Genomic DNA, 144,179 nt, shown 5'->3' with positions numbered 1-144,179 from the left:
ACACACACACACACACACACACACACACACACACACACAAAGTCCAGGCACAAAGAGTTCCTTTTATCCCAGACCACATTCAGAGGAAGTTACACTCTCACAATCATTTTTAAAGATTTACAAGGCACAGTATAATTAACTGGCTCAATTTAACACAGTGTAAATGGTCATTTTTCACTTCATCTGTAAAACGTGCTCCACAGGGACCCTGTGAGTCTAATGAAAACTGGTCTGCACAGATACAGCTGAAACAAACTGGAATAAGATGAGTATATCATGCTATTAGGCTTTAAGATGTGTTACTGTCCATTAATCAATACTGAATGGTCTTAAATGTGATCGCTCAATTATTGGACTTTGTTCTTCAGTCCTTTAAGTAATTACACCATTACTTAAAAAAACAGCTGTCTTAGCTAATTATAGGCCAACCTCCAACCTCTCTTATCAGGAATCTTTTAAATATATAAAGACCTGGATCATTCTAACTCTAATGTCCTGCTTCTAACTTCAGAACTTTGAATCCACTTTGGTCCTGTAAATGGTAAAAGGACAGGTTCTTATGTAGTGCTTTTTTCCTATACGCCATGGTCCTTTTAGAAATAAGCAGCTTTCTCCTGACAGCCTTTCTAAACTAGTCATCTTTGTCTTTTTTGTATTGTCATGAATGTTAATATTTAATATGGTAACTGAGGCCTTTAGAGTTTGAGCTCTTGGGTTTCTTCTTTTTCAGGAAGCTGTAGCCACGGCCAACATCAACACATATTGTTCAGTCTCTTGTTTGTCTCATAGATTGCTGCTGACATTTGGTTCAGTTTTCCAAACTGCACCTCTGCTGGACACTTTGGCAGTGGTGAAGCTGAAGAATTCAGAGCTAATCCTCCCTCATTATTACATCACTTTGTGCAAAATACCAGTAACACTGGCAGTCAGATGCATGAGGCACCACTGCATCGCTGGTACACTGATCTTAGGTTTGAAATTGTCACTTTTAGTCATGCAAAGATACCTCTTGTCATTTTGGACAAATACAGTGCATGCACTGCGATACATGTCACTCAACAATCTAGTGTTGACTGAAGCTCAGCCACTCTGTTAAATAGTGAGCCAGTGACAACGATCATCAGTATGACTGTCAGCAGGTGTGGCTGGCTTCAGGTGCATCATGTTTCCACTGATCATCCATCAGATGTTTCTACAACTTGACTGGAATCCACATGAGGTAAATTCAGTCAAATGGACATTATTTGGAAAGGCACACACCTGTCTCTGTGTAGCTGGCAGTGTAGTCAAGCACAAACAAAGCCTTGTAGTCCATGTAATTGTCTATAGACCACGGGAATAGGATTGTAACGAGCACAGATCTGGGGAAGAAACATTTCTGCAGCTTTAATGGTCCCATTGAGCACAGTGGCCTCCATCATCCATAAATGAAGAAATGAAGAAGAAGTTTGGAACCACCAGGACTCTCCTAGTGCTGAGACAAATTAGACACAACGAGACAGAAGAAGCAAAACTAAACACACTGAACATGGAGTGCAAAATAAAACAGGAAAGACTAAGACGCAGACTAACTCACAACATGACACGAGAACTGAGAGGAAATGAGATGGATTAGAGAGATAATGGGAGGAGATAACGAGGGGGACGCAGGAACAGTTAACGGAGACGAGACAGAGAGAGAGCGAGAGAGCAAGGGAAAAGTTTGGCTTCAGGGGACATTTGAATTGTCCAAGTGGGCAGCTGCAGATCTCAGTCAAGCTTGATAGTGCTGATTTTGGAGTAGGGGCACCGTGTCAGCCCATGGCGATGTAAAGCTTGCCTCACTGTGAGCCTTGATGCTGGTGTTCCACCAGTTCGTGGCAGGTTTGAACCGTGGTTGTTCCTGAACATCCTACTCAGTTTTATTTCATTTGGGTGCGACAGTTTGGATCTTCTTCCAGACCTCGCCAAAATGGTGACCCATCTCAATAACTTGTACTCACATATAATAATAGTTATAATGTTGAACTGATGATTTCTACAGTTCTTGGACCCTCCTATTGTTGTAAACATTGGCCAATCCGATGAGTGTGGTCAAACAAATTAAGGTGAAAAGTTAAAAGAAATTATCCTTGTAAAGAAAAAGATCATAGAACCTTCAGCCCCACCTATTAAAGGATTTAAGTGCCTGTATTATTTGAGATTATATGGCTGACATTGATACTGTTTGGATTAGAGAAAACCTCAAACAAACCAAATTCTTTTTTTTCCAGCAGTAATGGGGGTCGCTTGGATGGGTGACGAAACGTTGGTCCCACTGAAAGCGCTACATCCAGATGAACGGAATCACCTGGGAATTCCTTACCTGGATGATGGAGCATGCATCAAGATAATGCACGTGAAAATTATTTCAATATCATCATTAAAGCTGAAATGTTGGAGTGAAATACTGTAATGGAAAATGAACTTTTAAAAAAGATTGAGAATTTGAAGAACACTTACAATATCATTAAAATATTACAGGTGCCATTTTTTAGAGATATGTGGCATTGTTTCCCTTGAAACACAAAGTCTTGTTGTGTGTTCCTGACAGCCACAAGGCCTGCACCAGCTGGGCTCTCACCCCCTCACAGCTATAACGCCTCATGTCTTATGGGGTGACTCAAACACAATAAACCACAACATAACAGACACATTGGGACAGATGGGAGAGAGAGATGAGGAGGGAAAGGTTTGTCTGAGAAAGAGGAAAAGGACCGGGGGAGGGGGGGGGGGTGAAAGGAGAAAGCATAGAGGAAGATGTGTTATGTTCATGCCTTTTTAATTTGTCACTTATTAAAATTATAAATATATATTTTAACTCAAAAGTAGTTTTTAAATTTAATGTTGCTGAAACAACAAAGTAATAAAATAATAAATCTATCTGATGGAGAAATCCCTCATCTTTGGAAAAGAGAGTTTATTACAGAGAAATGTCTCTTTCAAAATAAAAGCTATACTATCCGCTTCTTCTGGGCTATATTCTCAGCAGCACATTAAACATATCAGGTCCCCATAAGGAGAATCCTGTGCTAACGGCTGTCTAAATGACTCGGCTAAAGTTAGTAGCATGCTGCTTGTTGTTTTTGTCTGCTTCCACTTGTCTTTGCACTAGGATGATGTCGGAGTAAATGTGCAGTCATATTCGTTGTGTTCCCACTAGTGCTTTCAGGTTAATCTCGTTGAAATGACGTTAACGCCACAACACGGCAAATCTCCGTTAACGAGCTACCGCCGATCGCCCCGTGCATGGGGCTAGACGGCCAACACGTTAACGAGCTAACTGCGCTAACACACTAGTTCCCACCCATGTAATTGAGCATTGCATGGCACATCCAACATACTGTTTTACTTTAGTCCATGACTCGCTTACCTTCAGGGTCATGCTTCACATGAAAACCAAAATAGTTCCAAACACCAGATCTGAATGAGGGTGGGGGAGGTTCAGTTTGCAATGTTGCAAGGAGAGCTTAACTTCTGTCTGCTAGCTTGCCCTGCGCTCAGTGAATCTGCGTTCGACTACTCCGCCTAGGCTGCACTGTCGAGCGCAGATCCACTGAGCGCTCAACACAGACAGCATAGTCAGAAGGAAAGTTGATAAAATAAATTAAAAATTTTGTATTGTTCATACATATGCGTACCAAACCGAAAGCACTGTATCGAACGGTTCAATATCGATACGAATATCGTTGCACCCCTAATATATATGTATATATTTATTATATTTAAATAAATGTGATTTTTTTTTCTCCAATTCACCAGGTCTGTAAAGTTCAGTATGACTGTGGCACATGATACAAGAGAATAAATACAGAAGAATAAAAACTTTTTGTGAATAACTTTACTCTTCTTAAATATAACTCAGAAAACAAGTAAAAGTACAAATGTGTACAAGTTAGACTTCCTCAGTAAGTTTACACTCTTTTGGAGTGATTTTAATTGTGTGTTAAAGAGAAAGAGATTAGGAGGTAAAGTAGAGGATGCAGAGTCCATCATCACTGAGGCCGTCTCTCATGCATGAAGTCCAGGGGCCCGTTCTTCGTACGTCGCTTACTACATCCAAGATCAAATGACACATCCAAGACCAAATCATCGCGCTAACCGTGAGCTCGCTAATCCGGTTCTCCGAACACACCTGCTGTTGACGATTAGTATAGCTGGATGAAGTAATGTGAGATCACTGGGTGGCTTAACAGGGGCTACGCATCGATAGTAGAAACATTGATCGGCAACCCTCTGATTGGTCGGCGAAAATGTCGAAGGAGAGCGCTCGGTATTTTTCGGCAGCATAGCAAGAACTCCTGAGTGAGGGATTTCAGGAGTTTCAGAGTTTAATTAAAACGCAAGGGAACACTGCAAAGGCTGCAAAAGCAAGGAGAGAGGGCTGGCAGAAAGTTGCTGACAAATTAAACTCGTAAGTGATTTAATAATAACAATAATAATGGAGTGGATTTATATAGCGCTTTTCAAGGCACCCAAAGCGCTTTACAATGCCACTATTCATTCACTCTCACATTCACACACTGGTGGAGGCAGCTACAGTTGTAGCCACAGCTGCCCTGGGGCAGACTGACAGAAGCCAGGCTGCCATATCGCGCCATCGGCCCCTCTGGCCAACACCAGTAGGCGGTAGGGTAGATTTAACATATCACACCATATTATCCAATATTATATTATATTACATTATGTTATATTATATCCCCTTTCACATTAGAGCCACAACAGGACCCACTAGAACATGGGAACAAGTAAAAGTGAAATATAAGAATATGCTACAGAATGGTAATATTTATCACTTATATTGCTTTTCGTCTCTTGGAAAGAGACCCTGAAATAATCTGTTTATTTTTTTCATAACAGCAACCAAGAAAAGGGCAGAGCAAACAAAGACAGGTGGTGGTCCTGCACCCCCTCGTCAACAAGTTGGTTAAGTGAATAATACCCTCACGGGAAAATCGATATCTCTCTATGAGCACACTGTCGCGCTGAGCTAAAGGATCCTGTCTATCCCGCAATATACGCTGGATTCTGAGGACTCTCCTTATCAATCTTGCACCTTCCGCAATGGGTGGCTCGCGTATACGGACAGGACATGGCTGCGACAGACTTCCCAAATCCACCTTCGCTTTTATAGCCGTGGTCTCTCATCTTGATTACACGAAGTAATTTACAATTACTACTCTGAAATATGGATTACATCTGTAATAATCACATACATGTAATAGAATGTTAATAGTACATTTCCCTTTTTTAGGGAATGACCTGTATGTATCTGTGTGACATCAATAAAAGGATCAAGTGCTGCATTATCTTTAGTTACATTGATGTTATTTATTTATGGTGACACAGTGGTGGAATATCGCTGTTGCTTTCGTATAAATGAAGCGGAAATACCTGAGTGGCCGCGATCTAATCCTGTTTACATAAAGTAAACCTGCTCCCACACATTTGCCACACAGGTGTAGATACTGTAGGTTCAGTGAATGCTGAAATTGCACTGATTAGAATATACTGGACATTCAAAGCTAAGAGTCAGCGCACTGTGTTAGAGGCTGGGATTGGATGAATACATCATATATACAACCTTTGATCATCATTTATGTCCAGTTGAGAATGAATCAGTGCACTCACATATTAAATGAACCGAAATCAGTAGTGTGATCTCCAGTCTTCATATATTGAATGAGAGAACTGACAGCTGTTATTTTAATCAGCCTGTCTCAGTTGTTTTAACTCTTAAGTATCACAAAGTAATGTAACATCTGGACTGACGAGTTTACTGTCAGCATTTTAATCGCTAGTTTAAAGGCTGTAGGCTGCAGCCGTCGCTCTAACACTGTATGAATGTAACAGGCCTCAGTGCTGGTTCTAATAGTCTGAGCTGCTTCCAGCTTTATTTGTGAAGAGCACAGCAGCTTACAAAACACGTAGCTAGCTCGTACAGCCGCGACGTAAAACTTTCATAAGCTAAGATGACCTTAAAATAACGGGGCTACGTGCGGTGATGCTAGTGTTAGCCATGTTAGCGTGTTACCTTCAACAGGTGGTCAGACTGTATAAACAGGCACTCAGTCAGAGGTTGGCTCTCCGTTTTGCTGCAGGGTCCCTTCATTCTTCACATATCCGTGTCGAGCCGAGTGTAAATCCCGAGGCTGAACGGCCTCACTATAACCCCCCTCCGTCAAACTCTACACTTAGTGCAATCAGGCTAGTACTGTTCACCTGGCAACCGTCAAACCCAGATTCACTGATTGGACTGCCAGATGGATAAGTTGCTCTACAGAACATCTCTTGACTGCTATATATTCCAGAGGCAGTGTGCTTCTCACGACTGCCCTTTGCATTGCATGGTCCATGGAAACCCAGTGCATTAAGCTTCTGGAGCTAATCTGAAGGCCACATCAAGTTTGGAGGTCTGTAGCAATTGAATCTGCAGAAAGTTGGTGACCTCTGTGCACTTATGTGCCTCTCTCTGATTTTAAGTGATCGACCACTTCTCAGCTGAGTTTCTGCCATTTACAGTCACTTCTATGTAACGATAAAAGTTGACTGTGGAATATTTAGTAGTGAGGAAATTTCACAGCTGGATTTGTTTCACAGATGATATCCTATCATGGTACCACACTGCACTACAGTGAGCTCCTAAGAGCGACCCATTCTTTCACAAACGTATGTAGAAGCAGCCTGCTTGCCTTGATTTTATGCAGCTGTGCCCAGCACAGTCATTGGAACACTTGATTACAGGGATTTGGACGGGCGAGTCAATGTGTGTAGGTACCAACACACCACCTGTACAACAGGAGTACAGTCACATGCGGCTTTCCTTCCTCTGCTGCTTGTAATTGAATGATTGTGAATAAGAGATGTTTTCCTCAGTAATAACACCTCTGTCCTTATCACAGACAAGATAAACTTTGTTTCTTTTTAGGTAAGCTTATTAAAAGTCACTTCATTGGTATGTTTGTTAAAACCCTCCTTAAATCCAGATTAAGCTGTTCAAGATTCAACACAAGCATGGAAATCTTTGTGAATAGGGTTATTTGCAAAGATTAATTTGACTAATATTTCCACTTGCATGGTTGGATGGTAGGTCACAGTTGATCTTTCATAGCATAACTTTACAGAGAATTAGCGAACTGACTTTAATTGATGGTTGTTTAATTTATTTAATTGTAGGATGAGTGCAATGAGTTCAAATATCTCTTGTTTATTTAGTTGTATAGAGATTAGTAATTGTTAATTAATGGAAGGTGTTTTTGTTGTTATACAGATGCTCATAGTTATTTATTTGTTAGTATATGAAAAATATATAAAAGGAGACTTAACTGAGCTTATGCTGTGTAAACTAGCTCTTCATTCTGTTGATGCAGCAGAAGGCAATTTCTTTTCAAACAACTAGATTGAAAAAAACAACACAAAATATTGCAACATTTTTAAACTGGCCTGTAGATACTCGCACAGAGCTTTCTTCAGATCCAAACCAAAGTGGCAACGAGCACAATCCAAGCCAGACGACATAAATCAATAATTTGAACTGAACAAAGAAAAATCCCTGTGATCCTTTAACGTTCCACACTGTTCAGTTCAAAGTGGAGGAAATAATTGTTTGATCCACTGCTAGGGTTTAGGTTTGCTCACTTACAAAGAAATGAACATTCCAATAACATTACATGAAAATTATTAATTGACTTACATGTCACTGAGCAAAATAAGTATTTGATCCCCAACCAAAACATGGCTTTTGGTGGAGAAAGCACGGTGGTAAGAGGGTTGTTGTAGCTGGTCACCGGGTATGCACACACCTTAGGAGGGATTTTGGTCCACTCTTCTTTACTGGAACTCTGAATCCTTTCAGTGTCTTGTTGCTGCTTTGTACCTCAAACTTTCAGCTTCCTCCATGTATTTTCTATAGGACTGAGGTCTGCAGACTGGCTAGGCCACCCAATGACTGGAAAGTGCATGCCACTACTTTGCTGCCTTGGTGGTGGTTATAGAAGAAAGAGTTTCTTTTAAAAGTTAAAGTTATGGATCCTTATTTTAAAGGGAAAGAGTCCACATAGGGAAACATGATCCTTCTCATTTCCGGCCATTTTAATTACCAACCCTTCTCTAAATCCAGCCAAGACTTTGTCCCTAACCCGACTTGTAGAGACAAAGGACGGTGGTTCTACACCAGCGGTCTCCAACCTTTTTTGCACCACAGACTGGTTTATGCTCGACAATATTTTCACGGACCGGCCTTTAAGGTGTCGCGGATAAATACAACAAAATAAAACCGGTACCGAAAAAAAGAAGATTTTTTTCATAACACACTTGAAAAGATCAAGGAAAACCGAGTTAATGATAAAAACGATAACAAAATAACGCTGAAAACCGATAAAAACCCTGAAAACTGTACATTTCACACCTGAGCCTCAACTCTCGCGGCCCGGTACCAAACGACTCACGGACCGCTACCGGTCCGAGGCCCGGGGGTTGGGGACCGCTGATCTAAAGTGCACTGACAAATCACGTACTGGTATTTGATTTGAAATTACTGCTAAATGTGTAGCATTTAACCTACCTGGTACACATTGTACACACTCCTTTATTACTGAGGGGAAAGGAGACAACTGAGGAACAGATAGCGCTGTCTTATGACGAGCTAAGAAATCATCCAGCTTTGCTCTCTGGACAACTGTTTTTTCTTTTTTTTCTTGCAAGGTTGAAGTTTGGTAGAAAATACATTCATGATCACACATATTTCCAAAATGTTGTCAGAGCAATGTGCAGACTTTCCTGATTACCCACTGACTGAACACAAATACAGCTAAAAACTTTTAAAAAAAGAAAGACCCTGTTTTTTTTTTAAATTTTTGAGTAGATTTAATAAGAAATGGTGAAATATGCAGGTCATCCATCAAAAGCTGTCAGAATGGGCCTCTCTTCTTCTCCCTGTCCTACCTGCAGCTAGCACGTCTTACACAAGGAATCTGAGAATGATGAATGGAGCTGGAAGCTGTTAGGAAAACACCCTCGTCACGCCCACACTTCTTTATCTCTGCTCCTCGTAGCATCATCATGCTTTCTGTCGTTAAAGTCTTTAAAGCTGGGTCACACTGGCTTTTTCTTTGTACTGTTTAAACTTTGCGTTTTACGTTTGCTGATATTTGGATGAACATGGCTACACTTTAAAAGCCTGTAAAAGTCACTGTAAAATCTATAACATCCAGAAGCAGGAACAGCTGGTGTTAACAGTAAGTTAACATGACTGTCACACACTAATGTTTTACACATTTTGGTTTCTTTAATATTTGCACACCCTGAAAGGACAAATTCTGGTATTATTTTAACGCACTGGATACCCGACATAGTCCGAGGTCATCATCGTAGCTTCCTCTGACTGATTTGTTTGAAAATAAAGTTGCAGGTATTTAGTACTTTGATAGTCTTACTGACCATTCAATGAACTTTATGTGCAAAGCAACATATTAAAAGAGCACTCTGTTGTGTACATTATAAGCACTTTATCCATCCCACTTTGGATGGAGCAGCTCTCATTTCTAGAAATATGGACAAATTTATTAAACCCCCCAAACTATGACTATCCAGAGTTGGGACCAGGAAGCAGAGTTGCAGTCTTACACGCTTCTCTGCAGCTTCTCTCCTCCTGCTACCCCCCCAAAAACTCTTCTCCATAGAGACTGTGTCAGCTCCCAAACAGACAAAAAACAAACTAAAAACCAGCAACAAACAACTTAAACATAAACAATTACAAAGAAAGAACAATACAGTATCCACATCTGAACCAAAGAGTAAAACAGTGAAATGTGGATTATTAAATATTAGGTCTCTCTCCTCCAAGTCTCTGTTAGTACATGACTTAATAATTGATCAACAAATTGATTTACTCTGCCTTACAGAAACCTGGTTGCAGCAGGATGATTATGTTAGTTTAAATGAATCAACACCCCCGAGCCATTCTAACTACCAGAAATCTCGAAGCACAGGCCGAGGGGGGGGGGGGGGGGGGGCGGTGTGGCAGCAATTTCTCACACCAGCCTATCAATTAATGAAAGACCAAGACAGACTTTTAATTCATTTGAAAGCCTGATGCTTAGCCTCGTCCACGTGAAACTCTTATCTTACTTGTTATCATCTATCGTCCACCTGGGCCTTACACAGAGTTTCTGTCTGATTTCTCAGACTTTATATCTAATTTAGTTCTCAGCTCAGATAAAATAATTATTGTGGGTGATTTTAACATCCATGTAGATGCTAAAAATGACAGCCTCAACATGGCATTTAATCTGTTATTAGACTCAATTGGCTTCTCTCAAAATGTAAAAGAACCCACCCACCACTTTAATCACACTCTAGATCTTGTTTTAACATATGGCATAGAAACTGAACATTTAACAGTGTTTCCTGAAAACCCTCTCCTGTCTGATCATTTCCTGATAACATTTACATTTACAATAATCGATTACACAGCAGTGGAGAGTAGACTTTATCACAGTAGATGTCTTTCTGAAAGCGCTGTAACTAAGTTTAAATATATAATCCACCCACTGTTATCATCTTCAATGCCCTGTACCAACACAGAGCAGAGCAGCTATCTGAACGCTACCCCAACAGAGGTCGATTATCTTGTTAATAATTTCACCTCCTCACTACGTACGACTCTGGATACTGTAGCTCCTGTGAAAACTAAGGTCTCTAATCAGAAGTACCTGACTCCGTGGTATAATTCTCAAACACGTACCCTAAAGCAGATGACTCGTAATCTGGAGAGGAAATGGCGTGTCACAAATTTAGAGGATCATCATTTAGCCTGGAGAAATAGTTTGCTGCTTTATAAGAAAGCCCTCCGCAAAGCCAGAACATCTTACTATTCATCACTGATTGAAGTAAATAAGAACAACCCCAGGTTTCTCTTCAGCTCTGTAGCCAGGCTGACAAACAGTCAGAGCTCTGTTGAGCCAACCATCCCTTTAACGTTAACTAGTAATGACTTCATGAACTTCTTCACAAATAAAATTTTTATCATTAGAGAAAAAATTACCAGTAATCATCCCACAGATGTAATATTATCTACAGCTACTCTTAGTACCATTGATGTTAAGTTAGACTCTTTTTCTCAAATTGATCTTTCTGAGTTAACTTCAATAATTACTTCCTCCAAACCATCAACGTGTCTTTTAGACCCCATTCCTACAAAACTGCTCAAAGAAGTCCTGCCATTAATTAATGCTTCAATCTTAAATATGATCAACCTATCTCTAATAATCGGCTATGTACCACAGGCCTTCAAGCTGGCTGTAGTTAAACCTTTACTCAAAAAGCATCTCTAGACCCAGCAGTCTTAGCTAATTATAGGTCAATCTCCAACCTTCCTTTATATCAAACATCCTTGAAAGAGTAGTTGTCAAACAGCTAACAGATCATCTGCAGAGGTTTATTTGAAGAGTTTCAGTCAGGTTTCAGAGCTCATCACAGCACAGAAACAGCTTTAGTGAAGGTTACAAATGATCTTCTTATGGCCTCTGACAGTGGACTCATCTCTGTGCTTGTCCTGCTAGACCTCAGTGCAGCGTTCGATACTGTTGATCATAATATCCTATTAGAGCGATTAGAACATGCTGTAGGTATTACAGGTACTGCACTGCAGTGGTTTGTATCATATCTATCTAATAGACTCCAATTTGTGCATGTAAATGGAGAGTCCTCTTCACACACTGAGGTTAATTATGGAGTTCCACAGGGTTCAGTGCTAGGACCAATTCTGTTTACATTATACATGCTTCCCTTAGGCAGCATCATTAGAAGACATAGCATACATTTACACTGCTATGCAGATGACACCCAGCTCTATCTGTCCATGAAGCCAGATAACACACACCAATGAGTTAAACTGCAGGAATGTCTTAAAGACATAAAGACCTGGATGGCCGCTAACTTTCTGCTTCTTAATTCAGATCAAACTGAGGTTATTGTACTCGGCCCTGAAAATCTTAGAAATATGGTATCTAATCAGATTCTTACTCTGGATGGCATTACCTTGGCCTCCAGTAACACTGTGAGGAACCTTGGAGTCATTTTTGACCAGGACATGTCCTTCAATGCACATATTAAACAAATATGTAAGACTGCGTTCTTCCATTTGTGCAACATCTCTAAAGTTAGAAATATCCTGTCTCAGAGTGACGCTGAAAAACTAGTTCATGCATTTATTACTTCCAGGCTGGACGACTGCAATTCATTATTATCAGGAAGTCCTAAAAACTCCATGAAAAGCCTTCAGCTAATCCAAAATGCTGCAGCAAGAGTCCTGAGAGGGACTAGAAAGAGAGAGCAGATTTCTCCTGTTTTGGCTTCCTGTTAAATCCAGAATTCAAAATCCTGCTCCTCACATACAAGGTCTTAAATAATCAGGCCCCATCTGATCTTAATGAGCTTGTAGTACCATATCACCCTATTAGAGCACTTCGCTCTCGCTCTGCAGGCCTACTTGTTGTTCCTAGAGTATTTAAAAGTAGAATGGGAGGCAGAGCCTTCAGTTTTCAGGCCCCTCTTCTGTGGAACCAGCTTCCAGTTTGGATTCGGGAGACAGACACTATCTCTACTTTCAAGATTAGGCTTCAAACTTTCCTTTTTGCTAAAGCATATAGTTAGGGCTGGACCAGGTGACCCTGAATCCTCCCTTAGTTATGCTGCAATAGACGTAGGCTGCCGGGGGATTCCCATGATGCATTGAGTTTTTCCTTTCCAGTCACCTTTCTCACTCACTATGTGTTAACAGACCTCTCTGCATGAATCATATCTGTTATTAACCTCTGTCTCTCTTCCACAGCATGTCTTTATCCTGTTTCTTTCTCTCACCCCAACCAATCACAGCAGATGGCCCCGCCCCTCCCTGAGCCTGGTTCTGCCGGAGGTTTCTTCCTGTTAAAAGGGAGTTTTTCCTTCCCACTGTCGCCAAAGTGCTGCTCATAGGGGGTCATATGATTGTTGGGTTTTCTCTGTATGTATTATTGTGCAATCTACTGTACAATATAAAGCGCCTTGACGCGACGTTTGTTGTGATTTGGCGCTATATAAATAAATTTGAATTGAATTGAATCTCCTATCTACCACTGTTACCAATTTAGACCAATCAGTCTAATATGTGTCTATGTTAGCTGGGGGGAACCAAACAGGCACAGGAAGAATATGCAGTTCAATGTCTTGTCATGGTATGTTTCAGTGTGCTCAACATCCCACAAATTTCACCTCTGGGGCAGTTTCTGACAGACCAGTTTGTACAAAAAGCCTCGTGGATCTCTGCAGGTTTGCATCATAGTTTCTGTGGATGATTCTCACCAGCTTTTTAAACAAAGTAGGAGCCTGAGAAACTCGAATCAGAGGGAAAGGACGTTTTAAGCAGTTCACATTGAGCACCGCGGTTCATGCAGCACTTTAAACATCTGCAACAATGGCTTTTAGGACGTTGCCAAATAAAACGTGTCCATGTAACGATGTATGGAAAAAACAAACACACCTGAAAGGGAGAGCCATTAACACTCCTTACATCTTACTGTGTGCAACTATCAAATAACTCCAAACAAAACAAACAGTTCAACAGTTATTATTTCATTTTGATTTCTTTAAATTCAGTTTTATTTATTTCTTGCGTTTTGTAAATGTTTACTTTTAATTTCATTTTATTCATTTCAGGCTGGTTTATGTGGCTGATGTTTCTCAAGCACAACATTAAATATCAAAGAGCCGTCCCTGTGTTCATAACGATCTGCGTCAGAGTTCATTTATGTTTGCGTTGACCACACTGACAAAGATGTTTTCTGTGTATTTTTTATTTTATTTTAGTTTGTATGCAACATCATTTCATTCGTTTTTTTTTCTTTTTTCTATTATGATTATTTTATTTCAGTTCATTGCATTTCTCTAACATGTATGACTAAGATGCCATAGGCTTTGTTAAATCACAGTATTTAATGGTCTGAGAAGGAGAGAAGGTTGAGCGTCAGCTGATAAAGACATTATAGGCACATTGTTTGTAAAAAAAAACACTAAATATACTTGAGTAAGGACAGATCATTAGAAAGACTGAACCTGAGTTATTGATGAACAGATACAGATTGATGTTTGGCGGTTAGCCCATCCTGGCTGTGAAAGGGATTAGAGCCCCTGGAGCCTCGACGCTGGTGGTGGAGAAAAAGGAGGCTTGAATGGAGCTTGAGTGATGAGAGGTGGAGATGGGGAGGAGGTGGGTTGCACAATGGCATCTGCGAGGACAAAGACAGCTGCACACTGATATTTAAAGTACGTGGCATGAACGCTGATTGGCCTGGAGAAGGCCGGGTGAAGGTGATTGGACTAGACCAGTGATGTCACAAAGAACTTGACGGCGTATAAAGTTTAGATTTAGCTGGAAGCACCTGGGAGCGGACACATGTGAGACCATAGATCCTCCTCTTGAATTTAAGTCGCCCTAAATAAGAGCAGCTTTTTCTTTCTGCACTAAAATTCCGTTTTCAGTCATTAAAGCAAAAAAAAAAAAAAAAGAATTCCCATTGCTATTAATATTATAACTTGCCTGTTACTATGAGACAGCCTTTACAAGAATAATGTAAGATTACTCTTTCCAGTTTCTCCATGCATGCTTGAACCATAGCGTTCAGGAGATCCTTCCAGTGTACAGTCCATGAAAAAGGAGGGTGAGGGTGGTCTGTTAGAACGGCGTCCTTCAAGTAAGGTCCAAGTCTGGAAAATGCAAATGGGTCAGCCATAATGATCTAGAATCAATAATGACTGGTGAGGTGTGAGTATTGCAGCTGATAGTCAGAGGATTGATGAATGCTCTTAACACTGGAAACTGGATATAATCCGGAAAATCAAGAGGAAACTTCCAATGCTGAAGTGTTAAAAAACTGCAGTTTTTCTAACAGCCATTTGAGGGTCCTCCAAAAAACCCCTCACGTACTAAAATGCTATGGTAGCATCACAGCAAATCCAGCATGTCCAAATTAACACTGCCAGATTTGATTTCAACACTATTAAAGTGTCTATATGGGTCCACATCAGAGAGTGTTAATTTAACTCTTTTTGGAGAGTTGGTACGTTAACTCTGATTTAGTGTTAAACACCAAATCTGTCTGGAGTTGATAATTTAACACTTGGTGTTAAGAGTTTATATATTAACTCTCAAAGAGTATTTCAGTTTAACTACGTAAGAGTTATCTTCTAATTCATTCTAAAAAGCGGAAATTTTCCTGTTCTGAACTTCTAGAAATTTCTTTTGGAAATAAACATTTACTAAAAAGATGCAATGTTTTTGAAAAACATTTATTCTGAACTGTGCACCACAATTTCAAAACATTTTCTGAAAGATGTAACAGTGTACATGTTCTCACTTTCATTAGAATTTTGTTTATCAAAAGGTCTGACATGGTAAATGCAAATAACAGCATTCTCATCACTTATTTCTTCAATACAATATGCATGTCCTTCATTCATCCCTTTGTGGAACTTCAACGCACTTCTGCTCTCCCCCATATTCCATCTTCACAAGCATATCCTGTGCGGAGATTGAATAAAAATTAGTTGACACTAATTAATGGCACAAATAATCCAGTAAACAATTGCAGCACAGTAAAAAAAAAAAAGGAATCCTCTTTGAGCCATTACTTGTGTAAAGTATTTTCCCAAAAGACAAAGACACAGGCAACAGGTAATACTGAACTAAATGTAAAACCTCAACCTTTTTCATTTTTACCTAAACTGTGTGCACAAAACTCTGGAGGGATCTATGCTAACGTAGAATCCAGTCAGGACGTCTGCTACTGCTGTTTGCTCGTTTTTTGTTTGTTTTTTTTATGGGCGATCGTTTTCAGGCTTCAAGTAGCAGCCTTTCACACATTTTTGTCTCAACTCCAAAGAGCCACAGAAGTAAAAGCTCATAATAATAATTGAAACAATGTTTGAAAAAATGACTTACCAAGCATGGCAAACAACTCAAATATGTAGAGCAAAATGTTCTGAAACGGCTTCACTTCAGCTTCGATTGGAGCCGTGCTGGGGGCGGAGTCTGTGAATTTACTCTGTTGGTGTCATAGCCCCTGTAGGAGTTCAGAGTTAAGAGGTCAAGAGTTAATGTTTCCATTGTAACACCTCCAGATTTGACAGAGAAACACTCATTTTTAACACTCGATTTTAACTACTATCATTTTACACCTCAGAGTTACATTAAAAGAATGTGACTCTACTTAGAGTAAAATTAACTCTACTTTTGCACGAAGACTATTAACACCAAAACATTTAACACTTTTGAATTTGCTGTGATGGTACAAAAAAATAATATTTTGCTTTTAAATTGATGGACTAGCGTAAAAGTAGCACAGTGGTCAGCACTGTTGCCTCACACCAATAAGGTCCTGAGTTCAATTCCAGCATCAGGGTCATTCGTGTTCTCTCTGGGTACTCTGGCTTCCTCCCATAGAGGGGTTGGGTTAACTAGCAAGGCTAAGCAGAAGAGAACAGATGGTTTTTATAATATTATCCCCTGTTAAAACTTTCCTTTTTGATAAAGTGACCCTGAATCCTTAGTTATGCTGCAATAGGTGTAAGCTGCTGGGGGATTCCCATGATGCATTGAGTGTTTCTGTCTTCCTTCTCTCACCTCAACCAATCACAGCAGATGGCCCCGCCCCTCCCTGAGCCTGGTTCCGCCAGAGGTTTCTTCCTGTTTTTCCTTCCCACTGTCGCCAAAGTGCTTGCTCATAGGGGGTCATGTGATTGTTGTGTTTTCTCTGTATGTATTATTGTAGGATCTACCTTACAATATAAAGCGCCTTGAGGCGACTGTTGTTGTGATTTGGCGCTGTGTAAATAAAATTGACATGAATTGTTATCCCAGCTGTGCAGATGATGATTTCTTTCATGCATTCGGATTCTTCTTTAAAGTTAGAAAGAAGATGGCGCCGGTGAGGTCGGCTGCCGTCACGACTGCTCCGACCACTTTTTCTTTGTCTTTGTTTTTTAAGTTAGTTTTCAGCGTTTCTAAATCGACAAAATCATCACCATTGGGTACATTAGGTATGACAGTGACACTCTTGTTTCTATTGGTATACAATGTACTCACAATTCGAAGTTTTTAACTCCGGATCCGAGCTGGCCGAGTGAGATCTCGAGGGAGAACAAAGGGAAGCGGCGGCGGCCTAGAGGGAAGCGAGCCGGCGTCAGGAACAGGCTGAGAGCTCGTGCACACCGCACACCTCTGCCTAGCATCCTGCTCGCCAACGTCCAGTCACTGGAGAACAAGCTTGACGACCTCAGGGCCAGGATAAAGTTCCAGAGAGACATTCGGGACTGCAATCTCCTCTGCTTCACCGAGACATGGCTGAACCCAGCGGTGCCGGACCACGCCATCCAGCCGGCCGAGTTCTTCTCGGTTCACCGCATGGACAGGACACGGGACTCGGGGAAGTCAAGGGGAGGCGGCGTGTGTTTAATGGTGAACAACAACTGGTGCAACAGTGCGAACGTTGTTCCTCTCACACGCTCCTGCACACCAAATCTGGAACTACTGTCCATCATGTGTCGTCCTTTTTATCTACCTCGGGAATTTACATCGGTCATTGTAAGTGCCGTTTATATTCCACCACAAGCGGACACGGTCACCGCCTTATGCGAGCTGCACGAGGCACTCACACAGCACCAGACACAACACCGGGACGCTGCGCTTATTGTGACGGGGGACTTTAATAGCGCCAACCTCAAACGCGCAGCGCCGAACTTTTATCAACACATCACCTGCCCCACCAGAGGTGAAAGGACACTGGACCACTGCTACACTACGGTCAAGGACGGCTACAAGGCACAATCCCGCCCTCCGTTTGGCAAATCTGATCACGCTGCCATCTTCCTCATGCCAAAATACAAACAAAGGCTGAAACAGGAAGTTCCGGTTCAGAGGAAGGTCGCGCGCTGGACGGATCAATCGGTGGCCGCGTTACAGGACGCACTCGATGACGCAGACTGGGGCATGTTCAGAAACAGCTCCGACGATGACGTCAACGTGTTTACGGAAGCGGTTGTGGGATTCATCGGGAAACTAGCGGATGATACCGTGGAGACAAAGACTATCACAACGTTTCCCAACCAGAAGCCGTGGGTGGATAAAACCATCCGCGACGCTCTGAGATCCCGCACTGCTGCCTACAACACGGGACTCAAGACGGGGGACATGGACCCGCACAAAGCTGCGTCATATAACGTGCGGAGGGCGGTGAAAGAGGCGAAGCAGCGCTACGGGAGGAAACTAGAGTCACAACTCCAACAGAGTGACTCTAGGAGCCTGTGGCGGGGACTAAGGACAATAACGGACTATAAAGCACCAACAATCGGTATGACGAACGCGGCCGTGACTCTGGCAGACGAGCTGAACACTTTCTATGCTCGCTTCGAGGCTGCAGCTAAGGTCTCCAACAATGCTAGTGTTAGCGGCGCTAACGGCTGCAGACAGGAAGATACTGCCAGCACTGGAAACGTGCTCGTCATCTCCGAGCATGAAGTAAGGAGAGCCTTCAAGAGAGTGAACACCAGGAAAGCAGCAGGACCAGACGGCATCCCAGGTCGTATCCTCAGAGACTGCACATGTCATGTTTCGGCCGTGTGGCAGGCAGGATGAGGACCCAAATTGCAAACTCACAGACACGGGGGATAAACTCAAAATGCAGCTTTATTGCTGACAAGTGATAAACAATAACGATGATACAAAAGCAATGCAAAACTACACTAAACTGGGAAAAGCTAAAGTAACATATACCGGAAGACACGGGGAGAACCACACACGGCATGAGGGAGAACGCGACGCTGAACAGAGGGAGACTCAGACAGAAATACACAGAGGGTAAACGAGGAAAGTGGGCACACACGGGGAACACAGGTGACACTGATAATCATAACGAGACAGGGCGGGGTGAACTGAACATGACATGTACAGGCACAGAGGTTCAGACAGGAGGAGAGAGAGCACGGGGAAAACACAGACATAACGGGCTGGGGAAACATGAAACAACCACAAAGGGAGACGAGGGCTCATAAATACATAGAGGGCACACAGGGGGGAGAGAGCCATGAAGGGAAAACACTTAGGGAACAACACAACAGGGCAACTCAGAAAACATGGCCTAAATAAGGAACGAAATACAAAAATACAAGGAACTAAGAATACTGGGCCCACATGGCCCAGGACCATGACAGCGCATACCAGCTAGCTCCTGTGTTCACTGAGATATTCAACATCTCTTTATCTCAGTCGGTGATCCCCACATGCTTCAAAGAGTCCATCATTGTTCCTGTCCCGAAGAAACCCCACCCTGCTTCTCTCAATGACTATCGCCCTGTAGCCCTCACCTCAGTAGTGATGAAGTGCTTTGAACGCCTGGTCAGAGACTTCATCATTTCTTCACTACCAGACACACTGGACCCACTACAGTTCGCTTACCGTCCAAATCGTTCCACAGACGATGCCATCTCTCATCTCCTCCACACATCACTCACTCACTTGGACACTAGAAGGGGGAATTATGTTAAAATGCTCTTCATAGACTACAGCTCTGCATTTAACACCATAATTCCCTCCACACTCACCACCAAGCTGGAGCATCTGGGACTCAGCTCATCTATGTGTCTGTGGATCTCCAACTTCCTAACTGGCAGACCACAGGCAGTAAGGATGGGCGGACATGTCTCAGCCTCCACCACTCTCAGCACTGGAGCCCCCCAGGGGTGTGTTCTGAGCCCCCTGCTGTACTCTTTGTACACATATGACTGCGTGGCCACTACCAGCTCCACCACCATCATCAAGTTTGCTGACGACACCGTCGTGGTGGGCCTGATCTCTGATAACAACGAGACGGCCTACCTGAAGGAGATTAGGAATCTGGAGAACTGGTGCCAGAGGAACAACCTCCTTCTAAACGTCAGTAAGACAAAGGAGCTGATAGTGGACTTCAGCACTAAGCAGGAGAGGAACTACCAGACCCCCGTCATCAACGAGTGCCCAGTGGAGAGAGTGGACAGCTTCAAATACCTCAGAGTTCACATCACGCAGGACCTGTCATGGTCCTGTCACATCAACACCGTGGTGAAAAAGGCCCGACAGCGTCTCTACCACCTCAGACGCTTGAGAGACTTCCAACTGCCCTCCAAGGTGCTCAGGAACTTTTACTCGTGCACCATAGAGAGCATCCTGGCGGGAAACATCTTAACCTGGTTCGGGAACAGCACCATGCAGGACAGACGAGCTCTACAGAGGGTTGTGCGGTCAGCTGAGCGCACCCTCCGCTCCGAGCTCCCTGACCTGCACTCAATCTACAGCAGGCGGTGCCGGACCAAGGCCAGGAAGATCGTGAAGGACCTCAGCCATCCCAACAACAGACTGTTCTCTCTGTTAAGGTCAGGAAAGCGATTCCGCTCCCTGAAGACCAACACAGAGAGACTGAGGAGGAGCTTCTTCCCGCAGGCGATACGGTCTCTCAATCACACCACCACACAGTACTGACCCACACATATACAAGGAGTGCAGAATTATTAGGCAAGTTGTATTTTTGAGGAATAATTTTATTATTGAACAACAACCATGTTCTCAATGAACCCAAAAAACTCATTAATATCAAAGCTGAATGTTTCTGGAAGTAGTTTTTAGTTTGTTTTTAGTTTTAGCTATTTTAGGGGGATATCTGTGTGTGCAGGTGACTATTACTGTGCATAATTATTAGGCAACTTAACAAAAACCAATATATACCCATTTCAATTATTTATTTTTACCAGTGACACCAATATAACATCTCCACATTCACAAATATACATTTCTGACATTCAAAAACAAAACAAAAACAAATCAGCGACCAATATAGCCACCTTTCTTTGCAAGGACACTCAAAAGCCTGCCATCCATGGATTCTGTCAGTGTTTTGATCTGTTCACCATCAACATTGCGTGCAGCAGCAACCACAGCCTCCCAGACACTGTTCAGAGAGGTGTACTGTTTTCCCTCCTTGTAAATCTCACATTTGATGATGGACCACAGGTTCTCAATGGGGTTCAGATCAGGTGAACAAGGAGGCCATGTCATTAGTTTTTCTTCTTTTATACCCTTTCTTGCCAGCCACGCTGTGGAGTACTTGGACGCGTGTGATGGAGCATTGTCCTGCATGAAAATCATGTTTTTCTTGAAGGATGCAGACTTCTTCCTGTACCACTGCTTGAAGAAGGTGTCTTCCAGAAACTGGCAGTAGGACTGGGAGTTGAGCTTGACTCCATCCTCAACCCGAAAAGGCCCCACAAGCTCATCTTTGATGATACCAGCCCAAACCAGTACTCCACCTCCACCTTGCTGGCGTCTGAGTCGGACTGGAGCTCTCTGCCCTTTACCAATCCAGCCACGGGCCCATCCATCTGGCCCATCAAGACTCACTCTCATTTCATCAGTCCATAAAACCTTAGAAAAACCAGTCTTGAGATATTTCTTGGCCCAGTCTTGACGTTTCAGCTTGTGTGTCTTGTTCAGTGGTGGTCGTCTTTCAGCTTTTCTTACCTTGGCCATGTCTCTGAGTATTGCACACCTTGTGCTTTTGGGCACTCCAGTGATGTTGCAGCTCTGAAATATGGCCAAACTGGTGGCAAGTGGCATCTTGGCAGCTGCACGCTTGACTTTTCTCAGTTCATGGGCAGTTATTTGGCGCCTTGGTTTTTCCACACGCTTCTTGCAACCCTGTTGACTATTTTGAATGAAACGCTTGATTGTTCGATGATCACGCTTCAGAAGCTTTGCAATTTTGAGACTGCTGCATCCCTCTGCAAGATATCTCACTATTTTTGACTTTTCTGAGCCTGTCAAGTCCTTCTTTTGACCCATTTTGCCAAAGGAAAGGACGTTGCCTAATAATTATGCACACCTGATATAGGGTGTTGATGTCATTAGACCACACCCCTTCTCATTACAGAGATGCACATCACCTAATATGCTTAATTGGTAGTAGGCTTTCGAGCCTATACAGCTTGGAGTAAGACAACATGCATGAAGAGGATGATGTGAACAAAATACTCATTTGCCTAATAATTCTGCACTCCCTGTAGTTCTTACACACACACTGGACATTCTGGACTTTGTTTTCACTTCATCACTTAAATCACTTTAAGCATATTTGCACTGCACAAGACATAATGTGGATTGCACAACACTGGTCACTACATTCTTCATTTCCAGTTAATACTTGTACAGCTGCTGTTATTGTGTATATATTTATTCATATTTAGATTTCTTCATACATTCTTATATAGTTCTATATTGTGTATTTTGTTGTACAGTTATTTTATTTTCAACTTTAATTTATATATTTTATCTTATTCTTCCCAGTTAAATTTACCCTTCATTCTAATTTGTGTTGTACAGTTATTTCATTTTTAACCTTAATTTATATTTTATTCCTTCCTAGTTAAATTTACCCTTTTTAATTTTTCATATTTATTTCCTATCTTATTCATAGCCTTTTCCTTTTTTGTTTTCTTTAGGTCACGAGCAGTTGTCCAAGCATTTCACTACATATCGTACTGTGTATGACTGTGTACGTGACAAATAAAATTTGAATTTGAATTTGATGGATATTTGACAGGTGTGCCGACGCTGGCTGAGCAGAAAATGAGGCTTCATTAAACTCCACAAACATGAGTCACCGCCCATGTCAATCTCTCCATTGTATTTGGGGTGTCGGTGTGTTTTCTAACATATTTCATTGAAATATCTGATAAATAATATGGTGGTGCGGTCATACCATGTCACACTTCATCAAACAGCATTATTTTCACAAAACACTGGTAGGGAAGGTTTGAGTGCAGAGTTATCACAAGATCATCCAAGGTTAAATCTGATTCAGAAATACAGAGCGAAAACGTTTGTCGTGTTTTTACCACTGAAAGTTTATAAACTGTGTTATTGTCTTTGACATAAAAAACAGAGTTTGTTGTTTAAAGAACTGTTGGTGAAAGCTTGTCGTGTCAGAGACGGACAGCAGTCAAATATTACCTGGTGTTTCTATTTCTGAGCCACGCTCGGATTTTTAGTTTCCTGCTGAAAACTGCACTTGGTGTTTGTGGGTGGACTGTGAAGTTTATGTGTCCTGTATCTGTGCCGGCCTTTCTGAGCCGAGCTTATTGTCGTTCCTATTCAGAGACTGTTGTGCTGCTGATTTGACTCCCCAAGGACTGAACTGTATGTTCCCAAGCTAACCTACTCTGACTGTAACTCTGCCCAAAGACTGAGCTGGAGGTCCTCGTTCGCTCTGGTCCCTCAGATAATTCGGAGCTGAAACAGCGGCAGTCCCTATCTCCTGTAAAGTTGGCAGGGCGATCTGCTGAGCAGCTCCAGCTTCCAGCATCTGCTGTGAATTCTGCATATTCGAGTTACTGGATGCCACCAGCAGGCTCCGTTATGTAGGATCGTTACCATTTCATCCTTTTTGTGCCTCACATTGAATGTAATGGTCTTAGTTAGCTAACGACCTGTGGCTGTGTCGTGTGGCTTTATTTTGGTCTGTTTTTTCATTAGGTACAGGATAGAAAAGGGTCATTTTCTGGCACTCTGTCACACGTTGGAAATGATGCTGCAAACCTGTAAACAAAATGAACCACTGTTGTAAAAAGCAGCCACTGTAGATGATGTTTTGGTGCACGTATCCTGTCGAAGAGAGGCCCAGTGACTCATGCCTTTGTTAATGAGCTGTGCTACATTTTGTTGTTGCCTGCCTTTTTAACAGGGCTGTGTGGGTTTTTTCTTATGTGGATGACTGGTGGATGATATCATAAAGCAGGCTGCAGCAGATGTTTCACATGGCATTTGGACAGGCATTTCTGTGGCTTACTTCACACAGAACAAATAATGGACCAGGTCTGGCTTTTGTCCTGAGTGCTGAGGCGGGTGAGAGGTGGCTTTTTAAAATCCCCATCCCATCTCTGCCTTTTCACAGGCATCAAAGCGTAGGTCACTTTTGCCATTTACCTGTATGGCAGTACTCCAGAGACTTGTTCTAATATCCTCTAATATCCTCTCCTTTTTATTTCTCAGATAATTCAGCGGCTCGATCATCGATTTTAGCATGACAGAGGGTGTTTCATTTCTGTTGGCAGACCCCATTTTGTAAAGAAATTCACTCACAGATCTGTGAGGTATTTTGGATGAAAGCCCTGAGAAACACTTCATGCTCTAACCCTTTTTTCTTCTTTTTTGTTTTCTTACTTGGGTAGTTGAGCACAAAGTCTAACATGTTTATATTAAGCATTTCAACACCGTCTTTAATAAAACTGACATTTATGGCACAGATTGGTGAACAGTATACAATGATGGACGAAGTGTCAGGATCTGGGTGTGAAAGATATTTTCAGACCGTGTCCTCTCCCTTTTTTGCTGACTGGAGGAAGTTTGATTCTCATGGTTTGTTCCAAAGACATTAGGCTTCTCATAACTGAGAGGCAGATGAGAAAAGTGTTAATGTCCAAATCCATCTGTGACGTGTGACAGCCAAGAGAAAGCTGACAGGAGAAAAAAATGGGGAAATATGGGGAAAGGCTGTTATATTGAACTAAAGGCTAGCTGGCATAATGGATTTCATGTGACTTTAAATGGTTAAACTAGGCCACTTTAAATTGCATATATTCAAACTAGTCATTATTGCATTGATTGCTGAGAAACTGTCAGTCTGAAACTGGAAACACTCCTACAAACCTGCATAGGTGGGGATTGAGGGAGGTCTCACAGCGCAGGTTATGTGGGGAGAGGAACCATGGTGCACATTTTGGAGCAGGATGGAAGACTGCTCTTAGACAGGGAAGATACGAATGGTGTCATGACAAGGTCCCAAAGTGTTGGCCGACATTTTGGAGCAGCAGCAATGGAGGAAACATCAAGTTTGGGCAAGACCAATGCTATCCATCCAGTTCATCAGGGAGGGCGAGAAGCCTTCATCCTCCAAGCAGACCAGGAAGGGTCAGCAACATCATGGGAGATGAGGTCCGATCTGGGAATGAAACTTCACCTTCCTCAGGTCATGCACTCTGTGCAGGCCAGTCAAGTTCTTCCACACCAAACTCGCTCATCCATGTCTTTATGGGCTTTGTGCACTGGTGTGCAGTCATGCTGGAACAGGAAGGTCTATCTATTGTGAAAGTAATCAGTGAATTTGATGATTTGAACAGGTGAATGAATACTTTAGCAGTGCAGTGTGTGTGAATACCAAACTTTATTATAAATTGTCCAAAATTTACAGGCATTCTTGGTATCGAGTGGTTGCGCATTTGTGACTTTAATGATCCCACCAGTGTTCCTCTACCACCACCAGCAGGACAGACCATTCTGTTTAACAGCTACTGTTTAGACTGCCACAGAACTGTGAACAGAAATTCAAAGGCAGGTAATGCAACCAGTTTGACCAGTGCTGGGTCTCCAAAGCAAAGCACATCTCTCCAAGCTCCCTCTAGAGACGGCTGAGCTCCACACAGATCGTCTCTTTTGGCTTCACAGTTCAGTTCCCGATTCTGGACACAGCTAAGTGTCTGCTCTTTTTTACCCACAGGCAAATGGACAGACAACAAATCAGTGCAATATGTGGTGCACTCCAGTCCACCGGGAGTTCACAGCTCTGCCACTGGCCTCTCACCTTGCTATCTGCTCCTCCCAGCCCAAGAGAGCGAGCTGACCTGTCCAGCATCACCTCCAATGCTGTCGTCACCTCTGTAGGATCACTAGGGCTGCCCTACTAAGAACCCAGGAACAGAATAAAAAGCCTCACCACCACTGACTCCCAACTGCTCATTAAGTTAGAAAGTTAACTGTTTTCCAAAAATATTTCCTTGAGAAGTGAGTCCATGAAACTAACCCCTAATTTCATTGGTCTGCTTGAAATTAAGGCACTCGTTAATTCCGTCACTGTCCATCTGAAGCAAACCTAGAAACATCCACAAGTCCTGCCACAACACCCGGTTGAAGCATCTCTGAAAGAAAGAAAGCTTTCAAAAATATAAGTTGACAGATTTATCAGTATCATATCTCTATCACTGAGATACTTTAGCGGCTGCAGCCCCTGTGGTGTTTAACAGTCTGAGAACAAGTAAAGTTAAAAACAAATATGATCCAAGGTCAGGGAGTAAAAATAGCTGCTCTGTCATATCCAGTGTTCTTGAAAAAAGTAATGCCTTAAAGCAATGGAGTATGTTACTTAATTACTCAGCAGAGAAAGTAATTTGTTACATTATGTATTGTCTCATAATTACCATTTAACAACATAAACCTGAGGCTAACACATGCGCACTCAGTTTTACCATCACTCTGCTTTGCTAGCTTGGTGTTAGCATGCTGCCTGCAAAGAGTCAACGTTGTGTTAGCAGTATTGCACAGTCCTTTCTGTCCTGGAAGCAGTTTGCACATCACACTCTTCTCTTTTTTGCATCAAAAATAAAAGTGTTGTCCAAAATGCCCGACTGTAAGTAATCTCCACTGCAGAGCCTTTATTGTCTACGAACTTGTTGATCTTTACTCTGGCACATAACCTCATCCAAACCAAGTTAGGTTCACAGCGTGATTTACCATGGCTTTGTAAGTGAAGCACCTTTGTAGTACAAAAAGTATGAATACACATGTACGGATCAGCTCAGCATGCAATGATGATTCAGGGTTGTGTAGAACAGCTCAAGAGTCAAGAATGTTAACTCAAGTAAGACGATACCGAGGTGTGTGAAGCAGGCTGCAGTTATATATGAGTTGATTATTGTCCAAAATTACCTCCCTGGAATTTTAAGTAAATGTTGGACAGCTCAGGGGTCAAGCAGTCAGCTGACTCCCATCGATGATGAGACAATGCCTAAGATGGAATGCAAACAGGGGTCGCTGTTAGTAAAATATGAAGACCAAAAAAGTTGCCAAGCCAAATACAGACCTGTGGGATAATTTGAGAATTCAAGCTTGCTATGAAAGTGTACGCAACACCCCATTTTGCAGTTTTTGCAGTAATAATTGTTTAGGTTGGATGAAATAGTGCAGGACATACTGCTCGCAGTTTTGTTATGAAAATGTGCAGCAGCAGCTGTTCATTGGAAATGCATTAGTCATTACTGGCCACAGTTACATGTTGCATTAGTGTATGTGTCTGTTAATGTTATCCACAAAAATAAATCATATATATTGATATTAGAGTGATGTGATTTATTGCTGATACAAAAGTCTAAAACATGCAGAGGAATTAAAACTTTAAGAAACAACAAACATCTAGCTTTGAAACAGAAAAAACCCACATTTTCTACATATGCATTTCAACAGTGGAGCTCTCAGCGTGGAAAGCTTAAGTGTGTTACACACAGGTTCATGCTATCACCTCCAAGTGGGTCCTGTCAGACTAAACTATTTGGAATGGGGCAACATGACAGTGATGCATTACAGAATGCGATGGAATGATGAGGAGGGAAACCTGAGACGGGCTGTGCGTTCCTGTGCACAGTATTTTCACATACACCCATATAAACTCCTGGACTACCTCCATGTTTAATGCCAGGAAGTTTGGGTTATTTTGTATGCCAGGCAGGCTTGTTCTGTTCTGTTAATACTGCTGGGCAGGAACCGGGGCTGGGACAGACATGTAGTGATGAACTGTGCTGAAGTGGGGGGGAGGGGCTCTTATCATAATCTCATCCTTTCCCAGTACACAGACTGTTGCCCAATGTCACTGGGATGGTAATATATGAATTATCTACAGTGATGAGTGTTATGTGACTCATTACCAGTGATGGGAATAACGCCGTTACTTTTTTCAGGAACAAGTAATCTAATATTGTTACAATGCCGTTACAGGTACTAACAGGAAAATGTGGTCCGTTACTATTTTTCAACAGACGGTTGAAGCTGTGTTCAGTTTACCGCATCTTATATCAGCTGCACGGAAGTAGCTGTAAGTAATCTGGATGCTACAGCTCTAAGCAGCTGTGCGCGCACCCGCGGATGGCAGTCACTTTCTTATGGCGTTATTTTTGTGCCGCTATTCTGAGCTCACGTAAAAAAAATTTGAGTGCACGTAAAAAAAAGTTTGCAGGTGCAAGTGTTGTATTTTGAGAAGAAATTTATTTTGAGCGAAGAAAAGCTGAATTTGAGTGAACAAAATTCATTCCTGCGTGCAAAAAATGTATTTCAGTGTTTGCTATCATCCACGCACACACACACACACACACACACACACACACACACGCACACACGCACACACACACACAGACACACACACACACACACACACACACACACACACAACAGCCCCTCTCACTCAGTTTTTGCATTTGCGCTCGCTCGCAATGTGTTACTCGCGCTCTCAACATTTCTGCCCGTGCGCGCTCAACTCTTTCTCTACACCGTTATATTTGTGCCACAAAGCCAGCCAATCACAGACTTGGATGCAAAAATATCTGATTGGCTGTTTTGGTCTCCAATCAGCTCGAAATGATGAAATGCAATATCCCAGAATGCATTTCATCCAAAATTCAAACGAGGCAGTGGCGGAGGAACGCAGAGGGGCGGAGTTTGAAATATTACTCTGTCTGGGTCCCAAAATAAACTTTTAAGATATTTTCATGCGAGAATGTTTCTGTGTAAACTTCAAATATCTGCTCGATTCATCAGGACATCACATATTTGCATAAGTGCTCTGACGTTTTCGGAGATAAAATAAACCAATTTTGAATACAAAGATTGCTTTAGAAGCAGAAATGTTGCTACTACATGTGTATCCTAAAAATCTTAAACTAAGAGCCCATCAAATTAAGTTTATGGATTATTGTACATCACAGGCAAAATGTACAGTTGCATTAAACTGGAAAAAATCAGATCCTCCTGCTATTGGTGCTTGGATAAATCCTTTGGCACAGTGTATGGCAATTCTCAAAGACAAGTTAACATATTTTGATGAGATCTGGAAGCCATTTAAAAACTTTGTAAAAGAAGTAAACATCGGACAACTGCTGCAGGAGTCTGGATGAGGGGAAAATTGTTTAGTCTGTGCTAGCTATTTCTATTTCTTTTCCCTTTTTGTTTCATTCAATATCTATAAATGCCACATATTGTACTACTGTATGCATATTTCATGTGTTTCTATTTGATGTAGGTTTGGGAGAGAGCAGAGATGGGAGGTGAGGCGGGAGTGTTCTTATTACTGTGGCATATTACTGTGAAAACAAACCTTTGTATGCTGTTGCAAAAAGCAATAAAAACATTGTTTAATAAAACTATGCTGAAGTCACAAAGTCTGGTGCTGATTATTAGAAGCTCAAAAAGCACAGATTGATAAATACTTTGGATTTTTGAGTAATGCAGTCGAAGGAAAGACAAAAATACAACAAACACTGTCTTTCCATTTTTAAAATTGAGAACCTGAACTCTCAAAGGGCCTGAAAGTGGATTTCCCCAAACTTCAAAACCTACTAACTCAAAGATTATTGCTGTAAGAATCCTTCATATGAAATCTGATCCCTGCAGTGGGCACAGGATTGGTTTCTATGATTTGGACCCCCAACTGTTCGTTCCTCCTTCACTGCCAGAACCACTTGTTTCAGGGTTATTTGCCTCAGAAGTTGCCTTAGTGGCTTGCCACAATCCCTAACCACAAATCCATGACTACATCAATCAAACCACTGCTGAAATTTGTTGTCAGTATGCTAAAAATCCACAAAACGTGTCCATATTGAGCTGTGCCCAAGATCACACGAGCTTTCCTCTAAAGCTTCATTTTGCAATTATTCTGAGAATTCAAATGTTCTTATATGACATAAGCGCCTCTGATTATTTGGCTTTGATCAGTTATTTGTTGATCATAGGGGAGTGGATCCAGATGCTTTTCAACCTTCCTGTTTTTTCACACATGAACACTCAGCGCTCACTCTCCTGATACAGTCTGGCAGTTCACATGTGCAGTGTAGGCTGAAATACTGGGTAGAGTCCCAAGAGCCAAGAACCTTTAAACAGACAAGCCCACATAAAAGAAAGACCCTACTTATTGGTTCCAGTACCTGTGGGCCCAAAAACAGGTTGCAGCTCACAAGGTCTTCGTGTTCCTAAAGTGTTTGCACATTTTACCACAAAATATGGTAAAAAAAAGAAAGAAAGACGTTTTATTCATAAAATACGACCTTAAATGGTTGAACAACATAGTCCACTGAAATGTTCCCACCAATATTAGCAATGCAAATCAAAGAATCAGCTTTCATCGACATATGTGCCACAAACATCACATCATCTGTATTCATGTGTAGAAATAAAAACACAGTTGTGTTGTTGTTAAAGAGGGAGAAGTTTAGAAAATAACTACTTTGACATATTGTGATTATTGTGGGTCTCATAACTTTGGACAGATGCTTTGCTATTCCTGGTTTTTATTATGAAGTGGAAGACTTTTGCATTTTGTGTGTGATCTGTAAACTTTAATGGAAAATCTAACACATACTATTGATAACAGAGAATTTAAAACATTGTTTATATTTAAAAATGGGGTGTTTGATAAAAGACGCTGGATTACTTGGAGAGGACATTGCGCGACTGTCTTATCGCATTTACTTCACAATAAAATGAGTTGACGCACACTCTGGATTTTGTTAATGCAGTTACATGATTGCTGTTTCTTTCTTTGTACGAGACGCTTTGACCAGACCACAATGTCAGACTCTCTCCTCAGGGCAGGTTTTTGACATAAGAGCAATGTGTGATGGGAAGCGACAAAGAAAAGAACACATATGTTTGAGTGGCTGGGAAGTACAGCAAGTCATCCACCAATCATATGGTTGAACCAGGGGTTGCTCTCTGAAAGGTTTCCTGATTTGGACAGAGAGCACTTAGATATGGGGATGAGACATGTAGTATAAAGTGCTTTGAGTAGAGTAGAAAAGTGTTGTATAAGAACGAGTCTATATGCAACATTCAATACAAGAATAAAGTCCAGAAATTTCACATTTTATTTTTTCTAAACTCTTAGCAGCAGAAATAGATTTTATTGATCCAACTGTTCTTTAAATTATTGTGATTAGCAAATGGACAAAGACTCTTTGGTGGAACATTTGTAAAGCATTAAACCTCCACACAGCATCACAGGTCAAAGACAGAAAGGTCTCCACTGAGGGTGCACAGGGGCTGACCGGCCCGGTGGTACCCCCAGGTGGGCGTGGCTGTGCTGAATGCAGGGTTTCCTCTCACAGGTTTATTTCAGCTCATGCATCAGAAACTGCACAATAAGACTGTGCATGACATTCAAACAACACGAATAAGCCAACAGTGCTGTATATGGTTTTACTTTGGACCACCTTCAGTTCCCATCAGTGGAACTAAAGTGGTCCAGTGTGTGGTGTTAGACTGCTTTGAAGACATCAGTGATTAATGTCTGTGTGAAAGTGTTCTGCTGTGCTGTTATGTCACTCCCTGCGTCTCTCTTGCTCTCTTCAGCGTGACACCTGATACCTTCCAGACTATGAGGATCGTGTCACTGGCATCATCGTGTGATGTTTCATTTGTTATAATGCGACGGTCTTTGATCCTGTGCTGTCGCATTGAAAACAGACGCATGAATAGCAGCGGTAGTGAAAGGAGCCTTTTTACTGCCTATGTGTATGTGCGCTCGACTGCATGTTTTCCTTACAGCACTGTGTTGTTAAAATGCTGTGACACACACACACACACAGTTTCATGGTATGAGTGTACTATACATGCACAGTTCCTGCAGGTGAAAAAAATGGAAGCTTTATGTAATATAAGTCAACCCTGTGATTTAGATAGAGGTGCACGGCCGAGATCAAACCAGTGACTCATATGAAAATGTCATTTTGGCACAGCATGGCAGGGGCAGTCACTGTAAAGATGACCTGAAACTACAGCTAGCTGTTAGCTCACATGTGACGCTTTTTGAAGTAGAGATTTAGATCCGGATAAAACAAAACACATCTGGTGTTTGGGTTGATGGACCAGGCCGCTGTATAAGTTCAGCACAGGTAGCATGTATGAAAACTGTTTAATTAAACTATATACCATAATTACTGAGACTAGTAGCAACGCATTCATAGCCAGTTTGTATCTAACTATGTTAGTTAGGCATGGATTAGGAAAGCAGGTTCTCTAAACCAGGTGTGGGGAACTCCAGGCCTCGAGGGTCGATGTCCTGCAGGTTTTAGAGATCACCTGGGGCAACACACCTGAATCCTGAACAATTAGTTCATTACCAGGCCTCTGGAGAACAGTTTAATTTATCCATTTAAACGAGCTGTGTTGGATCAAGGACACATCTAAAACCTGCAGAACACCTCGAGGCCTGGAGCCCCGCTCTAAATAAAAGCGTTCATTGAAAACTTACAAACAGTCAACTTACCTTAAACAGTGTTAGCTGTATTAGTGCACCAGTGACCAGTGTTGGGGAGTAACGGAATACATGTACCGGCGTTACGTATTTAAAATACAAATATGAGTAACTGTATTCTGTTACAGTTACCGTTTAAAAAGGTGGTATTCAGAATACAGTTACTTTGTTGAAATAAATGGATTACACGGCGGTCTTTTCCTGTTCCATACGTTAGGCTGCCCCCTCTCTATTTTTGGTAAAACCCAAACAAAACACGGGAGGCTCTAATGTCTGTGTCTCAATCTAACGGCCCAATGTCAAGTCTACTTGCGGCCGCATAATGACGTGAAGAAATATTTTTAAAAATTACTGTTCAAAGATTTTTTTAATATGAAGGCAACAGGCAGAGTGTTACAGCCCAGTTGTAAGTAAGCTGTTAAGACTCGACTGTACTCTGTGTTCGTGTTTCCTCTGAAACAATAAGTTCTGCAGGAGCAGCCTTTCAACGCCTCTCTCTGTCTCTGCTAGCAAAGTCGACCCAGACAACAAAATGGTAAATGGCCTGTATTTGTTTAGCACTTTACTAGTTCCTCAGGACCCCAAAGCGCTTCACACTACATCCAGTCATCCACCCATTCACACACTGGTGATGGCAGCTACATTGTAGCCACAGCCACCCTGGGGCGCACTGACAGAGGCGAGGCTGCCGGACACTGGCACCACCGGGCCCTCTGACCACCACCAGTAGGCAACGGGTGAAGTGTCTTGCCCAAGGACACAACGACCGAGACTGTCGACTGTTCTCTGGCTGACTGAGTCACTGTGGAACGTTGCCTCCCCTCAGAAAGACTCATCAGCGTGGGCTGAGGTGAACTGCTCTAGTGTAAACTTGTTAAGCAAACACAGCGTGTTATGATTAAACTCATGCTGTCTCAGTGAAGCGCGATATGCGACTTAGAGCATAGCAGCTGGGGAATGTCTCCACTGTCGTCTCCTCTTGTTGTTGTTTTTCCTAATTTCTCCTTTTTTCTTCATTGCAACTTTTCCCTCTGCACAGTTTGTTTCTGTCTGGCCGTCAGCCAGCGTGGAGCAGAGGCCGCTCCGCAGGATCAATGCCCGCTGGCAGCTTCGGCAGATTCTAGCCATCCATCGGTCCCGTCTCCTTCACATCACAAAAGACAGTTTTGTTTTGAGAGGCAAGCAAGCATTTAAAATGTGCAAGGTCTCAGAGTGGAAGTGAATTAGTCGTTGTTGGTGTCTTGAGTGGGACAGCAGGCTGGATCTCAAAGGTGCTGCTCTGTTTTTCATTAACTTGACCTTTTCTGGCTGGTGGAGCATTCAGTTTGTCACTTCTGAGTATACAGCTTTAGCACAATCTGTGCTGTCTGCTTTGGAAAACCTTGTTAAATTCATCAAGTCACGTGATCTGTGCACATGTCAGGGTGCAAACACGTTTGCTAAACTGTTGTTACAGTCATGAAAATGCTCCGGCTAGGATGACAGACACTACAAAGAGCCGGTGACACTCGTTTCTCTCTTTGCTCTCTGCTTTTCGTTACAGCCCAGATGATTGTTGAAACATTGGAGGAGAGGGTAACTAACCCAGCCCTTATTTTGTAACATCTCCATGGCAACGTAAATCTATGTAGGCACTGGAAAAACCCCAATTTAGACCTTACCATTTTTTTTCTTTGAGGGGAACAACAAAGGGGAAGAAGTGAGAGACTAATGCCTCCTTATGTCACTCAGATGTGGTGTTAGATAGTGTGCATGTTGTTTCTGCTAACACTGAGTTACACAGTCTTAATTGTGTGTGTCAGTGTGAGACGCTGGCAGCAGTTGCCAGCTGTCACTTGCGATTAGGAAAGCAGCTGAGTGTAAAACATATGAAAGCGACAGTGTTTGAACAGTTACATGTGTTTTCTTCTTCAGCCTTCACATATTAAGTCTGGTATTAAATAAAAGATTAAAGTACCAAGTCTCACCCAACACAGGACAACTGTACTTGTGCTACATACTAATATACAATATATACAGTACACAAAACAATATGCACTATTGTGTGCTGTTATAAGCAATGACAACAAGTTTGAAACAAAGCCTAAACCTGACCCAGTGAGAATAAGAAAAAAAAAGCCAAAAAGCAGTTCGATTAAATGCAACCGTTTTAACCCAATTAAAATGCCCATTTTAAGAGCAGCGATCAGCATATTTATAGTACGGTAGGAAAACTGCATCTTTTGTTTTTCATAACTCTGGGGTGTGGAGATCCCGGCTGACAGTTGTCCCAGGATAACGAGCTGTCTACTGGGCCTCAACACTAACCACAGAATGTGAGCCAGATGTTACCACATGCTGTGTGACGCAGCACATCCAAGCAGTAAAGTAGAGAAAAATTCTATTATTTTATTAGATTAATAATTAGCGCTATTTGAATGATTTGTCTGGACGTTGGATCTGGACATGTCAAAACAATAAGGACATCATCTTCATCGTTACATCAAGCAGAAATCTCCGGGGCTGAAAAGCTTTTTGTTTGAATTTACTCATTAAATTTATTTATGTAACTCTTTACAAACAACACGTGGCCAAAGTGCCGCACAGCAGAAATATCAGCAATGGGAATAATAAATACAATAAATAAATAACAATAAAATACCCACTGAGTGAAAGGCCAGTGAATAAAAACTGAGCTTTTTACCTGGATTTAAAGAGCACCACTGATGTAGACGGCTTAGTGTGAAGTTCAGCTGTGATTTAGGGACTGAGAGCAAGCTCAGCTGACCGGAGAGAACGAGGGGGCGTAGGGCAAATTTACAGTTGCCAGACCATTTAAGGATTTAAAAACCAGTAAAAGGATTTCAAAATAGATCCTAAATTCAATTGGAAACCAGTGCAAGGAGGGCAGAACAGGAGTAACATGCTCAAATTTTCTTTTACCAGTTAAAAAGCGTGCCGCAGCATTTTGCACCAGTTGCAGGTGTGCCAGAGTGCCCTGGCCAGCCCCTCGGGCCCCCTCGGGCTTGGCAGCTTTTTGATGGACTCTTTATTTGCATCACTGTCTAAAACATTGTGATGTTAACTAACTACTGACTGTTGGCCTATTACAGACATATACTTGGTATTTCATAGATATTTCCAAATGGAACTTTTTGCGGTGACATGATGACATGCTACGTGTCGCTCTGCAATTCTTTCACGATACCTTTTTTATCAATTCAAAGCAAAGGAAACAAACCAAAATAATAAAGTTATATATAAATGTAGACATTGGACGGCTGTGTTTGATGATAGGTTCATAATCAGAGCTGTGCTGAATCACCACCGATGTTGTGGACAAAAATGTTCTAATGTTATTTTGTTTGTGTGGTTTGAGATAACAGGAAAATAACAGTGTTTCATCCGTTTTTGCTGGGATGGAGCGTCTCACTGCAATTATCTGACAGATCAATAAAGTATATGCACTCCTGCATTTATTAGAACTAAAATAAGAATGAGGCACCAATACGCAGAACCTGCTTTGGAGATGACAAGTGATTAATAGACAGTTAACTAATTGTCCATCCTATTAAATAGCCTTTGAAGATCATGAAAAGCCTTTTGTTGAACATTTAACACAACTCGAAAACTGGTGTTGTGTTTGATAAGCGATTGAAGTTGGTCAAAAGTTTCAGCACGTCTGATTTCAAAGACTGCTGGACAGATTTCAGGGCCGACACTGTACATGCTTTTCCACAGAAAAACATTACATGTGAAAATAGTTTGAGTGAAGGATCTGAAAAGATGAGCATTTCTGGATCATCATCTTTATTTGTGCAAACTGGTTAAACAGGATCAAGAGTTTGTTTTAACTATGTTGAAAAACACGAATATAAATACATTCATTGTAAATAAGTGCTGCTGAATGCATCCTGTAAAGGTTTCATTAAAAACACACAATGCTGAACTCACACATGTGGCTGTGCTCTCGGCTCTACTTCAGCCCTTCAGTGCTTCACTCTGAAACAAGCGAACAAACGAGACCAAAACATTCTTGTGGCTGAAGTCTTCACCGTGAACCCCACAGTCACAGCTCGCATCCTTCAGATTGATGGATTCAAGCCACGCTCTCGCTTCCTTTAGAGGAAGGGCTTCTGTGTAACCCGAAGCGGTACGAAGCAGGCGCCAGTGAATTCAGCTGAAGCTGTTTGTGCTGAGTCAGATGTGAGCTGTCCTGTATCCAAACAGTGCTAATAAGCAGGGATCGATCACAGCAAACTTTCAAACATCGTTACAGGCAGAACGTCCGAGTCATTCAAAGAACAGCTTCAGGTGTGTGAGAGAGCAATCATTAACTGTGAGCTTCTGTGAGCCCATAGGTTACACCTTTAAGGTAAAAAGACACGTGCAGGACTACGTACAGTAAGAAAGAACTACAGCTTTACAAATGAAACCCACAAATGGGTGTTCCTCAGTAAGTTCCTCATAGCTCGTTGGTGAGCTGTTCTTCTTCAAGATGAAATTAGATTAGATTAGATAGAACTTTATTAATCCCTCGGGTGGGTTCCTCTGGGAAATTCGAAATGACAAACAGTATAACAGATGGGTTCTTGAGAGCTGCTTTTCTCACAATCTAGGTTAAAAAACAGATGTGATAAGTTGGGTTGGGTCTGACTGTGAAACTACACGCTTATTAACTAATTACTAATGAGCCAGTGAGCATGTTGCTTCATACCACAGATAATCCCACAGATAAAGGGAAGGACCGATATTTACACACAGACTTTAGTTTGCGTTCAAAACGAGGGACCAAGCCCAGAAACTAAGCAGGAAATTATTGACAGAGGTCAGGACAGAAAGCAGCTTTCCCATCTACAGAACCAGAGGTCAACCACAGCTATTGCCAGATGCAATGCAGGTTTAAAGCACTTCCGCATCGTCCATGCTTCATATATCTACAGAGACAAACAGTGTCCAACACTAGACAGGTATTCTCAGACAGGTGGGCAAAGGTTTGAAGATCTCTGCGTCATCCTGCAGCTGTGCAACTATGTTACTATTTATGGAAGAAAGTCTGTTTTAAGAATATGAGGTTGTGGCTCAATATAAGAAGCCAATGGGAATTTCTGTGTATGTAGACAACAACATGTCTGCAACAGCAACTGAAGTTGTTTATCACAGTTTATTGTCACATTTTGACAAACTTAATCAATTCAGCTGCAAACCAATAGCTGCTGTAATAAGATGGCAAAGACTCGTTTTTATTGACAATTTGTTGCTGTTTTCATGTCCCAAAAGTTGAAGACTCAGCTGTGAGTGGTGCCAGACCTGGTCCTGTTCTTCAAAAACCCTTTTAACAGCAAACAACCTCCAGCAGAGCCAGGCTCAGGGAGTGGCAGCCATCTGCACTTCCACATTATTTTAAGACAAATCAAGCAGATTGAAGATCTGGAGTTGATTCCAAGTGTTGATCTTTAGCTGTCCTCTGGAACTCTGAAGACATGATCTAAAGAGATGATAAAGTAAGATGAATGATATGGTACACTAATTTTTTTGTCAGTTCAAAAGGTCGTCTGTGTCTACAAATATATCATATAGCTTGTATATATAGGTGTGCTGTCTTGTTTTTAAGCACCGGCCTCTGTATCGGACCTGATTCTGTGTTCTGGGAAAAAAGAAGAAGGATCATTTGTTCTCTGGACAGCTGAGACACACACACTCTGTGCGTGTGTGTGTGTGTGTGTGCGTGTGTGTGTGTGTGTGTGTGTGTGTGTGTGTGTGTGTATTGGAAAAGAACATATGTTAGTGACTGGTCATTAGCTTGGTAAGTGCACTATAGGACTAACCTCACATGTGCTGCACTTTGCAGACTTCCATTCGTCAGAATAACACATTATCTTGAAAGCTCCTGAAAGCACCAAGCATCAAATCATTCCCACAGCATGGAAATGCATGCTTGAAACCTTCGGTGGGGAAAAACAGTGGTCACTGTGTGGACCTGCCATTTCTCTCTGTCTGTGTGTGTGTGTACGGTGCGCTGGGTTTTGTGCAATGCCGGGACCTCACCTAGATTCTTGCCTTCTAGTTTTCGGAAACTGTCGGAGAGCCACGCGTGTCTGTGTGGGAGCCTGGGATCGTCACCGGCGTGTAAGGTCTGATCATCGCACACTGTAAATAAACTGCAGTTAACCTGAGACGTGTTCATGAAAACAACAACCAGGCAGAAGTCCCCGAAATCAGGAAAGCCCAAACATCATTTACTCGGACACAACTGACCTCTCACAAGACGTTAATCATAACCATCACAAATTATTAACCCTGTAATATCCACCATGTGATCAGCAACCTGATTTAGGTTCAGGTCTTGACAGCGTGGCAGGAATGATGCTGAAGATGTCGTTAATTAATATTTCAGTTTTAAATGTGACCAGTTCATTTTTTCTATAGGCGGTATATCACAGGCTTCAAAGATCTGCAAATTAAACCATGAGTGAAACATTCCTCACCTTTGGATGCTGCCGGCCTCCTTAAGCCTCTGACAGCTGACTGTCTCTGTGTTTGTGCCTCTCAGCACATCAGTTGGTGAGCACAGCTTTTACTACAGAAACATCATATCACAGAAATAAACTGCAGTGGTGACAGATTCAAGTTCACATAAACAAGGAGTCTTCACATGTCGTGGACAGAGATGGGCAGTAACGCGTTGTAATCCGATTACTTTTTCAAGTAACGAGTAAAGTAAGGGATTACTATTGCAAAATCGGTCATTAGATTACCGTTACTTTCCCGTAGGAACGCTGCGTTACTGCGTTACTAAAACCGTGATTTTTTTGCGAGAATGTCTCACGACAGTGACGTAAGCGAGTGCGACGTTAGTGACAACAGCTGTGTGCAGATCAACAGTGGATCATATATCGAGTGCAGGAGAGAGTATGAGCGTGCAGCGTTTAAAGCGTGGAAGTACTGACCTTACTTTGAGTTTGATTCCATAAAAAGTGACAAAAACATTAGTGTCCGCTGTGCGTGGGAAGAAAACTTCTTTTTACAGCGAAAAAACCCCTAAACTTCCAACAAGCACCGAGTAGCTACAACGTAATGGGAACCTCACAGAGAAACTCACGGATTCTTCCACTGACCGCGGCACACCTGCACCAGGGTAAACCTCCGCCTGCCCCACTCCTGCTTTACAGGTGAAAATAGAGCAACAGGACCGCTGAGTCTTTGACTTTATTTATTTTCTGCTGTGTTTTACTTGCATCTATTTGAAAGACTGAGTGTAAACACAAAAATATTTTATTTTATGAGCTGGAATGTGCAGAAAATAGCTTTACATGTTAAACTAATTTCTTCCAGTCAGAGAATGTTGCAGATAATTAAATCTTTGCTTGATGCATAAAGTTAAAATATTAAAACTAATAAAACAAGTTTTAAAAAGAGACTTTTCCATTTGATTACATTTTGTATGATGGATTATGTAGAAAAAGTAGAATTGGGCTGAAAGATCTATCACTTTATCACCTACTCAGGTTGTAAATCGTGAAACTGAAGTAACTATTCATCAGTCCATAAAACCTTCTTCCAGTCTTCAGTAGTCCAATGTTTCATGGCCCAGACGAGCCTCTTTTTATCTTATTCTGACGTCTTCTTTCTTGCTGCAGCTCGTCCTGTCAAACCTGCAGCTTGAAGTCTTCTCCTCACAGCTGAAACTGAGACTTGCTCACTACGACCACTGAGCCGCCTATCACCAGAGATGGGCAGTAACGCGCACTAAGTACTGTACTTGTAACAAGTACATGTACTTGTTACAAATTAATTAGATATTAATTTGGGGTTAATATCTTACCCAAGGATATTCGGCATGCAGACTTGGGGAAGCCAGGAATCAAACAACCAACCTTCCGATCAGTAGACGACCTGCTCTACTGCCTGAGCTACAGCCATCCCAACTGGTAGTGTATATCTGAAATTTAAAATCTTTAAGTTTCTGACTCTACTAAATTATACTTCTTTAGCATGTTTTGATAATAAGATAAGATAAGATAACCTTTATTAGTCCCACACGTGGGAAATTTGTTTTGTCACAGCAGGAAGTGGACAGTGCAAAAGTTATGAAGCAAAAATTAGAATACAATAAGAATAAATACAGTACACAACTATGTACAGTAGAGAATAAAATATACAATAGGATAAAAATAGAATACAAATGCTGTATACAACTGAGTAAAAATACAACTTTGTCAGAGGGTTTTGCACTTAGTCTTATTGCACATGTGTGGATGTGTTTGATCAGTTGGAGGCTTTGTTGTGGAGTCTGACAGCCGTGGGGAGGAAAGACCTGTGAAATCTCTCCGTCCCACACCGTGGGTGCTGCAGCCACTGAAGGAGCTGCTCAGTGCTGTCACAGTCTGCTGCATGGGGTGGGAGATGTTGTCCAACAGGGATGACAGCTTAGCCGCCGTTCTCCTGTCACTCACCACCTCCACTGGGTCCAGAGGGCATCCTAGAACAGAGCTGGGCCTGCAGATCAGCCTGTTCAGTCTGTTCTTGTCCCCAGCAGAGATGCTGCCGCCCCAGCAGACCACACCGTAAAAGATGGCTGAGGCCACCACAGAGTCATAGAAGGTCTTCAGGAGTGGGCCCTCCACTCCTGAAGACCTGAGTATCTGCAGCAGGTACAGCCTGCTCTGCCCTTTCCTGTAGAGGGCGTCTGAGTTATGAGTCCAGTCCAGTTTGTTGTTCAGATGAACAGAAAGGTACCTGTAGCTGTCCACAGCCTCGATGTCCATATCTTGGATGTTCAGTGGTTGCAGTGGAGGATGTTTGTGTCACGATCCTGGGTCTTAGGACCCAGTGTTTTGAGTTTTAGTTCATCTTGATGTTTGTAGTATGTTAAGCTCATTAGGCCTCCTATGTTCATTTGCTTATTAGTTTCCCCTCGTGTTTCCAACCCATGTTAAGTCTCCCCAGCTCTTCATGCGTTTCATGTCTGTGTCTTACGTTGTCAAGTTCGGGTTGTCATGTCTATGTCTCATTATGTTTCCTGTTTTATTGTGAAGAGGTCTGGTGTTCTGTGTTCATCATGTTCAGTTTTACTCTCCCACTGTGACGTCATTATGTTCATGTGTGCCAGCTGTTTCCCCATGTGTTCCCACTTCCCTCATCATCCTGTGTGTATTTAGTCCGTGTGCTTTCAGTCATTTGTTGTCAGGTCGTCTGCTCATCCATGTCTCATCTCCAGGTACCCATGTCAGTTCACTATGGTTAAGGTTTTTCATGTTTTGTTATTGGTTCACCCAGTTTAGGTTATTGTTTAGTTTTCACCGATGCCCGATTATTTTTACCCTCGTTGCTAGCCTCAATAAACGGCTTGTTTTGTTTATCCACACTACGTTTTGGTCTGCGTTTGAGTCCTCCTCTGCAACACATACGGTCTGCCCCAGCCAGACCGTGACAGTTTGTGCCTGTGGAGGTCTACCAGCAGCTCCTTGGTTTTATCGTTATTATTAATCAGATCTGATCCACCCTGGTGTTAAAAACCAAACAACCATTAGTCTCTGTAGTTTTTGCCACAGTGCCCAAAGTGCGTCTTTTGTGGCAACATTAAAACTGTAATGGGTGCTTATGCAAGCCACTTGTTATTATCCATAGTAAATTTGCAGTTATTGAGACACATAGTTGAACAGGGAGGAACTTAGGCCAGACAACAGAGCTGTGACAGTGACGGTGTTCAACCTTTTTTTCCCAAAAGCATAGTTTTTAAGTTCAAGCGTGTTTGTGCATTAATTACTTATAGGCTGGTCTACTGAAATTCATTAATATCACGTTGCTCTATAGTTCCCTTTCAGCTGAAGCAAGAGAACTAACTGGGACTAGAAACAGGGACAATGTTTGGCACTCTGGTTCCTTCAGCTGGTTCTTCTATTATGGAACCAGCTTGGATTCCAGACTCTTAAGATTAGGACATTTATTTCTAACATTGCAATGTAGCATAAAGATGGTCGTTGTGTTGTTGGAAAATTTATCTGGAACCACTACAGATTGTCTCATATGGGTTTTATGACTTTCTTATGACTGAAGAACTGAGCCTGGGTTATTACATGTCAGCGATTGAGTGAGTGTACAAAGACTCTGTGAAATCAAAGGTGCTCTGCATGCACTTCTTTGATGCCTTGGCTCAGCAAAGGAACTTCACAGCCAGCTGTTTACAGCACTCCACATGCATTTCATTCTGTAACGCTGGTCATTCTGATGTTGTGGTTCAGTCAATGTAAAGAAAGGGCAACTTAAAGCCTCACAGGTTCCCATGAACTGGGAAACATCAGCCCCTCATGCTCATTAGCCACGTGAGTGGGGCCTGAATAGATGGACAGGCCTTCATTTTGAGAAGAGGAGGGGGAAGTTCAATCAAAACCCGCCTGATTCTTGGCTGAGGCCCGCGTCAACTGCTGTGTTGTTGTGTAAAGCAGATAATGTGATTTCCGGGCAAGAGTTCTCTTCACACTTCTCTGCAGCAGCGGCCCACTGTGAGGTAAAACTCCTTAAGATGAGCTCCAAGAGGGAGATTTTCTAAATACACTGGACTTAAGCTGACATTCAATAGGATCCTGAGCCATTCAGGATGCTACAGCCGGGTCCATTAAAGTGGCTAAGAACTCACACAGCACTCCTTTATTTTTAAGCACAGGGTGATACGAGGTGATGAAAAGGGCGGAGGAGCTGTGTCAGCCAGTGGAGCGGAAGAGTAATGGCTGATCTAATTTCCACATACACACTCAAATTAGAAATTATGTTATTGCAGTGTCACACAGGAATGTATTCCCAGTCCCTCGTGGTAAACTCGGCCAGCTTGTACAGCAGTTGTTTTTATTATTAATGCTAATTCAAACCACTTGCATGAATCACGGCTCTTTGTATTATGCTGGACCCTGTCGCATCCCATCATTATGTTCTAAATGCTGTTCAGCTCCATGAACCTGTATTTAACATTCAGAAAATGGCAAATAAATAAATAAATAGCCTAAAAATGAATTAAAATGTTTATTAAAATTCATTATTTTTGCACTTCCCCCAGTGTAACGGTGAAACTAGGGGGGGGGGGAAATCTTTTAAAATATGTTGTGTGCTTGATTGGTGGTGAGTAAAAAAGGCCCAGTTTATACAGGCATGTCTCAGTCTGTTGTCTGCTTTACTCTGATTAATGTAACGATGATGTATGAACATAAACATACGTCACTGTGTCAAAGAAAACGTCAAACTAGCAATTAAGAACTTGAACTCACCGGCAGAATAAAATCCGCCCCCCGACATCTACACTGTCCAACTTCTGCATTTGACCTGAATATAATGTCTGCAGGCCACGACACAGAATGCAAGTTTATTGTTCTGAAAAAGCAAGTTCACAGGACTCTGTGCAGTCTGGGAAAAACTACACGCACCATTACTGCTGCCGTAGGAATCGTGAGGGTAAATAGCATCCAAGTGCACTTGAGCAGGTCTGAACACCTCTATGTAAGCAGATGTTCTGACGGTTTGCCAGTCTTGAACATTCGTGTGTGCATTAACACAATGCCAGTCTTTCCAAGAGTGGCCAGCTGTCACAGTCCTGGGTCATTGGCCCAGAAGTTAGAGTTCAGGGAGCTCACGATCTTTTCTTTTGGATTCTGAGATGCGGTTTATTTTGCAGCTCTGTGTGTGCAGTGTTGTGAAAAAATGTCTGACCGTTCCTGATTTGTCACACTTACATGTTTCAGAGCATCCAACTAATTGTAATATTAGGAAAAGAAAGACTGAGTAAGTAGAAAATAGAAAACGTTTTTAAAAGATGATTTCATTGATTAAGAGACAAAGGTTATCCAAACCTAACTGGCCCTGTGTGAAAAAGCCCCTCTTATTAAATCATGAACTAACTGTGGTTAACCACACGTTTGAAAGCTGAATTCACTAAATACACTCGGGCCTGACGACTAGCAGAGCAGTCCAATCAAGAAATGACTTAAAAACCGACTAAAGATCTGAAAGAGCAGCACATCACGTGGCGATCTAAAGAAACACCCGAGAAACAAGGCCAGTGACATCTATCAGTCTAGAAAGGCTTACAAAGCCACTTCTAAGGCTTGGTGACCAGTGAACCACAGTGAGAGCCATCAGTCAATCAATCCAGAGTCCAGGATTCAACAAAAAGAAAGAGATCGGCATCCATGGGAGAAAACCACTGTTGACTGAAAAGAACACAAAGGCTTGTCTCAAAACATCTTGATGATCCCAAAGAAAAATATTCTTGGTTCAAGCACACTTGGTCCCTGCAGCAGGATAATGGTCCCAAACACACCAGCCAGTCCACCTCGGACAGAAAAACCGACTGAAGACTGTGGAGTGGCGTAGTCCTGACCTGAATCTGATTAAAATGCTGTAGCTTGACCTTAAAAGGTTCATGCTTGAAAACCCTCCAATGTGGCTGAATTACAACAATTCTGCAAAGACGAATGAGCCAAAATTCCTCCACCGTGCTGTAAAAGACTCAGTGCCAGTTATTGCAAATGCTTGATTGCAGTTTTGCTGCTAAGGGTGCTGCAACGCAGCTTGGTCTTTTTCACCCGTAATAATTATAAACTGCATTCAGTGTTTTTTGTGTTAAAAAACAACTGTGCACAACTGTAAAGTGCAGAGAAGCTTTTTGTGTATTTTATGATGTGATAATGTTAAACTATGTGAGTAATACAACCAAAAGAAACAAATTTGGTGTTCTGCTTTAAATAATCTCAGCAGGTATTTGTGTTTAGATATTTGCAGAGATGTTTGGCCTTCATCACACAGCTGCTCAGAACAGTGATGGGAGGATGATGATTTGGGCCATTTTGCAGCCACAGGACTCGATTATCTTAAAATCATTGAGTTGCCCATGCATCTTTGCATGCATCTAGAGTCACATTTGAAGCCATATGTGCAACATCTAAAGCTTGGCCAACACAGTCTGACAGTCCAGTCTCACCTGACTGAAATGCTTTAGTGGGATCTTAAGAGAGCTTTGCAGAAGTGAAAGCCAACAAACTGCAAAGAAGCAACACTGCAAAGAAGAGTGGGCCACAGTCATGCAAGTCAACTCCAAGTTATTACCTGTAAAGATGCTTCTACAAGCTAATGAGTGATGGGCATGCTGCCTCTGTGACTGCACGGCCTCACAGTCAGACTCACAGCAACAGTGTAACCTGAGCGCACAGACGATTGTGTTTCACTCATCAATATTTTAATATTAATCTAATTACTACAGTTAATATGAATGGTGTCAGACAGGAATGCCGAGACAACCATTGCTGGGCTCTGCAGTTGTCCGACGGTATTCAGTGCTGTTCCAACAGGTAGGTATGCAGGCTTTTCAAGAGAAACTAAACCTAAATTACATCAAACTTTATTGCTGGTTCAACCAATCCACTCACATCATCGGGTAACGTAATCTCCCCATCCTGCAGATTCTTTTTATCGCCCAAGCAGAAGTTCCAAGACGTAACATTCAGTCTGCACACGGACGGCCACGCTCACCAACCCAGCCTGTCTGCAACGCTCTGCGCCCAAAGTAAAACACATTAGTAATATATTATAATCTCACTACAGTTTGTTTTCTTCTCAAGAACTGAGCTGTGGGTGAAGTGCATCTAGTTTGATCTTTGCAAATCCACATATTTGACTTGGGTGTGATTCAGGCCAACAGTAGATAGTCATGTGGCCTTGTGCAACTTTACAAGTCAACCTTTAGGGAACTGATCTCAGACGATGCTCTGGCACAGACTGAACACTCTTCATCACATCTTATCTATAAAAGCAAAACGAGAAAGAACATCTGGTTTACTGGCTCACAGTTTTACCCATGGAGATCTAGAGGAGTTTGAAGCATATCAGTAACATATTTGGTTTAGCTGCACATTTACAGAGGAAGGACTTTTGGCTGAACAATGCCTGCTTTCGTCCTTTACAGACTGACATGCTGATCGTGAACTTCAGGCATCCAAATGAAGCTAATGCATTTCAGACTGGGAGGTAGATGCTACCCTCAGAAGGAGAGAGGAAACGAGAAGGCTCAGTAAGCATCTCCATTTCCCACACCTGCCACAGGAGGGTGTAGGGCAGGGGTGGGCAATCTCAGTCCACGAGGGCCGGTGTCCTGCAGGTTTTAGATGTGTCCTCGAACCAACACAGCTGATTTAAACGGCTAAATTAGCTCCTCAACATGTCCTGAAGTTCTCCAGATTCCTGGTAATGAACTAATCATGTGATTCAGGTGTGTTGACCCAGGGTGAGATCTAAAACCTGCAGGGACACCGGCCCTCGTGGACTGAGAGTCCCCACCCCTGGTGTAGGGTCTGCAATGGCAACGTCCTGGAGCACCACCAAGTCCAGGGCAAACCTACACATTAGGAAAATGGATGGATAAAAAAATGAAACCCAAACACGATGATAAAGCCAGACAGGATTACCTGGGTACTGGATGCTATATTTAGAAGTGGTTTACAACAAATGTCTCTTTAAGAAGAGGGAAACTTTGTGCTAAAGTCGAGTGTTTCCTTGACATATGCACACACCTGACCTCCTCCAGGTGTGGCTCTGAGGCTCACTACAAGTGAGCCTGACTTTGACCTTAGCATCATAATCAGAGCGCGATGTTTTAGGGTGAATCTGACCCCGTAAACACGTCATTACTGTTGAGAGACCTAAACAAAGGACCACAGCTAGCTGCTCGCTCTTTCCAGTGTTCACTTATGAGGTTGCAACCAAAAATCTAATTGACAAAAGAGATAAATACCCTGTGGGCCAAAAGGACTGCAGTGGGATATTTTACCCACAGCTGGAAACATGGTCAGTTTAAAAAGGATGAAAGCGTCACATTAGTACATTTTTCTCAGTGCCTAAAACAGGACTTTTATTTGTGTTAGGTAATCACAATGCCAAGTTTATTATGTAAGCAGCAAGTTGTGGGTGGGACACACAAATGCACATGTGCTGTGGACCCTACACAGGAGAGCAGCTGAGTGTTTAGCACACGTGTGTTAGGACGATCGTTTTTCTTTGTATGAACTTGTGCTGTCACTGAGTCCAGTACCTGGTTAAGTGTCCATTTCTCTTAAATATTGCCACAAGGAGACACATCGACCTGATTCTAGGTAGAAATGAAATGCACACACCTGTGTGTGATTCCCTGTGACAGCCTGCTTCAGCTAACCACACCTTCTAAAAAATGTTAAATATTATGGCTAATAAGTCCTTAGATGATTGGAATGATGGTGTCTGCCCAACAATGCGTCAGGCTCGCTCGCCAGGCCGGTGTGTTATTACAGCACAGTCGAGACAAGGGAGCTTAAATCAGCAGAATACCAAAGTAGATGAATGAATGTGTTTTTATCTGTAGTCATGCTTCAGTTGAGGAAGGGCTTAAGTATCAAGACTGTCTCGTGTGGTGGAAGACTGCTTGGCACAGCAGAGATATGATGTAACAGATACCAACAGGAGCGCTTCACCAAACATCCAGCCAACAACATGTGAATGTGGAATATCTGAATATCTCAATACTTTATTGTATTCAGCTAGATGAATGTATACATAGTATACAATACAAGGGACAACAGTTAAAACAATATTATATGTGCATGAATAATAAAAATAGCATCACCACCTTTTAGATGGTGTAACTGGTCCCTCTAAACAAACACAAAAAAGGTTTCTGTTAAAGGACAGAGTCGATCAATGCAAACTTCCAATAAACCCAACATTTGATCATCATGCATGAATTTATGATTCAAAGTAGAGCAACAGCTGAACCCGACTTCAGACTAATCTTATACTTTAAATATTTAATTTGAAGACAAAACAGCCAGTTTTGGAAGAAAGACGTGAACAGTCTTTGATGTGAGTCAGTTAAGGTTATTATTTTCCTCCTTATCTGATTGGACAGACCTGTGAGACCAGCGTAATAAAATGAACCTCATTGTCTCAGGTTGGGATTTGGGTTGGAGCTGGGGTCATTACTAACCACCAATCAGACGCCAGAGGGTTAACGTCTTAGCATCTACGTATTTGATTGGAATTTTCACACGTTTAACATGCAGACATTTCAATTTGTAATAGAAGAACTGCCAAAATGCATGTAAGGAATTAATGTGAAAGGGAAACCATAACCACCCGTAAATGGTTTGCTAGTGGTCTGGTGAATATTGCGAGGATAATGGCGAGTACAGACATACCAGCACGCCGTGGATCAACTCTCTGTTCAACAACACATGTTAACGCTACACCAGGGAGGAAAAACAACAGGAGCTGCTTGGTGATACATGTGATCCGTTTGTTTCCATAAGCTTCATCAGGAAAACACATTTTTCTTTTTGTAAACCACAAAGAATAAAATGTAACACTGGAGGAAACGGTCCAAAATGTTGTGTTATGAATGTAGGCAGATATAATAAATGAGCAAAAACAACAACAAAAAAATCGTTCCCTTCCTGTTGCATGTTTGTCACATGTTGTGTTATATTATTAAACACATTTAATAGCAGACAAAGATGACCGTAAATAGAAAATGCAGTTTAAATAATGATTTGATTTATTACGAGACAACAGGGACAAAAGCCGCCTGGCCTCTGGTGAAAAAGTAAAAACCTAAATATTGGTTGGGCCACACTTGGCTGCAATCAAGTGTTTGCACAAACTAACAACGAGTGTTTGACGTTGTTGTGGAGGGATTTTGGCCCACTCGTCAGTTCTTTCCGAATTGTTTTAATTCAGCTACACTGGAGAATTTACATCCTGTTTAAGGTCATGCCACAGCATCTCAGCTGGATTCAGGTCCAGACACTAACGTCCTGCGTTTCAGGTCATTTTGGCTCAAGTGGACTTTGAGGGACCATCTGACAGCCGGACAGTCGCCTTCAGGATTTCAGCAGATTTCCTGATTCCATCAGTGTTGGCAAAGCAGACCAGACACACTCCCAACACCAAGACTTTTCCTTTTATCAAAGGCTGTGTTAGTTTGACACCAAATACTGAGACTTGAACTTTCCAAAAAGTTTTTGTCTCACCAGTCCACACTTGGGGCTCATCGAGATGTTTGTGGACAATGTGAGACCATCCTACATGTTCTTTTTGGTCTGCAGAGGTTTTCTCCTTGAACTCTCCTTTGCCTCTTTCATATGTTTGGATCATGACCTCCGAGCTAACTGAGTTCTTTAATGTTGTTCTGAGGTCTTTTGTGACCTGCTGTGTGACTCACTGACACACTCTTAACTTTGGTGAGCTGGCCACTGCTGGGAAGGTTGATCACTGGTCCAGGGTTTCTCCCATCATGGGTAATGGCTCACGCTGTGGTTTTACCAACCTGACACATTGTGGTTAATCAGAGTTAATTCGTGATTTAAAGAGAGTGATTTCTCACACAGCTAAGTTTGGATAACTTTTAAACAACAATTAAAAACTGCAGTTTGTATCTACTGAGGTTTTCTTTGACTATTTCTGCTGCTGGCATTTTACTTTTAATGCTCTGTTCTTTTTAAATTCTCTGGTTGGGAGTCTCATTTATATTTTATCTATATAAATTTATTACAAATATTATTATTGACTTATTTTTTGCGTGCAGTTTTAGTGCTCCATTGTCCTGCCATCGTCTCTGAGCTTACTCATTCTGTGTCCAGTCGAGGATGTGGCTCGTCAGTAGAAATATATCTATCCTGCTAGATTTTCATCCCAGGAATTTTCCCAGGGGACTAAAGACAAATGTATCATGTCCACAGATAAATGTACAGCATGGCCCATCTGTCAGTGTCTGCAGGCGACCTAAAATGTGAAACCTTGGACTGTCTGCACAGCAAACTAAACTGGACACCATGTCGAAAGATGCTTGTGTTATATTCCACATTCTTGGCCCCATGTTGTTAAGCAGTTGCACAAGTGTTTTGTTTTTCATACACAAAGTGCTTTCGGGAGATTCTCACAGTGCATTCAGGTCTTATTTTGACTTGGAGGGATTTCTGCTGCTTTTACCACTGAACCTTTCTGTTGAGTTCAAATTCACTGATCCCTCGAAGAGCAACTGGAAGCAGCAGCTTGAATGGTTCTTCCCACAAAGTCTGTCACTGAAGCATTTCTTAGGCTCCAGTTTACGTCAAAATTACATTGCTGTCATAACTGGTTTAGACGTAGTGATAACATAGCAAGACAGTTATGATTTCTTTTTGCAATAACGGATTAATTTCCATAATCTTTAGAAGCTTTACTGAGGAGGGAAGCAAACTACAAACGTCTATTGTTTGGTCTGTAAAATGCAGGCAAACATAAGGCAGTGGTTTCACGTCACTAGTTTTGTCTGGTAAACCAGTCAAAATGCTAAATTCACTTAGAAAGTGAAGTACATTATTGTACATTTAAAGGTACAGTGGGTACAGCTGATCGTTTCTTTTGTGGTCCCTTGTGGTTTGTGCTTTATGGAGTGTCTAGTCCTAAACCATGTAACTGGAGGGATGCAGCCACAAAGCGACGGGAATAATCTGCAGAAAATGGTCTGCGGCCGATACAAACACAGGCACATTTTCATATGGGTTGTCTGCTTAACCAGGAGAACTATAGCCTTTTATTAGGTGTACATTTAGTGTATGCTAATACTGACTAATTGGGAGGACATGAGTGCATCTACAGAAAAGTCAACTTTGGCCGACCATCACCTTCTGAAATCTGAATGTGTTAAATCTTAAAGAAATAAGGAAACCTGTAAAATAATCATTTTAATCTTAGATTTGAAGGTTTTACTGAATGTGTCTACATACGTGAAGAAGCCGTGCAGCCATGTATGCTTTCATGTATAAGAACATATATGTACTTTAAAAGATACACAAAGTTACCTGGAGGTCCAGGTATTTAGTCCTAGTTTGTATATTCATGCAGGGGTTACCTAAAGGAACACAAATGGAATTTGACTCTATTTCTGAAGGTGAGTGGGGTGAACAGTAGTTCATGAATTTATCAATCCACCATTTCAAGTTTTTACCTGATCTAAAGCCTCCTGGAGGTCAGGGTTTGTCAGTACCAAGCCAGCTTCAGGTTGAGGACAGATATGAAAACCACTCTGCAGAGAGCTGTTTCACTGTGCTAAGGCTTTGTGCCAGCTTACAGGTCTTTGGCAACATAGAAGAAGCAGCTGAACATGTGTTGTTGCTCTTTGCACAAAAGACACACACATTAGAAACAGCATCATACTGACCGACTACATTCACTGTATAGAATATAATTTCAGCTCAGCTCGAAACTTACTAATACTTTGGTCATTAATTCAGGAATTCTTTGATGTTTAGCTAACCTCTCATCATCCACCAGGTCACCTGTGAGCCATCCAGAGTGAAAGGAAAACTTAACGCAAAATTTCACTCTGTGACAGGGCTCGTACAAAGACAGACAAACACACGCGCACGGTCAATTTAGAATCGCCAGTTAATCTGTGTGTCCACCGCACAGACACGGGAGACACACCCGAAATCCACACAGATAGGACCAGACTGGATTTGAACCAATCAGGATCCACCACACCACCATGTCACCCTAACACTTTCTGAGTTTCTGTGCTATTTAAACCCGTCGCTAACCCTAAAGAGTCACTAATGACCTGGATCTGTTTCTTTTTGGAGACATATAAAGCTGGGTTCTGTGTTTCATTTGTCCATATCAGACAACAGCCCATCGCACACACCAGTAACTAAAAGGAAAACGAACATGTAGAAACTGCATGGATCAAGGAGGCCTTAAATGTGACATATACAGTACCATGTTTCACATTTTCATCAGTTCCTCAGTATTGAGAGAAGTCCAGTACACAGGCAAGACATCATCACAGCACAGTAATGCTTTTGAGATCGAATCTCACAAACTTTCATTTCCTTGCTTTGAGATCTCACCCTGTGTAGGTATACCAAGAAGTTTGTGAGCGCTGTGTTTACAAGTCTTTTGAACGTTTCCGACAGCGATTAAAAGTCTTTATGTGCATAACGGAGTCTTTGAGGATGCAGCAGCTCTGCTGCAAACTCTAAGTCTTAGAAGGTCTTTTGTATATGCAGGCATCAGGTCATCGGTCCTGGAAGAGGTAGACAAACCACGAGTCAAACCTCCCGCTGCAGGTTTGACAGTTTGGGAGGGGGCGGTCTCCTTCCTTTCTCTTAGGGAATAAATGTCTGTCCTTCAGACCATGGAAGACGGCCCTCTCTGGTGTAGCCCCTTCAGTCACAGTAACAGTCACCTGACACAGCAAATGAATCATTATCATGCTGATTAGGGCTAAAGGTTCACTTGACTGCTGAAGGTAACCCCCCAGGCTGCGCCTGCTCAGCTCTAGCATTGCCTCAGATTGCACAGGTCCAGCTCCTGAGGCTTCCTTTTCCCAGAGCAGTGCTCTCTGGGCAGATTCAGGCCGTTCTCGGTAATACAGCGCACCAGCCGCCTTTTAAAGCCCCTCCCACATGACTTGGAGCAGTGAGACCAAGTCCCAACATCCCACACGGGACACGGATCCCCGCATGCTCTTACTGACACGGGCCGGTCAGCACCATCACAGTCCACAGCAGGACGTCCATCCACACTCTGGCACTGTACCAGCCTCTTCTGCAGACCACTCCCACAAGTCACTGTGCACGAATCCCATCCACCTGTCACCCAGTGACTCACGGGTCTCTTCCCCATCACCTGCTTCTTAGACTCAATTTTGTTGTTATCAGCCAAGACGCTGTTCTTTGATTTATGACTTTTTTCTTCTTTCCACAGAGTCTTCTCCTCCTTGCTCTCCTTAGCGATGTAGAAGGAGTAGCGTACTCTGGGAGGAGTCATCTTCCCCACAGAGAGCACCTCCACAGTCAGAGGCTCCACCAGGGGTCTGGTGGCCTGAAGGATCTCCACAGATGTGGAGGTACCGCTGTAGCGCAGCAGGCTGCCCTTCACCAGCAGGTCACGCTCAACAGCTGACACCACGTAGTTGCCGTTCAGGAGGTACTTCCCGTGGCGGTTCTTCACGGCTAAGTAGTTTTCATCGCTGACCATTCCTCGGTAGCCCCGTTGACGGATGTCAATGTTGGACGCCCCAACGGGCAGCATCACCACAAAGTTGTAGCCATGGCTGCAAATGAAAAGGTGTCAAACACTGATGATGTCCAACCGAGTGGTTTTAAATTACAAGTGCCAAAATATCATTAATACAAACTAATTAGGTCCCATGTGTTAGTGCACAATGCAAACAACTAAACTTAGCACAATGACAGAATCCAGAATAAGACCATGTGCCATTTCTACCAGAACCAGTCTTACCAGTACATCTTCAGCCAACTACTCTCTAAACACAAGCTTTCATTTCCTGTTTTCGGGTGCCAAGTATAGCAGAACTTCTTTTTTAGGAGGTGAATTGTGTTTGTGTACAGTGAGTCTTTCAGATTAAATATGGGTTGAAATGTAACATTTGCATCTTTGTTTGAAGCTTTTTATCAAAATCGATACTTTATCTTTACGATTTGATTCCACTTTGCTGATGTACTGAATTTAGAAACATTCTGTCACATGGAGCAATGTACTAGGTAAAATTTGTATGTGGGGATTACTTACACTGGCTTGGTGAACAATCCTGAGACCTTCTTGCAGCCTTGGTTGTCCCCACCACATACACCACACTTATCAAACTTCCTGTTAGAGTCCAGCTTGCCGTCACAGCCTGCCTTGATGCATTTTCCCTGAACGCACACAGACGTAGTGTCCGGGGAACAGGGTGTCCCATCCACAACCTGCCACATTCACATCATGCATGAATACACACATCAGAGAGAGCTACCAGCCTTTACTTTAAATAAAGCAGAGCCATAAATCACTACAAACCAAGAAGCTTCCCCAGACTGATTGCCACAACATGTCAGTGAGACGTTGGCTTGTATTTCTGCTGATTTCATAAAAGGTTGCTGAGAAGCCACAGCTGTGCAGTGATTCTGTCTCTCCATCTTTGACTTTCTCACCACTCTATTGATTCTCTGCTGCCACCAAAACATCACCTGTCACTTTAAAAGTGATGGATGTAACCATCATCTCCCAAACTGTGAATAAGGCCAAGCAGTGACACACCAACCTTTCTAACTCAAAGCTTCAGCGTCCCATCAGGTTTTGACTCCTGACTTCTGAAGTGTTAAACACTGAGGAGTTCAGATTCATTATGAAGCATAATAGTTGATAGGCCGGTGTCATGTCTGAGCTCGTTACACAGATACAAGCGTGGCAGGACTTTCATTTTGAAATTAACTGCAGCATAATGAAAGCTAGCAGTGCTGATCTTTGTACTGTGTACAGCCATCACTTATCTTTCATTTAATGAACATAATTTGCGTTCTTGAACACGTTTTTCAGTGTGTTAAGAAAGAGTTGATAGAAACAGATACAATCAGAATTGTTTCCTGAGTGGAACGGCTGAAAATCAGATGCATACCTTTGGAGCAAGGACGTAGAAGTATCCGGTCCCATTGGCACGGCAGATGAGCTTGCATTTGTCCTTGGGAGAGATGCCTGAATATTTGGGAACCCAAACCACAGACGAGCCCAGCCGATTGGTGTTCAGGTTTAGGCCGTTGAAGGCCTCGCATTGCTCCTCGCGGAAGCTTTTATCTGGAAATGAAGCAACAGCCTCAAATTAGATGTCTGTGAAGGTTCTCAGTCATCCAGGTCATTGTAGTCAAAGGAGCTTGCAAAGAAAAGCGTCTGGACTTCTTTAAGTTACTTGAAGACGTTTCACCTCTCATCCGAGAAGCTTCTTTAGTTCTAAGGTCAAATGGTGGAGAGTCCCAGATATAAACCTAGTGGGAGTTTCCCCCCACAGAGGGACAAAAGGACCCCCTGATGATCCTCTAATCGCCTGAGCCAAGGTGGGAAACTGGGTGTGGGTCTCAATCAGCCAGAGTTTCGGGTGTGTTCATTGTGAAACCTGGCCCCACCTTATCATGCGAATTCCTGAGGTCAGATGGCCCAGGATGTGAGTGGGCGTTAAGGCGTCTGGGAAGGATCTCAAAACTGGATTATAGATGGCAGACAGTTGGTGTCGTAAGCCCCGCCTCTGTTCAAAGATGGTCGCTCACAGTGGACATAGATGGCTTCTTTCACTCCTCTTTCAAACCATCAGGCTTAGAGGGAACATGTTCTGCCCGGTGGTGTTCCTGGACTGCGCTGTGCACATTGAAGAGAACGGCAACCTCAACATCGAAGTTTACCGGAAGCCCACACACACGGACCAGTACCTCCTCTTTGACTCCCATCACCCTCTGGAACACAAACTTGGAGTAATTAGGACCCTACACCACCGGGCAGAACATGTTCCCTCTAAGCCTGAAGGAAAAAGAAGGAACACACACATGTAAAGGAAGCACTCAAAACCTGCGGCTATCCTAAATGGGTGTTCTTAAAGTCAGCAAAGAGGCACAGAAAAGAAGACCAGACACCAGCGAGGGAGGATAAGAAGGACAGACGCAACAACATTGTCATCCCCTATGTAGCCGGTGTACCAGAGAAACTCAGGAGAGTTTTCTCCAAGCACGACATCCCAGTGTATTTCAGACCCAGCAACACACTCAGACAGAAACTGGTTCACCCGAAAGACAAAACGCCAAAACACAAACTTAACAATGTGGTGTATGCTGTACAGTGCAGCGAGGAATGCTCAGACCTCTACATTGGAGAGACCAAACAGCCACTTCACAAGCGCATGGCACAACACAGAAGAGCCACCTCCACAGGACAAGACTCAGCAGTCCATCTGCATCTTAAGGATAAAGGACACTCTTTCGAGGATGCCAATGTTCACATTTTGGACAGAGAGGACAGATGGTTTGAAAGAGGAGTGAAAGAAGCATCTATGTCCACTGTGAGCGACCATCTTTGAACAGAGGCGGGGTTTACGACACCAACTCTCTGCCATCTATAATCCAGTTTTGAGATCCTTCCCAGACGCCTTAACGCCCACTCACATGCTGGGCCATCTGACCTCAGGAATTCGCATGATAAGGTGGGGCCAGGTTTCACAATGAACTCACCCGAAACTCTGGCTGATTGGGACCCACACCCAGTTTCACACCTTGTCTCAGGCGATTAGAGGATCATCAGGGGGTCCTTTGTCCCTCTGTGGGGGGAAACTCCCACTAGGTTTATATCTGGGACTCTCCACCATTTGACCTTAGAACTGAAGAAGCTTCTCGGATGAGAGGTGAAACGTCTTCAAGCAACTTAAAGAAGTCCAGACGCTTTTCTTTGCAAGCTCCTTTGACTATTCCCCAACTGGTTGGAGGCAGTCATTGGCAGCCTCTGTAAAACTGATTGCTGGAGTCGCAGCCACGCACTACAAAAGGACAGTTAGCATTGGTGGTGTTTGCTGCTGTTGCTGTGTAAAATTGGTTGACCTGTTGGCTAAGCAGCACTGAAACTGTGAAGAGTGGGATACAAATCAGACATTTAATCTGCCTTCAAATTAAAAGTTGACTGTTTTGCTGGATTTAGTGGTAAGGCACTTTTACTTTGAAAGCAAACATTCTCCATTTCCGATTTGTAGCACGTTTTCAAGTTTCATTGCTGCTCTGTGGTTAATATCTGACATCGTGGCATGTTTTATAGAAACTAAAGTTTGGAGGTTGTGTGACTGATTCCACCTGGTGACAGACAGCAACAGGTCCAGAGTAAATGAGGTTGTGAAAGGGTCCTCGACCAGCCTCTAGGCCTGTGTGAATGAGCTCTAAGCTAGCCAGCTGTTAGCTTGCAGCAGTGCCGTTTTACTTAAGAACCAACTAACTTTTCATTAATTAAATAATCTTAATGCTGAGCTGACTTAATTTCTTCGAACACAGAGCAGAAACTGTCGTACCAGGTTAGCACTAGCTAGTCCCATTAATGCTGCTGTTTCTGTGCTTATGAAAACTGTTAGCAAGTAAGCTAACAGGAAAATGACAAAGCAAAGTCTATGAGGTATTTATAGACCTCCCTGACTGTTTTTAAATTTTCTGACTAAAACTGAAGAAAATTTTAAAAATACTGAACACATGTTTGCATTTTAATCTAATGCTAATCTAATACTTGGATATAGGCTTAAGGAGCCCTCCTTGGGGGATTTATTGCAGGATTTTGCCACCTTCTGTTTGAATTACTTGCCATCACTGGACAAAAATAGTTATGGTTGCTAAGGTTTATTTTTATGGTGAATGGTCCGAGGATCAGCGTACCTGTGTCAGGACAAGGGCTGAGGTTACAGGAACGGTACTTGACACGAAGGCCGTAGCAGTATTTGCCTCCGTTTTCAGGGACAGGGTTGTTGCACTGTCTTCTTGCCAGCTGAACTCCGCCTCCACAACTTCTGGAACAGTCACCAAATGAACCCCACTTCCCCCACCGACCATCGACCTGAGACAAAAGAACGATCAAAGCTGTTCACTAGTCTGTGACAAAAATGCTGGAGCAGGATGGGATGCTGCTTTCTTTCCACACCCCGTCTCACCTTGATGTGCTCAGTGCTGTTCTTCACAGAGCAAGCCCCCTGGTAGCAAACCTTGCCGTTGCCACAGCTTGTGCCATCGGCCCAGGGGAAATGTCGAGTTTGGCAGACCAGCTGTCCTCGGGCCTTTCCCGTGCACCACAGCTTGGAGCAGGGCTGCATGTAAGGGCAGGGTTTGGAGCCGGGGCCAAATGCAAGCTCACACTGACGGTGCAGGCTGTAGCTGGAGCCGGGCAGGTTGTCGGGCAGTGTCAGCTGCTTCTGAGGCTGGTCCAGCAGACAGTCTCCTAGAAACACACCGAGAGTAACAGCAAAGCTTTATTCGTGGAGTGATCAGTTTCTTTAAATAGCTAATCAATATTATTACAAAAGGAGAAAAGCCTTATTTGCATGTAGGTGATGCTGATTGAGAAAAACCTGTTATGTAGTTTATGCACTAACAAATGTTTGTAGCTGTTCACTGAGCTCACTGTTTCTTACACCCTTGAATGTTTTGGTTCAGTCTCTTTACTCTCATCATTTTGTGCAGCAGGAAATGTGTGCACTACACTACATCACCTACCCAGTACCAAACAAAGTCTGCAGCTAGCATACGAACACTTTGCAGCTAAAAATGGGATGAGGATGTGAGGCGGTGACGAGAGCAAACACAGAACAGATGAAAGAAATGTAAATTGTGCACTTGTGTTTACCAGGTGGAAAGAAGCATGGCTGTCAATAAATTCAAACATTTCAGCACTGAATGTTGCCGGTCCTCTTTTCTCAGAGTCTGGTCATAGTTGAAAAACAGCTGCGACATGAAAGTTGAATGAATGTCACAGAGGATAAGAGTCTGACGTGTTCACTATGTCACTAAAGAAACACAGTTTAAATGTACAGAACTGTATGGGAAGTGTTTAAAAACAGGAAACAGGCTCTGACAAAGCCGGTCTGCCTGCACGGCCACGCTGTTCTTTGGGCTCCTGTTCATTATTATCTGTATTTGTCTTTGCAAAAACCTCGTCTATATTTCTCCCCTTGCAAGTGATGGTCTGACGCGACCTTTATTCTCCGAAACATCGAGTTCAGTTTTTAACATAGCTGTGGACGGGACATCGGGACTTGGATGATGCTTCCTGTCACCTGAACGTGTGAAAACTCATTCGAGGTCACTGAGCTTCATCAGTCAGTGGAAATTTAATTGAAAATGTAACCAGTGTACGTTCACCTCACGCATTCATTTTGATCTGTTTTATATGACACTGACGCTGAGGTACATTTAGGTAAGTTAATGTAAGGTCCTGGCAGGGAGATAAACAATGATGCACGTTTAACATTATGTCGGACTTAAACCTGCAGCATCAAAGCCTATGGAAGACAGGCACTGCTTGAACTTATAAATAATGTGTGAACAAGCAGAGTGTGCTCTGCATGAGACGGTGCAGACGCCTGATCGTGTTTAGTTTAAGCTAATGACTCAGCACTGTTAGCTTGTTCAGGTTCATTTGCTTGTTTTAGGAACGGCAGTCGTTGGTAGCTGGAGATTAGGGGTGATATAATAAATTAGTACATTTAATGACTTCACTTACAGTCACCCTCAGGATGGTTAATCACTCTGTTGGTGTATTTATAATCCAGAATAGAACAAATGTGTATTGTCATTATAACAGTGTTACAGTGAAAAAGCGTCCTGCTTCTCTGCTGTACGTCAGGGCGTGTAAAATAAACTGAGAGAAAGGTAAACACAGGTACAAATAATACTGGAAAAGGAAAATAATACATTTTATTCTAAAACAATAACATAATATAGAATCTGTATTTTTAATGTGTGAGCTGTACGTCCTCCAAGAAGGCAGGAGGAAAGAACAGGTGATGTTCACAGTGAGTGGGGTCCTTTGTAAAACAGCTGGAGTCAGTGGGGAGCTGTGACGCCGTCACCACCTGCTGTGGATTCTTGTTGTTCGCTGTGAGCAGCTGGTCAACCTCAGCACACGGCAGCAGGTCAGGAGTGTTGAAGACTGAGGCTACGTCCACACTAATGCGCTTTCGTTTGAAAACGCATCATCTTCTCTGCGTTTTGGCCGCCCGTCCACACTGAGACGCCATTTTCCCCGAAGGAAAACGCAGTGTTTAGAAAACGCTCTCGAAAACGAATTCATTTGGAGACGGTGCTTTTGCGTTGCAGTGTGGACAGCGAAAACAGAGACTTTCAAAAACGATGATGCACTTTAGTCATGTGATGCAGTCACGTGGCCAATTAACCTAAGATAGCGGAGGACGTTATACAGCAGTTGTTTTGTTTGCTCTCAGTTTTGTCAGCCCTAGTATTCTCACTCGCTTTTGCACCTTTGTACTTTTGTGTTACTCGCAGCAGCAACTCCACCTCGTTGCTAGTCCATTTAAAAAACCCGCTGCTTTTCCTCGACATCTTGCCGACGTTTCAAAGAGCCGGAAAGTAAATAAGACAGAAACGAGGCAGGTCGAATCTTCTTGCGTTTCACGCGTGCGCAGTAATAAAATGTGAGCGTTTTGGGCCGTTTCAATGTGGACGCACAACTCTGTGAAAACGACAGAAAACGATAGTGTGGACGCCGAGTGTTTTCAGACAAAAACGCCGTTTTCAAATCTATCCTGGCCAGCGTGGACGCAGCCTGAGAGAAGTTGAGTCAGCAGGTGCTGATGCAGACGATGGATTTGAATGTGACGATCTGTTGTGAAGATACTCACACCTACCACATATTCCCTCTCTACCTCCTCTCTGTGCAGGCAGAGGACCGACAGCTCAGTGCACTTTGAGTTCCAAACTCCACTGTTTCTTTATTCCCGTTAGGTCCAGGTTATTGTGACAGCACTAGTCTGTCAGATGCTGCTTCACTGTTCAGGAAGGCCTGAGAGAAGGTTAGTCTTATTGGAGCTTGTAGGACTACAATGACCTCAGTCCACTGATGGCACTGGGTGTTTTGGCTGGAGGACAGCCGGCAGCTTGTAGATAGACATAATGTGTTTCCTTATCCAGAGAGCGTAGGAGGAAGTTTATGAAACCGTGTGTGAGGTTACAACTTCAGAATTGAATAGCTGTGCCTGCTGAAGCAAGAATGTCCACCTGTGTTCTCTAATATCAAGTAATATTCCATAATAAATGCATCGATATTATACTTCTCATGTCCTTGGCAGTTATTGCTACATTAAGGTAAACTTGGAACCATCATATATTCCATAACATATGAGAAACGTCCTCGGCTCTCTTGATCCATGGCCTCACCGGAGAAATCTTCATGATGACTTTATGGTCTCAATCACTAATTTAAGGTCTTCAAATGCAACACCTGCATGTTCTCCTCTACCTGCGCGGGTCCTCTCCAGGTGCTCTGGCATCTCCCCACTGTCCAAAGACGTGCACCTAGTGGTGGCACAGGCTGCACCTTTCACCTCATGATTGATAGCTGGCGTATCGTTCAGCACCACATAAGGAGAAGAGGATGGGTGAAGATTGCAGCCCCCAACAACAAACAGGTGATATCATGAGGTCTATGTACATCGTTTACATACAGTCGGTGGTTTTCTCTGATTCTGGCTCAAAACTCTAACATGTAGTAAAAAAACAAACTCTCATCCAAAGAAGACCACAGGAAACAGAACCCAGACTGAAAATCAACAGAATCCAGATGGGACGTCCACCATGTCTCTTACTGATGTCTGACTGGCAGATAACACTAATCACTCTGTTAACTTGTCTTTTAGAAATTTGCTCTTGGCTAGAAATGAAGAAACCGAGTGATCCGTCAGAAAAACAAGATTTCTGGACGAGGATCCAGAATTTTCATTTCACGTACACCAGTTAAGTACAACTTTTTTATCAAATCTGAACTGATGACAACTTAACGTCATATATGAATGAAATGCTGTGGCCTTGCCTCGGCTGTTCACCAGTCATGTAAAACAACTGTGTGACCAGTTGGTCCACATCAAGCCTCAGCATCCGCGTTCTGCCTGACGACAGGTGAGTTTCGTTTTCACCTCGATCACATTAGGGGGGCGTGCTAAGCCGTCAACAACCACTAAAATGTTGCCCCTGCAATGACAAACAGTATTTATATAAAATTCTCTATAACCAACATCTTTATAGTTTGTAAAGTCATTTGACTAATTACTACGTGTGCACCTTTTAAAAGTGGCCTGGTTCTAACTAAACACTCCAGTGATAAACTTGCTTTAGATAAATTGCTCCGACTTTTTAAAATAAAACAATATGATTGTGAGGCACAGTTCAATAACTGAATCCAAATGATTGAAAACATGTTAAACAGAAATATCATTTGGCATGAAATCAAGCAGAAATTACAGGCAAAAAAAACATTTTGTGGGTACAGTCAGATTGCTACCAGCTGAGAGCTGGATGACGACGCCTGGACATAATTAGATGTTAATCAGAGTCCAGAAACATAAGCAGGAAGTGTTTACTAACCGTGACCTCTGTCCAGGAACTCGGTAACGATGGCTGCACTGCACACAGACCAGGGTCGGCTCCTGTCTATCTGAATCAGCGTGGGAGACATCATGTGGTTGTCCTTTAGTTTCCCAAATACCTCCTCACATGCCTTCACATTGTCATGGGGCATGTTGAAAACGTGGCCTGAGGGAAAACAGTGGGAAGAGGAGGACTCATTTTGGTTCTGTTTTCAGTAAAACACGAGCACAATGAGTTCGTGCGGAGATAAAGAGAAATGCGAACATATTAATGCAAAGACAAATCGTTTACATACACACAGCAGCTCTACTCAGTCATCTGAAGCTGATGTCAGGAACAGAGCACTTTATTTCCAAAGGAAATCATTACGTTCCCTAAATACAAGCAGTGCCTTCCAAAATAAAAAAGAAACATAAACTGTGGTTTTAATGCGGTCGTTCATGAGACCGGATTATTTCGAGGGGGAACTTGTGTAATTACTTAACATATATGAGGACAGTGTAAACCAATGCCTCTCCTGGGCCTCTCGGGTTACTCGTGCATCTGGTTTCAGGCTAAAGCCCTCTGTTTTTCAGCAGGTTTCTCAGCGGTCACTCAGTCTCAGGAGTTTTTACAAGTTTGTGCAGTTTAATGCTATCTATTACTAAACATTAAGGCAGCAGGCGGAGAAGAATTACCTATTTATGTTTTCATTAGGAGTCACAGATTTATGCTGGTAATTTAGCTAGCTAATAGGCTCTTCACAAATTCTGGAAGAATTTTACAAAATGAATTTATTATGGTGCACAATCACCGTAATACATTGAAACTAGGATTTCATATAACCTGGTAACTGTCATGTCAGAATAAAAACATTATCCAGAGTATGTCATGGTTCTGGGTCTGTGAGCCAGTGTTGTGTGTATTTTAGTTTTATTTAATCGATTACTGTATTTTTCTCCATGTTTCCTGTCTTATTTTGAAAGAGTGTTGTGGTCTTTGGTCATTGTATTTAGTTTCACGTCCCAGTAGCGTCATTAGGTTCATGTGTATCAGCTGTGTCCTCGTGTGTTTTCATTACCCTAATCACCCTTGTGTGTATTTCGCCTGTGCTTTTCTGTTTAGTTATTGTCAGGTCGTCTGTCATCCCCCCCATAGTCACAGTCACGGTGTTTCTCAGTGTTTCTGTTCGTTTAGTTTTTATGTCTAACTCCTGCCACCAGGCAAATAAAGGCTCGCTTTTCATTAAAACCCAATCAGCATCTGCTTTTGGGTCTTATTTCCAAATACACCGGCGCACCCCGCCGCGACAGAGTAAAAACGAAGTGATGTTTGTGGGTTGCGTAAGAGGCTAAGCTAATGAGGCTAACCTGGCTACAGCCAGCCTAACAAAGAAAAGCACCGGGGGCAGGGCTAAGAGCTAGCTGTTTGTGCCAAAGTGTACTTTGTAACAGTACTCAGTAGAGCTTGGATGAAGCAGGCGAGCCATTCCCAGTATCTTCAGACCTTTATGCTAAATTGCTTGCTGTAGCTAATAGCTAACTCACAGACACAACAGTAGTATGAATCTGCTCGTGTCACTCACTTCCACCCCAAATGTTTGGAGATGAACAATAGTTTATGTATGTAGTTTACAATTAGCAGCCACTGCTGGACATACCAGTAATATTTCCTGTGCTTTCGTTGCCCCTTTCCTTTCCACAGACTGGCTGGACTGTTAAAGATGTTGCTTTATGATATCAAATGAAATAGTTGAGATTTTTCACAGCAGCCATTTGCAGCTGCCAGAATACAAAGTTACATGGTGTGGCTGCTCGGTGAAACACTGAGCGCTGCTTTTGATTGTAATGATACTGATTTTCAAACACAGCATCAGATGAAGGCAATTAAATCATTTGACAGATTGAAACCCACCAGTCCCCCAGGATCAAGACCAAGAACCGCAACCATACAATTCACCATGAAAATAATAAGTCCCACAGGCCGGGCTAGTCTGCGCACTGATTATGCACATACAAGTTTGTCAAGCCCCAAATAAAAAGTCATTCTGTGGTCGTGTTGGTTTAGCATGAGGTGCATAATGTGAGAAAACTTCTGACCAAGTTCATGAGCAGTCGTGAAAGCCGAGGGTAAGCCGTCATCCTCGATGACGGAGCAGCTCCTCTTCGGGTCGCACATGGTCCCAACATCAGCCATCCCCAGCGTATCGCAGGTCGTGGCTCCACAAAGATCCTGGTGACACAGAGACAAATGTGTGCTTCTTTATTCTCATTGGAAGCCTGAAAAATCAGATTGGACTCGGGCCATGTTCCAAACATGCTATGTGTGGCTGGGCCCTGAGCAACACATTGAACAGACCATGAAAGGAACTAATTCAAAGCATGTGGGAGTGTGGTTTGCTTATTCCCTGTTCTTAAAATATATTGAAGCAGAGGGTCGGGGGAGATGGGCTGCCACAGATTTCCTCTTTGTGTTTCTGTACAGAGGTAAGAATATACCTCCAGCGCAGCGCAGAGTGGAATAAATCCACAGGAATCTATCTGACTGTGTTCATCGCAAAGTCTGTTCCCATCTACTCTCTGCTTACATTCACCCATTCTTAATTTACAGAACAGTTCAAAGTAAATTGTTGGTTTTATGTGAACATCTGATGTTTTTATATTGATAAGAATCAGTCTGTTGTTTTATTTGTTGTCTGAGCACCTTTATTAAATATATATTTGTCCTGATATGTCCTGTTGTACCCTCTGTACAACATTTTAGAGAAAACCTGTAGTTTCGGAGCACCCAGATGCCACCAAATGCAGGTTTCCCCCCGAAATGCAGACAGTACTTTAACCTACACTTGATGTAAACTTCACAGCACTCCTTCAAAGTGGTATTCAGAGTAAAACTCCACAGTCTGCTGCACCAGAACTGAACACAGTCGTGTGCCTTTATGGTGGCTGCTGGTTCTAGAAAAGTAATTTGATTGAATTGCAAAAGTGTCATGATTGAAGTAAGTTGTACAGAGGAGTCGTCTGTATTCAAAACAAAACTTCAAGACAAAAACTTCAAGACAAAACTTCCAAAACCAGGATGATCCCCACACCTGTGCCCACATTTACAGCTGTGGTGTTATCTTCTAGCTATGCTGTTAATGTGGTTTGAGAACAAGGAGGACAGATCACTGGTGGTTTTGTCCAAACTGAAACATTTCAACAAGTGTTGGGTTGGTTTCCATGTGTGACACTGAGGGTCCCCAGAGGAGCTCTCCTTTGGATTTCAGTCGTCTCCTAAATCAGCACCAATGTGCAAAGATTCAACATCGAGTATCAGAGGTGTTTATGTTCCTTCCAGAAGAACACTGATGTGTTGCTTCATGAGGTGCTGGCCTTGCTGTAACCACCAGTGGATCAAATTTTGAAAATGGTCGTTGCTTTAATTTATGGCTGTGTTTATATAAAACTGGCGTTCCCATCAGCCTCAGGTGTATACTGCGCTTGTTGTTAACAAATGTCAGCGTTACAAAGTGATGAGTTATATAGTGTGGTTTTTCAAGCGATCGGCTGAAGGAAAAGGAAAGGCCCTTAAGGATTTGGAAAGCATCTTTCTCCCTCTGCCTCAGTGGGATGCAGCTGCTGAGCAGGATGCATCCAAACTTACAGCTGTGTCAGCGAGCATGTTGAAGTTAGCTAGCGAGACAGCCGACAGGTTGGACTGTGCATTTCGGAGTGATTTGCGTGAATCTTCGCGGGCTGATAATTGCGGTCTGGCATGTGCTTCCGATTTTGTGATAATGACACCTTTTGATGGCAGTGCTGCTTGTTCTTCTGGCTGCTCTCTGTAGGGGTCACCATGGTAGATCATATCCCAGCATCCTCCTCTCTCACACCAACCCTTTGCATGTCCTCCTTCACTATTTCTATAAAACTCTTCTTTTTCTTTTACTCAAAATGTGGAGCTTCCTTGCAGCTCTACAATCAACACGCTTTGTTGAACATACCTGCGATCCGTCCTCTGCACTTGTCCATCTCAGCTTTGCCTCTCTTTGCCTACAAACACTTCTGTCACACATCACAAAGTCTCACGAGCATAATGTAAACCTTCCCTTTACAAATCAACCCTGACACTCGCCCCACTGACTCCACCCTGCCAGCACTGCCTTACTTCTGCTTTCATCTTCTCTCCATAGCATTTCCCCATGCTATCTTCCATCTGCTTCCTTTTCTCACTACAGATTCCAGCGTCGTCCGCAAACATCATAATCCACAGAGATTCCTAGCTGACCTCATCCGTTAGCTGGTCTTGCTGCCAGCAAAGCGAGCCTCAGAGTCAGTAGTGTACCACAGTTCTGGCCCCTTGGCTGGGCCACCACCACCACAGCTCAGAAACCACACTAGCGAGGTTTCAACTCAAACTGTCACTCTGAGAGACATTACCAAGCTTGTTGCTGGTTATTTGTTGTGGCTATGGTGTCGTGGTTAACCACACTTACCTAATACAAACCTGATGGCGATAGAGCTAGCACAGCCAGAGCTACATTAGCCAATAGGCTAACACTCTCTGTGCAGTCTAACCAACGTGTCCACGCTAACACTGTTTATTTTTGATAACTTAGTAACATGACAAGTCACAGATTGTAATGTAACAACTCACTATGAACACTAAGTGACACTAACAAATACAAATTGGTGAATGAGTACGACGTTTCCACTGCTTACGTCCACATTAGTCTGTGACTTTAGCTTAGAGCATCGCTGCACACGCTGCACCTGCTTGGTGTTCAACATTACAGCAAACTGTATTTTCCCACTGAACAACTTCTTGGAATAATGGCCACAATTCAACGATTATCAGTAATTTTGTAGCAAAGTTCTGTCACGAGGCTCACTGAAAAGGTTTCTTTGTGTCTCTGCTTCATTATGTCAAGTCAGGAATGATTTTGTGGCCAAGTGGCTTTCATGTACCTGTGTGTTCCAAGTAAATATGAAGACAGCTGAAAATGAACTTGTTAACCCAGTGTTGGCCCAGTAAGGCTGTAACACACACTGCCAACCATGTGTACTCCACACATCTTAGACTTCATAACCTATTGCATTATTTTTTCCAATGCAGCAGCTGGAGTCACTGTGCCCTACAAGGACAACAGCACTGGACCTGGACTTTCCTATATATAACAGTGTGATTAAGGGATGGTTCCCAACACTGGAACAATTTTTCATTCTTTTTGACGTAAATGTTTCTGTATGTTGCTACGTGTTAAGCAAAGGAGGCCGACGTGTATCAGACCGTCAGCCAAAGTGGACCTAATGGAAAAATGACCCCCGATAATGAGCAGGCATTGAAGAGGGAGAGACGGAGAAGTAAGAATCAGCCAGTGTTTACAGCTCTGGTGACCACATGGGATTATCTGACAGCTGTGAACAGGCTGAACTCTTCAGACGGTGCCAGCTTACATCAGCTTGAATAAATGAGGGAGTCGTTGGAATTCTAGCTGGATTCTTACAGAGTTTTTGATAGTATGAAGATGGCCACTACAGGCAGATAGTAATCCAGTTCTTATTCGGCTGAGGCAGATAGAGGTGAGGTCTTTCATGGAAAGAACTGGCTCAGCTGGTCTTTTCCACTGACGCACTGCAGCAGCCAACAGAAAAGGGGACTCGCAGAGCTGTGCAAGTCCTGGGATGTAGCTGCACCTATACTGAGCCTACTGATCACTAGTGATGGGTAAATGTGGCAGCTGTGCAGGAATCATAACAAGTCTCCACAGTGACACTGGCCATTTGTGTTATCATCACATCTTGATAACGATAGCCTGTGACACAGAGTCACAGACAAGCACTGTTGCCGCCACTACTGCTGCTGCTGAGGATTACTCTTAAGGTCTCTGGGAGTTTGCATCGTCGTCAGGCTTGCTCTACACTCTAACAATCAAACCTAGAAGCAACAAGTAAGCCACCTTTTAAAACTGGGGTGATAAACACGACAACCTTAATTAGCTGTGGTCGTGTGAAATGGGTGTTTGAAACCCTGCAATGCTGGAAAGTCAGTATCAAACTACTGGTTACAAACTCAGGGCCCCTAGTCTATTTATACCACCCACTAAAGACATACTAATCAAATAGTTATAAAAACACGAAACAACCACAGAAATGCAAAACAGCTCAAAAAAGCTGTGAAACAATTACAAGGAGGTGGAGAAACACTAAATCCCTGCAAAGAGACAGTTTCAAACAGCAATGCAAAGAAAAAAGACACAGAGACGTAGTGTCGAGATGAAGAGACGTGAAGTAAAAGCAAAACAAACAGAGACACGAAACGACCTCAAGCAATCAGCAACAACTGCAAAGGGGAGCAAAGTACTACGAAAGATACTACGAAACACAAACCCACATGATGCCCAAAAGAACAGCGATGAGGCCCAACAAAGACGTGTAAATGACTACAGAGATGCAAACGACCCCAACAAAAACTCACTGTGTGACGTAAACAGACGCAAACATACAAAGAGACAATCAAAACATCAAACAACCTGAGACAGACACACAATGATTACATCAATGGTCTCAAATTTACATGAGCTGTGGGCCACTGCTGGCACTGTCGTCTCATTGGACGGACACTTTATGTTCAAGTAGTACAAAAACAAACAAATAAACAAGAAAACACCCACAAATATTTCCTAAAATGTTTTGTTTGTTTGTTTTTAAAATTTCAAATACTGTATAAAAAGAGCAAACTGCAAACGTGAGCACAGATTTTAACTAACTGGATCCTTTCATTGAACACACACACTGGTGCTGTCTGTGCACACGTGGCAGCACTGCTGCTGTCGTTGTGTTCGTGTTTAACAAATCAAACTGCAGACATGAGTGTGAGTCTGTCACTGAGTAACACAGCCTCAGCGTGTTTGTGCTCTCTGCTCATGTCGCCTTCATGTTAAATCATTTTGGGCTTCTTAAAGAACTTATTTTAACATTGCACTCGACAACAAGGGACAAACTGCGTTATTTCTTCATGTCAGCAAGTAGGGCTGACGTGGTCCACAAGTGGCCCCCGGGCCACAGGTTTGAGACCCCTGGATGACACAATGCATCTACTTCAGCTACAGCTGTATTTTAGTCTTGGTGTCTAAGTGAACAGGGGGCCCTGTATGTGTTTGTGCCCCAGACTCCAGGATCTGACCATCCATCCATGAGTGCAGTAGTTCTGTTCTCTGCAGCAGCCACATCTCTAATGCAGCTCTGGCTCTTTGACCTACCTGTTTGGTGAACAGAATGGCTGTGTCCCAGTACTCGGGGTGCTTGTCACTGTGTTTATTTAACTTCTTCTGCCAGGAGCAGAAGTTGCGCAGAGTCAGAGCAGCATTACTGGAAACCTTCGGTCCCTTGTCATCGTCGTTTATCACCATGAAGCCCACCACCACTATGTTTATGGAGTTGAGGATGCTGGGGTGCTTGTAAAGCCTGGCTGCTACTGACATGAGGGTCAGAACGTAATGCTTTAGGCCATCCCCGTGAAATTTAGCCATAGATTCATCTGCCACAACCAGCACCTCCACAAACCTGGGGACGGCGGCGAACCTCTTAGACCTCCCCAAGGAATTGAGCACAGTCTCGGTCAAGCCGTCCGTCTCCAGTTCTCTCATGTACTTGTATCTCTCCAGGGAGACGGTGAAGTTGGTGTCAGGTGGAACTTCACACCTGCTGGTGAAGTTTCCAGCTGAGTGCGCTGGGCGTCTGCGGCGGCGAATGATATGCGTCCTGTCGAAGGAGTTTCCACGCACAGAAGCGGCCCCTGCGTCTTCAGTCTCGGTCTGGCTAATAAAATATTCCACGCCGTTATAGAAGAATCCCCCCTGCAGGCCTTTGCACAGGCTCAGCGCGGCAAAGGAGTCGGGGTCTGCGTTGACATAGCCGGAGTAGAAGCATTCCCTGAATTCAGAGCCTGCAAAGGTGTCGGGTGCTGAAACACTCCCAGCTGCAATGAAACTGGAATCTGGAGACAGATGGAGGTAAAAATCCTCTCTGAATGCACGAAGTCTAAACACGATCTCATCTTCATTCATCTGCTCGGCGCGCCGGTGCAAATACACTCCGGGCTTTTTCTGACTCAGGCGAACAGGTCTGCAGAAATCGACCTCCATGCAATGTGTCACCTTCAAATAAAGCAAGAACTGCGTAAAAAGAACGAAAGAACTGCTCGGCATCGCCATCTCTGCTCCCACTCGGGACAGTCCGCCGTTCAAGAAGTTGTGCGCAATGGCACCAAGCTCAGCCCATGCGTCTTTTAAAAGCCTATGCACTCGCGCGTCCTCCCTGCTGCTTTCCCATCTTGCACCGTTTCCTGTCTGCACGCGAACTTCTCTGAGCTGCTCAGTTTTAAAGTCGCGCTAAACTCGAGCATCGCTGTCAAACAGAAATCTGAGTGCGTGTGCAGGACGGAGCTCATTGGCCAGGCTGCGCGCTTTGTGCTGCAGAGCGCAGCCACTTGTAGCTCTCCAAATATTATTGTTGCCGTACAGCATGAGCGACATGAGCATCATCACCACGCAGTCTGCTCAGACAACTCTGAATCAGACATGTTTCAGAAGAGCACACAGAGCATCACTTGATCAGAAATAGATACACTGATAAACGTTGGTCATGAATTTCAATCTCATCAAAACATCAAGCAGAATCATTTACATGATATCATTGGATTAGGTAATAACGTGTATGTCACTTTAATGTTGCAGCTGGAGGTGATTTGAGTGACTTCAGCACTGCTGGATCAGTACAAGGGCATTAAATCTGTAATTTAATAAAGTACAGCAGTGAATGTACAAAGTTGGGGGTAGGGAGGATGGGCTCCAGCAAAAAAGGATGAAAAACGTATCTAACAGAGATCGATTGATTTGGGAACAAGACCAAAACCCTCCTAGAATCAAGTGTTGCCACTGAGGAGGCCATCATGACAGTAACGACTGTAATATTATTGAATGGTCAACATTACAGAGTACCACACGTCTCCAGCTTCTACTAAAGAAAACGGGGAACAAGTGAAAACAGAAACTTGATTTTTGGGCAAACAGCGACACCTAGTGTCTAACGAAGAGTGAGCACAAACGCTCGGTCCTTGTGCTTTGGCGCCATCTGCTGGTACATGTCGTGATCTGTACATCTGTTTGGGGTGCAGGAATTTTTTGGCATTTGTTTTTGATTATTTGATGAGTTTAACATTCAGTTCAAATGCAGTTTTTTATTCACTGTGTGTAAAATCTTGCTTTATTTTAGTATTTAAAAAGAAGCTTCTTCAAACGTCACATATTGGAGATATGAGAAGAATAACGTTCATCCAAAATCATCACTAACGCGATTAGACGTTTCCCAGTGTTCGGGGTCAGTTCCAAGAAAACTCGGCGCCTTTCTTCGTCTTGCTCTTTTGTGCGGAGGATGAAGCAGGCCGGATTTGGAGAGGGGCGGGGTGGGGGGCTCCGGGCCCTGTGGGGGCCTGCCACTCACACACCTCCGAAATAACTCGCGTAGCGGACTCCCAGCTATGCGTAGTATAGATGTCCTGTCGCTGCCATACAGCACGCTGGGTTAATAATAGGAGCGCGGTTGTCAAGCTGTTTCAGAAGGGGGGAGTGTCGGCCCATTCTTATTGGACCCGTTTTATCCTCGAGTTTCTCATGAAGTGTGAGTGGGAGGAGAATTTCCAGCAACGGAGGATATCAAAAATAAGCCCCCTCGTGTCCAGAGAAGAAGGGAAAGTATAAATACCCCCGATATGTCCAGACTGCAGCGGTGCTGGTGAGCGGCAGAACAGGGAATGATAGCTGGTCGAAGCTGAGTGGGACTGGGAGCTCACTTTCATTTCAGTAGAGACGTTATTGCGACTGCAGAAGAGAAAGGACATCATCTTTGTTAGAGTCTTTATTTTTGATCCACTCTTCAGCGCGTTTCTGTCTGCAGACGATGTGTGCCACTGCGTGTTTGCTCTTTTCGCTCCTGTGCGTGGTCAACGCGGCACTTGCCTCTTCGTTTGAATCAGAGGATGTTGTACCTGTTCGGATAAACGCAAGAACCAGCGGGCGCTTCTGGAAGAGAAGCGAGGAGCAGCCGAGGTTTGTCCTCAGTGCGTTTGGCAAAGACTTTACTCTAAACCTCGTCCCGGACACCAGCTTCATCGCGCCTTCCTTCACCATCCAGCGCGTCAAAGCCAGAGACGTTGAAACTTTACGCAGCGCTCCAGGTGCCCGAGCCGTCCCCCAGAAGCTTATGAACAGGTCAGAGGAGAGCGAGGGCCACCTGAGGAGCTGCTTTTACTCCGGGAACGTGGATCAAGATCAGAACTCACTCGTGGCTGTCAGTCTGTGCTCGGGCATCTTTGGCTCCTTTGTAACGGAGGGCAAAGAGTATTTGATTGAGCCCAAACTCCACGGCGGCCCGGGGCCAGCCTCTGCCGAGGAGCCGCACGTCATCAGGAGGAGAACATTCAACGACAGCAACGGTGTTTCCCTCCCGTCTGATCACGCGGCCGTGGAGCAGCACAATGGGGAAAGTTTTACGCACGGCGACGGTGACGCAAGGAGGGAACCACGCCGGAGACGCTTTGTCTCCGCGCCACGGTTCATAGAGACCCTGGTGGTAGCAGACTCAACCATGACCCACTTCTATGGAGATGAAATAAAGGTCAGACGCCATGAACTCATTCTTTCCTGCACGCACACACTTACTCGGCGCCCAAACAAAGCTTTCTTTAATTTCTTGGCTTAGACTCTTCCATAAACAGGCCGCTGTTGTAGACGTCATTCCATTACCCCCCCCCCCCCCCCTTTTTATTTTCCCATCCTGTCTGCAAAGTCAGGATTCACACACTCGAAAATATAAAGGCAGGCATATGTTTTTCTCTCCGGCTGCATAAAACATGTTTTGTCAGTGAGGGACCTTGGGCGGAAATCGATGAGCTCCCTGTTTTTCACAGAAAGATGTCAGGCCAAAGAAATGCAAGAAATGCTAGAGCACATTCCTAGGGACTAGGTCACCATTTGGCAGCAAAGCCTCAGCATCACCAGGAAGACTCACAGCGCTTTTCCATTCTGTCTTTACTCCGTGATTCTTTAAATCAGCCCTTCTCTCCCACATAAAACCTTCAGTGTTTAAAGTGCACTAAATGTTTATTACGTCCTCCTTCCAATCTAAAATCAGTCCTGGTTCCAAACAAAGCTGAACCAGTAATAAGTAGGACTGTGCCAAAGTCCGCACCAGCCAAATTCTAATCTGTTTGTGTTTAAGTCACTCCTCAGCTGCCAAAGTCTCCATAGTATTCCCCAGGCAACCAGACACAAGGTGAGGAGAAAGGTTGCACTGATAAACTTGGCTCACAGTGGATTTTCCATCCCAAATCACACATTCCTTTATTTCTATGCAGTTTTCTACAAATAGGGGCCGTTTCAGTGATTTGGTTTCCGCAGGCAAAAATCAACATGTGGTTCCGTGGGTGTGCTCACAGCACATGTGGAAAAACTTTCAATGTGGGACTATCAACCCACCCTAGAAAAAATGATTTCACTGAGAATACACATCACGCTCACACTGTCTGTGATTTGGCAGCTCTGAAACACGGTGACACAGCAGCTCAGTGGAAATCCCTGACGCGTCTCCTTTAATGATAATAATAATTCCAGGCAAAGCACTTTACAATTCCACTATTCATTCACACACTGGTGGAGGCAGCTACAGTTGTAGCCATATTGCGCCATTGGCCCCTCTGGCCAACACCGGTAGGGTAAAGTGTCTTGCCCAAAGGGCACAACGACCAGGACAGAGAGAGCAGGGGGATCGAACCGGTTACAGATGAGCTTCCCGATCCCCTGAGCCACAGTCGCCCCATGATTGTGTCATGGGACAAGTAACTTTGGGGAAAATGATTTCAGGCCACAGGTGCAAATACATGTCGGTTTGTCTGCCTACAGCTCTGGCCATCTTGTATGATGTTGGCATCCGTTCCTTTTCTTTGTTTGCTGCAGCAGTAACATACAGTCCAGGACAGCTCCACATACCAGCCAGTTTAATTTCCATTGTAGAACACACATGTGCTCAGTGAGTAGTACTTCATAGTGTTTATGCTTTTATTTTTGTGCAATTACTGCATTTGGAAAAAGTCTCTTTTCCATTTGAAGGCATCAAACGAGGCTCGGCACGTTAGAGCCGAGCTAACCAACACACTGGCCCCTCTACACGATTACACATGCACATCTAGTAAGTAAGAAAAGGCAAAAATGTGTTTGCAATCTGTTCAAAATTTTATAATGAAGCTTGTCCCGCAGACACAAAACATCATTAAAGTCTCCTGGAGTAATATACCGCACACACGCACACGCTTTCTTGTCAAGATTTCATAAAAAAATTCTCATTACCATCACGTGTATGTTTATTATAATCCCACACTTGTGAGGGACAGCCAGCCTGGCTCCAAACACATCTGTAGGCTGAATCATAAATATCCTCTCCTCCACAGCACTACATCCTCACCCTCATGTCCATGGCCGCCCAGCTTTATAAGCACCCCAGCATAAAGAACTCTGTGAACATGGTGGTGGTGGAGATGCTGGTGGTGGAAGATGAGGAAATTGGACCGGAGGTCTCCAGCAATGGAGGTGTGGCTCTGAGAAACTTCTGCTCCTGGCAGCAGCGCTTCAATCCACCAAGCCAGAGGCATCCCGAGCACTACGACACTGCCATGCTGTTCACTAGAGAGGTGAGGAACCAGCAGACGAGCATACATCTGATTTTGTTATTTTTCTCATTTTTTGTTTTATTTGAAGCTGTTTAGGTCTTTGAAATAAAACACAGCATCATCTGCAAATAAGGCTTTAAACATTTATCTTTTAAACAAGATGAACATCTTAACAAGAAGTCATTAACTACACTATTTATAGCTTTTAACTGCACAAGTTCAGAGAAATGCCATCATTATCCCTGAATAAAGGCATTGTTTAATATCGTGCAATTGAAATTCTAAGATCGCGCGACGACATCTGGACTGTGCAAACGAGTACTCAGCCATTTAGTAACTGAGACACAATTAAAACCTACAGGCAAAATTAAGAGTTACTGTGAAGTGTTCATTAAGTCATAATTTGCAAACGGCAGTGGCCTGAGAACTGATCCTTGAGGAACACCGGAGTATTTCAGGTTTCATTGAAAGGTTTAACAATGGGAAGTGATTTAGTCATGAAGCAAAAATGTAAATGCCATCCATCCATTCGCTTCCGCTGATCCTTTTCAGGGTCGCGGGAGCCTATCCCAGCTGTCATAGGGCGAGAGGCGGGGTACACCCTGGACAGGTCGCCAGTATGTCAGGGCCAACACACAGGGACAGACAACCATTCACACTCACACCTAGTGACAATTTGGATTATCCAATTAACCTATCCCCACAAGCTGAATGTCTTTGGACGGTGGGAGGAAGCTGGAGTACCCGGAGGGAGCCCATGCAAACACGGGGAGAACATGCAAACTCCACACAGAAAGACCCCGGCCTGATGTTGGAATTGAACTCAGGACCTTCTTGCTGTGCGGCAACAGTGCTAACCACCGTGCCACCGTGCTGCCCAAAATGTAAATGCTAACAAATAAATTCTATTTTTTTAATGTTTTATTGAACAAATCCCTGTGTGTCCTGTAAAAGGTACATGTATTTCTCTCACTGCTGAAGGTGGATTCTCATGTTCACATAAACTCAATGTGTGCCACCTGCTAGCAACCAAAGCAATAAAGGAAGTTAAAGAAGGAGAATTAATGTATGATTCTCTAAAACAGAGCTAAGGCTAATGCTTTTAAAGGGGATTTATTACAGCTACGTTATATTATTAAAGCAGTTCTTTACGTTGTAATGGGACTCTGTGCGACGCTTTTTCACCGACTAAATGAACTACAAGTTTATGGCAGCCATCCCAGCGACCCTCTCCCTCCTTTTAAGCCAAGTTTCTTCTGATTGGCTGCTCTTCATAAATAAAACCCACCAAGTGGGTGGGGCTTGTACACTCACAGCAACAGATGGTAACAGAGATGAGTGTATTAGGGATCTCTGCTCACAGTGACATCATACAGATCCAAAAGTAGAAAAAAAATAGTTTGAAGTAAGAAAGTCAGATTTGACCTCACACGGATTATTTGTTACTATTTGAAACGTTCATCATGTTTAATGTTAGGATCCTCTGAAGTAACACGTGTGTGATACAAAGTAGGTTGTGTGCCCTCAGCTGGACGTGTTTAGCAGTTCATGCAGTGTGTGTGTGTGTGCGTGCTAGTAAAAAACACCTTGACACAGAGTCAGTCACCACGATAGGTTACAGCAGTCAAGCTTTTTCTTCAAAGTGCGGTTTTGCCGTGCTTCACGGAGGATGGACGGTCCTCTCACCATCACGTTCTGGCAGATTTAGTTTCCCGTTCAGAAGACAACCAGCAAGAATGAGTCCGAAAATAATCTCTGGTGGAATTCAGTGCCCCGCCAGCTGTGGGAGCATAACGCGGTTTCACAGGCAGCAAAGCCAACCGCCCAGCAATTATCTAAGCCAAAGTGCCACACAGTGGCACAGGTGCGCTTTAGAGCAGCTGTAGTGACACTTGGAGGTCTCCCAGCTGAAACAGCGCCTCGCTTTAAACCAACCGTTGTCATGCGTTATTTTTTTAACAACCCATAGAAAAGAAAAACTTTCGAGCTGTCAATTAAAGATGCTGAAACCAGAGATGGAATAATCTTTTCCAAGCTGGGGAAATGTCAAAGCAAAGCAAACAAACTGTTCTTTATGGATGCTTCGACAGGAAATAAGTTCACAAGTCCTCGGGGTTTGAGTTGCGATTGGCTTGTTCTGCTGCATTTGGCTGCCTTCTTCCATCTGGTATGTGCGTGTTGACAAGGTGTTAGCAGACAATACATTAGGCGAGGAACTTCTCTATTATTACATTTTTATAGCTAAGTGCCCTGGTTTGCGGCTCGATTTGATGACAGGCTTGGCATTTATCCGCCTACAGAATGACGTTAGCGTGTAAATCTGACCCCGGCTCTGAGAAATAATGGAGAGAACATATGGTTTTGTGCTGTCTTGTGCTGGATTGTTGAAGCGGCTTTTCTCTGGGGGAAACCATCATTCACGCCAACCCGGGTTTCTGTTTGTTTTTCCATTTCCGCAGAAATACGCTTTGAAATGCAGAGGACAGAAGGCTCCTCGTGGATGAGCTAACTTTAGTGCCCCTACAAACGGTCGAGCTTTAGTATGTGGCCTGCTCGGGGTTGCAAATGCGTGCTGTGCAAGCCGCAGTCAAAAGAGAAGACTGACGCTGCGTAAAACGCAAAGCTCGCGGCGGGTTGCATGCATTGGAAACATGTCACTCGTGCATCTTTGCGGTCTCACCGCGTGTGTGTTTGTACAACATTGCGGTTTGAGCTCTGACCCATACGTCGAGTCTTGCATCTGCATGAAAGGCATGGTTTGCTGTTGTGGAATAAGGTGAGCAAACACAGACTGAGCTGCACTCAGTCCCTGTTTCCAAGTCCAGATGTCTTTCCAATCACAGAAGGTCCTGCCTCGTGTTTTTTAGAGAAGGCGAGGCCGTGGATGCATCTGTCCATGCTACACAGAAATAAGGAAAGATGTCTGATATAACACACGGTCACTTCTCCCACAGCTGCGGATATTTATTTGCTTTTGCTTAATGATGGAAACACTGAGTAACATGCTTTTGCTTGTTTTAATAGATGGTGAAGGTTATATAACAGTCATCAAGGGTTGCTAATATATTTACTGTATTTGACAGAATAATGGCTTTAAGTCTTTAACAGTCCAGCCTGCAGTGCCATATATCCACAAGCTATCACGCAAATATTTGGGATGTATAAAATATTCGGACGTTGCCTGTTTCAGTTTGAATCTTTCAATTTAGTTTGAGTGAAACGCAGTTTTAGCAGCAGTGCAGCTGTCCCATTACCTTTGCTGGCCACTGCCACTTCCCTCCAGTGTATACTGGTTCTTGTCACATACTGTACATAGCGCTCCAACTTTATGCAAAGCTGCACTCGCTGAGTTAATATGCAGCTAGCCACCAAACTATATCCACACAGGAGGTGGTTGTAACACCTCAGGCTGCTACTGAGTGTGCATGAAAACTAGTCAGAGTCCAAGCAGGTCAACACAATCAGGCTTTTTACTGCACAGAGGACGAAACTCGGTTCCCAGCTCCACGTCACACTCACGCTTTGTAACAATCTTAAAATTGCTGCTTCGTTTACTTTGGCATAATGCACATTATATAGAGATCTCTGTACATACCTTTACTGTAAGAGGACTGATTGTGCTAGCTTCACTCTCCAGAGGCTCATTCTAAAAACCGAATATTGTAACAAGCAGCCACTGATGAAAAGTTGAACCAGTGATTAATTATAAACAGACTAGAATAAATAAGCAATTTAGCAAAAATGAAAAAGTTGGTTCAAAGTAGAACGGAAAGTTTAAAGTGACCAAACAGCTGACCTAGAAACAAAAGGCAACTGTGCTCACGGGACACTTTGTTTGAATTTGGACCCTTTTTGTCTGTTTTAATTCTTCGTGGCACAAACACGAAACGTTCCTGGAAACATTCCTCAGCGATTTTGTTGTTACTGACACAATAACATCACACAAGTGCTGCAGGTTTGTCTGCTACACTTCCGTGATGTGAGTCTGCGATTCGAGAACATGCCAAAGGTACAGTGAACTCATTGTTGTGTTCAACAAAGCAGTTTGATATAACTGAAGCTTTGTGGTGTGCCGTCATCAGAAGACGTGCACATAAAGGGCTGCACGTGGTCAGAAAAATACCCAGGTCATTAATGCTCACCGGTCCGGTGATGTAATAGGACAAACTGCTAACACAAGGCAGGACGGATCCATTCTTCCATGTTGTTTACATCAAATTCTGAACGTTGCAGCAGAAACCGGAGTGGCACCGAGCGTCCTTTTTATTCTTTCTTCCTGCTGGAGTTTGAAGTTTATGGAGCTTCACTGAATTCCAGCTTTATCTGGAGAACCCGTTCCCCTCCTGTATTTGAAAATCCCAGAAGGAGAAGCCACCAAAGTGAAACTACGAACATGTAATCGTGGAGAAACAAAGTAGCTCTTTTTTTCAGTTTATTCAAATCTGACATTTTTGTTCTGTGTTTGTGTTCCAGAACATCTGCGGTCAGAAGAGCTGCGACACGCTGGGCGTGGCCGATGTCGGGACGATGTGCGATCCCAAGAGAAGCTGCTCGGTTATCGAGGACAACGGCCTGCAAGCTGCCTTCACAGCTGCACACGAGCTCGGTGAGGTCGCATTGGGGGGGCTGACGCGATCCTCGGCTTTATGGAAAAGCTTCTTAGATCGAGTTTTCAGTCATTCCTAAACACTCAAGCACCTTCAAAAACTGTCACCTCCTGCAGGTCATGTGTTGAGCATGCCTCATGATGACTCCAAGACGTGTGAGAGACTCTTTGGGGATTTGGGAGGTCATCACCTGATGGCGCCTGTGTTCGTCAGCCTCAACAAAACCATGCCTTGGTCGCCCTGCAGCGCGCTCTACGTTACCGAATTCTTTGACAACGGGCACGGTGAGGCACACTGCAGCTTGTTGCTCTACAGCAGACATTAATGTCTTGTGCCAGTGTGGCTGCCTGCCACGCTGTGACTCTGTTATTAGGGCTGACTCAGAGATATATAAAACATACGCTTCCTCTCATCCTCTCGTGAACCGAGGCTTTCCTGCTTAAACGTGCCGCTCCCCTTAAATTACGGGTTGGACGCTCAATTTATTTCGCCCGAGGTTTCCACATCCTGCTCTCTTTCTTTTGCCTTACCTCTGTTGCTCCCTCTCCCCCTGCCTTGTTGTGCATCTTGTATTGTTTGTATCCTTGCTAGATCTGTCAATGAACCTTCTTTTCCACTGAGTCATAATATGGACTTCTTCCTGTTCCCCACCTCCTCGGCCAAAAGCAACAGCTGGTGTCAGCAAAATATGTTCTTTATCAGTTGGAAAATGTTTCCAACAAAAACTCATGTGGCTGAGAATGTTCATTCCGAACCGCAGATGTCATTGACAGCTCCAGACAAAAGCTTATTGAATGCAATAAAGATCATTAGAGGAATAATGGAAAATAATCAGATTTGGATTACCTGTCAGACGTCCAGATTCAGAGCATTAGGCTGCCTATAAACATGCACTACATCAGTTAAAGTGAAATTATTCTGTTTTATAGTCAGGACACAGCTTGCACTGAATACTTTCCCACTGTTGTCATGCCACACGCAGCATATTTACGATTGTCACTGTGCCGCGAGAACCACAGTCTCCACAAACCCCGATATAATCGGCCTCATACGGACTTGTTTTGTGCTGTAACCACAGGGGACTGCCTGCTCGATGTCCCAGAGAGCGCCATGCCTCTACCAAAGGAGCTGCCAGGCTCCAAGTACAGCGTGGACCAGCAGTGCCAGCAGATTTTTGGAGAGGAGTTCGTCCACTGCCCCAACACCTCCGACAGCGATATCTGCAGCCAGCTGTGGTGTCAGGAGGAGGGGACGCTGGAATGCTCTACCAAGAAGAGCCTGCCCTGGGCTGATGGCACCCCCTGCAGTGCCAATGGAAGCTGCCTTCATGGCGTCTGCGTGCCAGTCTATGAGGCAATGAAGCCACTGGTAAGCCCGAGTCTTTTTCCCTGTTTTTTAAAAGACACCTTACTAAGTTACATTTGATGGCAGTAAAATCCTTTGCTTTCATGAACAGGGACCGGAAGTATCTCAGCTACCAGCTATGAACACCAGCATTAGCTCGCGGTATCAGCTGTGTAATTCTCACTACTGAGTCAGTGCCCCTCCCACACGACCTCTTTTATTTTAAAGTTTGACCTTTTTATTGTATTATTGGTCAAATATTTTAAGTATTGCTAGCAGGAATTTTATCTCACAACACAAATACTGCATCCAAACTTGCCGACTTAGCAGCTCTTATTGAGTGCTCACACATGATCAGTGTGTACATTGAAAGATATGCTTGCAGAGTACTGTGGAGAAGCCTTAGAAATAAGTTCACCGTGACACACAACTAAGAAAGGGACACAGTTTGTAGGTAGATGTGCAGAAATGCACCTCCTGCATGCCTGTTTCACATCAGTGCACCTGCTGCCTTTGTGCCGCCGTGCTAGTGAGCCTGATTTTTGTTTTTTCCTCGTCAGTCGGTAAAAAACAAAAAGTGAGGCTGACGTTTGTTCATTCAGCTGTTTCCCAACACATGAGCCACACCATCCTTGTAAGGCCATGAGGTGATTAGGCTTGTAGTGGCCATGGCGACAACATAAGGTCACGATTGCTTTTGGAAGAAAAGAAATATCAGTGCAGCTTTGAGACCAAAGATTTTCACACGAGGGTCAGAATTAGGGCTGGGTATCGCCACTGATTTCTAGAATCGATTCGATTCGATTTGAATCTGGGAAATTTTGCCTCACACAGTCAGAAATATTATAATTCAGATCTGTACATTTACATATTTTTGTATCTATAAGAAGGAAGCTGACACTTTCCAGACTTTACCAAAGGTGTGAGCATCACAGCGAGGCCTTTGTGTCAAAGTAGCTGAGGATAAACACAGAAACACATGAAGGAGATTTTCCTGTTCTGGGATTTTATAAAAATATTCTGCAGTAGATCAAAAACAAATGAAAATCATTAACCAGCATATGAACATCACCTCTGATGTTACAGCAGTTTTATTAGAGACACGGCGTTTTGCATTTTGCATCATTTTAAAAAGTTTACATTTGTTTAGAAGCCTGTTGAACAGCAGAAATTAGGTTTTCTTTTTGGAAGTAAGTAAAAGAAAAAGAGAGAGAGAGAGAGAGAGAGCTGTGCATGAAGTGAGATTTTATCCTGGTGGAAGCAAAACAGTAAAAGTCAGAGTGAATCCATGACGATGTTTATGTGAAGCGTAGTTTGGATCTTCTTTGGCTGCTGGTTCGGTCAATATTGTTTGGAGAGACATCAAACTAACAGCTTTAGAATCAGTGAAAAAAGGGCGTGAACACAAAGCTCGACCCGCCGACACATCAGAGTCAGCGAGCTGTCGGCTTTCAGCCCCGACCGTGCCCGTGCCGTCGGTGAGAAAGTCACATCTCACTGATTCTGATCCGCGGGTCCGAGCTTTGTGTTTACGTCTCTGTGCAGAGTCTGTGCTCCTGCTCTCATTTACTGTTTTAGCTGTTTGGTGGTTGTTGAAATTTTGTGAGGTTTAACCTGAGATTCTGGCGTTTTGGGCAAAATACATTTATATAAAAAAATCGATTCAGGAATTTAATGAATCGATATCACGTTATCCAAGCCGGAATCCATTTTAATCGATGAATCGATTATTAAAACCCAGCCTAGTCAAAATCCTTGGTTTTCCAAGCTTTTTTCTGAAGCACGTGTTTTTTCAGTAACCCTTACAGTCTTTGGACCCTGTTCCCATCTTCTTGCATGTTGCATGCTGACGTTGTTTATTTCACTGGCTCACCACCAAAGAATGTTCACAGTGTCTGATGAGTCACTTCCTTTCAACAGAGTAATCAGGTTTGTAGTCATAAAGCTCTAATGAGGCCGGCATCCTCAGCACATTTTGGAGGTTTTGCTCATGCTGCGTTAGATAAGCTGTGGATAATGCACGAGTTGTCTCACAGTTTATTCTTAATCTGATGTTCCAATGAACATAAATGCACTAACTGCATGTCTTTGGCGTGTGGGCGGAAGCTGGAATACCCACAGAGAGCCCACGCAAATATGGTAAGAACCATCAAGCTCCGCCCCAAACTGTGGATTCAAACCCACAATGATAGCAGAGAGATGACAGCAGATAGCAAAGCTAATACGCTAACAACAGACAAGTGATGAGAGTCAGCAAGGCCAAAATATTCCCTGTGGTGGAGAATCTCACTGCTTCCATAATACAAAACTCTGCATGTTTGTACAAAGTGTTGCATTAGCTGAGACCTGACTCGTTTTCATAAATGCTGCCATTTCAAGTTGAAGTACAGACATTAAAGGGCTCAGAGAACGCATTATAAACTGAGCTGTGTCTGACTTTGGCGAGTTGAAATGCAGATCCTTCACGATACCTTTTTAGATTTCCTCAAAGAACATCTCAGCATCTTATTTAAGGTCGGTCGCCTTGATACCTTCTCCTTGTGTTCTGAATACACATCTGTTTATGAATCCAGACATGCTGGCCGTTGGGATGTGGTTCAAACTTATAAAACTTCTGGAAAGAACAACCTTGCTAGCAAACACACATGCACACGCGCACATACTCACTCAACGTACAAACTTGGAGCATGGCAGGTTCTACTAGCAGTGAGTGACACATGTGGCAGGAATGTGGGTAGAGTCAGACAGCAGGCGCGTGCCGAACTTCAACACAGATTTAGCCTCGAGTCGCGGCATGCCAACACGCTGTGCGGCCTCAAACCCAGAAGCCCAGACTGTGGTTTAGGCTGCACAGCTGACATTGCCTTTGGCTCAGAGCACTAACCAACTACTCTGCTCTTTTTTTCCTGTGTGTTTTACCGCAGATGGTTGTGGACGGCGGCTGGAGCTCGTGGGGACCGTGGCAGCAGTGCTCTAGGACATGTGGAGGTGGGGTGGAGTTCTCCTACAGGGAGTGCACTAACCCAGTGCCTCAGAATGGAGGGAAGTACTGTGAAGGGCAGAGGGTCCAGTACCAGTCCTGCAACATACAGCCATGTGACAACAATGAAGGTAAGGGTCAACGTAATACAGCTCTCAGCTTTCAAATGAACAAAGAAACAGCTTCTTATATCGCTTGTTCCCAACAAATGTTTGTCCCACATCTGCACTTTCCATTGTCCTACATTTGGCCTTGACTGGCAGCATTGACCCGGGGTGAGTCTGGCTGCCACAGACCTACTGTAGATCCGCTTTATGCAGGCCAGATGTTAGGTGTGTTGGCATATTTGGGCGAGGGTTGGCCCCACCGCACGTTGACCCCACCTTATGATGTTTTGGCCACAGTTTCCAAACCCAACCCTCACCATAAGCCACAGGAACATTAGGCCACAGGATGTGATCCCCGAGTGCCTCTGCCAAAGCCCAAGATCTACATCGCAACCTTAAGAAAAACTCTCTAAACCTGCTCTGAAATGTGCTGTGTTCTTCCCCAGGCTCCACCGTGTCTTTAGAAATGAAAATTAAGCTTTGCAACAGATGGACATTTTTATGAAGAAAAAAACAAAACAAAAAACTATGTACCAGCTCGTGTTCAAACCACTCCACAAACTCTGGAAGAAACTGTGTAATTTAAACACATTAAGCTTGGTTCTATCTAGAACCTCTTTTCTGCCAAAGTGCTGCCAGTGTTGTTGACCACACTGCAAATCATGAGCAGGAGAACAAAACAGGTGCTTATAGACATCTACCGACCACTGATGTCAGCAGATCCAACTTTGTAGTTTTGCAGTTTTGACTTGTTCCAGCTTTTTGCGACATTCAACTGTCTTTTCTCTACAGAGTTGTAGATAAAAGACAATTCATTGTAGATAATGAGCGGGGACAGCAGAGCAGGCTTGGATTAAAACTTGTGATATTCCGACTTGAGCAGCAGAGCTCGGTTGGGGCAGGGGTAACACAGGGATGGAAACAAGTGACGAGCTGGAAGCTAAAAGTCTGACGCTGCAGACATTACAGATGGAGCTGCAGGCGAGAGGAGACGAGGGTCGGGATTCTGTAACGAGTAACAACAAAATAAGAAGTTGCATAAGCACGCAGCAGGCTGGTGGTGGCAGAGTTGGATATTTGTAGAGAGCTTGATTGTTGTGATGAGGCACAGCTGGCACAGATCTGCTCGGACTCTAGAACAGCTGTTTGCACTCAGATGATCACAGGCCGACAGGGAGACGGCACTGGAGGCAACAGGGGGACGCTCAATCGAAAAACAGCATTTTCTAGACTGACCCACAGCCTGCATATAAAAGACAGATGTAGGTGCTGTGATTTGAGCCATCTTGTAAGCAGGGATGGGGGGATGGGAGTGCGGAAATGACCACCCATGCAGCAGGGACATGTCAGCGACACTAGTGTGGACACTAATTTACAAATTAAGACTCATGTTGTAGACATGAAACTAAAGACTCCAATGAAACATCTTCACTGAGGGCAGACCAGAGGAGTCACTAATGTATCACTGTAACCAATAAAAGAACTGCAAAAACACACCATATGGCCACGCCTCCTAATCTTTGAGTCAGAGTGTTTTACAGTCACGCACTGAACTGTGTGGCCTGCCTTTAGAAACATTAGCAGAAGAATGGGTCGTTGTAAAGAGCTCGCTGAATTCCAGTGTGGTGCTGTAACAGGATGGCACCACTGCAACAAGTCAGTTCATGAAATGTCCTCCCTTCTAGATATCATGAGATTCACTGTGAGCGTGAATATTGCAAAGGGGAAGCTTGTAGAAATCTCCCCAACTCGGCCGTGAAGCATCCTCCATCGCCACAAAAACTGCACGCTTCAAGCATGGCTGAGCTCCTGTAGGTGCGATGTGCAGCTGGCCCAGTACGTTTGTCCATATAGTGTTTTCTAATCAGGTTTTATGTTTTGATGCTACATAATTAATTGTTGTCCACCAGCCTGATCCAGACTCTGCTGATGTTCATGTATTTTTCTGCGTTGCTCTAATGAATATAAACATACAGTTGATCAGGTGTTCGGATTATACAAATAATATTGTTTTGGTAGAGTATCTTAATTTATTGTTTCTTCATGTTAGGTAAAAGTTTCAGGGAGGAGCAGTGTGAGAAGTACAGCAGCCCCAACTACCTGGACCACAACGGGAACGTGAAACAGTGGATACCAAAGTACGCTGGTGTTTCTCCCAGAGACAGGTGCAAGCTGTTCTGCAGGGCCCGGGGCAGCAGTGAATTCAAGGTGTTTGAATCCAAGGTACAATAACGTCACTCGACAGCAAATCTCAATGAAAGGAAAGCCAGTAGTCTGAAGCACTGGTTCAGTTTTTTAAATCAGAATAGTGGTTTTAGAAAAGCGTCACTCATTCCTGAAGTCCCAGCTCTGCTTCATAGCCAGTGTCATAACCAGCTCCAACATCATGACCGTGACCTCCATCCACTGATGAACACCCTGACATGATGTTGAACTGTATTCAAAATATAGTTGAATGGGACATGTGTAGTGACCCACCGATGCTTGCTCCATCCCTGCAGGTGATTGACGGGACCCCCTGTGGCCCTGACACCACATCTGTGTGTGTCCAAGGACAGTGTGTGAAGGCAGGCTGCGACCAGGTGATAGGATCCAACAAGAGAGTGGACAAGTGTGGAGTGTGTGGAGGAAGTGGGCTGACCTGTAGAAAGATCACAGGCTCGAGCAACAAAGCAACGTAAGCCGATCAGATCAACGATAATGCAACCGTTCTCCGACTTGTATCCCCATGTGATGTCTGTGTTGTATGTGTAAGGTCGGGGGGCGGGTTCATTCCACTGCAGGGCGACCTGCCACTACATGTGGCGAATAAACTTTGAACTTGAACGTGATAATAAAAATGATAAAGCACTAAAAGGCTTAGACAAATATATTGATGTCTTTCCTTCTACTGTAGTTAATTAGTAGATTAATTGATTGTGTTGTTAGATCATATTTCGCCCACTATAATACAAATCTTTTTTTAAATTCTACTTGCTTATGTTGTACTTGAGGCCCATTCACAAGAATTTATTCACCCCAAATATCAATTTAGGTCCTTCATAACGTTTGGCCCAGCCATTTGTGGTATTCTGATTATCTGTCTCATTTTATTTATGCTTTTTCTGATCTACTCAACATAGTTTAGATAAGATTAGTAGTTTCATACATGTTGGTAGGTTGATTATAGTTTCACGCTTCTTCTGTTTCAAACCAAGTTCATCTCCTTTCACCTGGAAGTTCTAATTAATGCACAGATAAGATATTCTATAGTAAACTGTTATCTGTTCTTTTTCTTCTCCATCAGCTATGGATACAGTGACATTGTCACAGTTCCCACTGGCGCTACTAACATTGACATCAAGCAGCGGAGCCACCGAGGAATCAAGCACGATGGCTACTACCTGGCTGTAAAGAGAGAGAGTGGCGGTTACATCCTTAATGGTAACTTCTCCGTGTCCACGGTTGAGCAGGACATTCCGGTGCTGGGCGCAGTACTGAAGTACAGCGGCTCTTCCACGACGCTAGAGAGGATCCAGAGCTTCAGGCAGCTCAAGGAGGCCATCACCATCCAGCTCCTCGCCACTGCAGGAGATGGTAGCCCTCCCAAGGTCAAATATACTTTTTTCATCCCTAAAGATGTGACTTTGAACAAACCCAAGGAGAAGAAGGGCTCGTCCCTGTCTTTGCATATGATTCGTCCGTTTGGCGTGCCTGAATGGGTGCTGGGCGAGTGGTCTCTGTGCTCCAAGACCTGTGGATCCGGGTGGTCCAGGAGAAACGTTGAATGCATGGACGACGAAGGCTTCCTCTCCAGTCAGTGTGACAAAGACCTAAAGCCCATAGACATCAGGCCCTGTGCAGATCTGCCCTGTCCCATATGGCAGATGGGACCTTGGTCTGCCTGCTCACGAACTTGTGGTCAGGGGGAGCGCCACCGCAGCATTTTCTGCATAGACTACACTGGCAAGACTGTTGAAGCAGAACAGTGCGATCCAAGAAAGATCCCAGAGCCGGTGTCTGGGGAATGTTTCAACCAGGACTGCTTGTGAAGAACACGAGTACAGCGGACTCATGGTCATAGTGCACTTATGAACAATGGATGGATTACTGAACAGGTGGACGCACCAAGAATAATGCTGGGGTCCATTAGATCAGGGACAGTATGACTACAAACACACACAGAGCGATCCACAAAACCAAAGAAATGATAATTATGACCATTCTTTTTCACCTGCAAGATGTTTTATGCCTTTCAATCTGGAGGGTCCTGTTGTTACGCAGGAGTGGCAGTAGTGGCAGTGGTGGTGGGTGGGGGTTAAACGTCTACATCCCAGGGCCCATTGCCTCATAATCCATCCATCTTATCGACTGGTTGCATCAAATCACATCAAAGGCTTTTAGCTGAATATTGCTATGTCATTCTGTTGACATCATTTGACAACCACTATTGAAACAATGGAAATCTACCTCAGGATGTACATGTGATGCTATGCATAGTTGCTAAGAGAAGGTGCAGTGTGTGTGTTTCCTCCAGAATGAGAGATTTAGTCCAGCTTAAAAGATTGTTTTTGGAGGCCGTCTGCTATTAACAGCAGTTCGGTGGGGCTAGAACAATGAAACCTGCTGTCAGACACCAGCACAGTGTAAATATACCTCGTCCAGCTGTAATCCACAGAATCAAGCCCCTATAGAGCTTTGATCGAGCCACTTGCCCTTAAATAAGGTACGGACGTACGATCGAGGCACTTGTGTGTGATTGCTTCGTCTTTTCAAACACACATTAATGTAATTTGTGTTAAATTCGTGTGACGAGGACGTCATGGTTTTATCTGGAGAGTTAGTATTGTTGAGCCAAACCCATAGCTCTCACTATATTTACTGGCTGCTGGAGCCAACATCAAAAGCTAGGCATTTCCCACACTTTGTACATGTATTAGCCTCGATCATGTCTGGTCTTTCTGATCGGACAACCCAACGACAGACCACTCGACCCCGTAACGTAACTGTAGCCTTGTTCCATGTCCACGTGCATCACAGTGTAGTTGAGCAACAGCAGTACAACCAGTCTGCAATATTTTATTTTGGAGGTGTTATTACTAAGTTAAGTGATAAGCATATTATCTATCATGTATATGAAAAAATAACAGTAATTTTATTCATTTTCCCTTTAGTTCATGCATCATATGCAAATGTTTGCAGATGTTTCAGACTCATGTGTGTATATTTGATTTCTTCATTCCTGTTGTTAATTTACAGTATGTTATAAAAGAGATGGAGGATTAGGCCTGTATCCCTTCAGTGAAGGAATATGCTATTATTACAGCTTCCTTTTTAAGCTATTTATTTTTGTAAAGTTTTTACCTTGGACATGTAAGTAACATGGCAGACGCTGCTGTCTTTGAGATAATTGTCTATAAAATGGTCAAATAAACACATTTATGTCGATGTGTTGTTCTCTTGTACTGTGAGTGACCCTCCACAAAACATCACTAAAAACATATTAACATATTGGCATTATTAACTACGCATAGAAATTTCGAGTGAACATTAGCGATAAGGACTCATAAATTTCACAAAATATTTCACGTAAGATCTCCAGTATGGAAGCCCGTTTCCGCCACTAAAAGAACAAACAAAAAAACAAGTATCCATAACTCGAAATTTCAAGTTATTAACTCAAAATTTTGAGAAAAGTATTTGAGTTATTTTCTCAAAATGTCGAGTTAATAGGTCTAAATTTCGAGAAAATAACTTGAAATTTCGAGTTATGGATCCTTTTTTTTTTTTGTGGGCTTCCATACTCCAGGGTTCATTTTTAGGCTGAACGACACTAAAACTCGCCACAGATGTGTGGAATTCTTTTAGGTGCCTGGTAGCTTTTAAAAGTTGGGTGAGGCAAGTTTTACAAACCGAAACCTTTTCCAAAGTTCTGTAAAAATCCTCCCACGCTGGAATAACTTCTCCGCTCAAATATTTCAAAGACAGCCATATAAGAATATATTCAGTAGCTGTGGTTAGGGAGGAACCCAGCCACTTAACAACATCCTGTTTTAACGCCTGTTATTCTATATTCTGAGCTTGGTTGATGTTAAAATCATAATAGTTCAAAAATACCAGCATGACCATAATCACGTTATCCACAGTTCAGTTTGACTTTCAGTTGGTATGCAATGTTTCAGCACACCGTAGAGCTTTATCACGCTGAAGAAATTCAAAGTCTGAAATGAAAGCTATTTAAAAGAAATAACGAGAAACTCTTTTGAATGTCAGTCAAATGATGACCAAAAAATAACTGTTCAATCTTTCTCCTGTGTAGGAGTGTTGGGGGCTGTTCATATGTTACAGTCCATCCATAATGATGGTTGTCGTCATCTTGTTTAGTTAATCATTTAATTATCTTCTTACACCAGTTCAAATGATTTATTATTATTATTATTTCTGCTTTTTTTCTGGCATTACTGGGAAAATGGACCTCAGCCAAAATGCTATATTGCATTGCAGAAGGTGGTCAGGATTATCCTCTTCACCAGAGCTCAGATGATCCAGTGCTCTTCACCAGCTTCCCCCCAGCAAAGTATACTGAACTAGCCACAAGTGACTGATAGAAAATCTCCTGTACTGTGCTGCACAGACCGAAGCACCTCAGCTTCCTCGGAGTTTAGCCTGTTGTCGGTCTATGTACTCTTCCACCACATCAACATCCTGTCCCAAGATATTCACCAGTTGTGCAGCTGTCCTCTTACTTCATCTCTAGTCTTATTCAGATACAGAAGACTTTTCTCCGACTCCATAAAATCACCCACTGTAATACTCCTGCCCATCACTAATGTCCAACCACTGCAGATTCATTAAGAGTATTTCTGCAGGTGGCATGACCCCGAGTTATACTGAAAGTCAGAGGTTTACATGGTTAACAGGAGCTCCTGAACTGCACACCATCATTTTATTTAAAAGTTACAATAAATAGAGGCATCAAGAAACACAGGATGTTGTAATATAAAAGGATTTAGAAGAGTTAAAATCACAGATTGTAAGTAAAAGATTATCAAATTACTTTAAATAATAGATGATAATATAAAGACGAGAAAATGTACAAATACAGCAGATTTGCACATGCTGTGATTCTATGAACATCTCTATAGAGAAAATATAAACTTCACACAAATGCATACAAACAGTGGGGACCCCCAAGCTGCCCCGAGGTGTGCGTACACAGCTTAATGTGAGACTTCCTGTTTCTGACAGTACTGTACAGTACAGTGGGAGATGCGCGTTGCATTGTGGGGGTACAAATACAGCGCAGAAAGGACAGCGGGGAGCACAAAGGGGTAAAAACTGCACCTCGGCAACTTTTAACACCAGCCTGCTGTAATGTGAATTCATGTGAGCCTTAATTAAAGCGCGACTTTTGGCGGCTGGCAGGCTGACAACTGCTGGAAGAGCGAGGAATGTGAAGGGAGCGGAGAAGAGCGGCAGGGCACACCGCTGTCTCCAACTGCTTTGTCAGCTGAGCTGTTTGCGACCCGAGGCCCATCCGTTATCACAGGCCTCACCCGAGAAGGTAAACTACCTTCGTCCGCTGTGCCTGATAACGCTAACCGTGGTGTGTATATTCCTGTCTGGTTGTGTTGCTTTCTCGACACTGAAAACGACAGACAAACCAACTAAGAGCGCCGTGTTGTCTCAGCTATCGCTAGCTTGGCAGCTAATGCCAGTTAGCTCCCGTGGAGCAGCTGCGTCAAAGTGCAGCGGCTAGTCTGCGGTCAAAACGGAAATGGGAATACGTCGGCTTCAAAATAAATGAAGTCAATTAAAAATGTTCTCTTATTTTGTATATTTCTGTCTTAGTATTTATGCAGATTGGTAAAATCTCAGACTGCAGTGCAGTTCAGAAAGCTAACTTAAAAAAACACCACAGGTCTACCAGCAATAGTTGTGAATAACACATGAATATAAATGATGACTAGTATAAATGGCTATTATAGTCATATAATAGAAATAATCACTTTACGTCGTGCAAGTTGTAGGTAACAACTGTGTTTTAAACCCGTTGAACGACACCAGTAACTGTCACACATTAACGTGCCCCATTTGCTTCAAATGATTTGTCAGGTTCGTTTGGCTTTTATTTTGAAAATTCAAATCGCCTCCTGGCAAACTCGGCGTCTGTTTGACACCGTTAGCTAGTGTTTGCTAAACTGTGATTGTTGTTGCAATCATGTTCACGGAGCATCTTGTCCACTTGAAACTGAGATGCACACACACTCGAAACACACACACACAGTCGTTCTTTGTTTGTTTGTTTTATTCACATTCTCAGCTTTCTGCTGTTATAGTCCTGCACTTTGCTCACTTTGGCTTCATGCAATGCAATTAGTATAAGTACAGGATGAAGGCCACGCCCCCTCGACCCTGTCGTCTGTCATATAGTCATTATTTAATCAGTTGCATGCAAGCTTATTTGTCTTATTATTCACCTGCTAATAAACTAATAAACAGCATCAAAACAAATCCAGAGTCTAATGTGGGAAACAATCATGCTCACTTTTAAGTAGCTGTTACAAAGAAGTATATTTATGCATTTTTCCTCCAGAATTTGTGTTAAAAATAAAAATCTCTTTCAGAGTGTCAAACCTAATGTTTGAACTTAACATGAGGATCAACGTTATTGTGGAGTGTTCAACAAGTCATTTTGAAATGTTCTCTAAATTAACTTTAGAGTGCCTCCATAGTAGGGCTGCACGATTAATCGTTAGAAAATCGCGATCTCGATTCATACTTATGTGCGATCTCATTTCCAAATGACAACGATTTAAAAAAAAGACGACGACGACTGTACCGCATTTTGATCCGGGACGTACTCTGCATGAAAACAAGCGCTCAGGCTTCCTGCTCAACAAATGACGAGGGCGGAGCCTTATACCACGATACAGAAGCTGCCGTGTGATGCTAAAATTAGCAGGAAAAAACAACGGAGAGCACGTCAGGGATGACGAGAAAGTGACAGGAGAAAATCCGTCCCGGTCAAGCGCTTCCCTATACACGTCGAACTCCCGCAGGCACAAAGAACTTACGGAGGCTATCACTTATCACCTGACCAAAGATATGGCTCCCATCAACACTGTGCAAAACGAGGGATTTAGGAAAATGATCAACACCCTAGACAAACGCTACACAGTGCCGTCCTGCAACTATTTTTCTATTGTTGCACTACCTGCTCTGTACACGCAGCGTCGAGCAACGGTGGAGACGGAATTTCAAGCAGTACAACATTTTACGGCAACGACAAAATGTGAGACATTTGTTGTTTTTATGTTTATTTATTGTTTTTATGTTCAGTCTCAACTGTTACGAAGTTGATGTGCAGTTACTAAGTGCAATAAATATTTATACTGGAAAAGAAAATCGTGAGAGAATCGTGATCTCAATTCTAAGCCAAAAAATCGTGATTCTCATTTTATGCAAAATCGTGCAGCCCTACTCCATAGTGATTTAAATAGTCCTCTAATGAGTGAAAGGGCCTTGGTCTGATCACAGGAGGACACAAAGTGAGGAAGAGCTCCTGGTGTTAAGAAAAAAAATCTCTTGTGAATAAGCGAGCAGCCAGAAGTTTACCAAGTGCCCGTGCACTTTAAAAGGCTTTGTTCCTCTGGACGTTACAGGATTCTCCCATGAATTTCACTTCAAAATTCTTTCAGTGTCTCTGTCAGAGGAAAGTTTGACGAGGCGGGTAATATCATGAGTTAGCACACCGGGCAGATGCTGCATATGTGGAGGAATAACATTTGTTATTGATTTTTCTGCACACGTTTTGGAATAACTTGGGCGTGGAAAGTTGAATAGTCGATGCAATTATTTCTTTTCTTCAAATACATCTTCTCTCTTGTTTTTTATCTAGACGGTAAGAAAGATGGACATAGCTTCCACCATCCTGCAATCTGAAGGCCACCAGGTGGCAACAGGTGTGATTGTTAAGAGACTCCCAGTCTTACAGAAGTGTGTCGGGGTGAAAAGGCTTTCTTATGTTCGTCACCCATTATGAGTGACATCACACTAAATAAAAAATGAAGCCTGTTTTATAAACGTTGGTCAGCTGTGGTGTTTTCCACTTGATCATTGGCTAATGACTTACAGTCACAGGCCTGTCCTGTGAATCCACGGGCTCTGCCTCACGTTCTACTTTTAGAAACAACTGAGAGCGTAGTGCTCTATTGAGAAACCAGAGAGGCTTTTAAGACAGGACGGGGCCTGATTGTTCATAAATTTGAGAGAAGAAGGATTTTACCCTGAATTCTGGATTGAACCAACCTGGCTGCAGCATTTTGGATCAAGTCAAGACTTTCAGGGAGTTTTTAGAAGAACCTGAAAATCTGAAACAGGATATTTCTCATTTTAGCAACATTGCACAGATTTAAGACATGCCTGTTGTGAAACCTGACCAATTTATTGCTGACATTATTTGCCAATTATTTGCATTTACAACAACAGTTGAATGAAGAATTTAAAATGTAGAGACACCCTTCAACCATGTTGTGGGTGTCCAAATTGCCTAGTTTGCCCACCAAAGAGGATTGTGCAGCGTCGCTGTTGAAAACACGTACTGTGAATGCTGCAAAGAGAACAACCAGCGGATTCAAGCAGAGTCACGCAGACTGTAAATAAATAAGAGTGCGTAACAAACGTTTTATGTTTCTGCGTCTGAATGAAAAAAATATTGTCTGGTATTTTGAATTCACTCTTGAAAAGGATTTGTGTCGTCTGACTTCATAGGTAAATGCACAGCAATGCAAATATAAATATATAAAGAAGAAGTAGAGGTCCTTGCACTCCGGAGCTCCATGATTCCCTCGAATCAGCCTTTTTTCTTGTGAAATGTCTGTTTGCCATCTCAGCTTCATGTTAAAGAACATTGATTTGAACAGGTTAACAGAAATCTCTTCTTCGGACAGGAGTCTAACCTCGTGGTGGAATTAAAGCTCGTTTTCTAATATGCTCTGTTTGCTGGTTCAGACTCCTGTTGCACCACCGCAGCCCAAATCTATAATTCACTTTGCCTTTACTGGGCCAACATGGCCCAAGAGTATTTTCCTTTGGTGAGGCCGTGTGAAGGAGAGTGCGCTCTCCCTGTGAGAGCCCCTTCACTCGAGCTTTTGTTTGATGGAAAATCTCATGCCTCAGAGAATCCACGTCTCGCAGACAGCTGCTCGAGCGTCCTGCAGTGCGCTGGCCTCCACATGGGTCTGGCTCGCATCGCCGCGCATCTGCTTTGATTGTTGTTACATAACTTGGCATTTGGTCCTCTGCGTTCCTACCCCTGCCTGCTTTCAGCCCCCCTTCACCTTCCCCTCAGAAAGCACCTCGTTGTATTCCTCTCTACCTTTATCCACTGTCCTCTGAACATCGAGCACTTGCCTGTCCCCCTCTGTCTCTGCTCTCGACGTCATGTCTTGCAGGGTAATATTTGACCCCTCGTTTTGTTTCTGTACTTCTGATTGTTGAGTAAGTCAGTGATTCCACACCCGAGTCTTTGACAGCTCGGCCTGGATTTGACACATTGACAATGATTTAAAGAATAATCATGTAAAGTTTGGGTCAGTAGAAAAGTCTCAAACTAAAATAAAGACAAAACAGGCTCTTAAAATGTCTTCAATGTCCTGTTGCTTCTTGGTGTTCAAATTGAAGTGCGATTACTTTTTGAAGTTGTCACATTATTCATTCTGCATCGTTCTTCTTTGGTCGTCACACACACTGTCATTTTAAGACATAGTGATGTGGTGTGACACACTAATGTGTCATCTTCTACTGGTCCTCTGTAGGGCTGGGTACCGCCACTGATTTCTAGAATCGATTCGATTCGATTTGAATCTGGGAAATTTTGCCTCACACAGTCAGAAATATTATAATTCAGATCTGTACATTTACATATTTTTGTATCTATAAGAAGGAAGCTGACACTTTCCAGACTTTATCAAAGGTGTGAGCATCACAGTGAGGCCTTTGTGTCAAAGTAGCTGAGGATAAACACAGAAACACATGAAGGAGATTTTCCTGTTCTGGGATTTTATAAAAATATTCTGCAGTAGATCAAAAACGAAAGAAAACCATTAATCAACATATGAACATCACCTCTGAAGTTACAGCAGTTTTATTACAGACACAGCGTTTTGCATTTTGCATCATTTTAAAAAGTATAAATTTGTTCAGTATTGAACGGCAGAAATGAGGTTTTCTTTTCGGAAGTAAGTAAAAGAAAAAAAACAGCAGCTGACAGCCTGTAAACAACGGCAGACTTGTGCGTAACAAGCAAGCGAATAATGAAGAAAACAGATTTTTAGACGGGAAACTGTTCGAGAGAGAGAGAGAGAGAGAGAGCTGTGCATGAAGTGAGATTTTATCCTGGTGGAAGCAAAACAGTAAAAGTCAGAGTGAATCCATGACGATGTTTATGTGAAGCGTAGTTTGGATCTTCTTTGGCTGCTGGTTCGGTCAATATTGTTTGGAGAGAGATCAAACTAACAGCTTTAGAATCAGTGAAAAAAGGGCGTGAACACAAAGCTCGACCCGCCGACACATCAGAGTCAGCGAGCTGTCGGCTTTCAGCCCCGACCGTGCCCGTGCCGTCGGTGAGAAAGTCACATCTCACTGATTCTGATGCGTCGGCGGGTCCGAGCTTTGTGTTTACGTCTCTGTGCAGAGTCTGTGCTCCTGCTCTCATTTACTGTTACTGTCGATTATTAAAACCCAGCCTAGTCCTTTGGAAGTGTAACAGCAGCAGTGACAGCCTGATGACTACATATAAAACAACTATTCAGTAGTCATCATAGCCATGAGTAATGACATACTGCTGCAACAATCAAAAGTATAGTTTATAGTATAACAGCAACTACATGAGGATGGTGATATTTTGGTTGGTGCTGTAATCTAACCTCATTCATTTCATTGAGGTCATGCACTTCCTCAGCTCCTAAAATGTGTCTGTTTACAGTGTTTTTCTGTTGATTGCTGATTTAAGTGAAGTGAAAACCAGATACGTGTCAGAAAGTTGGGGAGGAGGGCAGTGAACACGAAGGCGAGATAAGCCCTGACTCTCGCTGTTTCTGATCTGTGTTGGAAGGAAAGCTAATCCTTGCACACCTTCAGAACTGAACCTCCACCAAAGGATGTCTGTGAATACAGAGCAGGCGAAGACACTCCCGGGCGGCAGCGAGCTCACGGCTACACCTGCTGAAGCTAACAGCCAACAGAAGAGCCTAACTGGTCTCCGACCCGGACCAAATGCAACAGCTTGTAGAAAGAAAATCAGTTATAGCCGTCTTGGCCTGAGCTGAACTGAACAGTGATTTAATTTGAGCTGCTGTGAGGGAATGTGGTGTGATTGAGTTATAACTGATTTATAATAAACAACAGCTTTGTGTCATAAAGTGAATACAAGAAAGGAAAATCTTTTCATGAGTGTTTTTCTATTTTCTCTGTGGCTCAGGAGGCCGGTGGTTTGATCCCTGACCCTCCCAGTCTGCTTGTCAGTGTCCTCGTGCTGATACAGAACCAGAGTTTCTCCTCATGCGTTGCCTGGAGTGTGTGAATATGTGAGAAACTGGTACCTGTAGACTCAGAGCTCCTGAAGTAGCAGCCCTTTAACCAGATTCCTTGTTTTATCTGTCAAAAGTCTAAAATCCACAGACATGTGTAATTAGTCGTGCACCTGACCAGCAGCTATACGGTATATCATTTTTACATTGTTTGGTTAAGGTTTAAAAAGGATCTTGGAGAATATCCAAAGTATATGTTCATTCACAGCGATCTGTTTCTTTTACCGGTAGAAAGGACTGGCGCGGTAACACTACTCTTTTCCAAACGGAGGCATTTATTTATGGCTTTTTGTCTCTGCAGGACACGCATCCTTGGGATAAAGAGGAATTCCAACATGGGGGTGAAAACCTTCACCCACAGCTCGACCTCGCACAGCCAGGAGATGCTCGAGAAGCTCAACGCTTTGCGCAACGAGGGTCATTTATGCGATGTCACCATCCGAGTCCAAGACAAGCTCTTCCTGGCCCACAAAGTGGTTCTGGCCTGCTGCAGTGAATTCTTCCGCTCCAAACTGGTGGGCCGGCCAGAGGAGGAGGACAAGTTTGTGTTGGACCTTCACCACGTGACGGTTAGCGGTTTCGCTCCCCTGCTGGAGTACGCCTACACGTCGACTCTTTCCATCAGCACGGAGAATATCATCGACGTCCTGGCAGCTGCCAGTTACATGCAGATGTTTGCTGTGGCTAGTACGTGTTCGGAGTTCATGAAGTCAAGTATTCTGTGGACTCCGGGTAACAACAATAACAACAACAACATGGGAGCGGATAAACCTCACGAATCGGCACCGGAGAGCGCCTCGTCAAACTGTGCCCTGACACCGCTGGATGGCAGCGTGTCGCCGGTGTCTTCCGATTGCAGCGTGATGGAAAGAAATGTTCCCATCTGCCGCGAATCGCGAAGGAAACGCAAAAGCTTTGTGTCGATGGCTTCCCCCGAGAGTCCGCTCAAATGCACTACACAGATGGTCACCACCTCCCCTCAGATCCCCAACCCATCGCCCTCGTTCTCAGACAGCGCAGCCCAGCCCGTGGAGTCCTCCCTGGCCTTCCCCTGGACTTTCCCTTTCGGTATCGACCGGAGGTTTCACTCGGACAAATCGAAGCTGCCGGAGAGCCCTCGCTGTTTGGAGCAGGGAACCCCGGGGACCTCGGAGGTAGTGGTTGGCCGTCGGCTCAGCGACTTCCTAACGTGCGAGAGCTCAAAGACGGTGTCTTCACCTGTCGCAGCGGAGGAGGAAGATGTAAGGGTGAAGGTGGAGCGTCTCAGTGACGAAGAGGTCCAGGAAGCATCGTCACAGCCAGTCAGTGCCTCTCAGAGCTCGCTGAGTGACCAGCAGACGGTGCCGGGGAGCGAACAGGTCCAAGAGGAGCTCCTCATCAGTCCACAGTCCTCCTCCATAGGTGACCGTCTTCGTCCTACCTTCACGGTGCATTGTTGTATCATATGTGCGCCGATTATATTTGGTTAAAACGTTCGGCTTAGATAAAACTTCGATGTGCATATTGTGTTTCTCACTGGTGTAACAGGGCTGTGTCCTGACCCACTTAAGACGGCGCTGCTTTGCAAAGTGTGCAGTCAAACCTGCCTCGCCCTGCTCCCAGAGCTGCCTCCCCACCCACTGGATTTTTATTTGTATTGTCTCAGTGGAAAGTTTTATTGTCCACTGGTCCAAATTCAGCTTGAAAGGCTTTTCTGCCTTTCCATAAATAAAAAGAGGAAATGGAAACATTCGTCATTTTTTCCTAAACTGTTTAGTGGCACAGTGCTTTGTTATCCAGCAGCATCAATCCCGAAGCAGGGGATTAGCCTTCAAAGAGTGTATTAGTCTAACCGTGTCCAAGATGTCATGCTTTAGGCTTTATTTTCAGTCGACAGCTACCGTGAGTCATTTTCTTCCCTCCGTCTTCCCAGGCTCGATGGATGAGGGCGTGTCAGAGGGCTTACCGTCAATGCAGAGCACCTCTAACGCTGGAGGACATGCGGAAGATGATGAGAGGTATCGTGATTTGTTGAAACTCGCTGTGAACCAATCATAAAGTAGGAAAGAACATATAGACGCGGCTCTCGCGACTGAACGTCTGGGCCACACCTGGTTAGATAATAAAGACGTCGTGTTTGCACGGTAATCTAAAGAATGGTCGTTGTGTGATGCGTGTTAGCACGCTCCTCAGTGTGGCGCACATCGCTGTCGTCACTAATCACACGACACATATAAACACATATATACTTGGTTAGGGTCGTGCTTTCTGTTAACTCCTTATATTATAACCAGCAGATGCAACAACGGTACTTGTAGGTGCACGCACATGCTTGTTCATGCTCACACTTATGCTACGTCGTGCATGTCGAGTTGTTACCCTGATCCGCTGTCAACACTGTTAAAATAGAAGAAGGGCATTTTGATGACAGATTAGAGCTCTATACTGTAGACTGGGACTGGACTGCATCAATGACTAGTCCTCTGTTTGTGTTTCAGGTTGGAAGGTATTCAGTATCCGTACCATCTCTACATCAGTCCTTCAACACGGCCTGGCACCAACGGCCCTGACCGGCCCTTTCAGTGTCCGACCTGCGGAGTCCGGTTCACACGCATTCAAAACCTGAAACAGCACATGCTCATACACTCCGGTAGGTGAGATATGAAAGCAGGTGCATCACAAGATTCTTCATATATGACTGCGCAGCACCACGCCCCTCTGAAGTAAACAAAAATGTTGCAGCCTTTGTTTTCTGAGACATTTTTTGAGACGTTGTCTTTTTACTTGGAGACAAGAAGAACAACTGGGTTAATACATTTCTCGGTTGTGAAGTTGCTAATGAAGATTTTAATAAAAAGGTTAAACGATACAAGTTGCTGCTCTTGTAAATGCCTCAGGAAACAAAGGAGACTTTCAAGGAGACTCTGATCTAAAAAACCTTAGCAAAGGCTTTTTGTGATCTCACACGTGTGGACACAAACACTTGTGTAATGCTAATGTACAGATCAGCAAGCGTGGTTTTGTCTCTTTTTCCAGGCATTAAACCTTTCCAGTGTGACCGCTGTGGGAAAAAGTTCACACGGGCCTACTCCCTAAAGATGCATCGGCTGAAGCACGAAGGTAAACGCTGTTTCCGGTGCCAGATTTGTAGCGCCACATTCACGTCCTTCGGTGAATATAAGCACCACATGAGGGTCTCCCGACACATAATCCGCAAGCCGCGGATTTATGAGTGCAAAACGTGCGGCGCCATGTTCACCAACTCTGGCAATTTAATTGTACACCTGAGGAGTCTGAACCATGAGGCATCCGAACTAGCAAACTACTTCCAGAGCAGGTGAGGAGTCCGGGGGCGCCGCCCCCATCTTTACTCAGATCTCACCTGGATGAGAAAAAAGTTGAGTTTAGATTCTAACAGAAGGCTCGTTGTCGTGACTTTGACTTTGTACAACTGTTTTTCAGATGATTTGAATGCTTAGATCAAGGGTGTCTGTATTTACTGGGGAACTTTAACTGCTTTGACACAATTGTTTTATATTTTGGGAATAAGGATTATCTGATGAGTTGAATGAAAACGTCATGACCGCTCTGATAACTGTGGTGTAAATGTGAATACTGATAATGAGGCCTTGTCCACAGCACTTTGGCCTCTGTTTGTTTCGGTCACTGCTGTGAGCACTGTGTGCTGTGGCAGGTGTGGAAACCCTTTTCCACATGATTCAAAACATGGGAAAACTGGGAGTCGTGCCCCGTAACTGGTCCCATGAAATAAAACAGAGAATATCATTTCAAGTTTCTCTTTGAATAAACAACAGTCATTCAATTACATGCATATGCTTGTAGATGGGGCTGCCACAAATTATTATTCTGATACTCAACTAATCAGATCCATTGGACGTAAAACGTCCAGCTGACTGCACCAGCAGCATCTGCTCTATCATTAGCTTACAGCTGGAAGTGTTTAAGGTGCTCACTAAAAATGAAAACAGATGATAGTTTATTAACTTTTAATGAAATTTGCAGATTGTTTCAGTGAAGTTTAATAAACTCCTTGCTATCTAAAATATAACAGGACACTGGAGTAAAGTCTCGACCGTCTCACACTTCTGATGATCAGCTGTCTGCTGATGTTTATTCAGCTGTGTAAAAACTTTAATCTCAGCCAAACCGATTTACTCAGGAACAAATAAAACACTGAAAAAGCCAAACAACAACATTCATAATAAGAGTAATATTAAAACTAAGTAGCTGCCGCCATTGTTGGAAACTGGAACTGGCTGAGCTGCGCTGTGAATTCTGCCATTTGTCGGCCGCATTTGGAGGAGTCTTTGAATTTGGACATCCTTTGTCGCGTCGCTGTGGCATCATTGGCTTACAAATGCAGCCGCAGGAGGATGTGTCCTCTGAATTTGGACACAGCTACGATACCAGACACAGCTTCTTCTTCTTCTTTGGTGTTTAACGGCAGCTGGCGTCCTTGTAGATGCAGTGCTGCCATCTTCTGTTTCAGTCCGTTATTACACTCTTAAATCAACGATTTTGATAGTCGACATAATTGTGACTAGTCGACTAATCGTGGCAGCCCTAGGTGGGATGCTAATAATAGTAGCCTTGTGAGCTGGGTGTAGCAGCAGAGGAACCAGTCCCCCAGCTGCTGCAGGCTCCGGTTGGAGTTCATCACCAGCTCACTTTGGAAAACGCTGCTGGTAGTTTAGTTACCGTTCGACTGGCCCAGCTTATGCCACACTAAGCAAACAGTTCCTGGCTGTAGCGTTGCATTTACTGCACACGAATGGTCTCAAGCTTTTCATTTAAGTGTCAGTAAAGAAAGTGAGTGGAGACATTTCCCAAAATGTCAAACTGTTTCTTTAGGCGGCCGGGCCGGATGGAGTGCTGGGCCGGGTGCTAAAAGACTGTGCTGCGGACCTGGCGGACGTCTTCACCTCTATATATAACACCTCGTTGTCCTGTTCACTGGTACCATCCTGTTTCAAAGCAGCAACCATCGTTCCCATCCCAAAACAGTCAAATGTCACATGTCTGAACGATTTCAGACCTGTGGCACTCACCCCCATTCCCGCCAAATGCCTGGAGAGACTGGTCATTAAACACATCAGAGCTGCTTTTCCACCATCCCTGGACTCGTACCAGTTTGCATACAGGGAGAACCAGTCAACCGAGGATGCGATCGCCACAGTGCTGCACACATTACTGAAGCACTTGGAACACAGGAACACCTATGCACGGCTCCTCTTTGTAGACTACAGCTCGGCTTTTAATACCATCCGGCCATACAAACTCCGTCCCAAACTCCACCAACTGGGACTTAACTCCTCTCTGTGCAACTGGATTGTGGACTTCCTCACTAACCGTAGACAGAGTGTCAGAGTGGGTAAGAACACCTCTTCCACCCTTGTGGTCAACACCGGTGCCCCTCAGGGGTGTGTTCTGAGCCCTCTGCTATACACTCTCTTCACCCATGACTGTATTTCCTCCTGCGCGTCCAATCTCATTGTTAAGTTTGCAGATGACACTACAGTGCTCGGACTTATATCCAACAATGATGAGACAAACTATAGGACAGAGGTGCAACAACTAGAGTCATGGTGCCACGACAATAACTTGGTCTTAAACACCAAAAAGACCAAGGAGATCATTGTAGATTTCCGGAAGAGGGGTCATAACAACCATCTGCCTCTCTTCATTGGCAGTGAGGCGGTGGAGAGGGTGAGCAGTTTTAAATTCTTGGGGGTAACTGTGACCGAGGACCTGTCCTGGGGCAACCATATCACCTCAGTTGTACGGAAGGCCCAACAGCGCCTCTACTACCTGAGGAGACTGCGGAGCGCACACATTCCCAGATCTCTGATGTTGAACTTCTACAACTGTGCCATCAGCAGCGTTCTGACGTATGGATTTCTAGTGTGGTTCCCCAGCTGCACCAAGGCCGATCAGCAAGCACTCCAGCGGGTGGTGAAAGAAGCTGGCAGAATTATTGGAACAAGTCTGCCAGAGATCAGTAATATCTTCCCCACTCGCTGTCTGAGGAGGGTGCACAGTATCCTGCGGGACCAACATCACCCTGCGCGCCACCTTTTCCATCTGCTGCCCTCAGGGAGAAGGTACAGGTCTATACAGGCCAGAACATCCAGACTGGCCAACAGCCTGTATCCACAGGCTGTGAGGCTCCTGAACTCTCTGCCCCCCTCTCACGGACAATAACCATATCCAACTTCTTAATAGCAATGAACTGGTCTGCATTGGTGCATCATATCTTTATTCTCTTCCCCCTCCTGCCCCCCCCCCCCCTCTTTCTTAAATAGATAACTATCATATCTGATATCATATCTCACAGTACAATAATATTGAATGGGTTGCATTGTTGTATTTTGTCATGTTTCTCAGGTCTTTGTCTGAATTTCTACGAACATTATTGCTAAGGATTGTCTTATTGCATTGGAGTCACACTGGGTTAAATATGTACACTTGGGTTTTAAGGGGTATTTATTATTTTCTTCTTTTTTTGGGTTGTATGGAAGCCCCAAACGCAATTTCATTGTTCTTGACAATGACAATAAATAAATAAATACTAAATACTAAATACTTTAACATTCACCACTGAGAGGAAATTACAAATACCTCAAATTTGTTTCAGCTCTGACTGAAAGATTTCCAGAAGTAAGAGGATGAAGTGAAGTATCGAGAGTACAAACAAGAACTTACTGAGTTTCCTTAACACACAGAGTAACTGTCCAAATTATAACTCGTAGTAATAAGCACGCCTGAGAAACTATAGCGTACTGTAGCAGGTACTGTGTGTGGTGCCTTTGTCATCTCTGCTTCTTTAACCAAATCTAGGAGGTTATTTGTTTTCATCATCAGCTAGTTAGCTTTAATATTACTCTTATTAATCTTTCTGGGTCACAAAATAAACTTTTAACATATTTTCAGGCGAGAGTGTAGCTGTGTAAACCTCAAATATCTGCTCGATTTATCGAGACATCGCATATTTGCAAAAGTGCTCCAACGTTTTCAGAGACGTCTGTTACCCACCAGCTCGAAAGCTAGCCGAGAGGTCGAGGGTCACTCGAGCCGGCGAGAACGGCAAATTTAAGATAACTTAAAAATGTTACTGTTTGGCTTTTTCAGTGTTTTATTTGTTCCTGAGTAAATCGGTTTGGCTGAGATTAAAGTTTTCACACAGCTGAATAAACATCAAACTGACAACAGTGTGAGACGGTCGAGACTTTACTCCAGTGTCCTGATATATTTTAGATAGCAAGGAGTTTATTAAACTTCACCGAAACAATCTGCAAACTTCATTAAAAGTTAATAAACTATCATCTGTTTTTATTTTTAGTGAGCACCTTAAACACTTCCAGCTGTAAGCTAATGATAGAGCAGATGCTGCTGGTGCAGTCAGCTGTAATTTTAACATCCAATGGATGCACGATCTGATTAGTCGACTATCAAAATAATAATTTGCGGCAGCCGTAGTTTGACAGTCTGCACATGTGCAGCTGCAAGATCGACGGCACTGACACGTTTGAAAGAACATCCATGGAAACCATGTGATGAAAGCTCGGTGTCACTTTGGCTCAGGCAGCACCAGTTTCTGTATCTCGTATGTTTGCCTGTACCAAACGTTCATGTAAAGGATGAGTCCACCAATCCCACACACTGAATCAGTGCTGTTATTACACCAATGACTGAGTCAGATGAAGGTGCATCACAAAGATGATGAATTTATTAACAAATTTAAACTATGCTGTAACTACAGAAAAACACTCTAAACATGTTTCCTTATTTACGATAGAGCGTGCTGTCATAGAAGGCCTGTTATCCCTGTTTTACTGTCTGCGTTTTATTTACTGTACAGTGATTGTGCAATTAAGCTGAAGCCTCAGGCTTTGGGTTGCTCTAAACATTTAGTTTCTGACAGTTTTTCCACTTTTGGCTCAGTATGATGTCAGTAAATATGGTCGTCTCAGGCACGCCGTCGCTGTTTAAACCCAGTGTTTATGAGGGAGAGCCAATCACGCCAACGTTTACCTAAAGAGAGGGCGATGACGCCGTCTGTTTCCAAACGCTCAGGAGCTGCAACAGTTTACGATGTTTTTCTTTCAGTTGTAAAATACTGAAAGTTACCCCTGAAGACGTTTTCAATCTGCTACCATGTGAAAGAAATACAAGCAACAGACCTTACACGTGTGACCCTGATGATGGAACATGTGGAGTAGCTTTTAGCTTTTAGCGGCCCGATTATGAGTTTCCTGGTTATCTGGATGCTGAAGGTGGACAAAGTTTCAAAGGAGTTTGATGTACTGTGCAAAAGTCTTGAGCAGATTTCTTTATATATCTTTTCTGCTAGGAAAATAGGAGATTGTTACAGTGACTTGCTGAGCTTCAGGAACATTTCTCCATTCTTCTGGAAGGACATCCCAAAGCTCTTATTTTGACTGCATTTCGTTCCCTGCTCTCTGAAGATGATCCCACACTGCTTCACGGAGCTCTGGGCTCCCACTGGTCCTCGGTGTGGTTTGTCTAAGCTTTTACTGCATTGGCAGGATCTTTGTCACGCTGAAGAACGACGCTGCTGCCGAGCAGAGGCTTTCCACATGGTGGATAAAATCTGATGGTGCTTTTCTGCATTTATGGTTCCATCAATTATGGCAAACTCCTCAACACCACTGACTCAAACATGTTTCACTGATAGGCTCTAGCAGCCTATCTATAAGTGCCTAAACTGGTCCCTGGGTGTTAGCACTGATTCATCTGTTGAGTTTGGGCCTTTTAACGCTGGAATGATTCAGCTCAATAATAACCAAAAGAAGCGGCACAGAAAAAAGTCAGCCTGAGGGTGGCTCAAGACTTCTGCACAGTACTCCAAAGCTCAGGCTTCGGACCATCACGGACAGGTTTTAAACCGAGCTGTTTGTGCTGTTGCACAGACAATCCCTAACCCTAACGTGGTCGTCTCAGGCACACGGCTCTCTCTTCAAATCGTCTGTTTCCGAGCAGCCACCAATCAGAAGAGGGAGAGTGGTCTTGTTCCACATAGAGGACTAACGGCAGCACAGTGGGATAAATCTTTAACTTAAATATTAATAGAACTTGTTGGAGATTAGTTTCAGGTTTTTCAGCTCTGTTGGCTGCAGACCCACTGCCCCTCGATAGTCTCCTCCGTTGGCTCGGTGTTACCATCGGGATAAAGTCTATAAATACCCAGACCTCATCCCGAAAGTAGCCGCAGTGTCATCGGTACATTTTTGGTCTACTGGTGGTCACAGTGACAGAGAGCTCATCTCCATGGGGAGACACGTGGACATATGTTCTGTGTATTACAGTATATGTATATACAAGTATTTTACAGTGTGTTTTTGTGAAAATCACATGTGCAGTTATTGTCGGGTGACGGGGAACTTAACGTGTTCTCTTGGTCCACGCAGTGATTTCCTCGTGCCCGACTACCTGAGCCAGGTACAGGAGGAGGAGGAGGCGCTGGGAGTCCAGTACGAGCTGGAGGAGACCCAGCATCATCCGGTCTACCCGGGCAGCACCTCCGCTTCCACCACCACCCCCGCCTCGTCCTCCTCCTCAGTGCAGATGCCCGTCATCTCCCAGGTCTCCTCCTCCACCCAGAATTGTGAGAGTTCCTCTGGCTTCCTGTCACCTGAGCCCCTGGATCCCCTGGAAGCCCCAGCCTCCCCGAAGATGGACGCCGATGACACGGCGCCCATGACAGAGGAGACCAAGATGGACAACAGCGTTGGTGGCAGTTCCCCAGAGGTGTTTGAAGAAGAGCAGCAGCAGCAGCAACATGCTCGGGCCAAGGAGGTGGCTTCCATTACCATAAAGTGATTCGAGTCTTCTACTTGCCCATTATGTCTTATTTTGCAGTCATGTCATATGGGAATATCGGTTGGGACGACTGGATGTTGCCGCCTCATCGTGTGAAACTGTCAGGACGCTGCGATTGAAGTTTTCTGATACTTCGACTGACTGGCGTTTCTCTACGCAGATGCTGAACACCTCACCAAACCCAGCAACTCAATGTCAGCTGTTGTTGTTGTTGTGGGGTTGTTTTTGTTTCAATTATAATATTTCATAAACCTTCACTGTTGATGTGAGATTTCAGTGGGTCAGAAGATCTCGCTCGAAATCCAAGTTTTTTTTACGAGTCACTTAAAGGAGGAAGGTTGTTTTTCCCATATGACGTGAATGCAGCACAAGCTAAAGTCATTTCTGTCTTAGCCAATTCGAGGTCTGTTAAATCGAAGCCTTGCTCTACTTTTGGAAAGTGCCTGAGAGTTCCCATTTTAACAAAGTACCGTGTAGAGAAAGAAAAGCTCTTTGCTTTGCCAACAGTGACAAATCAAGTCTTTGGAAAAAATGTTTGTATTCATTTGTAGTGCTGATGCTAGTTTGTATTGGCAGAGACTGTGTTATTCCTTTAGTGCCGTTGCTATAGGCAAACTGTTAAATGTCAATATTATCTATATTGCAATAGCTTGTACTGTAGTTTTACTATTTGAATGCTGTGAATGTTGGTTGTTGTGAAATGATATGTCAGGTGTGTGTATGTGCATTTCTTTGATCAGTATGAACACATTTCATTTTTTGAAATTACTTGACAAAGTATTCCCGAACACATCTGTGCAGTATACGATTTTCCTGTTTAGACTTCGTGACGTCAAATATCTCAAGATTGGATCGGCACTAGAGCGACTTTTATTTTGTAATCCAACGAAATGGATACAAATCGAGACTGAAAAAATCACATTGTTACTTTGTCGTCAACGACTGCAGTATTATATATTCCCAAATGTGATATGGCAATGTAGCATCCCAGCCTTCTTTCCAAAGGCAGTTCATTGGATAGATGTTCACGTGGCTCAGCAGGTGCGTTGGACACTGCATCCTGACTATTGGAGCGATGTTACACTGACAGCGTGATTTTCTTTGCAGCTCTGTGGGACTCTGAGCTCAACCAGGATTTAGTTTTTTTCTTTCTAGTTGTTACAAAGGGGACGATTCCCTGACTACCATTAACACTCACTGAGCAGTTTACTGGGAACACGTAAACAGTGGCACACATCCGCTACATCCCCTGTAACAACGACCACTGTATAAGCTTTGTAACAACAGCTTATGGATACACGTGGCAGTGAATTACACCGAGCGGTGACCTGCAGGTGGCAATGCTAAAAACTGCAGTTCCTCTAACGGCCACTGGGGGCCGACTGTGGAAGCTTGTTAATACGCAGCAACTCACATATATGGGTGTTGACCTTGGTGCATTCAATTCATTTGTATGTGACCAACATGACAGGCTGTGTGCCAGAGCCACAAAGAAGCTCGTGTTTCAGAGTTTTATCAGAAACATCAAACTTTGCTCCTGTTGATGTTGTAACGTTGTGCTGGCTAACGTTGAGACTCTGAACTCTAAAACTAATATGTGACGTCACAGTAACGAGGAGTATTTTTACATTAACTGTTAAACTGCTCAGTGAGTGTACAGTTACTGTAGCCCAGGAAGCAGGAGTGACCCAGTGTGATCACGAGGCTGTCGAGTGTTAATGTGATAATGTTGTTTTGAAGTAACCCGTCTGCTAACCGTGAGTTGAACCTTTGGAAATGTTACCCACGCAGGCCGTTCTTCGTGTTACTGATTATTTTAAATGTGGATTTTCGGGTCAGACTTTCTGTTACCCGCATTGTGCCAACGGGCTTGTGATTCTGTTGCGCCTGAACTTTGAGTCGAATGCTACTGACGGCAGCTGGGTTCTGTGCTTACGTTCACACGCGCCCCCAAAAGTCGTACAAACAGCTCACTCCAGCAGGGTGCACGAGCTCGATTGTAAACGTGAGGATGAATACTGCTGAGAATCCAATCAGAGCCGTCTTAAGAAGCAGCGGTGTCGCCCCGTGCCATCCGTTCAGCCCTTTTTTAAATGTCGTGCCATTTGCCCTTTTTCTCTGGGTGCAAACCGAGCTTTTTCCTCTAGGACCAAATGTTCTCTCTCTTATTGGGGATTTGCCGTGGCAATCAGTACTTGCACATATTAAAAGAAAGAGATAATCATTCAAGCGGTCCATGTTATTTAGCTGAGGGGTCCTGCTGTTCTGCCCTTTACAACACTGTATGATGTTGTGCGTTGAAGAGGCTAGCCTTAGTAAGTGGACCTATTAACTCTAGTTGCACAATTTCAGAATTGAAAAAAAAAAGACAGAGTTTTCTATTCTCCACGTGTGTGTCACGCTTTTCATCTGTTGTGTTGGTGTGTGTATTCAGATCACCTTTTTTATAATGAAATGCTGCTGTTTGTCGAAACGCAAAGTGCCCAAAATATTTTTGTGAACCAATGGTGTGCAATAAATGGACCGGTGTTGTTTTAAAGGTTTTCGTTTTTAAAAATATACATACATATATATATATATATATATATATATAAAATATAAATATATGAAAAAGAAAATAAGAATGTATCATTTTGTTTCAATCTAATGTGACTGAATGAAAGCGAGCCCGTTTGATCTGTGAACATCTGTAAGCTTTGACATGAAACGACTGGCTGTGTCCAGCTCCTCTGTGTTTGTTTGGGAAGGCTGCATGTTCGTGTCGTTCCGTGACGTGAAAGAGAGCATGTGCTGAGTTGGTGGTATGTTCTGTCAAGGCCTTATTTTGTAGCCGACTCTTCATCCGATCTGTTGTTCAGCATGCCCTCTTCTTCTTTTCTGTACGTTATCCCTTTTTTATGTGCAATGTTTCAAAAGATATCTTGATTATACGAGTACACTTGATGTTGTATATGTTTTCCAGTCCATACCATTTATTTAAAAGTATGAAAATAATAAAAAACAAAAAGTACCCCCCGAACTGGTAGCTCTTCATAATGGCATATATATATATTTTTGGTGATTTTTCTATTCTGGTTGCTGTTTCATGGCATCTTTGGATATTCTTGTTAAATGTGAATAGAACAGCTTAGCCTGGGAGTGGGCGGGGCCTTGGTAGTCTTCACTTTGTGACTGTCTGCAATGTGTGTGTATATATATAAATATCCAGTATATACACTCATACTATGTTGCATATTCTTTATACTGTAGGCAGCCTGATTACAACCTGCTTTGAGACAGATTGTTGTACTTTGTGTCTTTGATATTGTATTTAAACTGTAGTTTGGAGAACCTGTACAAAAACATCCCAGATAGTAATGCAACCTGCACACACTGTATCTGGGGAACTGACGTTTGTGGTGGTGTTGAGTGTTTTAACTGGATCATATTCCACAGTTGGCTGTTAAAAACTGACGAGACCACTCTGTATTTAAGAGTTTATGGTTGTTCTCAATCTTTGCTAGTGTTCTGGCTTTGCAGTCCTGTTGTTCTTAAAAATAGTTGTTTTGTAAAAGTTTAAAATGTAAATAAAAAAAATCAAAGTCAGAAAGATTGTCACTGAACTTTGAGGATTTATTTCGGAGTGTGTGGAGTAACACGCCAGGGTTGTTGGCTCTGTCCACTTAACCTGGACCCCGTCAAGACGGACATTTTTGTGTTATCAAGCAGTCACAGATACAGACAAGTACAGATAAGACAGTATTAGGAAAATATAGCGACAGCTTCTACAGACAACGAAACCACTTCATGTTTTTAAAGTTGAAGCCACTTAAAAGCTCCCAAAGAAAACACACCAGCAAAAACACGGTGCTTGTAAATCAAGACAATCTGACTGATTACAATGTTTCTTCCATTCATTTCATCTTTTTTATGTGACAGTTTTAGCATTTGTTCTCTTAGCTGCGGCTGTGCTTAACAGTCTCATAGTGAAGAACCGATAAAGCCTGAACTGAGACAGAGGCTTAGTCTAACTACAGATTTGACAATTCGGTTCAACTCAGTTTTATTTTGCGCCAAATCACAACAGCAGTCACTTCAATGTTCTTTACATTATAAGCCGCTGCAATAATACAGAGAAAATCCCAACAGTCAGATGAAGAAGCGGGAAGGAAGAAACCTCCAGCAGACCCAGGCTCAGGGAGGAGCACACCTGCTGCTACTCGATGGGCGGAGGGGAGGAAGAGAGCCAGAGGTTAATGATAACTAATGATTAAATGCAGAGTGGTGTATAAACACTTACTGAGTGAAAAGAGGTGGAGAAGTGAAGAAGAAACAGTGTGTGCATCAGTGCATCATGGGAAGCCCCCAGCAGAGCACTTCGCTCTAATAGGGGTCAAACCACTAACCTTGTAAATAGCAGGTGCTGCTCTGCCTCCTGCTCAGGGTAACACTGCCGGTGGTATGAAGTTACCTCGATAAGCTCAGACCCTGTTTGTGGTGCTTCTGGTCGGGCATTTGCAAATCTGCCCATACAAATATCAACCAGTACCTAAGAATACTTACAAAACTGAAATGAAACCAGCCTATGAAACAATCTGCTATTGCGAAACATATAAACAAACAAACTTCCCACTTCAGAGGACCCCACAGAAGTCATCGTGCGCTGTCACAGTGAGCAGCCTGCGAGCCATTCAGCTGCTATTTCATTCTTTTGATTGTGTTGATGAAATGCGAGATCTTCCACTGTCTGCCTGGAGGACGGCTGCCACCAGAGCTAAGTGCTGTGTTTTTGTTTCATTTATAGCAAAAAGCCACAGCTGCCGTCAAAGCCAACAACTGTGGGAGGCGGCGTTCTCTGTGTGGCAGACGAGATGCTGCAAAATGAAAAGACTTCAGTGGATTGTTGTTCCACCTTGTCAGCTCCATCTGGCCAGTGTGCACGCGTCGCAGGCCGTCTGCAGTAACCTTTAGGGTAGAAGTGATCGACTGGCTTCAAACCCACGGTGCTCCGGGTTTACACACCTGTGCAGAAGAACGCACCACTTGTTTATGTGGACCTATACTGAAGCATAATGGATGTTTACTGCTGTGGGAGACGAGAATGTGAAACAGTCAAAATGTCCACCTTTAACCAAACGTGCTGCCTGAACCTTGAACAAAGAATTTCAGTGGAAAGTTTCATTTGTGACGGGCTGCAAACTTAAACCTGCTCCGTTTACAAGCTGCTTTCATGAAGTCGAATTAAAACTGAAGAACCAACAAACAGCAGCCAAACCACGAAGAGGTGGGAGAGGTCCGGGGTTTCAATCTTATTTCATACGTTTTATATTTCATAACATCAGCATCGTAGACAGTCATAGTAGAACTCATGATGGCATCAGGACTGCTGTACTGGTACTGGGTGGGAAAACTGAGTCATTAATTTTTTGTTTTTAAAGCTAAGAACCTTTTCTTTAACGGAAATGAATATATATTAATATCAACCCCTGGTTCTGGTAACAAGTTGCCTTTCATAGTCATTCCCAGAAATATTTAGCGGAGCAGAAATGACCAGTGGATGAAAATTTGGCTAAGCTGGAGTCATTTGGGAACGTCTGGCTGATCGTAGACCCATCGCAGGAAGTCCTTCTCTTCGCACGGCTCATGTTGGATGAATCTTTAAAATGTTTTACACACAATTGTTTGTTTTTCTAAAGATGCACATTGGATGATTTAACCTCCTAGGACCTGGTGTCCACATGTGTGGACGTCACATTTTCGGTTATTTAGACCAAAATACTCAATCTTGCTCTACATGGGCCTGATATCCACTTACGAGGACGTTATGCTGCTACTGTCCTATCAAAATGTTAAACGAATGTCCTCATGTGGCTCTGATTTTTCTTAGAAACAAAAATTAGAATAAAAAAAAAATTCTTTGTTTTCACATTCATCGTGTCCCAATCAGCCCAAATATCAAAGAGAAATGAAAAATGCTGCAGTGGAAGAGTTCAGGTCTCAGGAGGTTAGAGTAGATGATCCTTCTCTCTTTGCCATTAAAGGCCAAATAAACTACAGCTCGTTTGGATTACGCAGGTGGATGAATATGAATGAATGAGTGACGGAGCAGTTGTTCACTCCCACCCCTGCATTGCTTCCAGTACAACTCCATTGCATAATACTGGGCTCAGACCTGTAAAGGTTTACTGCAGATGCATTTATGACTTGTTTACATTCTGGGCTTATCTGCAGGTCGTGAACGTCCCAAGGCGAGTTCTTAGACACACGGGATACTGCAGTTTTCTGAGCGATAATGCTGTGGCGCGCATCAATGCCAGGAAAAATAAAACACACTGCATGACTAATACACATGTCATACATTCCCAATCAATGGAGGAGTTGGATTCAATGGAATATTCCACAAATCCCGACCTTGCCAGATTCATTAGCCCTTTGTATCCACAGAAAATAATACCTCCGTCTTTCAAGCGACCCGAGGATCTGGGTAATGTTACCGGTGATCATTGCAGTTGACATCTTGCAGTTATGCAAAAGGTTTGTTCCATTACGTTCAAAGATTCAGGGACCATGATGACAGCTGTCTGAGAAGGATTGACCGCAATGATTTCTCCCTTTTCCACAGCTGCACTCGTGTCTGTCCACCAGTAGCTCTACTGCACTAAATACCTGCTAATAGAAGCAATAAGAAAATCGCTTCATCTGCCCACTGTATTATGTCAATTTCCATTCATTTCTAATGAGCTTCTCAGAGGCTCACTCAGTGTCTGATTCTTTCCACTACAGCTCAGAATTTATTGTGCTCTCTAGTGTTGGAAAAACCTCATTAAAGCCAGACACGGAACACCCGGCACCTCATTCCAGTGTAAATTCCTTCAGCTCACGTGATGTCGCACACAGTGCTGTGGCTAGACGAAGAACGGGAGGTAAACATGGCCACCTAAAGGGCCTGTTGCAGTGAACCGATGGATCTATCCTGTAGTAATAGGAGAGATAACCTCTAAAGGCCACTGTGATCACGGTTTAGGAGGCTGTGCACGCTTTGTCCTTCACTTGTGTTAATATAATAATATAACACTGATCAAAATAAGTTGCCTTGTCTTCCAGTCCCAGCAACACCTCATAGGATCCAAATTAAAGCTAATTTCATGCTGTGTGTACAGAAAGTGACTCGGACTCTTTGTGTGATGCCCCCACATGCCTCTCTGCCAATGATCCTAACTGATAGATGTTAGCAAAGTTCATCAGCACGTCTTTAGTGTGACTTCTCCCATGGCTCATGCAGTTGCCATCAGAGATGGGCAGTAACACGTTACTTGATAACTTTTTTCAAGTAACGAGTAAAGTAAGGGATTACTATTGCAAAATCGGTCATTAGATTACCGTTACTTTCCCGTAGGAACGCTGCGTTACTGCGTTACTAAAACCGTGATTTTTCTGCGAGAATGTCTCACGACAGTGACGTAAGCGAGTGCGACGTTAGTGACAACAGCTGTGTGCAGATCAACAGTGGATCATATATCGATTGTGGGAGAGAGTATGAGCGTGCAGCGTTTAAAGCGTGGAAGTACTGACCTTACTTTGAGTTTGATTCCATAAAAAGTGACAAAAACATTAGTGTCCATCGTGCGTGGGAAGAAAACTTCTTTTTACAGCGAAAAAAACCCCTAAACTTCCGAGCAAGCACCGAGTAACTACGACGTAATGGGAAACTCACAGAGAAACTCGCGGATTCTTCCACTGACCGCGGCACACCTGCACCAGGGTAAACCTCTGCCTACCCCACTCCTGCTTTACAGGTGAAAATAGAGCAACAGGACCGCTGAGTCTTTGACTTTATTTATTTTCTGCTGTGTTTTACTTGCATCTATTTGAAAGACTGAGTGTAAACACAAAAAATATTTTATTTTATGTGCTGGAATGTGCAGAAAATAGGTTTAAATGTTAAACTAATTTCTTCCAGTCAGAGAATGTTGCAGATAATTAAATGTTTGCTTGATGCATAAAGTTAAAAGATTAAAACTGATAAAACAAGTTTTAAAAAGAGACTTTTCCATTTGATTACATTTTGTATGATGGATTATGTAGAAAAAGTAGAATTGGGCTGAAAGATCTATCACTTTATCACCTCTTCAGGTTGTAAATCGTGTTTTTAAAAAGTAACTAAGTAACTAAGTAATTAATTACTTTTGAAAATAAGTAATCAGTAGAGTAACAGGATTACTTTTTTGGGGAAGTTGTCAGAAACAAGGCCAAAAAAACCCCCCAAAATGTCCATCAAAAATCACAGGAGCGCAGGGAACAGTTCATGACTCCTCAGGGGGCCGGCCCGGGGGGTGACGGTCCAGAAAGCCACAGTTCATGTGATCAGGGGGCCGTCCGTGCGGACGGCAACGGCGGCGACACGGAAACGGTTCAGGGGGCCGACCTCGACGGCGGTGACGTGGAAACGGTTCAGGGGGCCGGCCGTGCGGAAGGCGACGGCGTGGAAACAGTTCAGGGGGCCGGCCGTGCGGAAGGCGGCGGCGGCGCCCAAGTGTCAGGCGTACCGGCCGAGGCTTGGAGGGCACAGGACCAGGTGACGCTGAAGCAGAGGCTGAGGCCGGACCAGGCGTAGCAGAAGCACAGGCAGAGGCCGGACCAGGCGTAGCAGAAGCACAGGCAGAGGCCGGACCAGGCGTAGCAGAAGCACAGGCAGAGGCCGGACCCGACGAGGCTGAAGACTCTGAGGCTGGAGCTGCAGCAGACGAAGACTCGGAGGCTGGAGCTGCAGCAGACGAAGACTCGGAGGCTGGAGCTGCAGCAGACGAGGCACAGGCTGGAGCTGCAGCTGACGAGGCACAGGCTGGAGCTGCAGCTGACGAGGCACAGGCTGGAGCTGCAGCAGACGAAGCACAGGCTGGAGCTGCAGCAGACGAAGCACAGGATGGAGCTGCAGCAGACGAAGCACAGGCTGGAGCTGCAGCAGACGAAGCACAGGCTGGAGCTGCAGCAGACGAAGCACAGGCTGGAGCTGCAGCAGACGAAGCACAGGCTGAAGCTGGACCGGGCGAAGCACAGACCGGAGCTGGTCCTGGCGTAGCAGAGGCAGAACCAGGTGACAGTGAGGCAGCCACAGGTGGTGGCCGGACGGGCTCCTCAGGCCCCCCAGCCGACATGGCAGGAGGCTGCGGAAGTTGCAGCAACACACAGTCTATATTGGGTGAAATGAGTTTATATGTGTTCTCAGACTGAGGTGTGGCAGAACCAGGCGAGGCGTCGTCCTCAGGCTGAGGCGTAGAAGCAGCAAGCAGTAGTGCAGCAGGTGGTGGTCCTGCAGGTGGCGGCACGGGAGCCGCAGGAGGTGGCGCTGCAGCCACAGGTGGTGAAGCAGAAGGTGGCCAGACGGGCTCCTCAGGCCCTCCAGCTGACGAAGCATGAGGCTGAACGGGCTCCTCGGGCCCCCCAGCTGACGTGGCTTGAGGCCGGAAGGACTCCTCGGGCCCCCCAGCAGACGTGGCATGAGGCCGGAAGGGCTCCTCGGGCCCTCCAGCAGACGTGGCATGAGGCTGGTGCGGTTCTCCTGAACCCCCAGCTGACGTGGCATGAGGCTGGATGGGCTCCTCGGGCCCTCCAGCTGACGAGGCATGAGGCTGGGTGGGCTCCTCGGGCCCTCCAGCTGACGAGGCATGAGGCTGGATGGGCTCCCCGGGCCCTCCAGCTGACGAGGCATGAGGCTGGATGGGCTCCTCGGGCCCTCCAGCTGACGAGGCATGAGGCTGGATGGGCTCCTCGGGCCCTCCAGCTGACGAGGCATGAGGCTGGTGTGGTTCTCCTGAACCTTCAGCAGACGAAGCATGAAGCTGGCTGGATTCTCCTGAACCTCCAGCAGACGAAGCATGAAGCTGGCTGGATTCTCCTGAACCTTCAGCAGACGAAGCATGAAGCTGGCTGGATTCTCCTGAACCTCCAGCAAACGAAGCCTGAAGCTGGCTGGATTCTTCTGAACCTCCAGCAGACGAAACATGAAGCTGGCTGGGTTCTCCTGAACCTCCAGCAAACGAAACATGAGGCTGGCTGGGTTCTCCTGAACCTCCAGCAGACGAAGCATGAAGCTGGCTGGGTTCTCCTGAACCTCCAGCAGACGAAGCATGAAGCTGGCTGGGTTCTCCTGAACCTCCAGCAGACGAAACATGAGGCCGGACGGGCTCCCCGGGCCCTCCGGCTGACACTGAAATTGGCTGCACCAGCTGTACCTCCGTCTCCGGCTCCAAACCGGCCTGGATAGCAGTCCCACAGCAGCTTAGCTGAGCCTGATGGCTAGCTTTTCCAGGGCAAACAGTCTCTGTATAGCCGGGCTCATTAACCGGAAAAGTAGTGTCAATTTCAACAACTTCCTGAGAGAAAACATGAGGAGCCAAAATGTAATCACTCACTTGCGTTTGTGATACGGAGCGTCGGTGGCGCGCACGCCGCTTTTTCTTAGGAGTGGAAGACGGCGGAGCGATGGGTGGAAGTCCCTGGTAACTCCGAGGTCCCCCGAGAGCCAGTCGAGTTCCCCGGAAAGAGTGCTCGTGCTCCGGAATGAGCCACGGCTTCCACCGGAGCTCCTCCTCCAAGAGAGCGCAGAATATAGACTGGCGCTCGTCATCGTCCAAGTCTATGGTGTGCGGTGCTTCCTCGCGCTGAACTGTGACAGGAGTATGGCGAGACTGTGATGAGGGCGTGGAAACTGGTGAGCTGAGAGGTGGTTAAGCTGCGGCGAATCTCAGCGAACCGACACGAACACACTCAGGTTCCGGAGGCAGCAATGGAGATGACTGATTGTGGGGTTGTTGTGACTGGTGGGTGCTGGAAGCCATTTCCTGACTCGACAGTCCCTGGGCCTGCAGCATCTCCTTTATCCTCGTAAAGGCATCAACTATGGCAGGTGAGTCCAGGAGCTCCATAATAGCTTCAGCAACGTTAATCATTACCAGCTTGCTCTTCAAATCGGGCGCTGTAAAGAAGCGGTCGAGGATCGCTTGGATCCGAGCAGTCTCCTCCAGATACTCGGTGAGAGCAGAATCCGCTGGGTCCATGACTGGTCAGTTCGTTCTGTCACGGCGGGGTGCGCCGATGTGTGCGGAAACAGGACCCAAAAGCAGATGATGACGAGGAATAGTAATGATTAACAGAAAAGTGAACCTTTATTGCGATGACGACAGGAAATGAACCAAGAGACCAAAGCAAACAGGCAAAACACTAAGAAACAAAACACTAAGCTGGCAAAACACTAAGAAACAAAACACTAAAGGTACTAAGACCAAAAACTATAACTATGATTGAGGTGGAAAATAAACAGGCTAAGACTATGACTATGACTATGACTGTAACTCTGGTGAGATAAACAGACGAACTGACAATGGCATGAAGAAAACAAAAGGCTTAAATACAGACATGAGGTGATCAGGGGAAGTGGCGACACATGGGGGAAAACAGCTGACAGACATAAACCTAATGACAGGACCAGGAGAGGAAAGCTAAATACAATGAACAAAGAACACATGACATTGTCAGAATAAAACAGGAAATGACAACACAACTTAACAGACCTAATACGTGATGAAATAAATAGAAAACCCCAAAACATAGAAAACCCAGGAACAATAACTGCCTAAACTAAAGGCAAATAGGAAATAACACAAACTAATAACATATCAAAAAATACAAAGAAAACTCAGAGTGCTGGGTCGGAGACCCAGCCTGTGACAGAAGTAATCAGTTACCGATTACTTTTTTCAAGTAACTTGACCAACACTGGTTGCCATACAATAAGATGAGACATTAAGAGTTCCCAGAGAGTGAATGGACCAACTGGGAGTTTTTGGCGTTCGAAGCGTGAAACTACTTGATTACTTTTTCACTCCAAGCCTCTCTCCTATGACTCTGGGAAGTTGTGGCAGATTAGTGGCAGATTTGTGTCATGCTAGGTTTACCTGGAGAAGGTCACAGTGGTGTTGTGCAGGAGAGCGTTTTGCTTTATAAAGCAAAGGGGGGGGGGGGGGGGGTGGATAGCAACAAACTCTTTGATTCTTTGATAAAGTCGTGGATCTGGGTCATTTTGACCCAGCATTTTCAGTTTCATATATTTGTCTGTATTATGGGAGGTATTCTGATTCTCTTGTTATGCTTCGTTGATTATTATTATAATTCTGTGTTTCAGTTGATTCTGGTTTAGGGTTTTGTTCTTGTGCCCTCGTGTTTAGTGTAGGTTTAGTTCAGTGTCAAGTCTGCGTCTTTGTGACTTGTTTGTTTCCTGTTTTACTTTGAAGGTCCTTGTCTTATGTCAGTGTGTTCAGTTTTGCTTCCCCCGTCTCGTCAGGCTCATCAGGTCCAGCTGTGTGTAATCTCCCAGTCTCCTTCAGGAAGTATTTAAGTCATGTGAACTCGTGTTCTGATCGCTGCTCTGTGTGTGAATGCACTCACTGTGTGTTCACCCTGCTGTCATATGACAGATAATGTATTTGAGTGGGTGAATTTTGTGACCCTTCCTCAGCGGCACTGAAGTGGCCGAGGGATTTCTAAAGAGGGGTGGACATGGAGTAGCGCCAGCTACTTCAACACTTACTTTAAAGGTGATTAAATGTTTCCTGTTGATCCACCTGTTTCACTCTTGGCCTCCCCTCAGTCACCTCTGCGAATGATCTTGGTCTATTCCACCAGTATGACACGATTTTAATATTTTGACAAATAATTTAACGTCTTGTGATGAAACTAGCTGCTTTGGTTTGTAGATGCAGTGTTGATGATCGGGGAGCTTCAAGCTTAAAGAAATTAAATAGCAGTGCAGTAATGAATCACAGTTCATATTGCTGATGTGATCAGCTAGCTAGCAGGGCTGCACGTTATCTATCATATGTTTCTGTGAGCCTGGAAGCATCTCAAACACGGGCTGTGTTTCTTTGTATCCACGAGTCCATACGTTTATAAGGCCGTAGCATGTGTTCATGGAGGTATATAACTGGAAGAAGTATCCTTACCTCTCCCTGTCTCCTGTCTGTGTCACTGCCCAGTTAGCATTATAGTGCATGGATACTCCATTAATGCAGCACAGCTCTGTGCAGCACTCCCTTGCCTACTGTGCTGCTAGTAAACGTTTCAGGATGAAGTGTTTTGCAGGTAGTGCTCTCGCGCTGTGAACTGTAACACATGCTCATGCAAACTGCTCACGTTCTTCTCTGTTTGTTCTAGCAGAAGCACACAGGAGCAGGGTAAGAGAAGATGGCTTGGATTTGCAGCCGTCACTTTGAAAGCTTTTGCTGACTGCTGAGCGATAGTAAGTAGTAAAACACATTTATTCATATGAACATGTGCCAGACGGTGACTGTTTCCAAACATTATCCACCCACCTGTCTATCTTCAGGCTAGGAGCACATTTTCCAGCAGCAAACCATCCAGTGGGTTACATAATAAAGTCAAGATTTACTGTACGGCTGGTCAGCCTAGTGGCAGTCCTGACTTCCTATCCAAGCTCTGGGAAGGTGGCATCCTGCCCACCTGGGACTCGTATGGTTTCTAAGAACCATCTCCCATTCAGAAGCCGAGCTGTCCAAGCTGCTGCTGCTGCCTGTAGCCATGCTACATACTTCTGTTTGAGGTTATGTGAAATAGATTTATTGCTTTAGAAGAATCAGTGTGAAACTGCTCTGCATGGACACTTTGGGGTAATTGAGTTATACGATGGCCTGAGAGTCTTTGTGTGGCTCTCCGGATTTTCAGGAAAATGGTTCCATGTGTTTGGGTGTGTTTACATCAGTCTTTGTAGACAGGAGCAGTTAGTCTTCACCTTTAGCTCTGCTAAAGACACTGGGTAATGCCTGCCTGCGCTCGGAGCAGCGTCATTCACACCAACTGTGTGTCCCAGCTGATAACAGCAGAGCTGATGCACAGGAGTCCTTTCACCGACACTTACGGTTGGATGTGGTGACAGAAAATAACTTCCATCTGTAGGAGTAACAGGAGCCTTTTAAATCTGTCTGCCTGTTGTTACTAATGGTTTACTGATTTAGAGAGAGCACAAGAAACACTGACATATAACAGATTTAGTGATTGGCACATCCAGCAGACACTTACGTAATGAAAACAGTATATTTGGACAATAAAAAATAAAAACATTTCTACACAGATCCTCAGAGGCTCAAATGTAAAACAAACTGTCACGGCGGGGCGAGCTACGCACAGTAGCTCGGCGTGCCGGTGTAGCGTGCTGACTAGACCCAAGCGCGGCTACGGCTAACGGTGGGTTTGGAGCAGACACGCAGTTATTCCAGTAACGATCAGTGCACGAAGCGTGGCTTCGGAACTGTCGTTACAGACAGAGAGCGAGCGGAGCCGGGAAGAGAAAAAGGATTGAAGGGAAAAACACTCACGGTTGCTGAATCAGGCGGAGACTGACGTCGGCAGAGTTTCGGAGCTCCTGACACGAAGAGAATGATGTCTGAGCGGCGAACAGGTGGGTGGCTTTTAACCCCGGCCCCGTGATCAGCTGATCACCAGCTGACACAAACGTTTAAAGAAATGAGCGTTAAATTAAATATGCTAATTTCAGCTCCATTTTTTAAATTCTTGGGTAGCAGCTTGATTTACGACTAATTTCTTCTGATTGGCTGTGCCTCAGAGACAGAAGCTTTTTGCTGCTGGTGGGAGGGGCTTTACAGCCGAGGCTGTGCTCCTCTCTTTAACACCGTAGACCCAAGAGTAGGAAACAACATGTTGAAAGCTGAATGCTAAGAGCAGGGAGATGGCGTGAGCGACATTAGAAAATATGCACACCAAACTAAAGGATTTCAAAAGCACGTATTTATGACATAAACTTTAAGATTCCTGAGTTCAGTGGTTGTTGTTGGTGCCACATAAGCTAGTCTGAGATTTTCCTTCATCTCCAGGGTTTCCAGAGAACGGTCTGAAGAAGGGAAAACTGTTCTCCGGGGGAAATGCTTTGTTGGTGTCAGAACAGACCAGACTGCTTCAAGCTGACGGAAACGCAACACCAACCAAGCTACGCAGACAAGCATCTCTGAACGCACAACACGTCAAACCGTGAAACAGGAGGGCCACACACTGAAGAAGAACCACACCAAACACGTTTCGAGAAAGAACAGGAAACTCAGGTGACAACTCAGTTTCACGACAGTAAGGAGAGTGGCCGGCATCGCCTGGTTCGATGAGTAGTTGATGTGGTAGACGGTAATTTGGTGTAAACAGCATGAAAGCATGAAGCCATCCTTCCTTGTGTCAGTAGTTCACAATAATGGTGGCGTGTGGAAAATAACGAGTTCACCGTACTCAAAAGACCTCAACAGTCACCAGATCTCAGTGCAGTGGAGCAGCTTTGGGATGCGGTGGAGATCGCCGTGGATGTGCAGCCAACAAATCTGCAGTGACTCTGCGAGGCTTTCACGTCATTGTGGACCAAAATCTGGAGGAAATGTTTCCAGGTCCTTGTTTAAGCTGCGCCACGGTTCTGAAAGCAAAAGGGGTCCAAACTTAAAAAAGGACCGGTGAGTGTATGACCTACCACACATTATCAGCCGTGTACATGTAAAAATATACTTACTGCGTGTCCTGAGGTAGAGAATCTGGAAGTCAGGTTTCATTACTTCCTGTGCCCTGATATTAGGACATGTGGGTAGATTAAATCTGTGTGATGTGACAAAGTGCTGACACTGGCCCGTGTGCCAGATGTTTAGTGCAGTCTGAACCTTGAGCTACAGTACTGGCTCACAGCATTTACTTGCACACACACGCTGACTTCATTCCTTAAAAATGAGTTCATGTTTAGTGTGAACATCCACGACTGGAATGGAAGATACATGACAAAATACGGAAAAGCAGAAGCAGTCGTCTTTAAATTACACTGGATATGTGATGGGTGACATAGTGGTGATGAAGACGTGGGAGGCGAGACACTGAATCTGGGCTGCTTCACTTAGTAGAGCTGTGAACAGCAGTAGCTGTCCAAATGTATAGTTTAAGTCTTATTTTACCAGAAGTTTATAAAGCACATAATTATGGAATAGGAAACAATAACCTGGTTTTAGTCTTTTAATAAATAGTCCATCTTATCTTAATGACCTTGTAGTACCATATCACCCAAGGCTGGACTGGGACAAAAAATCGGCCCGGGCATTTTGACTAGAGACCGGCCCACCAGGATAAAGATTGAAAATGTGACGTCATTCAGGGGTAAAACCGCAAAGGATTCTGGGAACTTGTGGCAAGAGGTACTAGCGCACGCAGGCTTTCAATTGAACTCAGTCACACAGCGATAAAAAGAAACACAAAAATGTCAAGAAGCTGTTGTATTATTAACTGCAATAGCCGGTCGCATGACAGCCACGGGAAGCCGACGGGTAAAGAGATCGTTTTTTTTTTTTTTATCGGATTACGTCATTGAAGAGAAATTTTTTAAGCCATGTTTCCGAAGTAAGAGGCGACGGATGGTCTGGATATACCAAATATAACGTCCCAGAACACTCCAGCTCACAGGTTAGTCTGCTCCAAGCATTCCCACAAAGGTCAGTCTGCTGTTGTAGTTAATGCTTCATTTTTCTTAACATAATTGGTGATACAGGTTACACGCAAGTCTGGCGCTGAACAGAAATGGTCGCGCTATGCTCCTCCCTCGTCATGCTCTGTCGATATATTACCTCACTCTGTCCTGTCTGGGTCTATCACCAGCATTGGTCCCACATTACTATCCATCATCAACAGTTCACTGAGGCAAGGCTATGTTCCATCTTATTTTAAACATGCTGAGGTAACTCCTCTGTTAAAAAAAACAATCTCGATCCTAGCTCTGCTAGTAATTACTGACCTATTTCAAAATTGCCATTTGTCAGTAAATTACTTGAAAAAATTGTTGAAAATCAGTTCAGGTCTCTATTATGTCAATTACAGATTCTTGACCCTTTTCAGTCTGGCTTTCAAAAGCAGCACTCTACAGAGACCGCTCTCTTAAGAGTCTATAATGATCTGTTAATGGCATCTGACGCAGGGAACTGTTCTGTGATCATTTTGCTTGATCTTAGTGCAGCTTTTGACACCATCGACCACAAAATCCTACTTAACAGGCTCAAGGTTTTGGCTGGTGTATCTGGCTCTGCCCTAGACTGGTTTTCTTCCTACTTATCAGACAGGACCTTCTCTGTTAGGACTGATAGGTTCTCCTCTAACACTGCTGCCCTGACCTGTGGTGTCCCACAGGGCTCAGTTTTAGGTCCATTACTATTTTCTTTTTATATGCTTCCTTTAGCTAGTATCATTCAATCTTTTAGCAACCTGTCTTATCATTTTTATGCTGATGACATTCAGCTCCATATGTCCTTTAAGCCTCATCAGCTGGATAGGCTGTCCACCCTAGTCCAGTGCTTAACCCAGGTTTCTGATTGGCTTTCAAGCAACTACCTCGTTCTAAATACTAACAAGACCGAGACCATGATCATAGCTCCTCCTGAGCTACATTCTAAAATCAGGTTCTTGCCTCTTTCTGTCCATCTGTCAAGTCAAATATTCGAAATCTTGGAGTAATATTTGACTCTTCTCTGGGCCTTGACTCTCATGTAAAATCTTTGTCTCGTTCCTGTTTCTATCATTTAAGAAACATATCTAAACTGCGACATATGGTTTCCTCAGCTGAACTGGAAAAACTCATTCATGCATTTGTGTCATCACGCTTAGATTACTGTAATTCCCTGTTTACTAGCTTGGATAAATCATCTCTCTCTCGCCTCCAGACAATACAAAACGCAGCAGCCAGATTACTAACTCGCTCTACCAAGCGTGTTCACATCACTCCCATCTTATATTCTTTACATTGGCTCCCAATAGAGTTTAGAATTCGCTTTAAAATTCTTGTTTAAACATACAGAGCACTAAACGGCTCCAGATTACTTATCCAAGCTTCTTTTAAAATACACTGCTGCTCGTCATCTCCGCTCACAGACTCAGAGTCTCTTAGTTGTTCCCCGTACACGACTGAAGACAAAAGGGGGCGGAGCCTTTCAGTCTGTTGCACCAAGGCTGTGGAACAGTTTACCACTACAATTACGTTTGCTTGACTCTGTGGATTCTTTTAAAAAACAGTTAAAAACTCTTCTGTTCAAACAAGCCTTTTGTTGATCTACATATTTTATTTTATTTTTTTTTACATTATTTACATTTGATCTTTTACATTGTATATAATGTCTATTGATTTTATTGTTTATTTTAATATTTTAATATTTGTGTACAGCGCTTTGTGATTGCCTGTCTGCGAAAAGCGCTTAATAAATAAAGTTTACTTACTTACTAAAGTTTACTTTGTTTATTGTGCATAAATAGTGAATTGTCCTGACACAATATTGCGTTTCGCTTCTGTTATTATGGTACATTGACAAAAACATATACTTTTATTCACAGGAGAAAACAGTTGTTCTGTATCACTAATTGTCCAGTACGATTACAGCATACAGTATTATTGTCACTGCTACATTTCTGTGATGCTACCAGAAATTATTTCCACTACTAATTAATTACCGTTGAGCTCAAAGGTCCTATTAATAAACGGTTAACGAATGTGTATTTATTTCCTCGTATCTTTTCTTTGTCTTTTCGTCGAGTCTGTCTTTGTACGGACCGGCATTGTTCTCCTTTTGTTTTGTACATTCCTTTTTTTGCGGCAAAGAAAAAACAAGAAGGTATTGGAACCGAAGAATGAACGTTTTGCGGTGCTGCAAATGCTTGCATTTGATGCGGTACTTGGATTGTTTTGCCACGAGTTCCCGGCATGCAATGCGCGAAAGTCACATGATTGCTAAAGAAGGGGGCGGGTGCATTTGGCCTCCTCGGCTGTAATTGGTCCAGCCCAGAGTCGATCATGACCAATTGGCCAATCCAACACCTTTCATTGTATATACTCTTCCTAAAAAAAAAAAAAAAAAAATCCATCGGCCCATAAAAACAAAAAATCGCCAGCGGCCCACCGCCGCCCGGTATGCCCGATGGCCAGTCCAGCTATGATATCACCCTATTGCCGTACATTTTGGGAGGAACACCCTTCAACTGGTGCGGGAGTATGAAAGGGAATCAAGGAAACTAGCGGATTATAGGAACCATCTCCGTTTCAACCTAAGATGCAGACAAAGCAGAGTTGTTCCTAAGAGCCTGCGCCTTGGATCCACTGTCAGGGGATACAGAGCAGACTTGATTCTACAGAGAGCACAAAATCACCTTTTAAGTGAAAGGATAAGACAGGTCCATTTCACTATAGATGCCCTCCAGATCAAGATCAGCCAGACCCTGCAGGAACTGGAAATCCTTCTACCCTCTCCAATCTTAGAAGAGGTTTACAAGTTTGTGGACAAAGCTCAGCGGGCCCAACACTCTAAAGGAAAAGAAAGACAACGCAGGAAATTTCACACCTTGCTTTCAAAAACACACACTCCTCAGTCTGAACCTACACAACCCAGAGAAGAAAACACACCTGAAGACAGTCAGGAGAAATGGGTGAAGAACTTTTCAGACAGGATTCTCACTGAACCTGAAAAGAGAGTATTAGCCAAAGGACTCAATTTTGCCATTTCTCCACAACAGCTGCCCATAGTGGACCTCATCACAGCCACAGAAACCGCCATACGGATTAATAAATTATCACAGACAGAAGCAGAGCAAATCAGGATGAAAGTCTCAGCCACGCTCTCCAGTGCCAAAGTCCCTCATCCAACCTCACAATACAGGAAAAGAAGGCCGTCGCTTCCCTGAGCAAAGACCACAACATCACTGTTTTACCAGCTGATAAGGGAAGATGCACCGTGGTCCTAAACACTACAGATTACCATACAAAGATCACAACTCTCCTCAGTGACAACAATACCTACGGAGCCTTAAAGCGAGACCCCACAAGCAGCTACAAAAAGAAAGTTATAGCTTGCCTTCAAGACTTTGAAAAGGACAAAATCACTGACCGCCTTACATATCACCGCCTTTACCCAGGGGATGCCATACCCTGCATCTATGGACTTCCTAAGATCCACAAAGAAGCTGTCCCACTCAGACCCATTGTCCCATAGTCAGTAGCATAAACTCAGCCACTTATAACATTGCTAAACACCTTGCTACCATCCTTGCTCCTCTCGTGGGGAACACCCCACACCACATCAAGAACTCCACCGACTTCACCGACAAGGTCCAGAAACTTCCCCTGGATCCAGATGAAACCATGGTGTCCTTTGATGTAGTCTCTCTCTTCACCTGCATACCCACCACGGAGGCCGTGGAGACGGTCAGAAAACGACTACAAGAAGAAAGCTCCTTGGAGGACAGGACCAACTTCACACCTGATCAGATCTGCACACTGTTAGACCTCTGCCTCACCACTACATACTTCAAATACAACGAAGGCTTCTACAGACAAACACATGGCTGTGCCATGGGCTCCCCCGTGTCACCTATTGTAGCAACCTTTACAGTGGGGCAAAAAAGTATTTAGTCAGCCACCGATTGTGCAAGTTCCCCCACTTAAAATGATGACAGAGGTCAGTAATTTGCACCAGAGGTACACTTCAACTGTGAGAGACAGAATGTGAAAAAAAAATCCATGAATCCACATGGTAGGATTTGTAAAGAATTTATTGGTAAATCAGGGTGGAAAATAAGTATTTGGTCACCTCAAACAAGGAAAATCTCTGGCTCTCACAGACCTGTAATGTCTTCTGTAAGAAGCTTTTCTGTCCCCCACTCGTTACCTGTATGAATGGCACCTGTTTGAACTCATTATCTGTATAAAAGACACCTGTCCACAGCCTCAAACAGTCAGACTCCAAACTCCGCCATGGCCAAGACCAAAGAGCTTTCGAAGGACACCAGGAAAAGTATTGTAGACCTGCACCAGACTGGGAAGAGTGTATCTACAATAGGCAAGCAGCTTGGTGTGAAAAAATCAACTGTGGGAGCAATCATCAGAAAATGGAAGACATACAAGACCACTGATAATCTCCCTCGATCTGGGGCTCCACGCAAGATCTCATCCCGTGGGGTCAAAATGATCATGAGAACGGTGAGCAAAGATCCCAGAACCACACGGGGGGACCTGGTGAATGACCTGCAGAGAGCTGGGACCAAAGTAACAAAGGTCACCATCAGTAACACACTACAACGGCAGGGAATCAAATCCCGCAGTGCCAGACGTGTTCCGCTGCTGAAGCCAGTGCATGTCCAGGCCCGTCTGAAGTTTGCCAGAGAGCACATGGATGATACAGCAGAGGATTGGGAGAATGTCATGTGGTCAGATGAAACCAAAGTAGAACTTTTTGGTATAAACTCAACTCGTCGTGTTTGGAGGAAGAAGAATACTGAGTTGCATCCCAAGAACACCATACCTACTGTGAAGCATGGGGGTGGAAACATCATGCTATGGGGCTGTTTTTCTGCCAAGGGGACAGGACGACTGATCCGTGTTAAGGACAGAATGAATGGGGCCATGTATCGTGAGATTTTGAGCCAAAACCTCCTTCCATCAGTGAGAACTTTGAAGATGAAACGAGGCTCTGGAGCCACCTCCACAGGACAAGACTCAGCAGTCCATCTGCATCTAAAGGTCAAAGGTCACTCATTCGAGGATGCCAATGTTCACATTTTGGACAGAGAGGACAGATGGTTTGAAAGAGGAGTGAAAGAAGCATCTATGTCCACTGTGAGCGACCATCTTTGAACAGAGGCGGGGTTTACGACACCAACTCTCTGCCATCTATAATCCAGTTTTGAGATCCTTCCCAGACGCCTTAACGCCCACTCACATCATGGGCCATCTGACCTCAGGAAATCACATGATAAGGTGGGGCCAGGTTTCACAATGAACACACCCGAAACTCTGGCTGATTGGGACCCACACCCAGTTTCACACCTTGGCTCAGGCGATTAGAGGATCATCAGGGGGTCCTTTTGTCCCTCGTTGGGGGGAAACTCCCACTAGGTTTATATCTGGGACTCTCCAACATTTGACCTTAGAACTGAAGAAGCTTCTCAGATGAGAGGTGAAACGTCTTCAAGCAACTTAAAGAAGTCCAGACGCTTTTCTTTACAAGCTCCTTTGATCGCCCTATTAGAGCACTTCGCTCTCGCTCTGCAGGCCTACTTGTTGTTCCTAGAGTATTTAAAAGTAGAATGGGAGGCAGAGCCTTCAGTTTTCAGGCCCCTCTTCTGTGGAACCAGCTTCCAGTTTGGATTCAGGAGACAGACACTATCTCTACTTTCAAGATTAGGCTTCACACCCCTGTCTCTCTTCCACAGCATGTCCTTATCCTGTCTTCCTTCTCTCTCCCCCACCAATCACAGCAGATGGCCCCGCCCCTCCCTCAGCCTGGTTCTGCTGGAGGTTTCTTCCTGTTAAAAGGGAGTTTTTCCTTCCCTCTGTCGCCAAAGTGCTGCTCATAGGGGGTCATATAATTGTTGGGTTTTTCTCTGTACCATCTACTGTACAATATAAAGCGCCTGGAGGCGACTGCGGTTGTGATTTGGTGCTGTGTAAATAAAACTGAATTGAACATAAAAGGAAAAAGAGACCTTTCCCCCTGTATGTGTAGCATACAGTTTAAACATACAGTGACTCCTGTTGGATATCATAATGTAAACTGAGTGCTTGCAAGTGAACAATAAATTACAAAAGTCAGATGTGGTGAAAAAAATGAATAACAATTTCCAGTTCAGAGCGTGACATCATCTGGCAGTATTTCTTGATGTGTTAAAAGAGGACAAACCAGAGATTTAATGTGAGCATCCAGAGTGAAAGCTGCAAAAGTCGCCCCAAGGTTCCTGATAGAAGGTTTAGCAAATGTGTCAGGGGCACCTCGAGTTTCCATGACCTTAGTTACAAATGTGTCAGGGACGTAAACACGGACTTTTTCCGGACTGGCAGCAAATTCCTAATGTTGTAAACCTCAACATCTGGCAATAAACCCATTCTGATTCTGATTCTGATTCTGATTCTGTTTTCTCTTCACAGAGTTAATGGCCTCTCAGGCTGTGTGACTCCTAAATGACAGTGACAGCAGCGCTGCGGTGGTGGTGGAGTGGATTTCATCTTCTGCTGAAGCGCTGTACGTCAGTGGTGCTGCATCACGTCTTTGCTCTGCAGCTGCTGGGCACCTGAAGCTTCTCAAGTATCAGACGTCTTTGGAACATTGCAGTGATGTTCTTGCATCTTGGAGTCAGACATGCTTTATGAGGTTGTCTAATGGCATTCATACGTACTTACATAAGCTTAATTTATCAATGAGGTATTTGGCCTCGCACTCCGTTTGCCCATGTAACAGTCTGCTGTCACGCTGTATGATTTGGTTAGCAGGAGTACGCTTGAAATCAAACCTCTTTTATCCGAGTAGTGCCAGCAGCGTTATCGGAAAAGTGTGTAAGTGTGAATCCTGGGGTAAGGCTTCCTGTCTGATTATTCACTTTGTGCTCAAAACCATCAGCATCACAGCAAAACTGGGAGCGACTGCATGCTGCAGCACTATCTATCAGTTATTTCCAGAAGTCTGCACACAGTCAGCTCGGAAACGCTGAACTGGAGACGACGCTCTGTTTTGATGACTCAGGCTGTTCATTTGCAAAAGTGTCACCAGGCATTTGTCAGAGCGTCTCCTCACGAGGATGTGCAACAATGATTCTGCGGGTATGAGTTAACCTGGGCAAACTTTACCTGTGTTCACATGTGCACCTGCTATAAAGGGTGTGAGCAAAAAGAGGGGCTGTGCCGAGGGTGAGTCTCTGAATAGCAGGTCGTGGTCAGTAACTTTGCTTGAAAGCTTTACCCTTCAAAGCCGCATCCTCACACCGTGACATACAGCGCTATAGAAAGCACACTGAACTTTTCACGTCACAGAATCTCCCACATCGACAAACGCGGCGACGATCCAGTCACTAACCTTTGTGCTGGTGCACGGCCCCTCTGGCCCCCGAGCCGATGCCACCATAATAGGGCTCATATGATTGTTGGGTTTTTCTCTGTGTCATGAAGCGCCTTGAGGCGACTTTTATTGTGATTTGGCGCTATATAAATAAAATTGAACTGAATAAAAACAAAGTGGACTCCTGTTCTGGATTTCAGATGACATGTTGGGGTTTGGGATAAGATGAAAGCAATGAAATACAGTTCTGTCTCTGTGCTGTGGTTCATTTCTATTTCAAACAGCAATCGATTGTCTGGCAACAATCTTTTCTAAAACCCTGGCGAGAAATGGAAGTCTGGAAAAGGTTCTAAAATTATCCAAGGACTTAATATCCAGAGAATATGTTTTCAGAAGAGAATCGTACACTTGTTTTTATTTGAAATAAACCGGGACAGTCAGGAGTGAGGAATTCATTACAGACAGAATGTGCAGCTTCTTTTAGGAATCTCACGGGGAGCTTATCCAGAGCACATCAGGGCCTCATTGTATTAATCATCTCAGCGAGAGCCTCCATAGAAACAGAGTGTTTGACTGAAGTTCAGATGACTAACGACAGGTCAAATTGTGTTAAAACCCTGCTAACACACACACATGCCAAATATCTCTTGGATGCATCAATCGCACTGTGACTGTGTGTGGATGTTATATAGAAAGCAGTTATGTCAAAAAGCATATAAAAAGGTGCTTCTGTGACTGAGGCAGGTTCTGTAAGGCAGCGGTCTCCAACCTTTTTTGTGCCACGGACCGGTTTATGCCCGACAATATTTTCACGGACCGGCCTTTAAGGTGTCGAGGATAAATACAACAAAATAAAACTAGTACCGGTACCGAAAAAAAGAAGATTTATTCATAACACACTGAAAAGACCCAGGAAAACCGAGTTAACGATAAAAACGATAACAAAATCACGCTGAAAACCGATAAAAACCCTGAAAACTACACATTTCACACCTGAGCCTCAACTCTCGCAGCCCGGTACCAAACGACTCACGGACCGGTACCGGTCCGAGGCCCGGGGGTTGGGGACCGCTGCTGTAAAGCACTCTAAATGCTCAGCTAGAGTAGAAAAACGCTGTATAAGAACCAGGCCATTTATCATATGGATAGAAAGGGTTCATGCATGTCGTCCTGTTAAATGAGACTCGTGGGCAGGTTGGGGCAGCGACTGCTGTGCCGATGGCTCGTTATAAAAGTACGGGCTCAGGTGTGGTAAAGGAAAGCTGACCTGTGGCTATAAGCTGTGGATACTGGCCAGTGGAACAAGATCACAGACATGACCTTTGTGTGAAGAGACTGGGTGAAGAGCTCAATCATGCAGAACGTCCTAGCATAGATACACTGGATCTTATGTAGCACTTCTCTGCTATAACATAGCACTCGAAGCACTTTGTATGTAGCTTAATCCCTTTGCATCAAAAGGAGACAGCTGAATGGGTTCAGGCATCAGACTGGGACCCCTGTTGGAAATTTTCTTTAGGCATGTCCAACTGAGACAAACATAGGACATTCTGGACAACTGTCTCTCAGTTTGCTTGGGAACCAGTTTGGTCTTCTCTGCTTGGACCAATTTATTTTGTGACCTGGACGAAGGTAAGTGTTGGATGATGGATTGTGGCCTGTGAACATGGTTGTTACTGTTTATTGTGCAATACAAACTGCACTTTTTTAACAATCATAATTGTGACGTGTAGGAGAAGATACATTTCTAATAAATGGTTTGGTTTTACAGGTGTGCTGTCATGTGTGCATACTCCCAGCATGGTGTTGATATCCACCATGTAAGAGGAGCCTTTCCCAGTAAATCTCCCCCAGGCTACTCTGCAGTATCACTTAGATTAAAGTGCAGAGTTTAGACATTTATGAAGAGTCATTTTATGACCTACTGCTCAGTATCACAGCAGTGAACTCCATTAGTGCTAAAACTCTTTATAAAAGAGGTGTCTGAAAGTAAGGCTGAAGGGAGCCAGTCTGTTCTGTGTGTACTTGGCCTATGTGCACCACCTGTGGAATTCCCATAGTCTTTACCAACACAGGTACAGACATTCATTCTTAGAGAATTCCTTCACAACATTCCTGTTTGTTTGGTTGTTGGGAAACATGAATGTGTTTCAGAGTACGCACGATCTGATATCCTCGTGTTGGTGTTGTTCCCAGATCAACATACTAAATGTTGTTCCAGGATCAACATTGCAAGTGACAACATTGCAAGGATCAACACGACGATATCAGATCATCCTTCAGGCTACAGCGCTCCCTCGCTATGACGCGGTTCACCTTTCGCGGCCTCGCTGTTTCGCAGATTGTTTTGTGTGCAGTTTTCCATGGCTTTTTTTGTTCGTTTGTTTTTACAGCGTATTGTGTTCTGACTGGCTGTAGACCATTGTCAACCAATCTCGTGCTGTGTCTCCTGTACAGTACAGAATGCGTTCAGCTTGTCAAATTTACATAAATCTTCGATCCCTATCAATCAATCAATCAATCTTTATTTATAAAGCACTTTTCATACAGAAAAAATGTAGCACAAAGTGCTTTACATAGTTAAAAGCAGCCCACCCCACCCTCCAACTCACTCCCCACACTCTCAATACACATATATCCCCCCACCCCCACCCACACACACATACACACACGCGCACACTTAAAGAGTAAAAATTGGGCTGAGCTCACATGAGCCAAGTGAGGAAACATTATAACAGAGAGCCGTCTGCACCGGGAGCCGGTCACAGACCGCAGCCTCCGGGCTGGGCACACAGCAGGAGGGAGGCCAAGGAGCCCCCCAACCAGGCTGAGAGGACCCCAGAGACCCAGCAGCCACGGTCAATAACAGCCCCGGTGCAGAGAGCGCCCTCCAAGGAAACACTGGAGATATGACGCAATACGATATATACAGGGTAAAATGATAAAATAAATAAGAACAGGATACAATATAAATATAAATATAAATAGAGTAAGAAGATTAAAAAATGAATAAGAATAAAATCAAAAAATATTAGGTAAATCCTAAATTAATAATAGAATAACAGGATAGAATAAATAAGCATAAAATAAATAAACGCTAAGTAAAAGCTAAATTAAAAAGGTGGGTCTTGAGCCTGTTCTTAAAAACATGTACGTTCTCTGCGGCCCTGAGCTCCTCCGGCAGGCTGTTCCACAGACGAGGACCATACCACTGAAAAGCTGCCTCTCCGTGAGTATGTGTCCTGACTTTAGGGACAATCAAAAGGCCAGCACCAGAGGACCTCAGGGTCCGCGAGGGTTCGTATGGTAAAAGCAGATCTGAGAGATAAGAAGGCCCAAGACCATTAAGACATTTAAAAACCAATAAAAGAACTTTAAAATCCTCCTTTGTTTACATATTTATGTAGAACTGCATCTACATGTATGTCAGACATAGATTTTGTATGGTTGGGTAGTCTAGGTATAATAATAATGGATTTAAAATCGATCCTGAAACACACGGGGAGCCAGTGCAGCGATTCTAAAACCGGTGTAATGTGGGCGTAATGTCAGCGTGACTCTGAAGTGCTGGACTGTATGTTTGTAAGTTTTCTCCCCAACAAACACGACAATGCCGATGAAACATTTTGCACTGTCAAAGGCTCCTGCAGTTGCCTTTGGTTTCATTCTATAATACTGGACTTATTTTTCTACGAAGGTTTGAACTTTAGAGTGTTTAAACAAGAGAAAAAAGTCTGAGAAAAGTGTATAAAGTGTGTGGTGAAGGGTTTACGGCCTTAAAACATCTAAAATAATTGTAAAAAATAAAGTTCACCTGTTGCGGGTCATTTTTAGAAAGTAACTCCTGCGATAAACAAGGGACCGCTGTACTTTAATTTTAATTCCATTAGTTTGTGTAATAAAGCTACTGATCAGAAAACTTTGTTTGTTTTTCATTCACTAAGTTGTGAATAGTGGTGGATCATGAGCCACATGAGTTCTTGTTAAATTTCTTTATGCATTTTGAGCTCTTTTCAAATTTGCAACTGCAGGCTAATAGCTAGCCAAACAGCTAGCTATTAGCCTGCAGTTCATGCATTCAGAAAACACCCGCAGTCAGCTTAGGTCATATGGTGGTGTCAGCCCTGGCGTGGACATATTTGTGTCTGACAAATGATGAATTAGTTTGTTTGTTACCCATTTAATCATCTGGTTACTCCACAGATTTGTCTCAAGTGGAAAAATGTGGAAAGATTGAGGTCACATTTTCAATCTAATTTGATCTCTCATTCTCGCTTACTGATGTTCCTGAATGCACCGAGGAGTCGAGTAAGTTTAAGCCATAGGAGAGATTAAAACTCTTTGTCATGGAAAAAATGCGTGAATGCAATAAACAGCAGTGCAGTTATCAAGGCTGAGCGTACATCACATGTGTTTGATAAATAGATAGGCTGGATGAAGAAAACCCACGTGAAAGGAGACAGGCATACACATGTGCAACTTTTATTTGACTTTGGCTACTACAAACACTCAACCGTAACAGTGAATTTTGGAGAAAATGAATCAGATGTTTTCACTACGGGGGATAGCTGGCATGTGTCTACACGTGTGAGCATAAATCTCATGTTCTCAGTCACATGCTTGCTATGTAGAAGAAGAAGCAATGAAATGCATTATTTCGGCGTGCTCTCCTACAACACAATTGATTTGGAGATGCTCAGCATTTGAAGGGCTAATTCTGTAACTGGGAGAAAGCGCTGACCCTTTGTTTTTGTTGGTCTGTCATGAGTCGTGGCTCCAGATACAAAATTAAATTAAGGGCTTAAAATAAAAATCAAATCTTAAGGAAATGAAAGTGTTCATCCAGTTTTGGATCTTGTTAGACCCAGTGAGGGGAGACAATTTTCCAAAGGGAGTGAGTAGGTAGCAAATAACATAAAATTACATAAGCTGCAGAGGAAAGGCTGTAGGCAATGGAGGGGTATAAAAGTTTCAGTGTTCAGCTTGGTGCCCTTTCAAGCTGTCTGCTCATGTGGAAACATATGAACATGTCAAATTCCAGCCTCTTGTTGTGAACAGAGAGGCTGTTTTCAGCACAAACAGTGCAACAGTGCACCACTCAATTTGCATTGCCGTTTCACCAGCTGGGATGGTCTCTAAGTGGCAATAAGTCCCACATTCCTGCTGTGTAGCATTTCTGCTGAGGGTTTCTGATCTGGACACCAGGGACTCGGTGCTGGCTTGGCTAGGTGTTAAGATTTGCAGCTCTCAAAACTTTCTGTTTCAGGAGAAAATATCCCCATTACGCTGCACTGATAAATATAAAGTACAAATTTGCTGTCATTATAAGTAATGCTATTACCTCATCCTGAAGGTTTGCAGCCACTACAAGCTGTAAAGTTATTTTCTACTTTGCATCATTCTGCGGTAGGTCAGATGAGATGTGGCCGAGGGACAAGCTGTCTGTCACGGCTGTTATCTCAGATCCTTTAGTGGCTCAGTCGGTCACGAGAATACACCACGCAAGAGACGTAAAACCTTGTAGCAGGGACCGAAGGCTCGATGGACCAGCTGAGGCTTCGGTGAGCTTTCCCCGACATATATTGAATTGTTATGCTGAGAGCTGGCACGACAGAAAATGATCATTTTTTTCAATTCAGCATACCGAGCGCCTGGATGGCTACAGGGAGATTTTATATCTGACTTTATTGTATTGTGTTAATCGAGTTCTAACTAAGTGGCAACTCTGGCCACTTTAACAAAGCATTAACACGTTACTAGACCTGCAAATAGAAGCTGTGTCTGCCTCAGAGTTTGAGCTGCTGTGTTTGTAGTTTTGGTGGCTTTTGGAGGAATTTCATTGAAGTATTGGACACATACCGTGCTTTGCTGTGAGGTAAAGAAAGTTTACCTCAAGAGACACATGACCAATTCAGTTCAGCGCAAAATCACAACAACAGTCACCTCAAGGCACTTTTCACTGTAAGTAGATCCTACAATAACACATACAGAGAAAAAGCCAACAATCATATGACCCCCTATGAGCAGCTCTTTGGTGACAGTGGGAAGGAAAAACTCCCTTTTAACAGGAAGAAACCTCCGGCAAAACCAGGCTGAGGGAGGGGCGGGGCCATCTGCTGTGATTGGTTGGGGATAGACAAATAGGATAGAAGTCCGTTCACACCCATTATCATAACTATTATAACCGTAAGCCCACAGAAGCCCCAGTGTCCAGAGAAACATGCAGACTCAGAGGGTGGATTTAAACCCAAGGCCTGCTTGCTGTACGGGAACAGCTACAATCAGCACACCGCTGTGTGGCTGATTTCGATAAGTGTGTATGACTGAGGCTGTTGTTATTTGTAACAGCATGTTTGCCTTTAACATTATAGGCACAGGGTGTCAGACTAAACCAGGAGCACAAACATATCGACCATGAATGTGTTCACATTTAAAACCTTTCACTCACACATCTGCTCATTTTGCATCATGTTGCCCTCTCGAGTTTCACACTCTCTGATAGTCTGAGCAACACTTATGATGCAGTTTAAGCTAGCTAGCAAACTAAAGTGGTAGGCACTTAAAAATGGACTCCGTTTACCTGCAGCTCAGTATTCACATAATGTGCCCAGATACAACTGACAGCTGGTAAACAGGGCGCTGTATGAGAAAATGCTGCCATGGTTGTTTCTGAAGAAAAATGTGTTCAAGTTTTGGGAAAAGGGTCAATGAGACAGATGTACTGCGTTTGGTATTTGTGACATTCTGTTGTTTTGTTGATCAAATGAGTTAATCATGAAATCAGACTTTTATTAAGTTGCATCACATGATTCTTCCACCAAATCCAGAGGAGATTATGTCAGTAGGCTGGAGTGTATTAGAAAGATCAGCAGCAGAGGTTACACTTGGTGTGTGTGTGTGTTGATGATTCACAGCCGAGCTATTCAAAGTCATTTCCAAGTATGTGTTATTCCTGTAACAATGCTGGGATGAGACTCCCGGCTGCTGTCAGAGTTACATTTGTGATGCATTGTTTTCAGGCGTTACTAAGGACACTATCTCTACTTCACAGGAAGCCTGACGTCAAACAGCGCTCTCATCTTCTTAAATAATCTTCCCAGAGATCTAGAAGGTGCTGCCTGGACAGTGTGTTCAGCGCGAGCTCGTATGAGAAAGCCAGGGCCTGGGATTTTTTTACACTCTCATCATTTCAGCCACGTTCTGCGACCCGAGCTGTGTTTCCACCTCCTCACGTACGTGTTGCAAAGAGGCTCTTAAGATGACAGATTTGCGACACGGGGCACGTGCTGCAGGCTTTAAACGCACACTTTCACTTTTTCCTCATTAGCCATTGTCTGCGACAACTCTGTTTCATTTTGAGATGAAGGGTGAAATTTATATCAGACAATTAGGACCAGTTTTTGGAGCACATGAGGGATTTCTGAAGCGATGCAGCGATGTCCAACCCACCAACCAACCATCAGAAATGGGTCTCAGCACTTTTTTCCATTCGGTCATGACAGAGTCTTTCCATCGCATTTCAGGGAAATCGTGGAAAAGCCGACCTGACAGCGGTGACAGTAAAGCGCCTACGACACCTCTGACATTTTCCAGCAGTCCTGTTGTCAGCCAGCACATCTGGCCAAGTTTAGGATGGCAGAACCTGCATATGAACATGGAGGAAATTAGTTTTAATCATAATATGTTAGTAAGAATGTGCGACATGTGGCCACGCATACTGAAGGCATTTTTATTTTGTAGATTAGCATCATTCATCACTCTAAGTTTAAATAGAGTAACCTCAGAACAAGGAGTCACTCATATCGTTAGTTCAGACTCAAACACTCAAACCGTAACCCTGCTGCACGCTTGAGAGCGTAGGCTTCATGCATGGGTGATATGTGAGTCCTATGCTGGTGCTGCTGGGGCGGCAGCATCTCTGCTGGGGACAGGAAGAGACTGAACAGGCTGATCCGCAGGCCCAGCTCTGTTCTAGGATGCCCTCTGGACCCAGTGGAGGTGGTGAGTGACAGGAGAACGGTGGCTAAGCTGTCATCCCTGTTGGACAACATCTCCCAGCCCATGCAGCAGACTGTGACAGCACTGAGCAGCTCCTCCAGTGGCTGCAGCACCCACGGTGTGGGACGGAGAGATTTCACAGGTCTTTCCTCCCCACTGCTGTCAGACTCCACAACAAAGCCTCCAACTGATCAAACACATCCACACATGTGCAATAACACTAAGTGCAATACTCTTTCCTGGCACCATTGTATTATACTCATATTGTATATAGCATTTGTATTCCATTTTATTTGATTGTATACAGTATTTTATTTTATTCTATTGTGTACAGTATCTTATTGATATCTTATTCCAGTGTTTTTCTCTGCAACTTTGCACTCTCCACTGCTGTAACAAAACTAATTTCCCACGCGTGGGACTAACAAAGGTTATCTCATCTTATTCCAACCATAATAAACTAATTTATTAGCCAATGATTAGCCGCCCTAAATTAACAGTGTTGGTAATAACCACTGTCATGTCTTATATTCCTGTAATGGTTAATCTGCCAGCGTGGATCAAGATGGTCTTTGTGTTGCTTCAGTGCTAAAAAGCAATTATGGTAATTATACACTTTTACAAAAAAAAAAGCTGACAAAATAATAAAGCTGTCATTAAGAAGTCAAATTACAGTTATTTACATGCTAAACTGCTTTCTTAAACAAGTCCAGTGTGCCGGCTCACATTTGGGTATAAAATGTCAATTCAGTTTATTTGGCTTGTTTAAAACAGGCAGTGGGAGAGTTTTAGAAATAGGTGGTTAAACATAATTCATTTTCATTATTTGTGTATCACAGTAAGGCACATATGTACACGCCGGAGCTGGGCTGTTCTTTCTGGGGTTATGAACTTGATTGCAGAAGTATAGAGCTTTTACAGCAGAGGTCCTCAACCTTTTTTGCACCACGGACCAGCTAACGTCTTACAATATTTTCACAGACCGGCCTTTAAGGTGTTAACGATTAAAAACCCTGAAAATCATCGGTTTCACACCCGAGCCTCGACTCTCGTGGCCTGGTACCAAACTACTCACGGACCGGTACCGGTCTGTGGCCCGGGGCTTGGGGACCGCTGGAGTACACAGCTTTTTTTCTACATTTTTAGGGCAGAATATAACACACATACGCTGGATGAGTAGCAGAGGACGGACACACACACACTTGTACTCACATCACAATATAATACCAATACCAATATAAGCTCAGTTAGCTGCAAACTGTTGCATGGTGTAACTTTATAGGATAAACTGTTATTCTTGCATAAGGTGAGATACACAACTGGTGAAAGGTGCACCTGAAGCAACATGCTCAGACTGAGTCACCATGTCTGTTTCTTACTAACAGCTCCAGGACTGAGTACAAACAGTGCACACTCTCAATGATGGCTGACGAGGTCAGAAGTCTTGCAAGAACACACTCTGGATACTGAAGCTCCTGTGAAAAATAGAGCCTCAAATCAGAAGTAAAGTCAAATTTCATTTGTATCTGCAGGGAGGCTGACACACCTGAGCCCCGCCTGCCTATAAGAGCGAACTAAGTCCGGACTATGATGATGTTGTTGGTGTGTACTGGTGCAGCCATGACAATGTGAACAGCAACAGTGGGGAAAGGACTTAATAAAGACGCTGAACAGTATAAACATGTAGTCGGGTCTGCCGCGTGATGTTTACAACGGACTTATGTAGCAAAGAAAAAAATGATAAATAACTCTAAATATGTTTTGTATTTTAGATTCCTCAAAGTATGGCACCTTTTCTTTGTTGACAGCGCTGCAAACCCTCGACTTTCTTTCAGTGATGTAGTCACCTGAGATGGTTTCACCTCACAGGTGTGCCTGCCAGGGTTCATTGGTGGAGTTTCTTGCCTTCTAAATGAGGTTGGGACCGTCAGTTGTGTTGTGTAGAAGTCAGGTTGGTTCACAGCTGACAGCCCTGTTTGACAACTGCTGGAATTATATCATTGGTTCATATTATGGCAGTCAGAAAAACCATCAAGCCCTACGATGAAACTGGCTCACATGAGGACGCCCCAGGAAAGGAAGACCAAGAGTCCCTCTGCTGCTGAGGATACATTCATCCGAGTCACCAGCCTCAGAAATCGTTAACAGCAGCTCAGATCAGAGCCCAGATAGATGCCGCACAGAGCTCCAGTATCAGTCTGTGTGTCTGATACTTTATGGTCAAATAGCTGCTAAGAAACCACGACTGAGGAAAAGCAACGATCCTGATTATTCAGAGCTGCTTTCAGGAGTGTGGCCATACCAGATGTAGGAGTCTCGAAGATCTTGAGCTAGACTCTTCTGATTTTTAGATTCCAGCACAGTAAATAGAGTTTGCAATTCAGACCTACAAACCTGAATCAGGTTGCACACAACACAACCCAGCAGGTCAATGAGGAATCTTTCTTTTACTTATCAAGGAAAATGCTAAATATGCCTCAAATTAAAAGAACACCATTACAATGATCTATTCTGACAGCACACCTAATTAAATCAAAACTAAAGCATATCATCAAAAGGTAACTGCCACAGGAATCACAACTGTCAGTGAAAACACCCACGAACTATGTCTGCTGCTTCTCTCAGGGCATCATATTCATATTGATAAGAACAAAAATCCCACAAATAAAGATGCTCCATCTTCTGGTAATTCAGCACTTGGAAGGCGGTGCCTGCTGCTTGTTACTGCTGGTGGAGAAGCTTGTTGTTCTTATTGTTGTTGTTTGTGTTAAAGTTTTCTAAAATGGGAGCTCCAGATGATGAATACTACTACTTGTTCAAAGTTGTACTCATTGGAGACTCTGGAGTGGGGAAGAGTGATCTGCTGTCGCGTTTCACAAGAAATGAGTTCAACTCGGAGAGCAAGAGCACCATCGGGGTGGAGTTCGCAACCCACAGCATTCAGGTGGATGGCAAGACGATAAAAGTTCAAATCTGGGACACAGCTGGGCAGGAGTGCTGCAGAGCCATCACCTCAGCGTATTATCGGGGTGCAGTCGGGGCTCTCCTAGTTTACGATATTGCAAAGCACCTGACATACGAGGATGTGGACCGCTGGTTGAAGGACCTGAGGGACCACGCTGACAACAACATCGTCATCATGCTGGTTGGAAACAAGAGCGACCTTCGACATCTCAGGGCCGTGCCCACTGACGAGGCCCGAGCATCTGCAGAAAAGAACAGTCTTTCATTTATTGAAACTTCAGCCTCGGACTCCACTAACGAAGAAGAAGCATTCAAGAGCATTCTCACAGAAACCTACCGTATCATATCTCAGAAGCAAATATCAGACAGATCTGCACACAAAGATTCCCCAGGCAACAATGTAGTGGACATAAGTGTCCCCAACACTGGATGGGCAGAGGGGCAACAAACTCCTCTACTGCCAAAGCCTGTGACCCCGACCTCCTTTCCCAGAGTCACGTGAGTCTGAATACATAGAATCATGTTTCAGTAATCAAAATGTGAAACCTGTAACAATAGACCCAACGATGTTTGCATGTTTTTCAGCATAGTCATTATTTTGCACTGAACACACACCTCACGGCTGCAGCTTTCCAGCTCAGCCACACACACTACCAACAACACACACACACAGACAGCCTGGTATGGTGGCGAGGCGTGATTGCAGATACCGTGCAGGTGCATCCATCTCCCCTGCAGCGGCACCACACCCACGCCAGACCACGCCCCGCCACACTACCCTTACCTTGTGGAATATTTTGCAAAGCACACTGTGCATGTTGTGCTCTTTCATTTTATCCCATGGCACACACTGCAGTGTAAGCATATCTATGTTCCATCCCTTCTTTGCTGATCCACAAGCATAAAGCTTTGCTGGGATCAAACTTCGTCATGGAAACTTGTAAATGGAATTATAGAGAGTGCTGAAATTTGGAGTAACAGGGGAAGACTATCACATGTACAGATAGTGTATCAGTGTCACAGCAAACAGCCCACTAGCCTGGTTAACCAGGTTGGCACAACATGCTGTTCATGAAGACGCTTATTGTTCACCAAAGCAGAAAGCTGCCCTAATCTAGTTCCCAGCTCCTCACTTGATCTACACCTGAATCAGCACATGGATGCAACTTTTACATGCACCTTGGTGATGGTGGAATTAACACCCACACAAAATCAAATCTGACATGAGACACATTATTCTTGGCGCTATACCTGTAAAGGACGCATTCACTGATAATATATGCATGAATCAATAAAAAGAAAAAGCTGGAAATGGAAAACAAAAGAAAACAGAAAAGAAAACGCTTCATTAGTCGTCATATTTCTTGGCAGCTGAGCAAATGCTCCCAAAAATGTGGTTATTTGACCATCTGTCAGAGTCATTGTTTTTAATGGCCAATGAATACAAATAAAGTTTTTTAAAAAGACGAGAGACCCACGCTCAGCCATGTTATCAGTGTTGATGTTATGTAGTTTTACCACCAGAGGGCACTGTTGGCAACGTGTTTGAGCTACAAATGCGACAGCTAGCTGTTGGGATGTTTTTGTCTGTTTGTTTAGTGCATGTTTATGTCCTTTATGGGTAAGGCCTCGGCTCAGGTTGGAGTGCAGTAGCCTGGGGCTGAGTCTGACCTGGGTCCCTGCTGTGCGTCCTTTGGTGTCAGTGTTCACTGTCAAAAGAAAATGTTTATGTCCTTCATAAAGGACAGGACATGTTCTGTGCACCTAGCATTGCGAGCATTGGTGTTTTTAAGCGAACAACACAGTGACTTTTTTCCCTTTGTGTCAATGCAGAAGCCTTCCAGTGATTTGTGGAGGAAAGGTGGAA

The 144,179-nt window shown here is 43.8% G+C and overlaps 3 protein-coding genes, 2 long non-coding RNA genes and 1 pseudogene across 13 annotated transcripts; 3 read left to right on the top strand and 3 right to left on the bottom strand.

Annotated features, from left to right (window-relative positions):
* Positions 1-15,326: 15,326 nt before the first annotated feature.
* On the bottom strand, positions 15,327-16,272 carry LOC147313833 (uncharacterized). The gene is made up of 2 exons (XR_015124843.1): positions 15,995-16,272; positions 15,327-15,574 (listed from the first exon to the last, which is right to left on the bottom strand). It is a non-coding gene; the product is annotated as an uncharacterized LOC147313833 (long non-coding RNA).
* A 20,773-nt stretch (positions 16,273-37,045) lies between these two features.
* LOC147313832 (uncharacterized) lies at positions 37,046-39,433 on the bottom strand. 2 transcript variants are annotated; one of them, XR_015124817.1, is made up of 3 exons: positions 38,888-39,433; positions 38,448-38,549; positions 37,046-37,887 (listed from the first exon to the last, which is right to left on the bottom strand). It is a non-coding gene; the product is annotated as an uncharacterized LOC147313832 (long non-coding RNA). The 2 variants fall into 2 exon arrangements; XR_015124818.1 differs by lacking the exon at positions 37,046-37,887 and adding an exon at positions 38,138-38,344.
* Positions 39,434-47,956: 8,523 nt separating this feature from the next.
* Positions 47,957-70,717, bottom strand: LOC147313831 (A disintegrin and metalloproteinase with thrombospondin motifs 15-like). The gene is made up of 8 exons (XM_086260513.1): positions 69,561-70,717; positions 64,417-64,549; positions 62,336-62,503; positions 57,895-58,178; positions 57,623-57,800; positions 54,853-55,028; positions 53,988-54,163; positions 47,957-53,508 (listed from the first exon to the last, which is right to left on the bottom strand). Exons 1-8 carry the CDS (start codon positions 70,512-70,514, stop codon positions 52,731-52,733), a joined length of 2,847 nt encoding a protein of 948 aa, XP_086116639.1. The 5' UTR covers positions 70,515-70,717; the 3' UTR covers positions 47,957-52,730.
* A 1,159-nt stretch (positions 70,718-71,876) lies between these two features.
* On the top strand, positions 71,877-89,487 carry LOC147313830 (A disintegrin and metalloproteinase with thrombospondin motifs 8-like). The gene is made up of 9 exons (XM_086260512.1): positions 71,877-72,975; positions 74,804-75,043; positions 79,496-79,628; positions 79,746-79,913; positions 80,708-80,997; positions 83,898-84,084; positions 86,111-86,283; positions 86,562-86,737; positions 87,347-89,487. Exons 1-9 carry the CDS (start codon positions 72,259-72,261, stop codon positions 88,089-88,091), a joined length of 2,829 nt encoding a protein of 942 aa, XP_086116638.1. The 5' UTR covers positions 71,877-72,258; the 3' UTR covers positions 88,092-89,487.
* Positions 89,488-91,305: 1,818 nt separating this feature from the next.
* Positions 91,306-131,511, top strand: zbtb44 (zinc finger and BTB domain containing 44). 8 transcript variants are annotated; one of them, XR_015124563.1, is made up of 11 exons: positions 91,316-91,603; positions 97,933-99,032; positions 99,544-99,628; positions 100,109-100,260; positions 100,647-100,947; positions 107,060-109,228; positions 120,663-120,744; positions 120,832-121,920; positions 122,354-122,578; positions 122,710-122,968; positions 130,447-131,510. XR_015124563.1 is itself a non-coding variant. In XM_086260510.1 (7 exons), exons 3-7 carry the CDS (start codon positions 97,967-97,969, stop codon positions 107,469-107,471), a joined length of 2,016 nt encoding a protein of 671 aa, XP_086116636.1. In that variant the 5' UTR covers positions 91,306-91,370; positions 91,465-91,603; positions 97,933-97,966; the 3' UTR covers positions 107,472-111,060. The 8 variants fall into 8 exon arrangements, 3 of the variants coding, with proteins under 3 accessions (XP_086116636.1, XP_086116635.1, XP_086116637.1); XR_015124560.1 differs by having other exon boundaries at positions 122,354-122,968; XR_015124562.1 differs by having other exon boundaries at positions 120,660-120,744; positions 122,354-122,968.
* A 10,619-nt stretch (positions 131,512-142,130) lies between these two features.
* Positions 142,131-142,785, top strand: LOC147313828 (ras-related protein Rab-11B pseudogene; annotated as a pseudogene).
* Positions 142,786-144,179: the final 1,394 nt, after the last annotated feature.

Source organism: Aulonocara sp. 'chitande type north' Nkhata Bay, linkage group LG14, assembly GCF_057382095.1.
Source record: "Aulonocara sp. 'chitande type north' Nkhata Bay isolate Kocher_YH1m ecotype deep benthic linkage group LG14, A_spYH_male_GT1.1, whole genome shotgun sequence".
NCBI classification, from domain to species: Eukaryota; Metazoa; Chordata; class Actinopteri; order Cichliformes; family Cichlidae; genus Aulonocara; species Aulonocara sp. 'chitande type north' Nkhata Bay.
This window is presented reverse-complemented; position numbering and strand designations above follow the sequence as displayed.

Bases quoted from the DNA above. Each gene is read 5' to 3' on its own strand.
- LOC147313831 (XM_086260513.1), bottom strand. From the start codon at position 70,514: ATGGCGATGCCGAGCAGTTCTTTCGTTCTTTTTACGCAGTTCTTGCTT. The intron at 62,504-64,416 runs GTCAGAAGTTTT...GTTTTCCCTCAG, and splicing joins CACGACTGCTCATGAACTTG to GCCACGTTTTCAACATGCCC. The intron at 55,029-57,622 runs GTACGCTGATCC...CTTCATTTCCAG, and splicing joins CAGCCCTTGTCCTGACACAG to ATAAAAGCTTCCGCGAGGAG.
- LOC147313830 (XM_086260512.1), top strand. From the start codon at position 72,259: ATGTGTGCCACTGCGTGTTTGCTCTTTTCGCTCCTGTGCGTGGTCAAC. The intron at 79,914-80,707 runs GTGAGGCACACT...CTGTAACCACAG, and splicing joins ATTCTTTGACAACGGGCACG to GGGACTGCCTGCTCGATGTC. The intron at 86,738-87,346 runs GTAAGCCGATCA...CTTCTCCATCAG, and splicing joins GGCTCGAGCAACAAAGCAAC to CTATGGATACAGTGACATTG.
- zbtb44 (XM_086260510.1), top strand. From the start codon at position 97,967: ATGGGGGTGAAAACCTTCACCCACAGCTCGACCTCGCACAGCCAGGAG. The intron at 99,033-99,543 runs GTGACCGTCTTC...CCGTCTTCCCAG, and splicing joins TCCACAGTCCTCCTCCATAG to GCTCGATGGATGAGGGCGTG. The intron at 100,261-100,646 runs GTAGGTGAGATA...CTCTTTTTCCAG, and splicing joins GCACATGCTCATACACTCCG to GCATTAAACCTTTCCAGTGT.